The 144,179-nt window shown below is 33.3% G+C and overlaps 2 protein-coding genes, 1 long non-coding RNA gene and 1 other non-coding gene across 6 annotated transcripts in view; 3 read left to right on the top strand and 1 right to left on the bottom strand.

Moving 5' to 3' along the window:
* LOC145669599 (uncharacterized) overlaps positions 1 to 8,133 on the top strand; it is a 23,234-nt gene extending 15,101 nt beyond the window's left edge. Inside the window, exons 2-4 of the long non-coding RNA XR_014128218.1 lie at positions 518 to 562; positions 3,755 to 3,778; positions 8,055 to 8,133. This is a non-coding gene — a long non-coding RNA (uncharacterized LOC145669599). The remainder of the gene's footprint in view (positions 1 to 517; positions 563 to 3,754; positions 3,779 to 8,054) is intronic.
* Positions 4,733 to 4,806, top strand: TRNAR-UCG (transfer RNA arginine (anticodon UCG)). Its single transcript has one exon. It is a non-coding gene; the product is annotated as a tRNA-Arg (tRNA).
* Positions 8,134 to 24,363: 16,230 nt separating the features above from the next.
* Positions 24,364 to 63,325, top strand: up (Troponin T, skeletal muscle). Of its 2 annotated transcripts, none has more exons than XM_081737820.1 (11): positions 24,364 to 24,397; positions 27,238 to 27,363; positions 28,576 to 28,740; positions 30,500 to 30,556; positions 33,947 to 34,165; positions 37,824 to 37,894; positions 43,540 to 43,561; positions 43,943 to 44,023; positions 51,195 to 51,273; positions 56,600 to 56,809; positions 62,116 to 63,325. In XM_081737820.1, exons 3-10 carry the CDS (start codon positions 28,603 to 28,605, stop codon positions 56,806 to 56,808), a joined length of 876 nt encoding a protein of 291 aa, XP_081593946.1. In that variant the 5' UTR covers positions 24,364 to 24,397; positions 27,238 to 27,363; positions 28,576 to 28,602; the 3' UTR covers position 56,809; positions 62,116 to 63,325. The 2 variants fall into 2 exon arrangements, with proteins under 2 accessions (XP_081593946.1, XP_081593947.1); XM_081737821.1 differs by lacking the exon at positions 51,195 to 51,273 and adding an exon at positions 48,927 to 49,005.
* A 21,194-nt stretch (positions 63,326 to 84,519) lies between these two features.
* LOC145669597 (putative protein phosphatase 2C T23F11.1) lies at positions 84,520 to 133,429 on the bottom strand. Of its 2 annotated transcripts, XM_081737818.1 has the most exons (8): positions 133,115 to 133,429; positions 116,329 to 116,468; positions 109,647 to 109,848; positions 108,884 to 108,981; positions 102,374 to 102,481; positions 100,126 to 100,351; positions 97,972 to 98,063; positions 84,520 to 93,867 (listed from the first exon to the last, which is right to left on the bottom strand). In XM_081737818.1, the coding sequence occupies exons 1-8, from the start codon at positions 133,155 to 133,157 to the stop codon at positions 93,634 to 93,636; spliced, it is 1,143 nt and encodes a 380-aa protein (XP_081593944.1). In that variant the 5' UTR covers positions 133,158 to 133,429; the 3' UTR covers positions 84,520 to 93,633. The 2 variants fall into 2 exon arrangements, with proteins under 2 accessions (XP_081593944.1, XP_081593945.1); XM_081737819.1 differs by lacking the exon at positions 116,329 to 116,468 and having other exon boundaries at positions 133,115 to 133,421.
* Positions 133,430 to 144,179: the final 10,750 nt, after the last annotated feature.

The following is a 144,179-nucleotide window of genomic DNA, read 5'->3' as shown; positions in this document are numbered from 1 at the left end:
TATCTTGGCTATAATTTAACATTACCGCCCTTTTGGGAGTAAAAATAATGCAAATCCTGAGAAATAAAGTACAACTTGAAAGCAAAAGTCATCGTTCAGACTTGTTCTTAAATATGTTCTTAAATATAAATATTTGTCATTATATATTTTCTTCCTTTATATTCAACTAATGAATTTTTATTTAAAAAAAAAAAAAGTATTCCCATTTTATCTGTGTTTGTGTATTATTAGTCTTACAGTGAAACATTGCAATTTCATGGCTTCTCATTCTGAGAATTAATTAACTAGAATTTAAGTTTCTTTTTCCACATCAAGCTTTATGAATGACAATTTGATCTGGATTACGAACACCACGTGCTCTCACCGAGAAACGAAACCCAAAACTACTACACTAACACATAGTAGTGAATACTCCATATATAAAAAGATGTCAGGCGTTATGCTACTGAACCATCTAAACACTTTCAATTTTTATATTTTTGTATTTATGTTTTGTTTTCTTTTCTTTCATTTTTAGCTCCTAATTCCCGCTCACCATGTCGGATGAAGAGGACGTCTATTCGTAAGTATTTCGAGAATTTTCTACACTTCGAGATCAACAATAAACACAAAAGAACTTGTCAATAGGTTTTTTAATACCTATGTTAACAAAACATTTGATCCAAACGTATGTAAAACATTTTAATATGTGCCAAAAACAGTGGAAATGAAAAAATAATTTTATATTTTTAATTTTTTTTATACAAATGTACTATAGTATTTTGAGTCTAGTAGTACTTGTTGCTTGAATCCAATGTTTTACTTTATTTCGGGAACGAATTTCTTTGTTTTAATTTTACTTTCATTTTTTTTCGTTCTATGCTAGTTTTTTAAATGACACAAAAATTACTTTAACTACATTTTATGTATATACAGTATATAAATTTCAATAATATTACTTTATTTTAAATATGTCTACATTTCAAATCTTTAACGATTGACTTTCTAATCCAATTAAAATATACTATTATCTTTTCTTTTCTGATGTTTAGCCGATTTAACCAAACTAATATAATTCTTTTTCTTCATTGTTTGTGTATTGATCATTGTTTTCTCATTTTTGTTTGTTATTTAATAATAACTCATAACTTTTCTATTTTTCTCCTAGTTACTAGTAATTCTGACCAGCTAAGCAAGATATCAGAAGAATGTGACATTATTTTGTTTTTCAGGTTTCTGTTTTTTATGTAGTATACAATAACGAAAGTGTATGTGTAGACATTTAAAAAAAAATCAACCATCTTTAAGGAACTGAATTGTTGTTGTTTCCTTACGTTTAAATAAGTATTACTCTTGCTTACATTATGATAAATCAATTACTGAATACCCAACAGAAGGTACTGAGACACCTTCGACAACGTTAATTGGGACACGTTGGACATGCATTTGCATAGTTTTAATAAGCTAATAAAATTTAATTTTAAAGAAATTAATCTTAATTAAAGCAACAGTGGTAATATTTTAAAAAAATAAAAGACACAAATGTCGTGATAATAAACATTTTTTACGATGGTATGTTTCAACAATACACTTAATAAATATTTCGTGAATTGTACGAAACAGAACATGATCAAAACTAATTTTCAAATTTATTTAAAATGTTTTATAATAATTGCTAAAAGAAATTCATACTATGCAGTTTTGCTATCAATCTTTTTGCATTGGTTAATTTGCCTTATTCAGTGTCAATCGTTTTAGTTTTTATTCACGATGTTTCATGAAGATTCGTTAGATGGATTTTTTGAAAACAATTAGCCCTTTTAATTTAACTTAAAAATAACTTTTATAATTATTATATTAAAAAATTATTATAACCATTTCTTTATAATAAATTAGCCTGTTTATTCTATTATCATTTATTTATATAATTAATTGCAGCATAATATTACATTTTTATCCTCTCAATTAATGAAATTTACGTGATGAGAATTAATAACATCAAGATATATATGTACTCTAGAGGGTTATTGTACTATACAGTTGGAAAATATTCCTTTTTTTATTGCGAAAGAGGAAACACTATCGTAGTAAAACGAACACGTCCGAAACTTCTTTTGCTATTTTTAGTTCTAAAACTGGAGTCAAGCCAATATTACTTATACGTAAAGCGTGCTAGCTACAAGTGGAACAGATCTAATTACAGATAATATAAAATTGTGAAATATACTTTCTTTTCTATTTTTCTTTTCTGTTTTTAACTTTTCTTTTTATTTTTGAATTAAATACTATGGACAAAGATATATTAAAAATGATTGATCGCATGTAACTTGGAACTTTGAAACAATATATCAAATACAAATATTAGTTTTAACCTTGTTTTATTCTTTCACGTTTGATTTACCACTAATAATCAGAAATAAATTTCAAACTAAACTATGTCCTAGACCCAATATAAGTATTATATCTCCTCTAATAGACTGTATTACATAAATATTTGGAAATATGACTTCGTCCAAAGTAGAACATAATACAATTACTTTAAATTATGAAGAAGCTAGTTTCAAATTCCGTAATTTGAAATTCAAAAGTACTTAGAAATTTTGATTTAAGGTTATAGATAGATATCAGTTGATTTACTTTATCTCTTCTAATAGCCTCAATAACTTTCTCTTTATTCTTCAGCTAATCACACTGGGATGTTTTGTATGTGAAGGTAAAAAAAAGATAAATAAATAAAGAACTTTTAACAGAACTACTAGTGAATATTGTTGTTAACATCATATACAATTTTTGATTAGAAATAACATAATAGTTATTTTAGTTAAAGAGAAAAAAAAACAATACTGCACGGGACATCTAAGATGAAAAGTGACAGAAATGTGCATATTGGAAAACGGGTGTTATATTAATTTAACTACTCTTACAATTATCAGTAATGTTAGTAATACCAAAAGTTGTTTATGAATAGTCCATCTAAGACTACGTACTTAGGAAAAATCAAATTAAATTTATATTACAACGGATGAGAGAAAAAAATATAGAATTTTTGTTTTGTTTGAAAAAGTCTGGAAAAGATTAATAAGATTGAAAGAACATGAGAAAAGTCACGACATATTGAAAACTGAATTAATTAGTATGATGGGGGAACTTTGAAACATCTAAAATTTTAGAACTATTTTAGAAGGAAAATATTCATAAAGTTAGGTAGCAGTGGCAATACTAGTTTTTCTTTTCCTCTCGTTTTTCTTTTTTTATGAAAAGAAAAATTTCATAATATTATTATTATTATTTACTTTCTTCTGACAGTTATATAATTATCAAAATCGAAATATATCTAAACTGATAAAAATATAACTATACACATTTAGATGTTAAATATCTTCAGTTGGCGAATGGTTCATGATTAGCTAAGACTTATTTTCATATCTGTCACATATTGAATATGAGGTTATCTCAGCATAAATGAATTATATTTCTCTCACAAATTTATCACAAGAAACACAACAAAACCATAAATTATTTTGATTACAAATAAAGGGACTGTAGCTACTTTCTTTTAAAAAGTACTTCCGTTTTACTTTTCTTTTCTAATAATTTAATAGATAACGTTATGCTTAACTCTTTTGAGTAAGTGTTAGAAGATAACCTCATCAAATATTAGTTGTCTTACACTGGTACATATATATTATGGTATTTAGGTCTATAGTTCTGTAATCGTTGACAAATAATATAATGTGTTTTTATTAATTATTTTATTATTCCATTTGCCTTACAGTGAGGAGGAGGAGGAAGAGGAGGTGTAAGTATTATTTTATTATTTATACTTACATGTTTAATTAAATAGACTAAAATAATGTAAAGCTTACCTTTTGTATCATAATATTAGTTACTACAGATGCATTCGGTAGACGCGACTACATAGTTAAGGAATATAAGTTACAGATTTACTTCTCAAGTTTGTATTTGGTAAAAAAAAAAAAAAAAAAAAAAAAATCAGCCAAAGTTTGTTTTAAAAATAATAGTACGGGTCTTGGTGGCTCAGTGATAGAAAGTTCATCTATGGTGTGTGGATTCCTGGTTCAATCCCAGATCAGATAAAGTGGTCTTTGTAGTGGGCAAACACTTTATGCTTGGGTTTTCTCGAAGTTTTCCTGTTTCCTCTCACTTTCTTCATTGCACCATTTCCTTCATTCTCATAATCACCATCCCCATTATTCTACACGGCATAATCGTGGGACGTAAAACTGAAAGATTTCATTTCAAAATAATAACAATTTCTTATGAGAACGTAAGTCGAATTTTCATTCTATACTTTGAAGATTATCCTATAATTAAAATATGGATATAAATTCCGAAAGATGTATTATATTATTGGAAAGAACCTTTCAGGAATTTGTTGCAATAAACCCAGTGAGGATGCTACCAAACTTGAAACTGTGGAGCTATGCTTATGCATGAAAAGTAGAGTTATCCTTCAAAAGATATGCATCAATCTTTAAATGTCGGAACTTACGTTTAGTGACATCTAGCTTGCAAACCTCTAGTTTATTTCATGAGGGAAGAAGTATCCAGGCGGGGTCTACGTTGACGAATAATTGTTAAATCTCGTTCTAAGTGTTCATGGTTATCATTGCTTTTCTTTCTTTCCTCCACTGTGGTCTTTTCTAAATCCATAAAGTTCAATCTATGCTTATTTTCGTCAAATTGTGGTATCTAACTATTCTACTATTTAATGTTTAATGTTTTATTTGTGGCCCCGCGTAGCGTAGTGGCTAACGCTCTCGACTTCGGTGCGAGCGGTCCCGGGTTCGATTCCCGGTGGGGGCACTCGGTCGAAAAAGTGTAACACTCGGGGCCAGCCACCCTGAATGAGATTTTCCTGGGTTTTCCTCATTCACATCAGGCAAATGCCGGGGTGGTACCTAACTTATAGGTCCCAGGCCGATTCCTTCCTTCCCTTTCCCCGGATTGTGTGCTCGCTGAGGGACGTCATCCCTCAAATCGTGACGGGCTAAATGGCCTTAGATGCCGAAAGCCCAGAAATCTAAATCCTAAATCCTTAATGTTTTATTTACTTCTTATTTACCATAAAATTCACGTTTCTCCCGTGTAAATAACATCTCTAATTGCGTTTTAATTGCGTTCATATTAAAGATAGGCTGTCGTATTCCTGTCTTGCTATTGAAGAACCATTCACTTAGAGATATACTGGTTTTAAAAACAAAGTTAAATTAACATTTTTTTTTAAACCAAATTCAAACCTTGGAAAATCTCTAACATGTATCTCCTGACCGGTAATAGTCATATACTAAATATGTTAGTGAAAAGCTAGTTTTCTTATTCAAAAGAGCTATTTACGTTGATATCACTTTATTATATCTTTCTTGTACCACTAAATAAGCAAATTAATTTTAAATGTAACGAAAACGTTGTTGCAATTCATTTTGATCTCCATTTAAAAATTATCAGTAACAAATCACTAGTGACTAACTTTATTAGGGTATCCCAGGAGGAAACGGCAATACTTCAGAAAATAGTAGTATGTGTGAAATTATTGAAGTAGGGAAGTTATTGAGGGAAATTTGGGAATCAGTGTTGCCATCCAATTCCCTTACATAATCTTAACTTTCTCTCAATAACCTCCTTTTCAAAGACACCACTGCCACATGTTGCATATCGTAGGAAAGGTCATTTCATTACCTGTCAAATCTGCTATGTCCCGCCTCTGTAGAATAATTACAGGGTGAACAATACGCAACATAATGTCAAAAATGGTTCACAATCTATAGCTCTCAAACCGTTGAGATTAACACCAATGTGCATATGAACCTTTTTGCGTAGACTCACTCATACTACCATTTCCCAAAATATTGCCCTTTCCTCCTGGGACACCCTGTGTAATACTCTCCAACAATGAATAGGCAAAGTAGGTTTTAATTGCGTTCATATTAAAGATAGGCTGTCGTATTTTGCAAATGATAGAAGTATAATTTCGAAACACATTCGTTTTTTTCTATCGTTCCTTTTCTATTTCCTTTAATTCTTTTCGTTGTCTATTTTTATCGAAATATGTCAAGGCATGCAAAAAGAGGGAAAGTTTATTACTTATAAAGCAAGAACCTATATTAGAATTACTTACAATATTGAAAATACAATTTTATAAAATATAATATTAAAATTTCGGGAAATAGGAGGAATTTTAACTCTTTCACACGACCTCGAAATATGAAATTCATCACGCCCAGTGTCTGATTTGTCAAATATGAGGATTAAAATTCAGTTGTCGAATACATACGTATTATTCATTATTTTTATATAGTATTGGTTTAAATGTTCTGGAACATCTATTTTTTTTTTAAATGACAAATAGCTTAACCAAATATCTAAACGTTGAATGTTTTAATGTGATCACTAAAACAAGTAATTTTCAATAAAAAAGATTCATTGCTTTGAACTAACTTCTATTTAACTCTATTGGTAAGCTATGTCAAATATAATTAAGGAATTTTCATGTATTACTTCTGTTAGTATTTATTATCTAAGGTATTTAGAGTTTAGAAAAATTTTCTGCTAGAAATCAAATAAAAATGAAAATATCATGAATAAATCTAAAGCTTAACAATAACAAATCTTTTTTAATGAGACACTGCAAATGCCTCATTTCAAACGTGGATATTCGCAAATATAGGAATTCTAGTGATTAGATTTAATAAAATAGGCATAGATTTAGATGTTTGATGTGATTCATACAAATATTAGAATTTATTTAAATATAAAAATCTAAGAAAAAATTTGAGGTTTAATAGAAAAAGATAAACACTTTCTAAGATTTAATAAATTGTAAGAAACGAAAATATCTCCAAACACTAGAATTCACACTATTTTACTATAACAATTGTAAAATGAAGAACGTGAAAACCTTTTATGTGATTCGAAAGATTTATACCATTTACAGTGAGGTATACTTGTGTATGTTGTACAACAAACATGGAACAAGGAAATAATAATTACCAGGGTCGGCCCTAGGCAATTTGCCACCCTGTACAATGGCTTCATTTGCCGCCTTCCCTTTCTTCAGAAAGAACAAATCATAAAAGCCACGATTTTAAGTATGCTACTACATCATGAGCAACGAAGAGGAGGGAAAAAGCACTAGCATCAGAAAGGCCTAAACACTACAAATACAATCTCGTTGTGTCTGTCTTTTTTCTTTAAATAACAATTTATTATGTTAGTGAAAGGTAAAACAAACACACCTACAGAGGAAAGATGGTAATCCTTTTTATAGAATTCAATATTGAGCTTCAATCTCAATATATCAATTTGGAATTTCAGTTCAACTAGCTCCATTATCTTTATTTCATGATTTTCCTTCTACATCTGTTCAAAAATTAAAAAAAAAAAAAACTTGTTTCCCCTCTTCAATAATAAGGAATTTGTTTGTGACAAAGACAACTATAGTTTTCCTATCAAAACTGTGATAACTAACTAATGGAACAGATGTTCGCTATTGTTTCAAAATTGACTTCTTGTATTTGCCAACAAGATATACTATTGATTTTAAATAATATAGTTATGATAGATTTTGCCGCCTTCAAAGCTTGCCGCTCCGTGCAAATGCACGTGTTGCTCATATGGTAGAGGCAGCCTTGATAATTTCTTAAAAGTTAAGAATGTTAATGTATAATTCTATAGTTTTCAAAATTGCATTTGCATAAGTATGTTTGTAGAAAGTTGTATAATCTCGATTGCTTTGCAGTATGTCATTGATGAAAATATTACATATGAACGTACATTTAATTTTAACAAGAAATATTAAAGCAGGTTTGATTTTTCGTTTGTTAAACTATAGTAAAAACAAAACAATTATTTTTAGTCATAGAATTGAATTGCTCTGACTGTCGAATTTTTCTTACATAAATAATGTGTAACCAAACATTTCAGTGTACAAAAATCTAGTATATTGATTTCAAGTCTAATAGGTTACATAAATACAGACGTATATCGTATGTAATATAATTGTTAACATAGCCACTATATAATACATACTTACAAGTATTTCAATGCTATTACAGTGCTGACGGAGAAGAAAAGTAAGTAAAATGGCAGAAAGTATGCACTTCTAAGACTTTTCTAGCTCGCAATCTTGATTGAGGAATGAAATAAACGATTGCGAAAAGCATGGAATCGCTCCTCTTCATCTGTTAGTCAGAACACTTCCAGTCAATACTTTGCGAAAAGCATGGAATCGCTCCTCTTTATCTGTTAGTCAGAACACTTCCAGTCAATACTTTGCGAAAAGCATGGAATCGCTCCTCTTTATCTGTTAGTCAGAACACTTCCAGTCAATACTTGCTACATGCAAACACTAACATCTGAGCATGCTTCTTCGATGCTTTGAATGCACACTATACATTTTCTTTCGTAATTAGACTTGAATTACTTCTCTATTTCCTTGGTAGATTACAGTTCGTCTATGTGTTTTTAAATTTCTTTAATGCAAAGAGATTTCATTAAAACAGAGCATTCATGACATGAAACATTATAATATTAATATATAATAGCTTTGTAGACATTTTACAGCCAAAGAGTCATGCATCTTTTCTTCTTTAGAACATAGAAAACATTATTGTGAGAAATCAGTATAATTTCGTAGAAATATAGAAAGCACTTAAAATTAGTTCTTTTATTTAAATCTTTATGAACTTCTTGAAATGGCCTCTGCTCTAAATTGCACTTTCGAGTTTTCTCTTTCTGTATTGTTATTTAGATCTAAGTATTAAAGATTCTTAAAACGACTACTTAGCCAACAAAAGAAAATATGAACGTGTCTTCAAGTCAAATTTAAGATTAATGACATAAAATACTATGAAATTTCATTTGATAAATTCGGTTATATTGTGTCATGTTAGTATGATTATAAGACATTTTTTCCTTAATAAGACGTACAGAAAAAACTTTCTGCCTCAAATGAGCAACGTACGTGAACTAAGTCTAACCTGATCTGAAACTATTAAGGTAGTTTATATATTTAGTCTTTTAAATGTATGTTGAAAATGATTTAAGTAGATCTACTTCAAATTATGGTATTTATCATTAAAATATCTTTCCTATAAAATGCCTTATACAGGGTGATTATAATTAAAGTCCCATTTTCAAAATGCTGTGAAAAAAGAACCAGTGGTCAGAATGACTTCAAATTTGAACTGAATATACTTGAAGAAGGGGGAAACGGTATGGTATAAGAACTAAACAATTCGAAATTTTATCAATAGATGGCGCTGTAACCGGTCTCTATATGTGTTTTGTTTTTTTACCTAAGGATAATTAAGAACAGAATCATTATGTGTTTTTTATGCGGTGTTAGGCCCAAGGACTAAAGAACTGAATCTTATGTGCTTTTTATGCAGTTTTTGGCCTAAGGATAATTAAAAACCGATTTTACCTATCTAATGTGATACGACCTTGCCGTGTTGGGTGGGATTTCCACTAACAATGCGACAAGTGTTGAGTAACTTGGAAGTCACTTTTTTTCGTCACAAAACCGAAACAATCATCTACATTGAACAGTACAGTTGGTTTAATGAACAACGCATGCCAAAGCCGTCGTATTTCGATTCAAAATGTCACTTGTAGCCGAATCCATTTTCGTTAAGCCGCTTAGAGCGCCATCTATTGATACAATTTGGATTTTTATATTTGTTGTTCTTATACCATACCGTTTTCTCCTTCTTCAAGTATGTTAAGTTCAAATTTGAAGTTATTCTGAACAGTGCACTTTTTTCTTACAGCATTTTGAAAATGGCACTTTAATTATAATCACCCTGTACAAATTATATTAGTAAGTACACGAATGTCTCAATTTAGGCAATATTTGGGAAAGATCTTCGACAGTTAAAACACTTATATGTAAGATCATCTTATATTCGAAAAAATGCAGTAATTAGAATAGTGTGAATAAAGAAAAGCATTTAGGAAAACACTTTCTGAATTATTAGGTATAAAATATCACAAAATACAAATAACAACAATTGTGCAATAACTGATAATATACTCGCTTGGTTACTAGTTTAATTATAATTCACGTACAATAATTTCGAAGTACAATTTAATGTAAAGTATGAAATATGAAGTATAATGAAGTATAATTTAGTTAAAATGCTTCATTAAATGTATTAAATTTCGAATTTAAAGTATGAAGTACAGGGTGATTCAAAGAAACGGGAAATTTTGAAAGTTGTGTTGGCAACAGTGGTAGTTTGCTAACACTGAATAACTTACGCCAGCCTGTCAACGACACCCTGCCATTTAGTTATCACCAATGCTTGGAGGGTGCGCAATGTGCTTTCGCGATTAAAGCATTTTACAAGAAAAATGACAGTGTGGTACGTGGAGAATTCCGCCGTCATTTTAATTTAGGACGCGACGGGCACAAGAGAATCGTATGGATCTACACCAGCATCCATTGCACAGCAACAGAGTTACTGTGGTGTTTTGAGGACGAGAATGGCCATGCGATTACGATCACATCGAATCGTTACGTCGACATGTTTGAAACCTTTGTTGTGCAACAACTACAGAGATCTCCACACCTTATTGACACAGCCTGATTTTAACAAGATGGATCAACGTCCCACACAGCACGAATATCGATGATTGCTGTACGCCAGTTGTTTGGGGAAAGTGTAATTTCGAAAAATGGTGACATTCAATGGCCTCCCAGATTCCCTGATTTGTAAGCTTGTGATTTCTTTTGCGTGTTCTAAAATTGCATTATTTTTACTACGAAATGAGATTTTTAAAATAATTAAAAAATTGTTTTCATGAAATTAGTTAATTTTCAAAATTTTTTTGAATCACTCTGTATAATTTAGTTAAGGTATTTCATAAAATTTATTAAATTAATTATTTCTGAAAAACCAATGACAAAGTATTTGTATAGTAATACATTAAATTTATTTTTTCTTGTAATGTTGCTTTAAATCTAAATAAACTTTTTTCTTTTCTTTTGTAGGAAGTAAGTACTGAGAACTTGGTTGCCAACTATGTACCCCAGAGGTTCTATCATCGGTTTGAAATAAGGAGAGTGATATAACATTTTTTTTGAGAAAAATAATAATTTTTGAAACAGAAACGTTTTTAGTATATTAATAAAAGTTAATTAATGGGCATGGTTAACGCATTTTAAAATTTTTTCATGCAAAATATATATATACATTTAATGTTATGTATAAATAAGTATATTTGCTAATTAAAAGTAAAAAAAAAGTGGTTAATAAATATTAATTAGATACTTCTATTTTGGTGAGTGTGTGGAACACAATGTCCATATTTATTTTATATCATTTATAGTTATAATACTTTAAAATTGCAGGACAACTATTGGAAATAATAATGATTAAAATTTCTTTGTCAAACAAAAGGTTTATGCAGCTTCAGACCAACAGTAGATTTGTTAAAGTAATTCACTAGAATATAGAACACTGCTCCATTATTTGAAAACCCTATTATAACAATTATACCCTCATTAGGGTTATAATGTAGGTTCAGGGAAACTTAACGATAATATGTTTTGAGTAGTGGATATGTATATGTTATATATGTATACGTAGTTTTTAAAAAATATTCAACAGAAGATATTTTTCTTTTAAAATATGTAGTTCAAAAATTTTTAGTAGCTGCCTTTTAATATTAGCAACCCATCTTATAATTCAGTCTATTTCCAAGTAGTTAGTTCTTATTTTTCAAGGGCATAAACCATCTGGTATGGCAATCCCTGTAGAGGTTCATATTTCATCATATTTGCTTTCCTTTTCTCTCCCCTCTCCTCTGCTTCGTGCTGCCATCTATAACACAGAAAGGAACCGGAAAAGAAGAAAGAGTAAGTGTGTTGTATTTTTTACAATTTTCTGCCAGCAGTCAAAACAAAAAAAAAAAAAAGCACACAAGGCCAGTCCACGTGGCTGTATTATTTGGAATCCTTAAAACAAAAATTCAGTTTTGTTTTTCAAAAATGCTTTGTTTTATCACAAAGAATTTTTTGCTTGTTTTTTATAAAATAAATCTTTCATTGAACTGTTCCTGTCTGCAAGTCACTTTCATGGTAGTATTACGGGAATCTAGCATATCTCAAAAGAAAATAATATATTATAAGCTTCTTTGTGATGAAACTGTTTATATGTGTTATGTATGTCTTAGAATATGTCGTCTTAGTTTGTATATATATATATCAGTATATACATACATTATTTTTTTCGAAAAAAAAGATAGTTGTGTTTATATTTTCATTTTTTCATGTTCTTAATAACTCCAGCTTCTTTTTTTTATCTAACTATGAAAACAATGCTGGTAATCTTGATAATTTTCCTTGTGTATTAATGTTGCTACTGTAATTAGTGCTTCATTCTTTTTTATTTTATTTTACATTTTATGTTTTCTAAACGAAAATTTCTTATGTACTTCGTAAAATTTTCCTTTGTGCTGTTACTAATCTTCCATGGACTGGTCTTCTAGTCTTAACTTTTTTAAAAATCATTGAAAAATTTAAATCTAAAACAAAATTAATAGTCAAAAAGGAAAACGACTACAAGAAAAAAATTATTGATATTATTAGTACCATTGAGAACTTTTTAAATTATTATTACTTTTTAATTTAAAAAAAAAAACTGACTCGCTGGCAGGGTAAATGTCGGTGTGAAAAATCATTCACAGAAAAAATGTCTATTTTTTGCAATCACAAAGCCCTGGGTTTGTTTCTGTGTTGTCTGTGTAAACCTCTTTTTTATTATTATATTTTTTTTATCTGAACAAAACGCTGTCACTACCAAATTTTCCTTTTAAATCCTTACTCTGTGTCCAGTGATATTTATTCCTAATATGTAAGCAATAAAAATATTATACACACATACAGTTCATATATATGTTTTGTTTATTGTTTCTATGTCATAATTTTAAATGTCTTTAAGAATTAGTATTTTGTCTATATATGTGTGTCATAAATTAATGTGAGTTTTGCCTTAGGTACTGCTGTTAATATATTTTTGTATAAAAGTTTACTTTTTGTTATTTGCGTCTTGAAATATTGTGTGGTCAACCCATACAATTGAGGAAGAACATTTTATGACCCAACCAAACGTTCTTAACTTCTGCATTCTATTACAAAAAGTATATTTCCAAGTTCATATACGTTAACTATATGTGAATCACTACAAATAATAATAACCATACAGGCGCGGATCCAAGGGAGGAGAACTATAGGGGCTATAGCCCCCCCCCCTTGAGGTTCAGGTATACACTGGATAAAATGGGCTTCAATCCTACTTTCTTTACACTGAATAAAGCGACAAACTATGGTTTAGCCCCTCCCTTGATCATATCCTGGATCCACGACTATAATCATATTTAAAAAGTAGATTTTCAAGTTTATATAGTTTAACTATACTTGGAAAACGAATACTTGAATAGAATAAATGTGTATAATTTATATTACAAAAGTATATTTCCAAATTTACGTTGTATACCTATACCTATAAAAGTATGTGTCACAAATATTTTAACATAACGGCAATAGATAATTATCTTAAAACTTCTACCGCTCACACAAGTCAAATATTAACTCGAAAGTCAAGTATTTAAATTATAATGTTGATTCTTTAGGAATTACCAATCATGTTTTCTTACTATATTGAATTAATATAGGACTAATATTAACTTCAATAAACAAATATGGGATGACCACATTTCTTGTAATCGTGATTAAGTTATTAATTTATATTGTATGATTATGCGTTTCTTTCAGATTTTTCTTTCTCTTCTAGTAAAGGAATCAGTTGCTTCGATACATGAAAATCATATGGTGAAAATTTATGCAATTATTCTTCATTTTTGCTTTTGTTTACGTAGGTTATCTTCAAGATACGATTTGAATGAAATGGTAGCTGATCTCTGTATAATGCCGCCATAGTGAGTTGTAATTTCCAACACTCACCTAAAAGCAAAAGAAACGTTGTTACGTTGTATAGCACTAAATACATTTTCTTTGTCATTTAACACAAAGCTAGAGCTATCGCGTAGATGCCTATGTATGACTATAGTAGCATATTAGCCATGCCTATTTACCTAGCTCCGTAACAGTAGTAATTTTGCTCAAACTCTGGGGATACAAGAGTTAGTAAAGTAGTCTAGTATTTAAAAAAAAGAGAAAAAAATTTAAATTCCTAAGATAGCTAGCTTTAATAATATTTACTGATTTCTAACAGTAATAGCTTGCAATTTAAAAGTAAATGTGGATTATTTTACTTTCTTTGTAATAGTTGTTGAAAGGTAGTAAAAAACTATTAGCTTTCATTTTGCAAAACATTATTTGAAATTTATGAAGAAATATTTTAAGATGATATAATCTTTTCAAAAAGTAACAGAAAACATTAATTTCTTTTTTTGATTTTTGAGTTGAAAGAAATATTTTTGAAGTACATTATAATCACTTATTTGTCTTTTAGCATTAATATAACTGAAAACCTGTAGTAGTTACTAACATTTTGTAGCCAAAGTGACAAATCAAATCAGAAAATTATTACTATTCTTCTTAGTTTTTATTATTTTGTCTATTCCAAAAACTAATCTACAAGGATTTGAGACATCCGAAACTTTTTACATCACCTAGTAGAATTCATCCCTACCATCCAAAATTTTTAAGTTTTCAAAAAATTTGTGATATTTCAAAGTTTTTGACATTAACTCAACAAATGTTGAGGAAATTTTATTTTTACGATATTATAAATGGTTGCATTATGCAGATTAATATTATTATATTAGATACATTATTGCCGCTTGCAATTATGATGTTAAATGATATATTAGAATAGCAAGTTTTAACTTACATATTTTCATATGGAAAAATTTAAAATTTTGAAACATTTGAAATATTTTTCAAGTAATACAGCATTTTAATTATTATAAAAATCTAATATTTTACAAAGTACTACATTCGATATTAAATTAAAATTTCATATTAGGAATAGGAAGAGTTTAACTGAAAATTATCTGAAAAGCTTAAAATGTGTTAGTAAAGTTGAACTTTTTCATATAATGTTCTTGTACGTAAGAGAAGCTTGCTGAATTTTTACATTTTTTGTGTAAATATACACATGTAATTCAGCAATTTACTTAAATAAATTTACTTTAAAAAAATTACAATCCTAGGACTGAACCAAGTTAGTACTATGTTTATTATTATCTATCATTAATACAAACTAAACTTTTATTGCCAGTAGATGTAGTAATGCCTTATGTTTGACAATAACAATATTAAGAGTAGTTGAATTGTGCACGTATACAAACCCTACCACGTAGATGCTTTTCACATTACATAAACTAACAACTACTATTTTTCTACAAATCAAATGCTAATTTATTTTCTGTTTTTTATTATAGGAAGCCAGCGAAAAAGTAAGTTTAAATGTTATTAAATTTCGGCATGCAATGCCTGGAAAGACTTATGAACGTTACAGTCCTAAAAGAAGTGATACCCTCATATTGATTATAAACGTCACAAATGTGTGTGAAATAATAGCAAATTCTTCTTTCATCTGTATCCCTCTATGTTGCCCCTGTATGATTTAATATATATATATTATTATTATTTTTTCTACACATGAATGAGTCAAGTTATTCATTATAGCACCTGCCTGGGAGAATGGAAAGTGCAAAATTGTATAATAATAATATCGAGTTTTTAAATTGTAAGATTTATAATTTATTTTAATTTACATATGCATGCGTCAATGTTATCTTTGTTCATTGTTACTGTTTCTTTTTGTGAGATATACATAGTATGTTTTCTTAATGTTTTGTGTTATTAATAATTTTCTTTTTATGTTCTGGAAGTATTTCTACCAATCAGCCACATAAATTTTGTCTTTTATCTTTAATAGTAATGAGTTATGGAGATAAAGAGAATTTAAAACCAAAATTTAAGGCTTTCATACGTACAGAAGTGGAAAATAAAGAATTCTATTATACTTAAACTTTTTGTAAATTAGATAATTGCCGTTAACTCTTTCATTAACTCTTAACTATTTCAAACGTTGTTTAGAGTAACGAATGCTAGTTCTTGGGAATAATTATAGGATGGTCAAGATATGAAAGAACACAAGAATAATCAAAACATTATTGAATATAATTTATATAGAACAAAATGCTAATAAAAAGTACTAGGAACAATGTAGTCGTAGAAAAAGATAAAATAAAGAATAATCATAATATTTCAGCATTACTTTTGTGACTGGACTTTTGAATATTATTGCAAATGCTCGTACGTCAATCTTTTTGCTTTTTTTGTTTCAATGTTAAATAAAAACGTAATTGGCGTATGTTTCGATGGCAGGCAGATAAAATTTTGCGTTAATAAGATATTACTTAATAAATGTACTAATCACTTCACAAGTCACAAGATTTGAAGTTTCAACCTTTTGAAATGTTCATAGTTGTTTGTAGGTAACTAGATAGCTGAGAAAGATTTTTATACTGAGAACCTCGTACAGTTATATATTAAAAAAAAAAAACTAAATTAAGCAAAATATTACTAACAATAGGTTCTATTACTTATAAGTTTGTTTGGTAGTGTACAGTAGCATTTTAAACAGATATAATTAAAGGAAAATTACAAAATCAAAACAATTATTGTAACTTTTGTAACCATCTCTCAAAATTAGAAAAAAAATTACAAAATCAAAATAATCGTAACTTTTGTAACAATCTCACAAAATTAAAGAAAAATTACAAAATCAAGACAATCGTAACTTTTGTAACAATCTCACAAAATTAAAGGAAAATTACAAAATCAAAACAATCGTAACTTTTTAAATTTCATCTCTGTTATGTTTAATTCAAACTTTCACATTACTTTTCATACATCAATTTGCATTTATAACTATTCTACATTTAGAAAATAAGTGAAAATAGGTTTAACTGCGATTGCATATAGTATATGAAAATATTGCACCAAGTTCTTAACATCATTGAGTTTCTTAAAGACACTATAATTGCTAATAGTTGCTATAGGATATATATTTGAATAACTCAAATATGAAAGACCTTAACTTGCATTCGGGTAATTAAATATGCTTTCAAACTCTTTCGATGCTTGCTGACATTTTTGTCAATGACTTCTACGGCTGTTAAATTGGTGACATATGGGTAGGTTCCTGCCTTCTTTTTCAACCCTTGTTTAATTGCTTTGAGGTGATAATGCAATATCATATATATTTTCTAACAGCAAATTTGCAAAATGAACTAAAAATGCTATTATCTGCTTCCACTCTGCATATTGAATGAGAAAGAATTATTATATAGTATTTCCATATAATGTTTTTGGTTAATATTGTAAATTTGCTGTTGAAAAATACACAACCATATTTCATTATCACCTCATTGAAATTAAATAGTGATTCCAGATGGAGATAGGTACCTACTCATTTCCCATTTGTCACTAATTTAGCAGCCGATAGGAATCATTGATGAAGATGTCAAAGAAAATCGACACAGTTAAAAAAAATAATTATCCGGATACAAAATATGATCTTTTATATTTGAGTTGTTTTAGAAAACACAATTAGATTATGTACAATTTTGCATTATATTAGGTAATATACAACTATAAATGAAGGGCCAAGTTTCAAAATTAATAAACATCACTCTAAACGATGCACATGCAAAATAACCTCAAATACGAATAAGAAACTTATAATAGTTTAGTGAACTAAAACATGCATTGAGTTTTTCAGTTCTGTGAACGTCCAGTAATGTCTTCGTTAGTGTTGTCCAAAACAGAAAGATCTTTTATTATATTCATTTGTGATATGACTTATTTTCCCCTTTACAGCAGCTCACATTCCTGGCATGAATAATAATCTTATTTTGTTACATGATTCTTTTCCATTTCAGGATAAACTTTAGCATTTTCAGGAATGAATAGTGTGCAGGAATGGAGAAATGTGTATCAAACATTCTCATATTTTATAAAACTCAGCATGTTATCCACGGAAAATGTGTACACCTTTTGTTATATACATATTAATAACAGTCCTCTGCATTTGCGTATTATATTTATGTGTATTCGAATATTAATTCATCTGTATATGTTGTGTTTACCTTTGTGTCTTACAGTTTCATATTTTTATATATATGTGTGTTCAAAGAATTTTATGATTTGTGAATCACGAGAACAGAAACTGGAAGCAGTGAAAAATAGTGGCTTCTAAAATAAATAAGTTTAGCCATACATATGCTGTTTTATCTGTTTTAAATTGTAACGTTTTATAAGAATGCATTTATTCTTACCAAACGAAATAGTTTTCTAACTGAACATTTTCATGAGATAAATTGAGTGAAAGATGTATTACTTTAAGTAATACGAAACACATAATACAATTTATTTTGTTTTTGTTTTTGATTTTAAAAGTATTTGTTTTTGATATAGTGTTCAACCCATAGTTTTGCTTTCATGTAAACCCAACTAGTATCTAAAGTTAACTATGTTTCCTTAATTACAGAAGATAAATATTGAGTTTATGAAAACCTTATTTACGGACAATAATTTTGTTCAAATAACTAACTCGGAATATCTGAAATAAAATACTAAAAATAATTTAGAATAATCTTGTTTCAAAATTATTATAATAATCTTAGATAATATTTGGAGCTTTATGTTATTAACCATAGTGATACTTTAAAAGAAAGGCTTTTTCATTTTTCAAGGATAAGAATATTTATTTAAAAATGCTTTTTAAAAACTTAAAATGCAATTTTATCGAACTTAGATTTTGTAAACTTCTTTGGATTTTGACTTAAAATATCCTTTACTGGCTACATCCTTCTGCTGATAGTTTCCTTCATTTGTAGAAGATATAAATTTACATACGCTACATGTAATGACAGTTATTATGAAGTAAATAAGTAAATCTCATCCTTTATTTAAGATGTTATGTACCTACTCAAGAGATTTTGACTTTAGTATTCGATTAAAGTAACGTTTCAATTATATCCTCCCTCAGTGTAACAAGATACATATTAACAATACATTCCAAACATTTCCGAAAATACTTATTTAACAAAAATATTATTATGTTATTACCTTTTTCCTTACATGAGGAAATATATCAAGCATTAATACCTTGATATTGAAAATAATTACATGGGACTAGGAAAGTCGTGGACGATGTAAATATTTTCCTCTGGAATTGCTGAGGACTGACGAAGAAAATCACTTAATTTCTTGGCATTATAAGAAGCCAAAACCCCTTATGTTGAAAAAATAATAACGTATGCAACAGACAATTTGCTATGAAGCCATAAATACTCAGTTCGTGTATATGTGATAACATAAATACCAATTCTCTAGTCAATATACCTCCCTACCCTGCTCTGCTGTCTTAGTGGTCTTCCTATCTACGTTTGTTAAATGAGCTCAAATCCAACGCAGATTCTCTCTCTCATAATAATCCTAACGGTTTCTTACATATTTTTCCAAACGCAACAACATATCACAGTTATTCTTTAGTAATAGATGATTCTCATATCTAGAATTCTAGGAAATTTAATAAGATTTTGTAGTAATTTTATCACGTTAAACCATCTTCATCAAGATAACAGTAGAGTTACAATAATATTTACTTACAGTTTTAATGATAAACATAACAAATTCAGAAATTTGAAAAAGTTATCTTGCCGTAAAGAAGATACAATAGTTTTCGTGATGTGAAGAAGTTGTTTACTCTTTCTAAATTTGTTGCAGTTTTTTTTTTAAATATTATTTTTGCTTGATTATTTAATTCAATATTTCAAAACATTATATTGTCTGAAAGTTTTTAAATGTTTCACAGCAACAAACTATATTGTTGGTTAAGGAAAAAAGTATTGTTGCATGGATTTTAAATTGTCGTTTATTATTGATAATGAACTTCTTAATATTAAGCTAGCGTATGATTTTTTTATGCACTTATTTACGCGTATAAAAAGGCGTCTAATTTTGGGAATTAACTATGCTACTGTTAATGGTAGGACTGGAATTTACTAAATAAATCACAGATATTAGATTTATTGTTACAGTTATGTAAACTATAAGGCTTTAGGTTTTCTACCTAGATTTATTTAATTTTTGACATTTTAAAATCAACATGCTACTTTCACTGTCAAAGCTCAACTGATATAAATACTGTAAGAGAATATAAGAGAAAAGAGAATATAATATAAGAGAATTTTTAAAAGTGATTAAAATTAGAATAAGCAATAATGTTTATATTAAAATTGTTAGATATAGACTTTCGTCTCAACGTTACCATCTATAGCATCACTCTCGATCTCTTGCCCATTTTACTTTCACATGGCATTTAGTTTCTACCAATCATATTATAGCTTGTATCATAAGCCTTAATGTTATCAGTTTGTTAAGTCTAATTTTATAAAATGTGCCGTCTGAATTATTTTCATTTCAAGGATGATTATGTATGATTGATAAACTACATTCAAATTTTCATTTAGAGCAGATACTGCTGTTATAATGATAATGATATCATGTGTATTCATCACGAAGTTACCTAAATCAGAACAATTTGTGCAGGAAGTGTTTTACAAATTGCAGCAATCGGAGACAAAAGGAAAAGAAAAGACGATAGATTATATTTATAAAAATACGTGATATGACCAACTTTTCTTTGGAGTGCGGCAGTGATCGTGGAAGTGACAACATCCCCTAGTGTGGTGTTAAGAAGAGGAAGGAGAATAAGTAGAAATTTCACACTTTACACTATACACAATCTTCACACTCATCAACAAATACATACACACACATCCAGAAATATTCTACACACTTTTATATATATATATATATTACTTTTCTTAAATTTTCCACTCTGATTATCTGAGTAACTGGTCCTCTTTATCCCGCTGAAACTTCTCGATTTTGACAATTATACATTTCTATTGTGACAATTCTATTATTTACCTGATTATGACATTTTCTGTTCCCAATCATGACTTTACAGAATTATATTCTTTCAATTATTCAAATATACAATTCAGGCAATACGACTAGAAGGTCGGCGAAAGAATGTAAATGGCGACGTCCGCCATTTGTAAATTTTTTATACAATTCATTACAATTCATTTTTATACAATTCATTTCAATTCTTACATTAGTAATTCAATAATATTGCATTTTTGGCATACTTGACCTATGGCTGATGCACCTAATTAATAAATACCGTTAATGGTGAAGAAGACAAAACGAGATAACTTTTCTTTTAATTTTATTTCTTCAAAAGGTACCCACAGTGATTCCATAATGTGATAAATAATTAGATATATAGTTAAGTTTGTTTAGAGACATGAAATTTGCAATAAAATATTCTAGAATCGGATTGGTTGATAACATTCAAATATATCCAACTTCTAGATCCACCATTTGCAGAAGAAGTAGGGAAAAGGAGGGAGAAAAATGGAAGGTGTGTCCGTATCCTTGAACAGATTAAATGAAATGAATTACTTAGGTATTTTTAAGAATACCATGCCTCAGAGAGAGAACAAAAGTACATACATATCATATTAAATTTTGTTAAACGGGAAAGACAATTACAAAATGAAGATGTAGATGAAAAGGACTCAGTCTAGCTTTAAATTTAAGTACATATAGCTGTCAAAAATTGCTGGTGAAAGAAAAGCCATGCAAAATCATATACTTTTAACAATAGTATACATCTTTAAACTAATATTTCGGTTCCTAACAAGGCTCAGTATCTTCAATTTTACATGATCTGGCCACACTGGTCTAGCGATCTCTGATTCTATTCAGGGTAAGAGAGCATTAAACGCATTACAGTATGGCCAGATTTCGACATTAAATTCTAGGTGCTGATAAAGAAACGCTAAATTACAAAAGGGGGTGCACGGTGGCTTAGTGGTAGAGGGTTTACATCTGGTTCGATCTCTGGTCAAGTTAGTTTGTGATAACATCGTGTCCATGGGTTTTCTCGGGGCATTCCTGTTTCCTACCACATTCTCATTCCACCATTGTTCCATAATCGTCAACTTACCTTAATCATCCGTCTCACTTAGCCTAACTGGCATAATCGTGGGACGTTACACTGAAAAATTTCATTCCATTTATAAATTACAAGAAACAAACACTTTTAAATAATTTCAACATTGATTTATATCGTTGATTTGTTTCGCTTGAATAAAAGCGAACAGAGGTGTACATTTAATTCAGTTAAATTACTTGATGTTGAATCTTTATTATCGCAAGGCATATTTCTGGTTAAAATACAATATACGAAAGCAAGTCAAGAAGTATATGCACTTTTGTTCTAATTGTCTGTCGTCTGTAAGCTGGCTGTACGGCTTTCTGTGCTCACAAGCCAATAGATGGCGCCATTTTCTTCGCTTCTGGCAGATTTCAACGTCATTACTTCGGTTCGCTCTGCGCTGTTGCGAAGCAAACACGGCTGAGCCACTGTCTGAAGATGTACCAGAAGCTGGAATGCATAGAAGCTTTTGCCACAATGTGAGGGCAATGCTTACCATGACAAAGTATTTGGCAGTGCATTGAAAAGTTCAAGTGATTGAACAAGCGTGAAGGACGAGGAAAGAGTAGGATGTCCAGCCATATTCACTACTGTTGGGAGCATTGAAGAACTATGATTACATGGTTTGCCACTTCATCAATAGTCACTCGTCTCTCATTCGGAATGAGAGCACGGACTAGCTCAAACAGTTTACAAAGTCACTCGTCTCTTATTCGGAATGAGAGCACGGACTAGCTCAAACAGTTTACAAAGTCACTCGTCTCTTATTCGGAATGAGAGCACGGACTAGCTCAAACAGTTTACAAAGTCACTCGTCTCTTATTCGGAATGAGAGCACGAACTAGCTCAAACAGTTTACAAAGTCACTCGTCTCTTATTCGGAATGAGAGCACGAACTAGCTCAAACACTTTACAAAGTCACTCGTCTCTTATTCGGAATGAGAGCACGGACTAGTTCAAACAGTTTACAATTTCCTCTGTGATGCAAACGGATAGTGGCCCACCCATGTTTACTTCGTAGTAAAGCAAAGCGAACTGAACTGATAACGCTGAAACCTGTCACAAGCAAAGACGATTATGCCATCTATCGGCTTGCGAGCACAGAAAACCGTAAAGCCAATTTACAGACAATTAGAACAACAATACACATATTTATTGACTTACCCTCGAGAATTTTCAAGATAACTAAGTTCGCCAAATACCATGCAGATCGAAACGTCAAAAATGAGCGAGATAGGTCGTTCACATGAAAAATGTGGTGAGATGTACTGAATTCTAGTTAGGGAAAACTATGGGGAAAAAGATCTTTTGATAGACCACGAAGAAGGTGAGATCTTAGGGTAGTGGATAATAAGAAACTTGACTTGGTAGTTTGGCCCAGGGTAGATCCGATAGCAATTTTTAGTTTCAACGTGGATAACCACTTTGGATTTTTTTTTTTTTAAACTGACGAGTTCACTGTTTTTGATTGTTAAGCTGTAGTATAATTCATTACAAAGACGAAAAATACACAAAGAACGACACAAATAAAAAGTATTGAGCCTAAGTATACTCATTCACAAATTGAAATCACTAATTTTCTTTCACCAAGGCATAGCGTTGGCGTCATCTGGTGTATTGTGCCTAAACCTCTTGATAATGTCAAACGCGTTTGTTGCTGAAATTATAAAATATTCCGGTAAACTTTGTTATAACTTAGTGAAAACTTTGAAAACATAGATCTTTGATTGAGGGCAAATTCAAGAGAAATATTTAAATACCATAATTTTAATTTAGTGCAACCCATTTATATGCTACCGTGCATTGGGAATTCGATGGCAGTTGAATACTAAATTAAATACATAACTAACATACTACTATGCAAGAATTCGAAAAAAAAAAAAAACCGAAACGAAAAGGAAATATGTTTTTTTTGTTTTAAATTATAAAATAAATAATATGCCATGAGATATTGGCTATAACTTAAAATCTTTATTTAAAAAATATATATTAAAAGATAATCAATTATTGTACAGAACTTTTCACCTAATATCATAATTCTGGAAGAAGATAAACAGTAATATGTATGGCTTTAAAAACAAAAACTGATAAAAGAAGAAGTTCTGATGGATGGAAGGGAACAGAAAAGTGTCTCCATTATTGGAAGTTGATACATGTTACTTTTTCTTTTCGTGTGTATGTACATAGAACTTTTTTTTTTTTTTTTGTGTGTGTGTGCGAGTTGATGTTACTTTGAAAAATGACGGTTACTAACCTTTTAAAGAATATTAACTCTCAATGCTGATTGTGTTTTCGTTTTTCTCAGGGAGGAGACCAAGGGAGATCCAGAATTTATCAAGGTAAGAAGAAAATATCTTTGTTATTATTAACTATGTACAATATTTAAAGGACTCGGAGAAAATTGAGTAAGAACGATCTAAATTTATGTTTATAATAAGGTTCCTTTTATTTCAAGTTCATAACTTTGGTGTTAACAAAGACAATATAAAAGTCTTCAAAACAAAGAGGAAAAAATAGAAATAAAAAGCTCTGTCTATATTTAGTGGTTTATATTATTGTCTATCACTCAGTGGTGGTTCTTGAGGGAAGTCACATTTGTAAATAAGTAGCAGTGGCAAAGTGTACACCACGCGAAGAAGTTTGGTTTGTTTTTTGATCAACTAAACTCCTTAACAAAATAAACTTTACCAAACCTAGATTTAAATATACCATTTTATATCAAATTAAACGAGGTGTACTTTAAAATGAAAAAAAAATAGTTGAAAATTGAAGTTTTTTAATATTTATCATTTCATTTAGTTTTATTTTACCGTTATATTCCACAGCCAGTTTAGTATTTTTGCATCCTGCACATTATACTAACCCGCTACTCTTAATAGCACTGCGGGTAGTCTATCAAGTAACGATGACTCCCATAGGAATACATGAGAAACCAGTTATTAATTGTCCATAACTTGGGATCAACTGGAAGGATCGTCTTCATCAACGGACTTGATTTGTAACTTTTGATCCTTTACATCAGCGTTTCCCAACCTTTTTCAACTTGCGGCCCACTTCGGATGTTACTTGGATTCTCGCGGCACACTTATAAATATTATTTGTAAATATAAAACACAGTGGTATTTTTTCTGTGATTACTGATCTTCTCACAGAGAAGAAAGCTCTATCACTGTTTTTTCCTTGTGGTAAATCATTATGCTTATTTTTCATTCTAATTTATAAATAGAAAACAATTGCAATGAAATATTGGACTCAAGTTTTTAAAAATACGCTTTCTTTTTAAAAACTGTATCCAACCTTTTACTAAGAAGAAAGATCACTAAATAACAAACGAACAAACAAATCTCTTTTACTTTTAAAACACAAATGTAGGTAATTTGTCGAAAGGATTGAACGATATTTTAAATTTTCAAGTTGCGAAATAGTGTGCAACAATAAAGAAGCAATAATGGTCATAACAATGACAATAAATACTTTTTTCAACATTAGAAATGTACAAAACAGTAACACGGTATGAAACTTAAAATTGTAGATTCATAGTAGAGGTTCATAGTAATGTGAAATACAAATATACATTTTTCCCTACGCTTTACAATTTGATTGCTATAAAATTAATAATTTTGTTTCGATTCCTCGCGGCACACTAGTGGTCCATTGACGGCACACCGGTTGGGAAACGCTGCTTTACAACCTGGTCAAAATTGATGATAATCCATCAACTAGTTCTTCAAATTTTATGTCTTCCGGACAGACGAATACACGAACAAAGTGTATATATATATATATATAGGGGAACTCCTAGTAAACCAAACTCTTTAAAAAATATCACTACAGATAAGGAAAGAAAACTTACCTAAGGAACTAATTCTTGTATACAAGTTTCTGAAGCTGCTGTATGAATCTTTCTATCCTTAGTTTGTAGTGAACAAAATTAAAATTTTTACCAAGGTAACTTCACTGCTATCACTAATATATTCAATTATCTGACCTCATTTATTTCTTTTATATTTATACTATACATGCACACATACACACGTACACATAAAAAAATATTAAAGAGTCAACGAGAAAAACTAAGTAACTCTGTGGAAAATAAAGAATATGAGTGTAACTCACGAAAGATCGGGAAATTGCAGGACATAATATATGAGATATGGCGTTTCACGGGAAATGGAGTCGCCTAGTAACTCTAACGGAAAATTTTGTTTAGTGTTTGAAGTTCAATAACTTATCAAACTTAACAGTATACATTAAAATAATTGTACACCTTTTGGTAAAAGGGTTGATTCTTTTTTTACCTTTTTATATGTGAAACTGAAAAAAAGGATTAATACGATGCTATAATAACTCTGCTTGTAATTTCATTGGCGGAGTGAACCAAGATCACTTTTTGCAGTGAACTCTTATAATTTTCCAACAACTCTGATCCTATTCATCACCTCAGAGGAATTTTCCCCTCTTTTTTTGTTTCACGAAATTAACTTTAGCATCATCTTCTAGATCTTTCAATCTGTAGAATTATATGTTCAGTTTATAGAAAAAGAACTTTGATATATCTTTCTCTAAACTCATCTCACCTTTGGAAGTCGTTCGGAGTTACTGGAGACACATATAATGTTGAATAAAATATTAATGAATGATTGAAAAAAAAAATCACATCATTGTGTAATTTTTATGAGAATCATGTACTGAGAAACTATTACAAAGCAGAGCCAAAGAAAAATCTACTGGTTTATTAACAGAATGTTGTTAGATATTGAATATTAGTCTCAATATTCACATTTTAACACATTTGGAATTTCTTACGACATTATTTGCCATGTTTTCCATTATCAACATGGTTTTGCAAGTTGATATGCTAGTCACGCATTAAGCAGTTCTATATGGATTATCTGGATTATCATGTCTGCAATGTCAAGTAGTGTAGTATTAGTTTCAATATTCTTCAGTTGCCCAATTAGACTTTTGCAAAGATAAACAACATTAGGAAACATAATAGGCAACATATAAAATCTATTTGTTGTCAGTCTTCCACCAAACTAGTGATAAAGATGTTTAAGATTTCAGTAGGAAACTAAATTTACGCAATGTTTTTACTTTATTAGTACGTATTACTTGTTATTTGACACACGTAACAGCGATGTTTAAAGGTAAATTGTATGTTTGTTTTCTCGTGTAGCGTCAAGAACAGAAAACATCTGCCCTTGATGAACAACTGAAGGAATACATCGCAGAATGGAGGAAACAACGAGCCAAGGAAGAGGACGACCTGAAGAGGCTGAAGGAGAAGCAAGCCAAACGGAAGGTAAAAATCATGTAAAATCTTGTCATTGTTATCACTAACGATTTCAAGACCATTTCTCATAATGTGTGTTACATATACTACAGCAATCAGAGACAATTTATTATGTGAATCTTAGACATCGTACGATATTTCCTACGATCAAATATTGGGATTACAAAATACTAAACAAGTAAAAATTGAAAATAGTTAAATCTATAATTAATTATCAATTATCGAGTTTTCAATTAATATCTAGATCTATTCGGGTAAAGAAATCCCAACGATTTACTAACAAATCCTCTATTCTGATGAAGGAAACATAGTAGTAAATCGTCCAATTCTCTAATACAATTTCAGAAGTTCCAAAATCAATTAACATATTTTCCATTCTGAAAATCAAAACAAAACAAACATCTACTAGAACTATCATAATGAAGAAAATCCCATAGTTGTTCCATAGATTCTTTAATCTGATTTAACAAAGTACAAAATTATCCAAAATTACATTTATTCTAATTAAGTCAAAATATAAGTTAATAACTATTTTATGATGTCTTAAACGAAATAATTAATCAACGAAATGTCTAATTGAATTTTAGTAAGAACTAAATCTACCAATACATACCTAACATTAACAAATCCAAAACAATCTCTTAAGAAATATGTTCTGCTGCAGATCTATTTTGATGAATGAAAATAGATGAATGAAAAACTGTAATTAATCACTAAATCATCTAGTCTCATTTAAACTAATATAAAATCAAGCAGTATACCTTCCACTCTCATTAGCATAAAAAAATTAAATTTGTTTTAGCGAGCAAGAAGACCCAATAACTAATTATAAATTATGCAACGTGATTGATAGAGAATGGTCTTTTTGGGCACTAAAGTCTAAAGAACTTTATTGTTTGTGCGCTAAAGGCAGTGGAAATATTCGGTCGAAACTATCATAAAATAATAAGTAAATAAATACAATATTTTGAGTTTGTTTCAAATTCACATTATGTTCAGAAAAAGATACCAAACCTTCTGAGTTATGAGAGTTACGATGACATTGTTTAAACGAATTCCACACAATATTGTTCCTTGTTTGAAATTCTTGTTTAGTGAAACATTTTTTACACATAACAAAATTAGCTTTATCACGAACAAATTGATTCTTTAATTTTAAAAATATTGTACATATTGTGTTAATAAGATAAGAAATTAACTGAAATTGTTGCGGGTTTCCAGGTCACTCGGGCAGAAGAAGAAAAGAAGATGGCTGAAAGGAAGAAGCAAGAGGAAGAAAAGAGGGTCCGAGAGGTTGAGGAAAAGAAACAACGAGAGCAGGAAGAGAAGAGACGACGATTGGAGGAAGCCGAGAGAAAACGTCAAGCCATGATGCAGGCCATGAAGGTAAGCTTACCTATTAATTTCCCTATACATAAGAACAGTAAAAGTTCTCCATTTAACATATTAATTGCGGCAAAAGGATGTTCATAAAATCAGAAGTCTGTTAAATCGTGAATTGTGTTATGAACAATCTTCAAAATAGAATATTACCTTGAAATACTGTTTAGTAAATGTAAAATATTTAATGTACACTCATGTCCAAAATTATTGTCGCATGTCTACAAATATGTTGTTGTAGGAATATAATTTGATAACTAATTCGCCCGGTATTTCTTATAATGTTAGTATGTGTATAATGAACAAAGACATGTATGTGGCAAATTTCATGTCAAAAGAGCAGTAAATAAGAACAATGAAACGAAAATAAAACCTTCTCGTCCATTTAGCAACATTTTATTTTACTCGTTATAATTTTCGTGTTTATAATTCTCTTCCTATGAAATTTACTACAAATATACATTTCCCGATTATACACATAGTATTAGTATTAAAAGTACCTTGCAAAAGCATTATCAAATAATATTTTTACAAGAAGACAGTTATAGATGTGCGACAATCATTTTGGACATGAGTGTACATAGCATAATAATAACAAGACACTCCTTACAACTACGTATTATAAGGATAAAAAAAGCTCCAAGTTTCAGATATTTTCCCTTTGAATGTTGTTTCTTAATAAATTGAAGATCTAAATTCCCTGAAGGAATTTGAAGCTTAAAATATATAAAACGATAATCATGCCGGTTGCTCTACATGGTTGCAAAACACGTAGAAACGCTTTCAATGTTTCAACTGAAAGTCCAATCGGAAAACGACCATTACGAAGACCTAGGTGCAGATAGGAGTACAATATTAAGATGTATCTCGCAGAAATAGGAATACAAAGTAAAAAAGTGGATCCAGTTGCCTAAGGAAAGAAGTGAATGAAGAGCTTTTGTGAAGGCGGCATTGAACCTCCGGGTTCCATAGGCTATAGAGTTAGTTAGTTAGTTCTAAATTTCCTGAAATGTTCACAATAAGTCAACATTAATTTTTTTCCTAAACAATTTCCTTCTCCCGACTTCATTTACTACGTTAGTCAAATTCTGGCCGTTAAATTTACTACGTTAGTCAAATTCTGGCCGTTAAATCCGAAGTTCGTTGATTCAAGATTCGTTAGATATGGATTTAGTGTATTTCGATTATTTAGAATGATTGAAGATTTACCTTTAAAATTGATATTGAACAATTTAAATTTTAACATTGAACAGTTTAAATTTTTTAAGATCTTATACGCGTAAATCTTACCAAATAACCGTTAGAAGATTCATTCAAAATCAGTGTTCAGTGAACAATCCTTAATATAATAATAAAAGTCGAACACTCACCTAAACCATCCAAGTGAAAATCATACGCAAATAGCGATGAATTTCCTTCATCGCCAGTGCAATCTCTTAAAAACCTACATTGCTTGAAGAAATACATTTTGATAAATCTTCTTCCTTGTAGAAGTAAAGAATTGTTATGAGGTGTTTGTTACGATTATGTTTATTGTTTTCACGTTATGTTGTTATGTTTTCACGGAGATATCTGCAATTAAATAAATTTAACTTTTGGTGTTAAAAGTTTAATTTCTTAATAATAAAGATCTTGTGTTACATAGCTAATGTCTTTTGCCTTCTTGTTTTTAATGTAACATGGCTGGAACACCAGTAGTTTAATTTATTTAATAATGAAAGTATTGTTTTGCATAGCTAATCTCTATTGTATTCTTTCATTTCAGGATCAGAAGAACAAGGGCCCCAATTTCACTGTTTCTACTAAGAAGGCGGATACTGGCGTAAGTTGTACAACATACATAGATTTGTAGTTAATTATAGTTCTTTTATGAAGAGATCAATGTTTTTTTTTTTCAAATCTATAATATAATTGTAATTTTAAGTGTGTATTTTATTTATTTTTTAATTTAGAACATGAATTCTTTCTGTAGCTCCATAACACATATCGCAAAACTCTAGCTTACGAGGAATTAGGTCCAAATCTAGGACAAAACAGAAAATTGTGATGGTGTGCTTTAAATAACAAGAAATCCAGAGCAAACATTTATTTAATAATAAAGGTCTTGTTTTGTCTTCTTGTTGAGACATGCCAACTCATTTTCTTTCTCTAACGTTACGAAAAATAAATTGTCCATTATTGCCATACAACAACACCCATAACCACTCGGGGGCTTGTATTGTAAATTTAAATTAAAGAACAAATGCCTACTGATATATTAAGATGATACAACTTCTTTTTTTTATTTTTCACAAAACTATTAAAGAAACACTAAGATAAAAAATATACTATTAGAACATAAATGAAATGAAATATTCGAGTTTTACGTGTCAGGGTTATGATAAAGGAGACGGCGATGATGAGAAATGAATGAAATGATGGAATGAAGAAAGTGGAAGGAAACTGGAGAACCCCGAGGAAATCCACGCACATGGTGTTTGTCCACCACAAAGTTCACTTGGCGCGAGCTGGGATCAAACCAGGGACTCCATGCACCAGAGGTGAACGCTCTATCACTGAGCCACCGCGGCCCATACTATTAGAACACTCGAAAAACAAATTATAGACAAGAAAATTATAATTACATGGGTGCATGGGGGGATAATCTAAATTAACAAAAAAATGGCTACTTACCAATGAATCCTCCCTTGGAAAGTTTAAACACTTTTTTAACGTTTCGGAACTCACAGCTGGTTCCTTGCTCAGTGACAAGGTGAAAAGGATTAAAACGGAAAGGATATAAAAGGAATAAAACAAGGAATACATACCACTAAATAAAGGTAACGTACAAAATGGATCCAGAAATGAGCAAAGCAGAGTGAAAAAAGGAAAGGAGTTTTCTTTGATTCAGTTCATTCCTGCTGCAGTTATCAAATGTCTCTTTCTTTACTTTGAAATAACTGCGCTATTTCAGTGGCTCCTTTCGTACACAACTCCACACGCTCTTAGTAACTGTCTTTATCGTATATAGCTTTCAAATCCAAAGAACTTTTATCTCTAATGCCAAAAAGCGTTTCAATCAAAGTTAGTAAGACTGAAGCTTTCTACTGTGTCTGCATTTGCTTATTGTAGATATTTACGAGCTTCTGTATAAATTATGGAAAATTCAATGTGTAAGTAAACAGATTTTGTGCAATATTATGAAAGTGTAACATTTAATTCCGATAGGAGTATATATGAAATATTCTCTTAATAGCACCCAAGGATAATTTTCAATGAAATATGAATATAACATGATCCAATAAAGAAATTTCCAAACTTTCGTTTCAATACAAGTCATATTCCTCCGGCGCAGGGAAGGGGGAAGGGATCGGCAGGACCATTTTTATTAGCAGGGAGTGTAGTCGTTTCAGACATTCCTTTAGCTGGATCATTGGGTTTGCAATTAGATGGTAGCGGAATAAGATACGGGATAAGTTCATTTTTTAAAAAATAAAAGTAATATTTTGCTTGTTTCAACAAGAAACAATTCTACACTGGTTTACTGAATTTTATCACTAGACGCTATTCTTGTTAACCGAAGCCTGTTGCACAAAACTTACAAATTATAGAAGATTGTTTACAAATCGTAAAAGATTATAAAATAGAAACATAATAGTAAAAATTGTTTACAAATAATAGTGCAGTTGCATCTAATTTGTCATAATTCAATTGTATTTTTTTTTTGTTTGTTTGTTTTAGAAATGTAGATTTACACAGTATTAAATGACTAGTACTATTAAAAAAAATATCCTGAGTTTTCATCAAAGGACAACACAAATATATTTTGCAGTTATATATGCGATATTAGTCACTGTAATAATTAAATATTATTTACGCGGATTTTGCCTTATTATAACGGTTTGCTTTACCTCAATATTTTGATTTTTTTTTGAACCACAAACGTTGTCCATACCTTTATAAACTTTAATTTCTTTATGGGCATATCGATTATTTTAAACCTTTTGCATCTCTGCAACTCATTGTTTTATATAAGACACTTTGGATTGTAGTAGATTTAAATTTGTTATAACCTATTTGTCGGCATATAAGACGCAGCGACATTTAAGGTGCACCACGTTTCTATACACACATTAAAAAAAAAAAAAAAAAAAACATTATTTCATGAATTTCCATAATGATTAACTGTACTAATTCTGCAATGAAGCATAAAATATGTCATACAACTTATTATTTTTACAAAGCAGAAAAATTGAAAGATTATTCAAAACCACTATTTTGCAGGACAAAATGCAATGCAATATTTATGTATGTATAGATTATGTAAAAGTGCAGAACAAAACTGACTCATCATCGCTCAGGCCATCTACTATAGGTAGAAACGTTAAATTTTATTTTGTTACGAAACCTAGAGTTAAGAAAAGAATTTTGGAAATACGAAGGGGAACAGACAACAAACGGGGTTCTTTTTTTTTTTTTTTTTTTTTTTGGTGAAGTTTTAATAGAATCACTGAAAGTCAGGAAGGTGAAATTCGGCAAATAAATTCATTAAAAATAACCGAATACATGTTTTAGTGTGTTTTAAAATTTTACATCTGAGAGGTATAAGAGAATAGTTTTTATAACAAATAAAATCCCAATATTTATTCAGAAAATGCCAAATGCAAAGATTCTCTTAAGTTGGAGGTTTAAATTTGGTATGAAAATACTTAACTAAATATAATGGGATACGATTTCAGCGTTCTCAAAAATTCTGCTTTTGAAGGGAAAGAGGGCAGTATATATGATATAAAAAAAATCTCACTATTTATTCAGAAAATGACAAATGTGAGAATTGATTAAGTTGGAGACTTTAAATTCAGTCCATACACTCTTCGTTAAACACGAACAAACACATGTTACAGTGTATTCAAAAAGTCCTATTCTAGAGGACGAAAGGACTAAAATTTCTACAATCTTCAAATTTCTAATTTTATATTTATTAAAGCTTATTTTCATTGTACGAAGAACGAACACTATTGCTATTATGTATATTACTTAGTATAAACCAAAAGTTTTGACTGACTAAAATTTCAACTGATAATTTTGACTATCTGCGCATAAGAATACCCCTTCCCACCATATTTTAGGCGTAGTTTGAGGTGAAAAATGTGCGTCCTACAGTCGACAAATATGATAATTATAATTATGGTATTAATATACTCATGTTGATTATTTTGTATGGATTTTCTAGTTCAACACACAAACTGCGGCACTCGAAAAGATCAAAACCAAGGAGCAGCTGGCAGAAGAAAAGAAAATCTCCCTGAGCTTCCGTATCAAGCCTTTGGAGATTGACGGTCTTAGCGTAGACAAGCTAAGAGAAAAGGCCCAGGAGCTTTGGGATCAAATCGTCAAGCTTGAGACAGAAAAGTACGACTTGGAAGAGAGGCAGAAAAGACAAGATTACGATGTAAGTATATCTCTGATACTAATAGAACATTCCAGTCATATTCATTTGAGACCATATAAAGGATTTACCAATAACAACATGAGAAATTTGAACTTGCGTTTTGGCAACACTGAGTAAATTAGTAGATTAAATTGTTACAGCTGTGTGCAGTAGTCTGTGGCAAATTAATATGGGAGATACATCATTCAACAACACACAGAAATCGTTCGAATCTACCATAAAAATACGAAAGAATCGAATTCCAACTATGCGCAGAGCTCCCCCGTGGCTACATTGTTAGCGTTCGGTGCTGAAGACCTGGGTTCGATCCCCAGTGGGAGCTCATGTGATTTGGATCCCACGTTCGGACACAGGTGCACACAGTGTTGCTAGTTCAGCCATTTTATGGCTAAATCTAGGCATCTTCCCATGATGTTTAGCCAATAAAAATGTAGTTTTCCTATTAGCTATAATTTTGTGTGGCGAATTCTGCATTCAATGTTAAAGATTTCTAGCCGCTCGTGTTTAGCGGTAATTGAATACCTTTTCCAATCAAAACTTCTCTAAAATTATAAACATTAACAAAATAATATTTTATTTACTTTTCTGATAATCCTTCTCCTCGTTATGATACTTATATTGCTACACTACAACCTATTTTACGTATCTTATTTATTATTCTCGCTTTACTAACACAGTCTTACTGGGGGATTCTGTAAATTCCACCTTTCTATGGCTAATTTAATCGCGTAGTTAATTTGCAAGTAAGAATTTTGAGAGCATGTTCGGTGTACTTTTATTGTTGCACTAGGACAATTGTAACAACCAATATTCCTAGTACAAGTGACATGTAACCAACATTTCTTAAAGATTAAGGACGAAGAAAGAAGTTGAAGGGGTGTTACCTCTTAAATGATCCAGCCTGGGACCAGGGGGCCTAGTCCCCAGTTTTTTGAGTGACAAAAATAATTGAAGCTATTATTTATATAGCTATATACTATTTATATTTATATACTATTTATAGATAAATACTATAGACTTTTTAAAAGTTTATAGTCTTTATATGTTTTTTTTTTGAAACTTTATATATAGTTTTAGTTGCAGTTTTTCTGTTATGCAATATATAAAAACAATACTTGAAGTCCAGAATGTCAACGCCCATCTAGCTATAGTATCCAGCAGGAGAGAGTAAAGTTGAAGACTTCTGCAGGGCACATGAAAAATTAAAATTACGATATGCTAGGTATGCATTAATTGCAAAGGGTCTTTCCTAATACTATAGTGAAATCGGCCCTAGATCCAAATTGGGTCGCTATTGACCCAAAAGGTTACCCTTGACCGAAAACTACCTCGAAAAAAATTTTTGACCCCCTCCCCTTACCGAATTATCGTATCATATATGCTCAAAATTGAATATTTTTAAATCTTGGTGGGGATGATCGAAAAATTTTGAAAGTTTCACAGATTGTAGATACTATTTAGATGTAAATGTGCAATTTTTTTCAAAACCATCTATGTGTATTTTCTTTCTTTCTTTATTTATTTAATTTTTTTTTTTGCGTGTTGAAAATTTCAAAAAATTGTAGGAAGAATTTTTGGGAGGACACGTCACTGATTTTTTGATTAAAAATTTGTTATACCCTTAGGTACAACATATATTTTTCTCGGGGCCTGAAAGTGATTGCAACATTGTCAAAAATAAATAAAACTAATAGCAAACGTTTTTTTTTTTTTTCGCACAGTTTTCCCACCATTTTATTGCCCAGAAGGTGAGGGCCCCTTCAAACAATCCTTTGCCAAAGTTGACAATTTTCCTTTCTTTTGCGTCCCTTCCGCTTCTGTTGTTCTTCGGCTGCTTCGATTGGGTCCATTTCGAAATAGAAACACCAAATATATCTTCGTAACAGTGCTTCCACTTCAACGACTCTCGCACAACATAGTTACACTCAGCTCGCGGTAAAGAGCGCTACCGGTAGAGAGCGCCACTGTGCGCGGCCAGTGAAGCAAGCACTGATAGATACGTTCAGCCGACGCGAGGCTTTTTGAGCCCGAAAAAATACGTTTGTTTTCATTTTTATTTATTTTTGACAATGTTGCCATCACTTTCAGGCCCTGAAAAAATATATATTGTACCTAAGGGTATAACAAATTTTTAATCAAAGAATCAGCGACGTGTCTCCCCCAAAATTTTTCCTACAATTTTTTTTTGAAATTTTCAACACGCAAAAAAAAAAGAAAGAAAGAAAATACGCATCGATGATTTTGAAAATAATTGCACATTTACATCCAAACAGTATCTACAATCTGTGAAACTTTCAAAATTTTTCGGTCACCCCCCCCCACCACCACCAAAATTAAAAAATATTCAATTTTGAGCATGTATGATACGATAATTCGGTAAGGGGAGGGGGTTAAAAATTTTTTGAGATAGTTTTAGGTCAAGGGTAACCTTTTGGGTCAATAGCAACCCAATTTGGATCAAGGGCCGATTTCACTATCTTACTAGGAAAGACCCTTTGGAGCGAAGCAATCAACCTTTATTGGTTATTCATAGATTTTTTTTAAGTACATTAATTATTTTCGTGAACAAAAACAAAATATATAAATAGTTGAATTTGACAAATCAGGGAAAAGCATAATGACTTTGAAAAATTGTGTTCGCAGAACAAAACGAAAAGGACTTCGCCCTGTTTCTAATGCTGAAAAATTCTATTTTCCATTGTTAACAATGATAATTCACACACCAAATGCTTTTTCAAAGTTAAGTCTATAGGCATCCAGTTTTTCGGTCATTATTTCTCAATGGTATGTGCGATCGGGACATGCAACCCCTTACGACACTCACAGCGCACTCTTGAATCACCATGCCAAATTTGTTTAAGAATGGTTCAGGCATCCGGACAAACGGACGCCTAAATAGAGTAAAGAGGAGCTTTGCTCTAATAATTCTTAACATATATTCAGAGATATTTATTCTTTGTCTTGACCTAATAATCTCAATTTTAAATAGTCATAACTGATTAATCTTTTATTCTGTTTAATATAAGCTAAAAATCATTTATAATAATGGAATTGTAAAAACTATAATACATTTTCTCCAGTTTGATTTGAAATTTTAGAATATATCTATAGTAGAGAAATTTAATACTTTTTAAAAATTTTCATATTGATTTGTTTTCATTTATCAATTACTGTTACCTCTGCTTAATATAACGTTCATTATTGTGATAATATTATTTTCCTACTCAATAATATTTAACTTCGTAGCTTTAATTACACTTGTTATACGTAATTCTCAAACTGACACACAATTATAGTCATACGTCTTGCGAATAAAATCAGAAAAATAAACACACTGCCGAACAAGACTGCACTTATTTAATATAAAAACACACTTACACGTGACGTTTCGATCTTCTAGCCAAGATCCAAGAGTGTACGTCTGATGAGGATCTTGGCTAGAAGATCGAAACGTCACGTGTAAATGTGTTTTTATATTAAATAAGTGCAGTCTTGTTCAGCAGTGTGTTTATTTATCTGTAATTCTCAACTGTTAAACTTTACGAATATTATTATTCTTTTATGTATCCTACTGTAATAGTATGTTTATATTTCTTAAGCCCAACTAATTGATTATTTTTCATTAACAATTAATAGCCTTTCATTCGATTTCTTACAGCTTAAGGAGTTGAAGGAAAGACAAAAGCAACAGCTTAGGCACAAGGCCATGAAGAAGGGTTTAGATCCTGAGTAAGTAATTTGAAATTCAACTGTCAATGATGTAACATTTATATTACTAACTTCAACTATTCTGGCTAGTTAGTTACTTATTTTCCCTAACTTTGTCAAAATAGGATTATTGAACTCCTTAAGACGTAATTTACTCCATGAATGTTCAATGATAACTCACAGAATAAAATAGATTTAAACTTATATATTTTCGAATACTTTTAAACATTTACATTTACCTTTTCACGAAGTTTCTTCTTTGTAAATTGAATCTACATCCATTCATAATGGCGTCCTTACGTATTATATTTTAACTACATAGAAAAATCTGTCTGGTCACAAAACTTAACAACGTAAATCTACATGTCTAGCCATAAAGAAAATGATATCTTCAGTATCGGACCATTGTTCATAACAGTATCGGACCATTGTCCATTTACATACTTATACAGATTATCATTACAATACTGAAACACAAATTCAACTTAAAACTGCCGAAAGGAAAACAAAATAATAAATATAAAAAAATGCCTATGAAATCTAGAATCAATGGAAAACAAATGAACAGTATACACTGACTTAACGGAATGAATTAACACATATTGTTAAATAATTAGATAAACTTGCTACTAACTGAGTTACCTTAAGTTATCTTAATTTTTTTTTCATATGATTTTGACAATAATGCCTGTCTTCTTTAATGGGTCAGAATTATTTGCTGATTTTTTATTTATTTATTTTTTGAAGAGTAAAGATACCAACTGTTTAAGTTAGTGCATCATGAAATATTCTACATCAGGAGTTTTTGAATAACAAGCAGTTTTTGCTTTCAAGAATTTTATGTTACACATTTTACAACAGTTTTAAATTTACATTAGTTAATTTATTACACACGCCTGAGATGTGAGAATAATTTTCAGCAAGTAATTACGATCTACTGAAAAAGAGAGGCGTTACTATCAAAATCGTGTAGAACAATTCTATAACAAAAATACTAACATATGTGTTTCATACTGATGTGTAATTCATATTCCAAAAACATTTCACTTCTATTTCAAGCTAAATTTCGAACACTCTTATTTGAGGTCTCTTAAGCTAAATTCTATAAGAATAAATTTATTATGTTACAATAAAGAGTCTTGTCTGTATTTGAAGATTTGTGATAGATTGAACTAGAATTAATGAATGTCACTGATATGCTAAATATAAATTATGAATAACCTAAATCTTCAGAATTTAGCTTAAAATATCCCAAAGAAGAGCGTTCGAGATTTACGTTCGAAATTAGAAGTTTTTAGAGTTTAAATTATTTATTACTGTTGGTATCCAGTAATTTTGTTGTTGTAGAATTTATGATGTATTCCATACGTTCAAGTAGTAGTTCGTATAGGACAAGTTAAGACGATGCATTTATCGGTAAATTTAACTAATTATTTACCAGCACATTATTAAGCCAGAACGTGGTGCACATATCAGTCACCATTTCTCAACGGATTTCTCCATACGATTGTATGGAGAACCGCACTTAGATAAGTATTCTTATCTTAGTTTTTTAGCCATAAAATTGTAATTTTTACTGATGTGACATCCCTCAAGAGCCGTCACTGGTCAGCATTTTGTTTGTTTGTGCACATTATTCAGTGAGATTATGAAAAAAAAAATGGAAGTACTAGCATAAAAAATAGTTTTAACCTTTTCAAGTTTGTTATGTTTCTTGAGAACATACAGTGCCAAAAGTGAAAGATAGCAACTTAGCGAATACTACTGCATATTAGAATGTTTCACTGTGTTTAGTAATATTATTATCAGAATGAGAAAGAAACATCTTATTCGTTACGTTTTTAAGAAACTATTTATTATAAAAATTACGCAAATATCTTTTGTAGATGTTGCGGTTATTAATTATTCAAAAGCAGATATTTGAAGTAGTAATAAAACTAACCTTATTATGCCCGTCTATTTATCCAGTGCAATATTTCAAAAACGCTTCTATTCTTCTATTTAAAAACTCTTCTATTCCGTCACGTTGTGCAGTAAGAAAAAAAGTAACACTAAGAGATCACATAAATAATAATCAAAATTAAATACACTGAAATTATAACATCACAAAACATAATCACCAGAGATTATGTCTCTTTGTCTTTATTCCTGTCTAGAACTGAATAAAACAGATTCACAAAAATTAGTTGTCCAAAATTTAAAAAAAAAAAAAAAAAAAAAAAAAAACTTTCTTTAATACGTATTAAAGTTGTTATTTGTCGTCGTGGATACAAATCCATGTCAACAGCCAACATTGTTTAAAATGTTTCAAATCTTAACTATATATAAAACTACATGAGCTGTCTTAACTATATATAAAACTACATGAGCTGACATAAATTATTGAGCACTTCCTGTAGAGCTACAATGATTAAATTCTGCATGATTGTAGCTTTCCGGAACTACCGACAGGAAAATTGCTAAAAGTGAATATTTTTAATTTTTAGGGGGTCTAAAGAGGGGGTGAAGAATTTCCCCATGTTATTTAAATGGACCTTTTTTTGCACCTATAATCTCTGTATTAGGTACTTAGAATTGGAATAAAAAGTTGAAATTCGGTATGCTTGTACGTTTTTTAAGAATAAGAATAAGAATAATTTATTGTCGTTAAACAACATGATGTTGTAATAGACAACGTCAAAATTTAAGTTTGCGTACATGTAATATTTACAATTTTAATTAATCAATACAATATTTTATATTTTACCTAGTACTACTTTTCTATTCTAATCCTGAAATTTCTTCCTGAAATTCTGAAATACTATATATACACTTTTCTAAGAGCCACTTTTTACAAAAACATTTAAAATTTTTAATCTCCATTTCTCTCACTCTAAGTGGCAACAGATTATACAATTTCATCCCTATATATTTATAACTATTTTGAGTTTTGCACAGCCGCACATGGGGAATATTTATTTCATTTTTGCGCCTTGTATTGTGTGAGTGAACACTACTTCGAGTAACATAATTTGTACAGTTTAGGCAGTGTTAGCACTTCCTAAGTAAATTGGTAAAAATAAAAAAAATTCAACTTTAGAGTAGTTTTATAGGAAACGGAAAAATCTTTCCCATGTTATTTATATGGAATATCTTTTACACCCCCAAATTATTGAGCACTTCCTGTAGGGCTACAATAATTAAATTTGACATGATTGTAGATTTTCGGGACAAACCGACAGGAAAACTGCCAAAAGTGAATATTTTTAATTTTTAGAGCGTCTAAAAAGGGGATGAAGAATTTCCCCGCGTTATTTAAATGGGCCTTTTTTTGGACCTATAATCTCATGTTTTAGTTACTTATAATTGGAAAATAAAAGTTGAAATTCGGTATGCTTGTACGTTTTCGTTAGTGTTACCAGAGTGAATCATCAGAAATAAAAATTTAGAACCATAGAGTGGTTTTATGAGGAACTCAAAAATCTTTCCAATGTTATTTATATGAGACGTTTTCTACACCTCAAAATGTTTAGGCACTTCCGGCAGAATTAGAATGATAAAATTTGGTATGATTATAGCCTTCCAGGATTAACCAACAGGAAAATTGTCAAAAGTGAATATTTTTAATTTTTTAGGGGTCTAACGGGGTATGAAATGCTGTTTAAATGGGCGTTTTCTTGGGATACAAAATCTTGTCATTTAGATAGTTGAAATAGAAAAAGAAACGATAGAATTGTGGGTTCAAGAGGTGCGAGGCCATAGGCCGAGCAAAGACGGTGTGTGGGGGCGAAGCACCCGAATGGGCAGATTCAGGAAATATGAAAAGCAAGTGCACGAAATTCACTGTTGATGCAAAGGCTGATAGATAAGAAATGCGACGCCGTAGGTCGGGGGTCTGGGGGCGGAGCCCCCAGCTAGCCAAAGGCTAGTTAAATGGTATAAAATTGTATAAATTCGTTTCAATAGTTGCAGCACAAACTACAACCAAAACGGAACGAACATGAATTAAACATTGTCTGCATCAAACTGATATATGTAAACTCTTGAGTTATAAATATTATCTCAAAATTGGCGCTGAATACGTTTCTCTTGAACTAAATAGTATCAAAAATCATAATCAAAATACAAAAGATCTAAAGTAAAAATGTTTTAAAATACAAAAAAATAATCTATCAAAGTGAGTAAAAAAAAGAAACTCTGCTACTTAGCTGTCAGCTATTTACACATTCACATAAAATTATGATAATATAACTGAAAAAATGAGCATTCTCTGAGCAATAAGCAATCAGAATACAAACCTAATCAGTATATTACTCCATATTTTCCCCAGATCCAGTTTCTCCTATGAGATCACCTTTGAATATTTGCTTTTTCGGAAAATCCAAGTGTGATATACTTCATTTGACAATTTTTTACCGTATATCGTCACAGATGAAGAGAACTGAAGAGTTCTTGAAATATTTTGCTCGATAAATACATCGACATAAAAGGTCAATATTATCATTCAGTAATAACAATGTACCATACATTTTTTCTTCTCACATTTGAAGCTATATTTTAAGTATAATGACTTTTGTTAGTATTGATTAATTGGTCGTTGCTTAATGAGCATGTCAGTAGCTAGGCTATCTGTCCCGTAACGAACTTTTTTTAGTATAACGTTCGCTAAAGGAGAGGGGCAGACAATAAAAATAAATGGTAATAAAAGATAGAATAAAAGAAGATAAAGAGAAGAAAGGAAGAATAATAACCTGAGAGACTGTCTATTATAAGCTTACATGGACAGAAAGGGGATTACTTTACCACTAAGAAAATATTCCCTCTAGCAGAATGTTGTAAACATTGACCTAGCTTTATTTCTCACACAACAACGAGGCTATGAAGGTCAAACCTACTATTAATGCAAAAGTTAGAGTACAAGGTGTTTCAAAAAGATTGACCTTATTTTGTAAGTCTATATGTATTGATAAAAAAAAACATACTACAAAAATGGAAGAAATTACAAAATACTCACAAAATCTTCAAGTTTTAGCTATGCTATTCTCTGCTTGCGCGGCGAGTAGACTTTCGCGGACTCCGCTCTAACGTTTGCCAAATTGTTTCCAGCATTTCATCGGAAGTGCGAGGCCGACCTGGACTCTTACTTTTGCACAAAGCATCCTGTCTCATCAAACTGGCGATACCAACGACGAATGTTTGTGAGTGCAGACGGATCAATGCCACAACGCCGCCGAAAAGCACGCTGGACTGAAATCACTGACTCAGTTTTTGCAAAGTGCAGCACACAAAACGCCTTCTGTTGATCGGACGCCATCTTACTTCTGACTGACTGCAAACTGAGAAGACGCATTGACTGACATCTAACGGTGATTTTCTCAAACTGAAACCACGCCCATTCAAACGACACTCATTTTCTTGCCGGCAGGTCCCATGTTCCATAATTATTACTGTCCAAACCAGGTCATTCATTTTGAAACACGGTGTATTACTCAGCTATTTATTTCAAAAATACTAATCCCAGAACTGGCAGAACATGTACAGTTTAAGTTAGTACTCCAACAGGGAAGTCACCAGCAAATAATTTTAATGCAAATCTAGTAATAGAAATGATTTAATGATCCATGCAACAGAATTGTATTTCCTATTGTATTATTTACTAAAAAAACAATTTTTTTCCTTTCTTTCAGGGCTTTGACAGGCAAATATCCTGTAAGTATCTTTTATATGCTTATAAGTATTTTCGTTTTGCTTAATTTTAAATCAGAGCTTAATCAATGGGTCAAAAACTTTGTAATAAAACAAGAATTAAATATTTTTTTATCTAATTATAATATTTACAATATTTCAATTGCAATTCTTATTAAATATAGTAGCATATACATATTTTTTTTAACATCTATGAGTTTATTTTCTAGTACAAGTCAATCAACCATCAAATCTAGTTAACGTAACGCAATCATCTTGTCTTAATTCTTAATCTCATTATTTTTCATACAATAATCATTCTCGGAGGAAAAATAGTATCTTACAAATTAAATAATAAAATATATGGATTAGTTTCTAAACTCGTTTATTTCATTTTCGTTACAGCCTAAGATCCAAGTTGCCTCAAAATATGAACGTCGTGTTGACACCAGGTCCTACGACGACAAGAAGAAACTTTTTGAAGGTGTAAGTAGTCCTTTTATAACGTTTCTAATTAAAACGTTTCTAATACTTTTTAAACTCTACTTTCATTATTTTGTTGTGTTTGATATTAAAATTTTGCACCTCTAGATAATTTTTAGTGATATATTAACACTCTATACATTTCCTCTAGATGATCCTTGATCATATGTTAATATTTTATACATTTTCTATTTTCTTTCAGGAACTATATCAAATCCTAAACTTATATAATACGTTTGTTCTTATATGATAGTTCTGGTATTTACGTATATATAATATTATAATACCTTGTTAGTATCTATTACAATATAAAAGGTTTAAAGAGTAGTACTCACCTTGCTATTGTGTATCTCATTTTAGTAAAATTCAAACAAACATGTTAAACATCGAATTTTCGCTAACAGCTGTTAAACATAGTCAGGACAAGCAATGAAAATAATTAATGAGGATAGAATATATGGGAATTAGTTACATGGAAAATAGCAAATAAATAAATAAAAATAGAACTATTTATACTAATGGACAAAAATTTCCCGAATAGTTTAAATTTTTCTTTCTTATTTCCTATGTAATTAAAAACTAATTAAATTAAACTCTTGGTACAACAATATTTAGAGGGCCAAGCAGGCATATATCCAGGAACTCATTTCGGGAGGGGTTTAAAATTTTTGAAGGGATCCAAATTAAACATAAAGATAGATTATATTAAAATGTGTACTATCATTCTAAAGTTAGACTAAATTTACATAAAAGTAGGGATTTTTGGAGGGGGATCTAGACTTCTAGGATCCACATCTGCGTACGTCCCTGGGCCCAGAGCTTACCAGTTGGTTTGTGGCACTCATGTTTTTGGTGTAATGTGTGTTCAGCATATCGGTTTTCCTCGCCGTTAATGAATCTAGTATTAATATTATTATTACCATGTGTAGTATTAATACTAGTGTTGCTGTTCTTTGACCGAGTTACCTTTCTAGATCAGAGATTGCTTCTTTTTCTTTCAAGTAGCTCTTCAGTTGTTCTCATGACGCTGGGTAGATAAACAACATATGGTGAATACGAACGATCACCCATCTTTCCTCTAACCAGACTTAACATTGCTTCACTTCGTTGATCTTACAAAAAACAAAACAAAAAAAAAAAAAAAAAAAAATCGATATTCCAGTGTTGCTAGGGCATTGGCCTTCCTATTCCAATTAATTCCAACGTATCCTATTCACACTAAAACCCTTTCTTACCTGTCTTAACAATACTGATAACTCTTAATGAAACTTCGATGTTTAACATGTTTGTTCGAATTTAGCTATAACAAGATATAGAAGTACAAGGTGAGTATTTTTTGAGTTCATTGTTAACTGGAATCTATATGAATCAGTTTCTGGCATTTTTGACCATTGCTACATAATAGGAGTAATGATTCATAAGAAGAGAAAACGGAAACAAAATATCAAAATTCAAAACAACAGAAAATTGTCCTTCATCAACAGTGTTAATGAAAACAAAATAGTTTTGAGAACAAAATCTGTACCTGAAAGCCAAAGGTGCTAAACACTCTATTTTTGCTTTCTGATAACGATAGATTTATAATAATCGTAATGTCATTTCGCAAATTTTGTATTTATTGTTATTTCACATTGTATTTATAAGATAATTTACCAAATATTGTTTGGTGAAATAGCTAAATGTGTTGCTGGCTACACTATATAACAGAATATGTGGATTTATTATGCAAAGATTGTGAGATATACAGAGTTAGTATTGGAAATGCTTATAACACAGATTTAGTACCTTGAAGTTTGTAAAAACGTTAGATATTTCGAAAAAAATCAATGGAAGAATAAATACCGTATATTACCAAATTTAAGAAGTAAGTGATTGTCAGTGATTGTTGATGTTCAAGTTAAAACGACTAATGATTCTGTTCATCTGGAACCTCAAAAGTAAAACTATTTTAATGAAGTCAGATTATATAAATGACTTTTCATTTCCTATATAAAAAAAAGTGTCAAATTAACAATTATTATGATATATTATCAATTTTACATGAAAATAGCATTTATCGAGTAAGACAGCGAACTTATAATGAGTAAATGTCAAAAACTTCAAATCATCTTCCAAGTTACTCCTGTAAAATTAAATTTCTGTATGTTTTGCACCTTTGGTTCTCATTACAGATATTATTAGTAAGTGAAAAAATAGAAAAAAATACTGTACTTGGATGATTTTCTTGAAATCAACGTAAAAAATCTGTTTTTAATTTAATCTTTTACTAAAACTATTAGCTTTATCGGGAGTAAAACCTACTAGGAAGAAGATGAGCAAGGGTAGATGAAAAGAATGAAAACATATAAGAATACAATATAAAATACTATAATACTTGCAATTAGTAACAAAGACTTTATAAATCACGTATCAATATTTTTCGTTTTGAAGGGCTCGTTTACATAGTAAGTCTGATATTTATTATTATCATATGTACTGATTGTGAAGAAAAGTTGGTTTCAATTTATTCACGTTGGTTTCAATACTATCCTTCAGGTACATGATCTTTTACTATAATTTAATTGACTTTCAGTATTTCAATCAAGAAATCACTATTGAGTGCTTTGAAAGTAGTTTACAGTCAGCAATTCAATAAAAAGAAGTTAGAATTCTGAAGATAATGCCAATAAATTTCTAAACATCATATTTTTGAAGTAATTGCTTTCTATATATATATTTTCTTTAAGTATTGTTTTTGATTCATTCAATTGTTAATGTCTATTTTTCTTTATCTCAGAGAAAAGGCAGTAAAACAGAACTCAATGTGGTTATTAACCGTTTAACATACTTCAAGAGGCTTTTTATGTTTTACTTTTATTCTTAAATCCTAATACTTTATTCTTTTTTTTTTTAAGTAAAAATGGATATTAAATTAAACTTCTTAAAATTTTGTTACTGTCAATTTTATTTCCTTACTGCAAGTTGAACTTCCTATTCTTTTGGCATCGTTCTTTCTTTTTGCTATAGCATAATAATAATAATAATAATAATAATAATAATAATAATAATAATAATAATAATAATAATAATAATAATAATAATAATAATAATAATAATAATAATAATAATAAAGTATTTCATATAAACACACAGTCAATGTATTATCCAAACCGACTTCCAATTCTCGCGATTTAAAGAAAAAATACTGTGCTTATTAAGTTGAATTGATTATGTTTGAGATATCATTTTCAAATTACATTTTTACCATTTTTTAGTTTTTCACATTGGTTCACTATTGTAACTCTTCAGAAAATTTGTAGTCAGTCAAAAAAAAAAAAAGTTTTATCCTTAATTTTGAGTAATAGATTGTACTACTAGTTCCAAATCTCTCATTCCTTACCAGAGATGAAAAGTGAAATAATAAAACAAAAAATAGACGAGCTATTATGCTTATAATAATTAGAGAAATAATTATAATTATAGTAGTGGTAATTAAACACGATGATATTTTAAAATTATCTTAATAATTCTTGTATGATTTTTAATTGCACAGTGCGGTGAAATCTAAGTTGATCATAATTAGTTAAAAAGTAAATCCTAATCACGCTAGTGATTAGTGATTTCTAGGACTTTTCTAAGGACTGAAGCGCCTATAAACAGATTTGCAGCGCCCTTCTCCCCAATCCTCAGCACAATGATATTTATTATTCTACACATAGGGTGGAAATTGTTTATTTTTAAAAGCGTTCAATAATAATAATAATAATAATAATAATAATAATAATAATAATAATAATAATAATAATAATAATAATAATAATAATAATAATAATAATGATAATAATAATATGAAATTGAGTCTTACTTGCATATATTAAAATTTTAAAAAAAATGGCTCAATCTATGTAGATAAGCTTGTTTCTTAATTCTCTTTTCCCCCGAAGTTCAACTTATAACAATGCTACTGTTAGTACACAACTTACGAAGAAATATGCTTAAACATAATTATGTCTACATGGTTTCTACAAATATAGAAACAAGTGAAGCAGATGACCAGTTAAAAAAAAAGCTTTAAATTAACAATTGTATCAAATGTCATTGATTTTTATTTTTTATGTATTTTACAATCTTAAAAAGTCTTTATATAGAACAAACTGAAGAAGGCATCTTTAAAATGTTAATACATGTCTTGTAACTTATATTCTGTTCTTCGTATTTTATATAAAAGCAAATGTGCTTATTTGAAGTATTTAAATCAAAATTGAAGAATATAGTTAAAAAAATCATTCTTAGTCAATTGTGTTACATTGGATAATAGTAAACTTTATTATAAATTTCATATTTATACAAAATCTTCCATTATTTATAAAAAATATTCTTAATTATTTATTAGATATTTCATGTGATGGGATTGATAAAGTACTTCTATAGTTAAATAAAGGTCTGTGTTGAAATTCAGATAAATTGTTTAAAAAGATGACAGAGATGAATTACCTTTTATTCATCTAATCCTCTCTAATTACTTAAAGCTATTAATAAAATAAATGAGTGAAACTATTGCCTTCGCAAGTTTAATAAACATGAAAGCAAGTAACATACATACTCTTTTCGAAACCAATTAAATTTTGCGTGTATTACGGTAAGTCTCAAAACTAGATTAGGTATTATACTATAATCTAAACACAATATTCAATTTAACATGTTAGATCAAGTATTATGTTTAGATTGCAAAGAAATATTTCGTTATAATAATATTTTTACTTAATCATCATGCGTTATAGAAACTTTCGCAAGATGTGGAAGTCATAAGTGGCTCTAAATACTTTTGAAAAGTCGAACTGTGAAATAATTTTACTAACTTTTCCTGATTTATAACTTTTCATTGCTTTTTTCTTCATCTTCTACATATGTTATGTACTACTCACAGGGTTGGAGCACTATTTCTTCAGAGGTACAAGAGAAACAATGGAAAGAAAAGTATGAACTGTTTACAAAAAGAAACAAGAGTGAGTATTTATTAACTCCCCCATGTTGAAATCGAATGGAAATACCCAAAAGCCTGAAGCAAGCTCTACAGAATGAAACTGAATGTGATTCAAATCCCTACGAAACCCTACCTAGTTTATTACCAATAAAGAAAGTTTCTCACAGTGATCATTTTTTAAATGTCTTCAAATGTAACTGTCCTTGTATATCCTTTCAAAGAATACATAGAGAGAAATATTAAGGATAGTTCTTATATCATACAATTTTCACAATATTAAAATGTAGAACTTACCTTCACTTAGAACAATTCGAAATATTATTGGCTATTTTTAAACTTTTGTATTAATAAATGTTTAGAAAAAAAAATACGAATAATTTCAAGGTATTAAATCCTGCCAATTTCTGACTTTTTCATATTTATAAACTTGATTTTAATTAATAATTTTCAATTTATATAGTTGTTGTTCCGTGCACAATGGAATGAGTAAAGGATTTCTCTTTTAGCAAACTATATCGAGTAAGGTTTACGATGCAAATCAGTTTCTTATCTCAGTTTGTAACATAAACTTACATGAAACAAATTTACAAGTAATAGCAATGATTGATAAGCCTTGTTAAAAATTCATATCATTTAATTAAAATCTGAAAACTTTTCCGAAAGTTATCACGGAATACATATAAACCCACAAACAAGTTTGTTTAGCTCTTGTATGTCGAATGAAAGGAAGTTTGATGGAGGAATTGCAAACATCATTCGCTTTGAGAAAAAAAAATTAATAGAAAAAATTAGGACATTCGTAGTGAAGAAATAAGAATTTCAAGTTACTCTTTATTTCAACCTAATAAACTAAAATTTCCAATATTACCCCCCCCTTTTTTTTTTAGTCAAAAAGCAAATTCGAATGGATTTCACAAAGTGTTAAATGCATCATATAAGTGAGAGAATGAAATAAAATGTATACATTTTGCCATCTTAAAAGAAAAACAATAACAATTCTATGCACAATACCTAAAAATTCTCTTTAATATTGTATTTTTTAAACACCTCATTTTCTTATATTTTGTAACTTTTTTTTCTTCAATTCACAATATAGTTTCCAAAAGACAAACAAATACAAAAAGATAAAGTACAGTATATAATTAAATGATATAATTTAATTTAATTTATATATTCTGTGGCGCCCATAAAAGAATCTATTAAATGCATAAACTGGACACCCTTATTAATCCTTTGCATACCAGTGACATGTGGATGTAATGAAAATATATCCCTAATTAAGGGTCACATTAATCGTGGAGATGCTGAAATTTGTTAGTGGATGCAAGGCAAGACTTAGTTCTACTATTTCTTCTTAGGTGGCAGCACCTTACTAACAAAAGGTGCCTCCCCTCCAAAAAAAAAGTGTTGTCTCAATAGATGGCATGCTTAAAGGAACATTCAATCACAACACGTATGTGTTTGTTTTGACGATAAACAGTTAGCTACTTCAAGATCTATTTCTAGATCGGAAAAGAAAAACGTTTTTTTCTTTTATCTCCGGTCAGTGTTGCCAGCCTGAAGCAGCATAAAATCCCTTTAGAACATCAGAATTTCCTTTTTTCAGTCCAAATGTACCGCAATGTAAATAATTGTTTTTATCAATAATGTGAATGCTCTCCTCACGCGCGCATAATAACTATGCCCTATATAACGGTCTAGACAGTCTTTTGACAATAAGTGAAACCGGTATTACAGAACGTACATAGGAAAATGACACCTGGAACGTAAGGGGTTAACAGAACTGGATTTTTTTCTACTTTTTAGTACAATTTTTTTTAATATCATCATTTCCCATAAGACAATCAGTCTAAACATATTCTAAGTTTAAGTTGTGTTCCCTTATCAGAAGTTTTTTTTTTTTTTTTTTTTTAAATTTGGCGTAATTAACATTCAGAACCTAGCTTGCAATTGATGAAGTATTGCCTTGATATCGCAGAGAAGCTTGCATGAGAAAATTCAATCGAATTTGGATCAATAGCAAATTATGAAATATTATTAGAATTTGACTCAAACAAATAGAAAAAAAAAATTGAATAAAATCGTGTAGAAAACGAAAAAAAGAAAGGATATACATGGAAACTTATTTTTTGTACATAATATTACTAACAAATCCATGACACAAACCTTAAGTGTTCAGCTTTAATATGTTTTGTGTGCCTACTTCTTCAGGGGTTAGAGCAACAAAGCAAAGATAGCATGGATCGACAATGGACTGATAAAAGCGAACAGTTTCAACAACGTCAAAGATGTAAGTTTAAATAAATATTGACAACGCTACCTCTATGCTGTGAAGCAATTGCTATTATTATCTTTTTTCTTTCTCAAAATATTCTATTACTATATCGATTCTTATTTTTTTTTTGGAAAGTATATTTACTTTTCCTTTTTATAAAACAAAAAATTAATATTTCCCATTTTTAACGGGAAACGCTTATTGGCATTGCAATCATAAGGCAAAACTACATAAGTTTTTTTTTTTGTGTGTGTGACATTTTTTTTCCTTGAAAAATAACTTTTCATATGCTTATTTAATTACTTGGCATTCCTTATTCTACTTTGCTGAAAACAAAACAAACAAACAAACAAAAATATGTTTGTAATCAATATAATCACTTTATTGCAAACTTGCATATTTTTTTTCTCTATCTATATTTTAGCTATATATTTAAGCTTTGTTTTGAGCAAAATGCTTCATTAATATTTTCAACTACAAAAAAGTTTTTATAAGAAAATAAAGCGTACACTAAATTAAGAGAAAAATATTTTCAGAGTTGTCCTTCATTAAAAGATTTTTTTTTTTCATTTAACATTCTTCGGTCGCTCTAGGAATCAAATATCTAGTTTCTGAACTTTGTAATTTTTTTTACTACACAATTTTATCAGAGATTTTAAGATTGATTGCACAATATCCGGAGTGAGATGTAGAGAAATATTATTAAATACAACATATAGATTATATTGTTCACAAAGAAATGTAATAAAAATAAAGAATCTAATAAAAAAAATACAATTAAGATTACACTTTAGCATGTAGCAGAGCAAAAGTAATTTGTAGAAGAGTAATTATGCATCAGTCACTTAAACTAGAAGCTTCTGCGCATTGTAGAGAGATTCTTCATGAGCTGGTAAAGTATTTTGAAGCTTTTTTTTTCTTCTTTCTTTTCTTCCATCTTGTTCTTCGATTTTATGTTTACTGATCTTAACTTTGACCCTAACATTGTTTATACTAAATTAACCTCGGATTTGAATTATCACTAGCTCAATCTCTGATGTGCTTTGTACTACTACGTGTACTACTACTTTGCAATCTCTGATGTTCAAACTAACAACAAAGTTACTTATGTGTCTATCGTTAAGATTACGCACTAGAAAAGTGTTGGGACAAATTTCAATGAAAGTTTAAATATTTACATATCTAGCTTTTATCTATGCCATATGTATCCATCTAAAACTATCATGACACTTACTAGAAAAAAAAATATTGATTTTAACGTCCCTCAGCTACGTCCTATAGGCCAAATATGACGGGTGATATGCATATGAGTGAACGATAATGGAAGAATTTGAAGATTGAAAAAGTGGAAGAAAACAGGGAATCTTTATACTGGAGATTAGCTTCTTTAATTATTGTGCTCCCCACATATACTAAAATTTCACTAGAATTTCAACATAAAAATAATTTAACATTTCCAAGTTTGTATCATAATACCATCTGGATAAATTGAATTGATTAAATCCTTCTACGATAATATGGAAAAACAGCCGATGTTTAAGCACTTTTTACGCTGCAATATATATATATATATATATATATTTTTTGGTGATATCTTATGTCTGGAACATTGATTGCAGTGCCACACCCTAGAGGAAACGTTATCAATTAATTCGATCCAGATCAAACCATATAGAACAGGATAGTTATCAACCTTTAATTTCTCTTCCTTTATTTAAATATACTAATACTAAAATACTTGTATGAATAAAGTGTTTCATGTGAAGTTCTAAGCAATAGTAGTTATATGCAATACCTAAATTACAGTATATAAACATATTTAATCACTAAATGCCTACAACCTCTTTGCAGTTCTCGAAGGCTACTACTATATAACTCTGGAACAAAAACTTTACAGATGCTATAGTGATTTTATAGTATAGCAACTTGGATGAACCTTCTCAGATTAGCGTAAAGATTAAAGTCATAAATTCCGCTAGATAAATTGAATTAATACGCATTCTTCTATAATTTACCATCTTGACTTAAAATAGTGAACTGGAATCTTGAACAATTAACATCTCAGTTTATTTCAAGCACAGTGGTCTGGCTGGTAAGAATATCTATGCCTCTGTTAGATTAGATAACACGTTATATTTTAGCTTCTTAGATGATTTATCGTTCATTATAAATAAGAAAAAAAAAGCATAATTTCAGTGCAATTGAAATATCTACGAGAATAGATTTACGAGTTCCACTAAAAAGAGATATCCTTTATACATTTATTTTATACTACTTTGCTTCCACTAAAATATTAATCAAAGCATTTAATCTGAGTAGCATTGTAAGAAAGTGCAGTGGATAAGAGCTTTGCTCTCAATTTTTATTAATTTTTTATTATTTGCAATTCATTACTTTTGACAATTTTATTGTTTGTTACAATCTTAATACACTGTTTTTCAATTTTAATATATTCATGCGCCGCTTATCCTTCCTTATTACATTAACAATGTGATAAACAATTATATTTAAAACAGGCAAATTCGGCCATTTTGGCACGTGCCATTTTAGTACTTATGCTTACTTCAAACAATTTATATTTAAAACAAATTTAGTGAAGCAGTCCACAAGGCTCTAAGGCTGGGACTTCCTTTATAAATCTCCCGTCAGGGAGATAACTGAACTGAAAGTGCAGTAAAACAATTTTCTTCCACTTCTTCGAATAGACAATAAATGTTGAACAATTTTTAATTCAATGCGTCTAGCTTGAAATAAAGAATTCTTTTTGTTCCTATAAATTAAAACTTTCACATGAGTAATACTTTCAAGCATTTTTTTCAAACATTTGCTTTCCTGGGCAATCTGTGGATTTGAATTTACTAATCATTTTACTTCAAAAGTTATTCTACAACATAACTGTTATACATTAAAAATATATTAACTATGGTTGATATGACACTTGTGGAGTATTTATATAATTGTAATTTCAATAGGTGCTTTTTGTGATATTAAATAAATATGATAATTACTTAATATACATATCCAGTATATACACAGACTGTATTGAAAATATCACTATGAGCAAATTGAAAGTGGGAGTCTAAAGAATAAAGAGTAGTTATTTTTACATTTTTTAATGAAGGTAAAACCAAATGTAACGTTTGGAGAGCAACTCTCGTTAGAAATTAGAAAGTACCGGTACTAAAAAAAAGAAGTGGTTAAATTTTTCTTAGATTATGTTTACAACTGACTATGATAAACATATAACTATTACGTTGTGTCATTATAAATGATCATGATTCATTCTCAGCTGCAAACAAACTGTCCAAAAATTTTACCACTTAACTTCAAAGTACTTTCTAAGTTCAAGGAATTATGTTCTCCAAAATTTAACTTTTCGTTTCCTTTCACAGATATTTTAAAGGGTTATATTTTTATTTCTTTTAGTGGTACGAATTTTGTTTTTTAAAATGACGTTTAAGAGTTCTCATGAAATAACCTTAACAATGAGTAAAATTTGAAATCCTTATATATGGATATTATTCTGTGAATGTATAGTTGATTTGGTATTATACCATAATGTTACCTTAGATCCATTTATTTACATTTCACTTCACATCAAAAACAGCGGTAAACAAAATCTGTATGGATTGTGGATTGCCATTATGGAAATGCGTTATAATGCCAGTAAGGTTGGTTTAATCAATCTAGTCAAATATTATGAAACAGTGATTGTTTAAATATTAAAAGAAGTTTTATTGCTTATTCCCAAGACTCTTTTTTATCTTCCATTAACAATATCGTAACTTTTCTAGAAGATGCAAGAAGCACAAGTAATAAGGAGCATTTTAAAGGACTTGATCGCTGTACATCGAATTATGATGCAGTTTTACTATACGGATCCACAGATTGTACAAGACCCTGAAAAATTTAGGAAAGTCTTTAATTCGCCCATTTTATGTCGAGAACAGAACCCAACAAACCCCTGCGGGGCTTCTAACTCATTCCTACTCCTACTGCTACCCCTACTCTTACTCCTACTTCTACTACTACTTATACTATGGATCCGTGTAGTAAAACTGAACGCGAATTATTTCTTAAACAAAACTGACTAGCTTTAGTTCTGCTGCAGGAAAAAAAACACACTAATAAATCTTTCCTGTGTTTAATCGGAATTGTTGTAATTTGTATTAAGAACCGATTTCTATATCAATGCTATTCTTCCGTCTTATTTTCAGTCTACATAAAAAATCTCGTCCTCAAAGACTTCCTAACTAGAACTGTATATATTTACGCACATATTACTCATGCCAGCAACAACTGTTTCGTTCACTTCGGAAATTTTGACCTTATCATCCACATGATATTTACTTACATGTAGGATCAATTAAAAGTACATTCCTTCTTATAATAATTTTGGTATCAGTAATTTCTGAATAAAATGACAAATGAAAATAAAGTATTTTACGCTTTAAATTAAGTCATGTTCTTCAAGACAGGATTCATATTTTCTACAATTCATTCGAAACTCATTGAGAAAAGAAAATTTGTACATAGAAATATAATTCTGAATGTGGCTGTATTAATTGTGAAGTTTTTTACGTGCCAAAGTAATATATTTTAAAAGACACTGTGTAAGATAGAAAAATAAACCATAAAAAAACTGTGGGGATATTTCCTATATTATTTCTTTCTTACCCTATACATGCAAGCAAAAAAAAATCTTAGTTGTAGTTACGTTTGAATTTTGGTTGTTTGTAAATACTGACATGACAACGTGATTTTGACAGCTGCCGTGAAATGGGGGTTGGATATACTTTGCAGCTGCAAGAAAGCGATTTGGCTAGCTAGGTCTTGACTTTAGAAAAACGCTCATTAAGATATGTAGAATGAGAAAGGAGTGAGGAGCCCACACAGTCAGTGGCGGCTCGTGAGGGAAGTCATATCGGTAAAAATGACAATTTTATCGCTAAAAACTAAGGGAGGAAAAATAACATATTCTCCTAATTCCTGTATACATAAGGTAAGTTTTCTATCTTTGAATAAAATTTTAAGTTTTACCAATGCCAATGTGATTTTCCTCAAGAACCGCCACTGCGACAAGTATGTATATTAATGTACAGTAAAGGTATCATTTTTCCTCTTTCCTCTTTACAGAACTAACCTCTATTTCAGATACTTAAGGAATTGTATTGAGTGAATTTTTGTAAAGTAATTTCAATTTATATTTGAGTGATTGCAACAATTACTCGTAGAAATCATCTAGTCTTTGTCATTTAGTGCATATGGTTCAATATGAATAATAATTATTGATTAATGTGAGTTTGTTAAGAATTACTGAGTATATGCTTTGTGTCGTTAGCCAAGCTGCCCAAGTGGTTCGGCGAGCGCCCAGGCAAGAAGAAGGGTGACCCTGAAACCCCTGAGGAGGAGGAGATCAAAGCAGCCGAAGATTTGGATTTGGATGAACCGCTCTTGCCACCAGAGCCTGAGCCTGAGGAGGAGGAAGAAGCCGTTGAAGAAGAGGAGGAGGAAGAAGAAGAAGAAGAGGAGGAGGAGGAAGAAGAATAAAGTAAGTACACCTTCATTTAGAAGCAGAGACAAAATTTCTGTTTAAAGCTAACTGAAGGCATAGCTTCCAATGAAACTTGGCGGAAGTCGATAACTTAAAAAAATGTACTCTCATGATCAAAAATCCCCGAACTCATGGGGTTGACGCGTACAAATTCAGAATTCACGCTTACTCAACCTTACCTACACGAAGTAAGCATGATGTTGAGAGAGTGCAAATTTCAAATCATGATGTGTATGTGTCAGGTCGAATGAGCGCGAAGTCCAAATCATGATGTGAGCGTGAGGTCGACTGAGCAAGAATTCCAACTTATGGCGTAAGTGAGAGGTCGAGTGAGTGTAATGTTGCATTTTTTTTATGTGACAGTGATGCCGAAATCATATTGTGAGCGTGAGGTTGAGTCAGCGTGATATCAAACTGGTGAGTAAGTTTTAGGTTGAAATAATACTGTAAGTGTGAGGTCGAATAAATGTGATGTTGGATTGATGATATAAGCTTGAAGTTTTGCAATGTTAGTCCAAGTGAAACCTTTGCGCATGATAGTACTCTCTACCGTTGTTGCTAATGTTTTCCCACTGCGATATCAGGCAACGGATACATCACTTGAAGAGTTTATATAGATGTGTGAATACAGATAATATCCCACCTTTTATTCAATTCCCATAAATATGAGGATCGTACGGGAACAGATTAAAACTCTAGATTAGGTGGGCCTGGGGCTTTTAATGGCGCATTGTTAGTTGTGAGATAACCTTCCTTATTAGGGACTATGCTAGTTAGCCTTGATCTTTAGTAGCAATGATGCTAATATGTTCGCGTATTAAGGATCAACGATTTCTTTATGTCCACAGGGATCAAAGAATATAATTTTTAAAGTAGCTTCCACTAAGTTTTATAAAATTAGCTCTAAGCATATAATCTGTAGGAGTTGTATAGGGTAACTCAAATAAAGCATTGAATCGAAAATTAGAGGTAGAATCGTGTTCACGAATGTCAATTATTCACATTGGATGGACGCAGGCCTAGTAGTCAGCATTCTTGTCTTCCAATCGTGAGAGTCCGAGTTAATTTTAAACCTTGCAACCAGCTTTTATGACAGATTTTCCGAGGTTTATTTCCAAAATTTATACTTTTAAATATATTCCCTGGCCGATTTCCTTTCTCATTGCAGCCGTTGTTGTTACATTGTTTGTTGCTAATACCATAATTCCATTGGAAGCCTTTCTTACAATCACATGCATCCAAACAGATGACCTAAAACTAAAAACTCCTGACGCAATAGTCCTCAGGGGACAAGGGTCTACCAACTGAGTCGTGGCACATATACCCTTGGATTGATTTGTGGTCAGGACATCGGCTTCTCTCGCCGTTAATGCTGCCTTTTCAGACCTGAGCTCGCTACATTTTCTTTCATGTAGCTCCCCAATTTTTCTCACAACGCTGGATAGACGCCGCATTAGCAACACTATCTGATGAGTAGGAACGGTCACATGTTTTCTCTGACCCAGGTCCGCCACTGCTTGACTGCACTGATCTCATGACAAGCAGTATTCCAGTAAGGTCAGTAGTTGGTTGTAAATAGATTAACCTATAATAGAGAGTTTTTTTAAAAATGAAAGCGTAATTTCAAATTGTTTTGAACATGACTGTATATAAGATATAGGAACATGAGCAATCAGAGAAGAATGATTATATTTACACCACACAGTTTCCAACTTTCAATATTTGGAAACTACAATAACACCTCCCCAGATAGCACAGAAATTTTTTTTAAAATGTTTAAAAATTTGCAAAGGCAAACTAAAAAGTTTGCAAAAAACTTGCCTTTTCAAATGAGAAAATTTGCCGAAAGTTCAATGCAAATAACGAAGTTGACGCTGGCTGAATTTGCAGCAAAGTTGCCTCAGAAAATGAAAACATCTGCCAATACAAACGAAATGTTTGCGACTGCACAGCAAGAAAGTTTGCCAGGACTTTGCTGCAAATATTTTGTGCAAATTTTCTTTGACAAAATTTCCGAAAATGAGCTGATAAATTTGATGAAAATATTAAAAGGTTTGCAGCAACATTGCAGAAAGTGTTTTCACGATCGCAAGATCATGTTTGCTGCAAAATTATAAATTGAAACCTAACTATATAGAAACATCAAAATTTTTATAATGTGGATCCGTCTTTTCGTAGTGGCAAGCATTAAACATCTTTAGCTACTTGCCAAAGATAAGGAACTTACGAACGATAAACGCACAGACAAAGGATATCGCAATTTATCTACTTACTCAACGATAATATCCCTGTACTTACTCTCACACACATTCACAAAATAAAGTCAGGCTGCCTGGGTCAATAAAAACATCTGATAAGAGACCAGTGAGTTTATTCTGGAGTCCTCTGGTGCATTGTTTTTTCTCGATTCTCACTTCCCGCTTGTTTTGTCACAGTTGATGTAGCGCAGTGAATTGTGGGTACGATGCGCGCGCACTCGGTAATATCATCACATATTTGCTTTCAGCAAGTTTTTTACAGAGTAGCAAACTGTTTGCGACAGCATACTTTCAATGCTATATTTTCAAAAAAATGCAAGTTAATTGCAGTGGTGAATTTATTTTTACAAATCAGCGAAAATTTGCAGACCATATTGAAAGCTTTTAATAAATATTAAGAAATTTTGCCTTCGCAAACTTTCAGATTGTTTGCTCCACTAAATGAAGCAAAAATTTGCCGCAAGTATTCGTGCTATCTGGATCTGATAAGGGCTTCACAGGCCTTGATCTGTCCTGTACGATACGACTCTATATATAATACTGTACAGGGTGTTAGGAAACAACACCAAAAAGTCTCACCTTACACGCAAACATAAAGAAGAAAAGACTATTATGGATGTATAAATGCGTTATTTAGAAGTTACAGTCGGAACGCTGTGAAAAGAGTCGTAACCTGAGAAGAAATGTTGGATGAAGGTCAGATAAAAGAGGTACTTTCTGCATATATTCCATATAATCTATCAGTGGGTTGTAACGTGTTTACGTCTCCTAGTTAATAATTTAACAATAAGCTGAGTCCAACACGGCCTTCGAATGGTGTATACTACGAAAAACTATCACGACTATCATTATCATATATGTATACGTGTGTGTGTGTTTTTACGTGAGGATTCATTTGAATTGTATTGGCCAGTGCAAATCACACTGGTAGGAATTTTACTCCGCCTGAAACGTGAAAAACTTTTGACAGTTCTCCATTTTAGAGAATAGAATGTTTGTAATATGAAATTGTATAACAGAGGATAATAACTAGAGGTAAATCTTTGATATGGTTATATACAAGTGGTTCCCAACCTTTTTTGACTGACAACTCACTTTATTGAACGGCCAGGTGTGTCGTGACACACCTACTTGATTTTTTATTAATAATAATATAAATTATGTAAGCCCATAAGTTCCTACTGAGGATTGTTTCTGTTGCTGGAGGCGCTAACTGGCACAGTCTGTCTCAGTAATTGATTCTATTAAATGCTTAGTTGATTTTTAAATTCTAAAATCTCGTGATTGCACGATGGGATTGCATGATACGCCAGTATGTCACGACACACCGGTTGGCAACCACTTTACAATGCGGTACTGCTAAATCCTAGAACAGTGTTATATTTGTTTTTGACAGTAGCCTCAATATCAGTTGTGGTAATGAGCTTTGTTAGTTCGTGTTAATTTTCTATTGTGAATAATATTAATGATATTGAGTACCGGTACAATGCTGTTTTTTTTTTTTTTTTAATTTTATTTTTTTGCCTATTGATTTACATGATTTTTTTTTGTTTTCTTTAAAATGAGCTGAAATTTTAATTATATGATTTTACTAATTTTTTCTTCAGCTCTAGTTAAATGTCCCTTGGGTTCTCAAACATAAATTTGCATTTTATACAAATGTTCAAATTATATGTTACAAAATCTAATTTTCACGAAGTAAGAGAACTTTAAATACAAGGTGCGCCCATCAGTAAACCGAACTTTTTTTTTTTTTTCAAAAAAATAGACAACTTCCTTTAACATATTACCGTAGTAAGATAACATTAGAAAAAGTTATATCCGAGTTTTCCATTAGTGCTTCTTCAACCGGTTTCGTGCAGTTTGTATCTTAGCGAGCCTCCGACAGGTGTAGATAATGTAAAATTGTCGTACGAAACATGAGTATCGAAATAAGAACAACGTTCTAACATTAATTTTTGTTACCAATTGGATAAATCTTTTACCGAAACATTGTAGAGGATATCGAGAATGTATGGTAAATCAGTGTTATCAAGAATCTAGGTGTATCAATGGTACAATCGTTTCAAGCTGTACCACAGACAAAACGGACTAGAACGTCAAGGAGTGAGGAAACTTTGTACACTCGTGAGCTGATAGACAAGTAACTAGGCAGCAACTGCCATCCATGCCTCTAATAATCGAAGAAAACTGTAGGTTAATTTTAACCAAGGACCTGAAAATGATGAAAGTGTATGCTTGTTTTGCGATTCTTGCGTTGAAATAACAGCAAAAATATAATAGAAAAGAGTGGTATTAGGATTTGGTATGTACTGTAGTACAGGACAACTTAATTGTATAGCGTGTAGTAGATGAAACCTGAGTTTACAGAATGACCCAAAAACAAAACGTTAAAGTACTTTTTGTGTATAAATACCTCACTAAACGTTCCGTAACAACACTAAATCACTCACCATATTCTTCGGACTTATCGAATATTGATTGTTTACTTTTAACGAAGTTCAAGATGACCACGAAAGGGCAAAAGTCTGAAAACACTACAGATAAAATCAAATGTTACGCGAATTTTGCGAACGCTTACGGTCAATGACTATCAACAATCCTTTGAAGACCTGTACAAATACTGGACAAAGTATGTTTACCTTCTCTGGTAATTATTTTGAAGGAGATAAATTCATTTGAGGATAAATACTTGTTTTCTTTCAACAAAAAAATCGGTTTCTTTACGGACGTACCTTGTAGATTTGCAAACGAAACGAATAAAATAAAACCATTAGAATTCCAGTTCATTTCAAAGAAAACATAAAAAAAAATCCCCATATAAATCAATGAACTAAAAACAAAGATGGCGCGGGTATTCAACTCTCTTAACATAAAATTATGAATTGTTGATGTTTGATAATTTTTGTATTGCTCTCGAAAATTAAACAAAAGAAATACGGTATGATTTACTTTTAAATAAACATATGCTTCGCACTAACTTTGTAATCACAACAAAAAATATTTTGAAGTAAAACGTTACCATTTTTTTCTTTTCTTTTCTAGGATCCAAATAATCAAAACGTGAATAAAAAATACCACCTATCGTCTGATGATTATACAACATGTCTAGCAGCATCACAAAGAAGTTTTCACCAGAGTATTGTTTCATCTGCATCAACAATGAAATATGCATATAAAATCATTATATTCACATTATCATTAGAAAAATTATATATATAAAAAAATGGCCAATACTTACTATATTAAGAAATCTATGCTGTTTTATTTATTTATTTATTTATTTTTCAATCACATAGATGTATAACAGGCCTTTTCACATGCTAAAAAAAATCATAGCTGACTGTTACTTATTCATTTCTGGTGTGAAATGTAATAAAACAATTTTATTAACTCACAATATTTTGTTGACCACGCTATGGCTTTCTTCAGCATGAATTATTTATAATTACGATTATAATTATTTATGAAAGGAATATTACTATTATTATTATTATTATATATAAATATCTGTTCTGTATTCTTACTGGAACTCCAACTTTTTATTCTGCTTACAAGAACTTTAGAGCAGGTTTAAGATATTTGTAATGCGACCTTCTCCTCCCTGTCAAATTTTGAAAGCATTTCTCTCTCTCTCTCTCTCTCTCTCTCTCTCTGTCTATCTGTCTGTTTCTTTCATTAACAGGTAGTAATAATAGTGTTGCTATAGCTGGAGGGCAGTTTCCCCAGCCAGCTGCCTTTCACCTATACGACATTAGATATCATAGTATTTAAAAAAAAATTGCTTCTAAAATTTGACACAACTATTTCAGTTCCTCCTTATCTCTGTACTGTGTGTTAAAAAAAATTACTTTTTTTGGAGAGTGTAGCACGTGCTGTTCGCACATTTTATTTCATGTTTGTAACTTATTTTACAAGGAAGATTAAAAAGAAGAAAAAGGGAAAAATTTTTATTAACGTTAAATAATACAATGTTACTCGACTGAGCTTCGACATCAGTGAGGTCACGGGAGTAAAGGGACACTCTTTGCTGCCAAAATAACTGTCCAGCTTAACTTATTTCTTTATAAAGAGATTGCAAGCACCTCACTCAGAAACTGACATCTTTTGAAGCGAGCCATCCAGATTTCTTTTGTTTTATTTGATTACTCTGTGGTGTGGCCAAGATCTACTTCTTCCCCTTTTTAAAAATAATGTCGCACGGGAACTCTTGGCTGAACAAATAAAGTTAGCTTTTTAAATGGTGTTATAACAATTGTGTATCATTTTTCACATATTCCCAGTTATCCTAGATGAATATGACATTTCAAATATACACGAATATTACTTCTTTTTAATATATCAATGCGTTTAGAAGTAATAACAGTCATTACAAGGAATAATTGAATTAAATAATTAATTGGAATTCTGAGAAGAACTTGTTTAGCATAAAGATACGAAACAAAATAGTTATATATTCCACAAATTTTTACGAAGATATTTATAATAAAATATATCAATGTTTTATCCATGTTTTCTATTTATTTTAACTGGCGTTTTAAAGATGACTTACTATATTTATCGTCGGAGTTACAATAAAAATGAGATGAAATCTTTTAGTTTTACGTTCCACGGTTGTGCCGGTTAGGCCAAAGGGGACGATGATGATTAGAAACGAATGAGATGGTTGAGTGAAGAAAGTGGGAGAAAACGGGAGATCTGCAAGAAAACCCACGCATACGTGTTTGTCCACCACAAAGTTCACTTGGCGGGAGCTGGGATCGAACCAGGGACCCCATGCACCAGAGGTGAGTGCTCTACCATACATTATAATATTTTGTTTTATCAGTATGTAACAATTAGAACATTATTGTAATGTTAAGTTTAATCCAAATGTAAAATTTTAACTGACGTCTTACGTTAATTTCATGTTTATTTTAAGAAAATACTCGAAACTTCACTCTATTTGAAAACCTTCTCTCTATTCATGGTGTTACCACTTAACTTTATTTCTATTGCCTTTCTTATTAACTAGGAGACCCATTCATAGATATAAAAGGTTAATAGGAGATGCAACAGAAATAGTTAAGTCCTTATTTCTACTGCTCTTTTTATTAACTAGCAAAACCACTCGTAGATATAAAAGGTCAATATGTATGCAATAGAAACAGCTAAATGATAACATTATGAGTAAATTGAAGTGTTTCAAATTGAGTAAAATTTGGAACATCCTATTAAAATAAATGCAAAATTACTTTAAGAAAACATATAATATTCTAAGTTTGAACTAGACGTTATTAACAAAGTTCTAATTTTTACATACTGAGAAAAAAATAACACAACAACTGAATTTATTAATTAATTTATTTGCCTGTTTTCTATACAATTGACATTATTCCTGAGTACGCATACAGTTACCAAACTTACAAAGTAATGATATTCATGCTTTGAACAAGAATCTTATAAATACAGAAATACTTTAATAAAAAAACACTTTTTATACAGACATATATTCTTAGCATAATTAATACAGAAGGAAATTTGTATCTTATTCCTATAAAACTCATTGAGAAAGTAATAACATTTATTTACTAAGAAGTTAACAAGTTGCGACTTACTTACAGAATATGTTTTATTTTGTATTAGAAACTCAGGTGACATATATATTTTAAGATTATATATTTGTGTTACAGTTTCGACTATATAACATAGCCTTCCTCAGACACATTATGAGAGAAATATCCAATTTTGACAGCTTATATACAATCTGAATGCAAGACACAGAGGACGTGTATTGCATTCAGATTGTATATAAGCTGTCAAAATTGGATATTTCTCTCATAATGTGTCTGAGGAAGGCTATGTTATATAGCCGAAACTGTAACACAAATATATAATCTTAAAAATATATATATATACTGCTTTGGTCAGTTGGAGTTTTATTAGTAATCTTGAATTTTTCAAAGCTGCAATGAATAATTTACAAAGTCAGGTAAGTTACTGAAAATTCTCGTACATTTTAAATATAATCTTTTTTTCAGAAAACGAGAAATTTTGCAGAAGTATTATTCTAATGTTTATAAATAAATGTTTATTACTTAAAATAAATAAGATAAATTTGAATAAATAAACAAGGGAATGATAAATCCTTTTGTCGTCGACAAATAGAATTCTAAAAGTTTTTGGCGTATAACAATAACTTTATCAAGACTGTAGGTCATCTTTGAAATGTTAGTTCAAAATAAATAAAACACAGACGGAATATCAACATTTTAATTTATTTAATAACAAATTATCTGTTTGTTCATAGTTTAGCTTTCTTTTATGCGCTGAGGCTATGTGAAACACAAGGTTATATTTGCAATATGAAATTTAAATGTCACATATTTCCAACGGGAATTAAAATCCAGAACTACACAAGCAAAATCACACATGCAAATTATTCACTTACTTGGTAGTAGAGGAACAGATATGCACTTAAAAAAATTAAAATAGGTGTGTTAGTAGTTAATTGAAATGAAACTATTAGTTTAATGTCCCACTTTTATGGCTTTTAGACCGCCAGGTGGGCTTTGTGGTGGACAAACACTGTATGAGAGAGTTTTTTTTTTGGAATTTTCCCGTTTCCTCCCACTTTTGTTGGTTCACTATTGTCATCCATTTTAACACCACTGTCTCCCTTATCCCTGGTGGATAATCGTGGGACGTTAAACTTCCTTAACCCTCCAGTGCGTGGTTTTGCCATTTGGCTACGTTTCATACATCTTGCTATAACCTCAATAGTACAACTCCAAACGGCTATATCATGCATTTACTATGCTCTACTGTGATTCTAATTATAATTTTTCCCATTAGATATCATGTACTTGAATTTTGGTAATATAAACACTAAATGATAATATAAAAAGAAACAATAATTTCAAAAATTCACGCACTGTAGGGTTAAAAATAAACTTTAAGGCTCAAACTATGACAGACAAATTTAAGTGATTCAATTCAACTCAATTATGAAAGAAGTAATGAATGAAGAGTGGGAAAAAGCAATAGCGGCTCTTGAGGGTAGTCGCATCGTTAACAATTTCAATTTTATTGCTACAAACTAAGGGAAAAAACTTTACCTAATGTTCTAATGCTTCTATATAAGAATTAGCAAATAAAGTAGCCTTTCTTTCCTTAGGTTGTTGATAACATGTGACTCCCGTAGAAAGTCGCCTCTGAGTAAGTGGTTATTAAAAGAATTAATGGAATAAAGAGAGTGGAAAGGAACAGTAGAATCTTAAAAAAAAAATAAAAAAATAAAAAAAAAATATCTATGTTGCTTACAGCCAGAGATGCAATGCTAGAATTTTAGGTAATATATGCTAGACCGTTTTCAAAAATATACCCTATATCCATCCCCATATACGCTTGTTCTTTTATAAATTTAAGGTGAGTATACCTGGAGTATAAAATATTATGTTGGTATACGCCATATACTCCTATGTATGCTCCATTACATCCCTGCCTATAACAAGTCCACACAGTCTGAATGATGTGTCACAGTATGGTCAGACATTGTAAAATAAATAAATAAATAAATAAATAAAATAAAAAAAAATAAAAAAAACCGAGGAAATGAACGAAGTCATATTACTTACGCAATATAAATTTTAATTGTCGTTTATGGAATCTGCATACTATAAAATTGTATGTTTCAACTTGTATGTTCTACGATTCTTGATAAGAAATGATAATAACAGCGATTACGATCCGCAAACAAACAGTTAACCTCTTACCGCATGCCGTGCCATATATGGCACATACCCCTTTTTCACTTTAGCTTTTTTGTGATTTATCAAAGGCACCAAATGACTGTTTTGTCTGCTGTGTGAGATATTGACGTGTATGAATAAGAGATTTTGGTGTAATCTGGCATGTTCTTTGTGAGTTGTAAATCTGTCATATATGGCACTTACTTATTTCTCGTCGGAATTAAGTGAAAAATCTAAAATTCAAGTTTTAATTCATTTTTCAAGTTTCCATATGAGGATTTCCAACACTGATTATTATTTTTTTTCGCTAAGTATGCTCCAAAGGATTTTACCATAGAAAAACTTAAATCTTTCATTTTAATGTCTTACGATCATGCTCTTCAGACTGAGAGAGACGGATGACTAAGGCAAATGAATGATGATGGAAGAATCGGTAGAATGAGAATGAGGGAGTACCTCGATGAAACCCACGGACATGATGTTGTTCCACCATAAACTCACTTGGCTGGAGTTCGAATCAGGGATCCCCCGCACCAGAGGTAAACTGCTCTACCACTGAACCACTATGCCCACAACTCATAGAAAATACATGAGAAATGCTTATAAGAAGCTGTGCAGCCACACTTCTGATGGGAAAGAACCTGTGATAAGAAACTGAGAAGTCAACATCGGAGCTTCTTTTCAAGTTCCTATTCCAATATTTATCCAATTTGATGAAGGAGAACTGGAAAATTCTAGGCAAATAATTATCTTTTCCAGCTCCAGGATTTAATCAAAAAACATTAACGGTTAACTTTTTATCTACAATAACTTTTCTTAAAGGATGTTACAAAAATGATCTAATGTAAACGTGTACTTGCTAATACTCTCTGAATACAATGCTAATAATAAAAGAAACGTCAAAATGTCTCAGATAATTAACAAAGATTAAAAAATTATTAAAAGACATTGTTCTCAGAATTTGTAAAAGACTATTATTTCCAGGACATTTTCTTAAATGAAAAACATATGTCAAAGAGAAATAATATCCAAAATAAAATAGAGAACACACGGAAAAATAATTTCGGTTTTAAGTCAGAATGGCAGTAAAAGGAGAAATAAATTTGTAAGGCACATTTGGCCATAATCATATACTATATTGTACATATACCAATGCATGTTATGTGCTACAGTCATCACTTTATCCTTCAATATAGTCGCAAGGTGACTGAGACATTTGTCTAGTCATGAGAAGAGCTTGTCGCTGCAACTTTCGTAAAATATAGTCTTGAGTGTTGAGCCAGCGTTTAACTGCTGCATTGACACCTTCGCCATTTTGGAATCTGTGCCCTCCAAGATTTCTTTCAAGGGCGGGAAAAGAGGTTACTCATTGGGCTCGAGATCAGGGTTGTATGGTGGATGTTCCACTCCCATCGAAACTCTCGCAACAGTTCTTGAATGCCAGAAGCAGTGTGTGCGGTCGAGTATTATCGAAATATTTTTCTAATGCTACATAGTGTCCAACGTCAGTCATACGACGGCGTCTCCAAAAATAAGGTTACAAGGCAGTGACGATGTCAAATATTGGTGCAACGCTGATTCAACAGTTAAGACATCACAGTTTACGAAGGTGGCATCGACAAGCTTGTCTCATGGTAAGATAAATACTTCAATCGTCTTGGCAACTATGTTGGCAAATTCAGTGTTGACTATAGCACACAATGTGCACTGGTTTATGTACAACATAAAATTTGATTACTGTCAAACATGCTTTGTAAACTTACTTTTGCGATGCCCCTCCTATCTTCAGCCTGGCTGATTATAATACGACTCTGCATTTCAAGATGATGGCACTCACTGGGACGCTTACGGCTACTTTTCTGCCATTTACCCTTTTTTTTTCTTTTCTATTGTTTCTTTCTTAACTTCCTATCTGATGAAGCATTTAGCGAAAGATTATTATTGAATACTTTTTATAGAACGTCCAAATTGTGCTATGCGCAAATTCGGAAAAATTTTATAAAACATCTATCCAACATCTGCCAATAGATATCAGATAAAAATTGTGAGACAGCAACAAATGTTTTTTCATATGGATTCAGCATGCCAAGAATAGCTTCTATTTCTGTACCTTTATCCTTTTGTTGAAATCGAAAATTGTCAATTCTACTACTACAATATTGATCAACATAGAGGGTAGTCAGACGGAACTACTGCCATATACAGAAGCGTGGAGCCAGATTAAAGTTGGACGTAGGATCCATAACCTTATTTTATCAGAAGAAAATTGTGAAGAAATGAGTACTGAATTTTGTTTTATGAAAATGTATGTAAAATATCCTGGAGCTACTTTAGTCCTCAACATATTTTAGCCAAATAGGTATATTTTATATTCGTCTCTAAAGGGATCTCTTAGATAGGATTCCCATAGAAACTAAACTCCTGGCATAATAGCCCTTAGGGACCAAGGCCTCACACCTTTGGTGTGGTGTGGTCAGCATATCAGCTCCCCTCACTGTTAATACTGGCTTCCTAGATAAGAGTTCGCTACTTCTTTCTTTTAAAGAGCTCCTCAATCGTCCTCACAAAGCTGAGTGAATGCCGTAATTTTAACACCATCTGGTGAGTGGGAACGGCCAGTCAGTGATGCTATTCAGTCGGTTCGCTAGAACCGGTTGTTAAAATATTTCGAGATCCCAGAACCGTTTATTATACCCAGACATAACAATGAAGTTTTTAGAAATTCTTACAGCTACAGGGTTAAACATATGATCTCTCAGAACACGGTATAAGCGTTTATTTCTTAATCTCAAATGCTCAGATATCACATATCAGGAATGAGAACTGGGTTCAAATTTACATTCATGGTTATATTGAATCTAGAGGTGAAGATTATTTACCATACATTGGAAACGCATATATACCATTATCAAGAATTGACGATCCATTGCTGGATTACGGTCTTTCCAATACTTTTTGACAACCATCTATCTTGGATAATTCGTTTCCAAGATATTCGCAGTGCTATCTAATTTCATCACACCACTTTGTATTAGGATACTACGTAGGTCCCTATTTGTCACTTGTGGTACCCAGTAAAAGTTTTGATTTTGTCTACCTTGTATGGTTTGTTTCTTCAAAGAGTTATATCTATCTATCTACTCTCTCTCTCTTTGTCTCTGTCTGTCTGTCTCTCTCATTATATATATATATATATATATATATATATATATATATATATATATATATATATATATATAGAGAGAGAGAGAGAGAGAGAGAGAGAGAAAGAGAAAACCGGTTGTTAAAAAATTAGAATAGCACCATTGACTTTTAAGGCTATGTTTGCTGTTTGTTTAGTCCCATGTTAGAAGCCTTTACCATCTAGGGAACTTGCAGGAAATTTATAACAAATAACGAACCGACTCATGTCGCAAAATGAAAGTAAAAGAAAGAAAGAAGATAAAAACACAATATCCTTTATAGTCAACACACTTGAATGTAAGTAACTGTAAATCCACAAACAAAATCTGTTTTTGGTGTTTCGCAACTTAAAACAAAATGAAAATGAAATCTTTAAGTTTTACGTCTCACAATTATGCCAGCTAGGCTAAAAGAGGCAGTGATGATAAGAAATGAATGAAAATAAAGGAATGAAGAAAGTGGGAGGAAACGGGAGAACCCCGAGAAAACTTACGCACACGATGTTTGTTCACCACAAAGTCCACTTGGCACGAGCTGGGATCGAACAAGAGACCCTACGCACCACCACCGCAGCAGTAGCGTAGCTAGAGTTTTTTTCAGGGGGGGCCAATGAAGGGCCCAAGAAGATTTTGAGGGGGCCATCTCCAATATATATATATATATATATATATATATATATATATATATATGTGTGTGTGTGTGTGTGTGTATTCAAGGTGAATGTTTCCATCTTTGTTGTTCATGATTTTACTCTTTGGAAAACAGTGAAAATATAAGAATTTAGTACCTCAACTAGGATTCATTAATGCAATTGATTTCTAATATAAGTAAATAGTTATTTAATCATGGCGTTTAAAATATGTGTAGCTGGTTGACTTAAGTGGAAGCAAACACACTTTTACAGGTAAAGAAAATAACTTATAGGTTCATGCCTCTACTTGAAGAGGAACTTTCTATTCATGTGGGCAGCAGCAAACATATCCACAACTTGTTAAAGATCTAACGATTTAGCGATTTTCTTCTCAATATAAAGTAACAATAAGTTTTTCAACCTATTATGAGTCATTGACTTGCGTATACAAGTCTTTAATCTTTTCAAAGAAGAGAATGACCTTTCACATGTAGCACTAGAAACTGATATAATCACAGAGGATGATACGTAGCTTGTAGGTTTCTAGGAATGCGTTTTTATAGACACAAAGATCAACGAAATTCGTTAAGGAATCAGCTTTGGTTTTCTTTTCGTCTTCATACAACTTAATTGTTAGAGCAACCCACATTATGCTTTATTTCTTCTTAAATTATGCTTTTTTTTTTCAAATTATGCTTTATTGTTAATTTCAATGATTATTTTACATTAATCGTGTATAATGTATAACATTTATTATACATTAAATATTCTAAATATCTTGATCTATTTATTGATAATTTTTTTGCAACTAGTTTCTCTCATATTTAATGAACTTTCTACTTAATTCATTGTAAAGAGATGTGCTTTGCTCGAATAAATTTTTTCTATCATTTGTGTGCGCCTTACAGGTACATATATACAGAAAGGGAAAGTAAAAGATGCCACCAAAAAGTACAGAAAGTTCAAAAAGTAAACATAACAATATAGTATGGAGTTCTTGCGTACTATTCATTGTTGGCGGAAAATTTCTTCTTTTACTTTTTTCTTTTCTCCACATCAAAGGATTACACCGAAAAGTTTACAGAAATGAAAATAAGCTTTTCATTGTTGCATTGTTATGTTCTCAATGATTTTGCATTGTAAATATTGGTTTTAAAAAATATTAACACAGTATGTTAAACTTTCAGTTAAAGAGAATTTTCCAAGAATTGTGCTATATATTTTAAATTATGCTTTATACTTTATTTTCTAAAATTATGCTTTTAAAACTAGTTTCTTCTGGACCCTTAGACAATCACAATCATGTTCAAGGTACCAACCATATGTGTAAATTGCTGTTATGCTTTATATGCTTTTTATGCTTTTGGGTTGCTCTATTAATTGTGTTTGGGAGGATTTTGAGTTCTCACTTTAATGTTTGCAGATCACTCCATAATGCTGGGTTATAGGCTCGACAATGTTGTAATTTAAAAAAGTTTTTACTTATTGGATGTAGAATGGTGATTGATCTGATGATTTTGCAACATGATACAAAGCGGTTTTCCATATCAGTGATTGTCTATCAATAGTAGGGAGAAAAATGGTCTCTTGATAGATATATTATCTTTAGAAAATTCGTTTTCTGCATCCAATGAAGGAAAAGATTCCTCCAAAATGAATTTGTGCTATTTCGATGGCGGATGTCTAGTTCATTTCCACGAGGAACCCCTATATTCTATTTGTTTCCGGCTCTGGAATTCGAGACCATTTTCTTTGCACATCTCCAAACATTCTTGATAAATTTGTTCGAATATTGTTCGTTGAGAGTCATATTTACCAGACCTCATCTTGGACAGCGTTTGAACTAGTGTATCTACAAGGATCAAACCTTCAAGGCGAACCTTCAAGATAAGGCGACACTCAAAGTTATAGCATGGCACCAGTAATCTTAATTTTAGCAGCCCGAAAACATTCCTTCGTGTACAGATCACATTAATTTTCCGGATGGAATGATGGAGGTAAATAAATATCAGAAGTTCCAGATTTGTTTTAATACCGCATGATAATATAATGTGTTGAAAACAGATTTTATGAAAAAAAAGGAATAAATGGACATCATCATTTGTAAAAAAAAGTGATAGTGCTTAAGTGAATTATAAGAAAAAGCCTTGAAAAGTAATCAAGAGGAACCATTAATATGTTTTTCCTTTGTTATAATAACTTGTCCTAAGGGACAACGGTGATAGAAACTAATGAGACTTTATAATTGAAAAAAAAAAAAAAAAAAACATAAAGCACTTTATTTGAAATTAAAGATTGATAACGTAATGGGGATTCAGGCCGGCAGAGGGGAAGAGTGAAAACGGAGGCAACAGAGACTTTTTTTTTTTTTTTTTTTTTTTTTTTGCCATGTGCAAAGAGATTAACCTTGGTCTTCGGGTGAGAGGTTACCATATACTCATGTGAGTTTCAATTGCTACCACTTGTAAAAGTTAGCTAAGAAAGACAGTCTGAGCATACTTTTAGTTTCCTAGCGTAATTTGTTTTTGTGACAAGTAACTCGTATATGCAAATAGCATCGTTAATATCATCTTGTATGTTAGAATTGCCTTTGTGTAAATAAAATTGTAATTAAGCATTTCGAGGTAAAACAGGTTCTTTTACTTAACTTCTACAAAGAAAAGATTAGAACTTACCTCTTATGCACAGATACGACAGCGTGGGATACTGTCGGTCAGTAAATAATATAATCTGAAGTCATCTACCATACGTAACTAAATATAATTGATTAATCATTTTTATTAATCAATAAATAGTTGTTTGATAGATAAACTCATAATAATAATAATAATAATAATAATAATAATAATAATAATAATAATAATAATAATAATAATAATAATAATAATAATAATAATACCAAATTATTTAATGGATGCTATGCATTTGTTTTATGTAGTCATAATCAATGGAAATCAATTACTTAGTGTACGAAGACTTTTTTCGTCCAACACAAGTGTAATGTTTTACTGCAATGCATGTTATTTGTAAGTATGCATATCATATTATAGTATGACTTTCAACATTGAAGCGAATGAGAATGCCGACTGATTTTCTATTTTTCTGGTTGTTTGTCAAAAACAAAGGAGATAACTAGATAATGGACAGAGGTTAAAATGAATGTCCAGGAGGCGAGGTCAATGCAAGCATCCCATAGATTTCCGTGAATTAGATCTTCCCGTACTACAAACTAAAACGAGTGAAGCTATTTTATTCGGAACGCAACGGTATTCTGCAGTTCGTAACTTTGTTGTCGAGAGATGTTTTGGAAGTAGTTTCACTTGTAGCCACGAGCAACTCACCCTTTTGTCGACCTATAATAGCATCATCTGTGTGGGGAGGCCTGGCCCCCCTCGGCTCCGCCACTGCACTGCAGCCTCTTTACTTAAAACAGTCTTGGATGTTTTCATATTTCGTTAAGCTGACCAAGTGAACCAACACCGTATGTGCGGGCTTTGTCGGGGTTCTCCCGTTTCCTCCTACTTCATTCATTCCACTATTGCATTCATTTCTCATCACCGTCTCCTTTAGCCTTTCCGGATAACCGTGGAACGTAAAACTTCAAGATTTCATTTCATTTCATTTAGATCATGTATGCGAATATATAACTTATATATATTTACCCGCCTGCAAGTTTTATATTCCAGAAATAATGTTTATTATGAATATGAAACTGATCTTATGACCGAATGACGAAAAAACGGATAAACATTATTTGTTTGGTATGTTTGTTATCACCTACCTCGAACTGGTTTTTATCGTGTAGCTTTCATTAAAATGTGTATCCTACGGGAGGAGGGGAGAACAAAATTTACTAGAAAAATTCAGTATCGTATCTTACGATTCTTTCAAGTTAGGAAGATGAAATGATATATAAACTTATTAAAAATTCAAGCGTTTTCGAGAATTCTAGTTTCAAGGGGGCGAAGGGGGAGCATTTTCTATTTCTTTCTTCACATTGAAAGCGATGATGCCATAGGCGGAGCTATGGGAGGGCATTGCCCCCTAACTTTTTGACAAAGAATAAAAATGCCACCTATAAGATCCTTCAATTTTCATTTGTATTTACCGTGCCTCCCCAAGCAAAGGTCTGCCCCCACGCGACAATTCCTAACTCCGCCCATGGGTATTGTCTGTGATCGAATCATGGAGTTGAAAAATACGAAATGAATTTTAGAACAGAAAATACCAATTCAGCTGGGTTTCTCATCATTTTACTTTGAATAAAGGGCGCATTCTAAGAGAAATGGAGGGCGATTGCATCGCCTTATGCAGTTCACAAGAGCATGTGAACCACCGAACAGTGTATATTGTTTATTATTTCTTAAGATACTTAATAATATTTAGAGCATTATATTATCACTCCATTGCTTTCCTTTCTTTTCTTTCCTGTAACATTACAGTTGTCTTAAGTTTTGTTTAAATTTTAAATAGACCGTCCGCTTACTTTCTTCCTTGCTTATATGCATTCCATCATAACACCACATTCACAACAGGGCTGCGAACATGATTGGCTATTCTAAATGTAGTGTAGTGAAGAAGGGAAGCGTTGCGGAGGAATTGAAACATCCCGAAGACGATGATTTGAACATGGAGTGTTGAGAGTTGTTGTTGACTAATTTCTAGTAATCTGACGCTTTAAACAGAATCAAAGAATAGAACTTTTGCAATTGAAAATACAAGAATATAGTAAATTCATTCGCTCTATCAATAATCTGCATTTAAGTTGTCTCAATTTCTTATAATAAAAATAAACTAATGGATCGAACAAAATTACGTCTTTCCAAGGTAGTACAGAGTTATTTGTAGTAACATACGTTCACCTGTAACACTTCTGAAAAAACAGCGTCATTAAAAAAAAATACTTCAGTTCGGAGATTGTCTTAAAAATCTGCATATTTTTTGTGTGAATTTAGTGCCACTTTTTCCGTACCACCCATCATCGAAAAAAAAAAAAAGGACCACCCTACTGCACAATTACATACCGTTGTCATTTTTGCACCTCGGTGGTTTTAAGGGGTATCCACCAAGTTGTGATTTTGAAAAGCCGAAGAATGTAGAGCACGGTTTTGTGATCCACCCACTTCAGCGGCTAACTTAGCGTAGTCCATTGGTGATTCATTTGCAGCAAGAAACAACGGAACTAAATTGTATGGTTGACTTCCCAAACACACCCACACCTCATCGCGTTACTACTCAATACTGCAACGCATCATCATCTTCACATGCTTCATGCAGACTTTTTAGAAACAGTTCTGTGAGCTCCGACCTCGTGACACTTCGAATGTGATCCAGACACGTTTTTACTTTTCTAAACATCTCTAGGGGATTTGAAATTTCCGCCTTTCCTTCACGACACAGAAGTATTTGATCGAATTAAACACAATCAATCTCACTCACCACACTTACTCGTCTATCGAAAACCTGTGTTTATTTAACTTCCGCCTCTAGCCTAGATAAAATATAAATATACGAGGTGTGTTCAAAATTTATCGAACCTTATTTTTTCCCGCGTAAACCAATGAAGCGCGGGAAGCTTTCTTCAGTGTAGATGTAGAGGAGCATTCATGCGCAGTCATGAATTTTTTTCCCGCTCGCAGCAGAAAGCATCATTCGCTGACAGTGGGCCAACGAATGAAGACATGTAGTGAGTGGTCGTCGGATTTAGTTTGTTTGTAAAATGACAGAAAAACTTTAGCAGCGATATTGCATCAAATTTTGCCAAAAACTTGGCGATACCCAAGCGGAAACTATTCAATCGGATCGGTACATTCAATTTTGAACGAGAATTGGCATGAGGAGTGTTCGAGAAATTTGATTTGAACATTCCTGTGTGTCGTCAGTCTCCCTACTCACCCGACATGGCTCCGTGTAACTTTTGATTATTTCACAAGTTGAAAATGCCACTAAAAGGGATCCGATTTGAGTCAAGAGAAGATGATATGCAGAATGCGACGGCACGGTTGCTCATCATTTCAAAAACTGTGCTCCAAAAGTAATTCCAACTATGAGCGCTAGGAGAAGTGTCTGCATTACAAAGCAGACTAGTTTGAAGGGGATTCGTGTTTCGGATTTCCACATCAATAAATGTATTTTTGCCAACCAAAGGTTCATACTTTTTGAACATCTTGTATAAGTGTTTGATTTGTTACATGCAAAATACATAAAACCAAATGTAGAAATGAAAAAAAAAGTATTGTAGTATAATTATTTATTACTTACAAAATCTTTTAAATGGATGATACATTACGGCAAGGAGTTACAGTTTATTTTTTTAAATAGCCAAATTAATTTTAATTTTACAAATAATAATAATAATAATAATTAAACAAAGCTATGAATTTTACATGTTTGCAACAAGCAGGCAAGCTAAACATTTGACTAGGGATAAAAATATATTTTTCTAACCAAACAAATTTCTGAACATCACAAACGGTTCTTGAGTGGAAGTTCCAACACTCTGGGTCTTCACCAAAGAAAGCAAACTTAATCATATTTACATAGCTTAAAAAAATCTGAAAAGTACAATACTAAGGAACATTCTTACTCTGTTTTCCTAATATTTACACAAATATATGTATATGTCAATAGTTTATTGCAGAATTACATTACCTTTTTGTTTTTAACTGTACAAGGGATTTAAGAAATATTCTTTAACTTTTATTGAAATTTTTATGTATTTAAAACCACATTTTTCTTCCTTGGCTACGTTTTTCTCATTCACCCTAGTTCAGTTTGCTCACATGCAAAATTTTATACAAAACCACATACAATCTGTTGCAGTGATTGTCATGTGTAACAGGTTTAACTCACCCGTATGTTACGCATGAATTTCATTTTCTTCCAAAAAAAAAAACACCTTACACTCAACAATTCATCTACAGTTATTCAAAAAGGTTGTGTGAATGTAAATCTAATTTACTCAAATTTAAGGCATAGTTATGTCCGAATGAAATTCGGACATACTTATGTTTAAATCGCGTTTTACGCTTACTCATAGATAGAACCAAATAACTTGATTTAATTATGTGAATTTTCGTATCAATGTTTTAAAATATCCTTTCTACGATAATGAGTAGACTATGGCAAGAGATGTGGGCCAGATGTATGAATTTTACATACACAAGACAGAAATACTCTGTGTTTGATGTAAGCACTGTTTGGTGATACGGTAGAAGAAGACAACACATTAGCCCAATTCTGTTCAAATGCATTTCAAGATGATATGTGATTCGATTCTAGTAGATGACATCACATTTTGATACGCAGTGATAGATGACATCACATTTTGATACGCGTTTTCTTTTTCTTACAGAAAAAAATGCATGGCACTCGCAGAGACCAATGTAATATTTAATGCCTGCTCCTCCTTCAACATCGCTTTCGTATATTCCAACTCCTCTATCTACGCATTCTCCTCCTTGATTGATTGATTGACGTTTTCATTCTTCTTGCTAGCAAATGTTCTTTTTGTACATTCTGTACATACTGAACAACCCTGTAATATGTATAGTTTCTGATCTCATGTCAATGAAAGCTTTTCCCACAAATTTGATATACTTAGTCTTTTCCAGCAGCTGAAAAACAAAGATTATATGATAATACTCAAAGAAATCTTGATTTTTGTTTTTTAATGTCCGTCTTGGCATTACAGGAGTAAACATATGATTGATGGTAGTTTCTAACAAAGTTTGAATACAATGGAAGAATTTTATTGCATGTTAGTTGTTTTCAATCACCGTTAACACTATAACTTTAGTCAAGAGTTTTTAGCTCTATTGTTCTGCTCGAAGAAAGGTTTCTACTTATATACTTGGTGTATAGCCGTAGTGACCCAAAAAATTCCAAGACAACGATAAGTGTGTCCGCTATTAAAGTAACCAACGTTTCCTTCGCTAAATGACTACGCACCTTCCTCGGGACATTTCAACAAAATCCCTCAAATTCAAGACAGGTATTCTTAACGGACTACTAAAAGAAAGAAAGAAAAAAAAAAAAATAATACTGAATGCAATTCGTTTACTCCTTTGCTCACGTAATTTCTCAGTAAATGTCTTTTAGCCAGCAAGGAAGTGAGTCAGCTGGAAGGAGCTGTTTCATTTAGTTTTATAACTAGTGGTTATCTTTGTTATGTTTGTTTGCATTTGCTATTTTCATATTTTAGTCAGTCTTAGGCCTATACTTCATAGCTAACAAGTAATTTACAAAAATAAACAAGTGGAGGCTTTGGGATACAAAACAAGTAATTCCTCCTCCAAATTTTAATGCATATGAAACATTAAATCCCCAAAATCCCTTAGCCAAACATTACTAATATTGGAGCGTCAAACAATAGCATACAAAGCTGAAGTACACAACTTTCTCGGCGGTTCCAGATTCGGATCCTCCCAAGTTGGAATTTTCACTATTTTCCTGAGTTCGACCAGGCTAATGTCGAGATTCTTCTTCCAAGTGAATGTTTTTAGTACAGAATGGACTTGCGGCTGGAACCCCGCAAATAAATATAATAACTAACTTACTTCAAAGAAAATACAAAATTTACATTCAATGGCCATGAATAACACGAAGAAAAGTTTCGGAAACCAAGTTTGAAATTCGACCGAGAAGTGTAAAAATCTCTCAGATAATTTCTGAAATACCACTGGACAATTATTACGTTACACAGTTAAGAAATGATTACCAAAATGTCCCAATTTTTCAAATACCTTAAGTGATAGCCATAAAGCGTTAATAAAACCTCATACAAGACCATTTACAAACCGTTGTCAGAGGAATGGTTGTGTGATGGCGGTGGACAACGGAAAGTGTCTGGCTTGGATACAAAGGCAGTTAGGTAGGAATTTTTTGGCCGCAACAGCATTAAATGAGCTACGAAGAGCAACGTTAGAATTCCCAGATTCTTTGTCTATTATTAAAAAATGTATGAGGAATTTCGAGGCGAAAGTAACATAGTATAAAGAAGTATAGGGTACTAGCCCACTTGCTTCATGAAGATGGTTGTTAACATTGACTGTCAACTTTCGAGTCAATTGTGAAATCACAAGTTACATGACGTATTTCTCACTAACGACAAATATGCCTTAAAAAAACTGACGTAAGACTTCCTTGTTATTTTTCCTCTTGGTACTTGAAAAATAATGTATATTTTGAGTTTGAAGAACGAACTGAAACATACTTAAATAGAGTGTTTTATTTTATTTCAGTAAAGACTATTGCCTAATGAAGTCCGATTCGGTGTACTCGGTGAAATAACGCACTTAAAATCCTCCACAAAACAAATCTAGAAGAGAGATTCTAAATAATTTATATTTGTATTTGCTACTTAATAAAATCTCCTTTACCTTCGGATTTACTTTTGAAGATTATACATATAGTCGCTAGCTATTGTGCATATCCGTTAAAATTGTAATTTTGGGTAGACCCGTTCCTTCGCTTATGTACACACACACACATTTGATTGATTAATGACAGTAGAAAATTACTTTTATAGTAATGGTTGATGTTATTTGTTAAATAATAATCTACCATTAATATACATAGTGGAAATATATTTACTCTTTATTGTATCTTTTAGCGTTTATATATTTTAATTTTTTATTTTGGGTAGGCCCGTGCCTACCCACTAAAGCCGACACTGCCCGCTAAAGCCGAACATCTTTAACGCTGAGACAAAAGTTACCTTCACTATTGGAATGCACGCACGACGTCACATTTAATATGCGTTTCCTATAGGGTAATTAAAAAAAATCGTTATGAGTAAAAAACGATGATACTATTGTGACAGTCCGTTCACTTTTTTTTTTTTTATCAATTTTTTTTCTGCGCAAAAATAAGCACGCAAGACATAAAGGATTGTGCTAACAAGGTAAGTTCGCGAAGAATCCCTTCGGGATTTGTGTAAAATTCATTGAAATGCAAAGTTCTCTGCGGCCCAATGTTATCGTACTAATTTTAGCGGCCTATACCGGGAATTACCATACTTATGGGCTTTCATATAACCGGAATGCAATCATACACTACTTCAACGCTCGAACACAAAATTGCTTTTAGTTTCTTTAGATGTAACTGGACATGAATGTGGGCATAAGCAAAACAAATTGGATCAAGTACTGCTTCTCTGACACATGTTACCCACCCCGACCACAATATTGGATTAAACTTTCGGTTTTTCAAATGGGAATAGGTGCAAGTGATGTGAATAGTGGTAGTGAAGTTTTCTGTCTGCTTTCAAAATAGATCACCTGGTGGAAGGGGGGCGGGAATTCTGTTACTTAGGAAGTAAAATAACAGGCAATAATAGGTACAAACAAGATGTAAAGTCCAGAATAGTTCAGGCAAAGAGGGCATTCAAAGAAAAACAAAAAAAACTTGTAACCGTAAACACCGACAAAGAACTGAAGAAAAGCTGATGAAAGCGTCCGTAGGGAATTTAGGTTTGTATGGATGTTAAAAATTAGATGGGTGAATAGGGCATCAGATGAAAGGGTATTGGAAATGGCAAGAGAGAAGAGTATATGTTAAAAATTAGATCGGTGGATAAGGTTCAGATGACAGGGTATTGGAAATGGCAAGAGAGAGGAGTATATGTTAGAAATTTGGATAAGGTTCAGATTAAAGGGTATAGGAAATGGCACCAGAAGTATACTGAAGTCTATTTCAAAAATAAGCGATAGGATGACTGGAACACATTATGAGACATGCAACTACGGAGGGAATGAAAGAAGAAAATGTACCCAGAAGGACATTATTGAAGCATAGGACAAAATATAATACATGATGTAGGAAAGAAAATGTGCACGGAAAGGAGAAGTCTAGCTCAGGATAGGGCAAATCAATCAAAAGGTTGTCGACCTCAGAAGAAGCCTATCTTCAGATACAAGTCAGATTGATTTCTTTCCATTTGTGAGCGTGTGTGGTTTCGTGTATACATAAAAATATGTATATATACACGATATAACAATCCCAAGTTTTCTTTTTTATCTACAAATCCCCATTCGACACCATTAGGCTTGGAGATGGAATGATAGGGTTTTAAGGACCACCTGTTTTGTTTCTGTTGCTAATAGAATTTTCGTCCCTTAAGAAACTAGTACATATGGAAAAAACAAAATAAATAAATTTGAAATTTCTAGTTTTACGTCTCACGATTATGCCCTTTAGGCTAAAGAAGACAAGATGATTAATGAAAGTGAACGATTGACATAATTGGCGGAATAAAAATGGGACCGAAACGGGAGAATGTCGAAAACACGACATACGTGACAGGTGATAAAACCACGGACTCCTTGCACCAGAGGTGAGCATTCTACCACTGAGCCACTATTACCCCACCCTCCAAACAAAGCATGCATTACGGCATTCGCCACTGCCAGTCACATCGCTTAATCTCTCTCACTTTTCGTTCCCCCCCCCCTCTCCCTCAATCACATTTTCATTACGCCAAAGACAACTACGCTCAAATAGTTTAAGTCGCTCCGTGACAAAAGACCATGTTCTGAGGAGTGGTTATTCATTTTAGCTGGCGACTATATATAATTTCAAATACTCGAGCAAATTAAACTGTGAGAAAGATATTTTCAAAATGACTCTAAATGTGAACCGTCTTACCTTGTATCACGAACTTTTGTATTTCAATCAGACGGTATCAGTGTTCACTGATTCTTTTAATGATGACATCTAAAAGTTCTTAAAGTGGGTAGATGCGTTCGGTTCTTCCCTCCCTCCGGAATCTTTTTAAGAGAAGAGGATATAGATAATCTCATTTCTGAAAACCATAACAAAATTTGCATCTTGGAAAACGTGTGTTGCACAGCTTATAGGATTATTAATAAATTACATTCTTTATCATTCCTGTGAGTAAAAGTGGAATGTAATTCCAGATAACTGTTGCTAAGTTTCCACATTTGAAACGAAATCGGCTTCTTGGAAAATGTATGATGCAGAAATGTAATCTGTAAAATATAAATTCCATATCAACTGTGTACTCTTCACAAATTTCTGTATGTTAATTCTACAAGCATAAAAGAAGTTACAGTTATCTAAAAATTCATTCCAATTTTCATGCACAGGACGGACAAAGATTTGAATTCAGTAGTTGGCACTTAAATTGCACATTATAATTTTTGGAGTTGATTTTGAGTTTAACGTCCCTTTCAGCAGCGAGGCTATATATGACGTAGATTTACTGATTAACGTGGAATCCGAACCACATGAATCCCGCCGGAAACCCGGGTCTCCCACGCCAAAGGCGAGTACGCTAACCGCTTAGCCACGAAGGAGCTTTATAATTTTTGGAATTCACGGATTTTGTTTCAGCAGTTACCTGAAATGTCATTCCAGTTTTACTCACAGGAAGGATAAAGAATTAGAATCAGTGATAATTCTATTAAACAGTGAAGCATGTTTTTCAAGAAGCAAATTTCGTTATAGTTCTGAAAAACGAGGTTACCTTTTCTCTCAGAAGAGATAATACTTTCGATAAAATGGATAATTTCAAATATCTAGGATCAATATTAACAGACAAAAACCATATTCACGAAAAAAGTAAATGTCGACTAAAAGCAGGGAATTCGTGTTATTATTTAGTTCAAAATCTTTTATCATCGCGAATTCTGTAGAGGAATGTGAAGCTTAAAATATATAAAACGATAATAATGCCTGTTGTTCTGTATGGTTGTGAAACACGGTCACTACTCTAAGGGAAGAACGTAGACTGAAAGTATTTGAAAAAAATGAAATGAAGTCTTTTAAGTTTTACGTCCCACGATTATGCCGGCTAGGCTAAAGGAGACGGTGATGATGAGAAATGAATGAAATGGTGGAATGAAGAAAATGGGAGAACTCCGAGAAACCCACGCACACGGTATTTGTCCACCACAAAGTTTACTTGGCGCGAGCTGGGATCGAACCAAGGATCCCATGCACCAGACGTGAACGCTCTACCACTGAGCCACCGCGGCTCACTGAAAGTATTTGAGAATAGAATCCTGAGACGATTATTCGGACCCAAGAGAAACGAGAATGGGGAATGGCGGAAACTTCATAACGAGGAACTACATAATTTATACAGTTTACCAAACATTGTTAGGGTTATGTGGGTCATCTAAGGGGCTCAGGTGGGTAGACCATGTAGCAAGAATAGAAGAAAATAGGAACGCTTTCAAAGTTCCAACTGAAAAAAAAATGAAATGAAATCTTTGAGTTTTACGTCCCACGGTATGCCGGTTAGGCTAAAGGAGACGGTGATAATGAGTAATGAATGGAATGAAGAAAGTGGGAGGAAACGGGAGAACTCCGAGAAAACACACGCACACGGTGTTTGTCCACCACAAAGTTCACTTGGCGGGGGCTGGGATCGAACCCGGGACCCCAAGCACCAGAGGTGAACGCTCTACCACTGAACCACCGCGGCCCCAAGTTCCAACTGGAATTCCAATCGGAAAACGACTATTAGGAAGACCTAGGCGCAGATGGGAGGACAATATTGAGATGGATCTCGCAGAAATGGGAATACAAAGTAGAAACTGGATCCAGTTAACTAAGGATAGAAGTCGATGGAGAGCTTTTGTAAATGCGGCATTGAATATCCGGGTTCCATAGGCCATAGAGTTAGTTAGTTCCAGAGGAAGGAAGGAATCGAATATAATGCCCAGTTTAACAATTTTTAAATATCAATAGGTGTCAGCGAACAAAAAATTCGTGATAAAGGTAAGACTACTCATATCTGAGTTATGTATTCCACAGCATCTATTACCAATGACTTGAAATGGTTCATATGAGTAAGTTAGTAACATTATCGATCAATTGTTAAAATACCTAATGCAGTAAAAGCAATAATCTTAAGACTGAATTATTTAAATTAGCACATACGATGCAACTACACTTTTTAATATAACAAAAGTATTTATTCTACATATAGACACGTAAATTTTTTCACACACGAATAACAACAGGAACAAAAATGAATCTGGTGTTGTATATGAGTACACTATCTCTACACAGAAGGTAAATACAACTTTTACATATATACATAACAGTAAAGAAAATAAAATAATAAAAGCCAAAAGCTAACTAATAAAAAATGTATTAAAATAAAATTTCAAAATAAAAACAAACAAGCAAAAAAGAAAAAGAGGAACAACATATATATAATGTTCATTTTATTCTCTTTTCATAATGTCCTTGACATTCTTATTCGTTGTAAAATTATTTACAAGGTTTCTCACCATTATCTTTCACACACAAATCCTTGTCGTTTATTGTTTGATATATTCCTTACCACTGATGGAATTCTGAAAGTCATATATATATACACTTTCTCATATATATACACAAAGTAAGATATGTGTATGATTTTGCAGGAAACACCTTTTGCTTACGCTTATCAATATAGTTTACTTCGAAGTTACTTGTCCTTATACAAAGGGTGTCCCAGAAGTAATGGCGGAAAATGAAACCACAGATTCCTGGCACCAAAACAAGAAAAAAAATATACATAGATATATATGACATACAGTCCGGAAGTGGACAGGGGCGGAACTTCACACGTCACCGGAATGATGATAGGAACTAGGAAGGGGGTTCGTAAATACATAAAAATCATATCGAATTGACATGTTAAACGCATGTTACATAACTGCGCCAGAGATTCTTCAAGTCATTTAGGGATTCAACGAATGTCTGTACGGCAGGGATAATGAAACAGTAAATCATACAGAAAAAAGTTGTTATTCATGGCGGCACGATTGCACGCACACGTACAACGGTAGTCAAAGCTAAGACCGCTTAGCATGGTTGCATAATCTCAGAGGGTAATGGAAAGTGGTATACCAGATAGAAACTTGCCGAGAGAGAGAGGGGGGGAATAGAAATAAGAACAAGTATAACTAGTCATGTAATGTAATGAAATGACAAGCAGAATACAAGACGACGTACTGTACTTGTAACGTAGTATCTTACACAAAGTAGCATTACAAACTACTATGTCATACGTGCTAACAATAAACGTACCTACAGAAGATGTTCAAAGTGCTGTCCTCCCACATCTATACAACGTGCTAATCGTGACTTTCGAATGCATTCCATCACTCCTGGTGTGTTGTGTAACTGTTCACACGCACCTTCAATGCGGTTTTGTAAGTCGGCAAGTTCTTTTGCCTAAACGTGAAGTTCCTTTTCTCCCACATTCGAAGCTGTCTAAGCTCCACCCCTGTCCACTTCCGGACTATATGTCATATTAACTTTTTTTCTTGTTTTGGTGCCAGGAATCTGTGATTTCATTTTTCGCCATTATTTTTTTGGGACACCCTGTATAAAATATCTTTCGGGAGAAACACTTATAAAGACAAACAACAATTAACTTCATTATTAACGCCTACGACCAATGGAATCGTACAAAAGCCGACAATACGAATAAAACAGTAAAATGTTTTCGTTTGTTTGTTTCCAAAAGATTATCAAGATGACTGAATCCATTCACAATATAATTTTGTTTGTATTTTGAAACAATTTTCAGAAACTGTGGCAGACGGAGACTATCATTCATAGATTATATTATTGCTTACGCGGAGTCGAAGATGTCCTCAACGGTAGTGCACGTTAAGTTTTTGCTTTGCGGCAGCTAATTTCTACAAGTAATAGCAGATTGATGGTTTAGTTGTCACAGTTAATTCATTCCTGCAAAACCACGTACATTATATCATTCGCTTTCCAACGCACTGGGATTTCTTTGATTTAACCATAAGCACATTTTGCTATTATTTAACAAAATCCAAATTAAGAAAATCTCACCACCTAATTCAAAGATGCAGACAGCCCACTGTGATCTGCGTACTGACTCTCCAATGTATTGCCTTTTACAAATTACAGCCAAATAAACACCATATACAGGCGAAATTAGACCTTGGTATGGATCAAGTAACTGAACTCGCAAAGTAGTATTTTGTAAGGATAGAACAGCCAACTTTTTATGACGTTGTACAGTTCGCAGAAAAAAAAAAAAAAAACCTGCAACATGAGGATGTAAGTTTATTATGAAACGACGAAGTTTTTTGCTCCAAAATAAGTGTGCAGGGGAGGAAGCCGAGGTTTCTCCTGGCGGATTCGTGCCACTTAGACGTTATGTTGATTCCCTGTGCTGTTAGGCGTAGTTTCCTAATAAACTTACAACCTCATGTTGCAGGTTTTTTGCTGCGGACTGTACATATATATTTTATATTCCAAGCCTTAAGACCCTTATACAAGTACTTGTACAAAATATTTATATGTGGTACTGCTAATTAGGATATAAAAGAGCACAAGTTTCTTTCAATATAGCTTATATGAGACGTACATTTACAATTTAGCGTGAAGTCCGAAGCAGCTGAGTTCCCACCGAGAATCGAACTCGCGTCTTTTGTACTAAAAGACGAACGTAACCATTTCGCTACGAGAGAACCATGAAAAGCTGATGAACAATAAAAATGGGAAGACAAAGATTTGTCACAATTATACTTCCAGACTTGATTTGCTGTTGGGAGTTAGCGACTTAAGGCTCTCTAATCTGGATTCGAACGCGGAACCTCGTGCATCAAAGGTGCGCAGGCTAGCCACTCCACAAACGAGTACGAATTATACTTCCAGAATTCTATTTTAGTATTGACATTATTCCCACAACTGCTGAGCTAGATCTTCAATGTCTTCTTACATCTTAATCCTTCTGAAGATGAGAATCGTTAGTTTACTAGAAGTTTCAAAAACGAAATTATTCATTTATCACGATTATGTCCTGTAAGTTAAAAGAGGCGGACGATGGACAGAAGCAGGCAAGAAAATTTACAGAACCACGTTTTCCCTCCGTACCCCACAAAAAATTTGAAGTATGTTTACGCATATCCCTACCAGGTGAGAAAAAAAAAGTTGAGAAGGGGATAATAAAAACATTTTCTTTGTTATTTCGAATAAGGTATTCGAAATGTCATAAGTGCTATTAGTTTGTAGTTAGTTGTACATATCTGCCATAAGCTGTACATTGATTTTTACAGAAAAGTGCATTTATCTTTCAAATAAAACTGGAAAATAATTTCTCGAACAGTTAATTTTCATATCTGAAATTCACAACTTCGCAGTTCTTTTTTGAATAGTGTTGGGCATCCATACCTTAATATACAATAAATACGTTCTGGTAATTTTATTTGGTATTAGTGAATGAATATTTATGTTCCATCATTCTGTAGAAGAATTTTAACCGCCGATAGAGAACTTCGTAAATTACTCTTAGAGATATTACTTAAAACGTTGTGGATGGATTTAGCACGGGGTGCAAATATGGATATGCCATTTGTAATCCTGAATCTAATCCCGGTGTATTTATAAAACCTGAACATTTTTATGCTTAGATGAGTGAGGATAAAGTGTATTTTTCTAAAGAACTATGAGGTATTGGTAGAAACCAACAACTGAACTGGAAATAGATCGAAGTTAATTTTGGAGACACTGTTTAAGGGAGCAGAAGGTCACTGGTTCGAGTGTGTTTCAAAGCAACAAAGTTAAAACGTATGAAAAACAAGGTTAAAACGTAAGAACAATTGAAACAAAATGTAACTTGACACATTGACGCACTTGACACATTGACATTACGGACACCCTGTTGCCCCAACTCACGGAACAGGATATGTATGCAAGAGAACAGGTCGATGGTGAAGATGCAGTTCGTTATGTACATACGAAGCTAAACTTGATTTTCCGAAATAATTTAGAAATACCAGTACAGAAACAGACACGATTGTTTACTGATATATTATTACTAGAATACATCAGAGTAGTTATTATAATAGACTTTCGACCTCATTTCTCACCCCCTACCTGAGATGTGCTATTAATTTAATTTTTTGAATTCATTAGCAAGATTCTAAAGCTCTCAAATGAGAATGCAATCACTCCATAATCTCAACTTCAGATATCCGCGTCAAGGCAGGCAAATATAAAGAAATTTTTGTGGCTATTTTTAATTTACATAAATTGTCTTACACGCACAACACTCACACTCAACTGGCTACACTGTTTTTTTTAGCCGGGACTTGAAATTGAGAGAGAGATTGCTTCCTCGTTACGAGGTTGGTTTATGCCTGGTTACGAAACGAGATGACTCTGTTTGCAATGGGTTTGATAAGAGACAGTAACTCTAATAACTTTATCTTACGGTACCTCTAGACCAGACTTGCTGTGTCAAGAATAAATATCGACAGGGACAGGTTGTACAAGTTCACTGCCCTCGAAATCTTCAAACTATTTGAATGCCAAAGAAAATTTAACAAGGAAATGACGCACATATGTCAGCCCGCTTGCGCAAGGAATCAAACAAAAGCCAATCGATGTAACACATGAAAAAATACCCATTTCCGTGATAACATTGCTTCAAGATTACCAAGATACAGTGCAGAAAATCAAAGCATAATTTTCTAAAGGATCAATGGTAATTCACAGGAGATAATGCAGCTGTAATCTACTAACTATCAAACTCGTCTGTGCGAAGTGATTACACATCTTCATGTCTCAACTGTGATGACGTTTTGTGTTCTGTCCGGAGCCAGTCAAGCATACGTTTGTATTATTTTCATCCGACGAATGCAGAGATGATACATACATACAAACATACATTAAAAAAATGAAAAAGTCTGGGCGGAAAAGTGTAAATTTCAATTTTTAAAGAGAAAATTTTTACGATATTCTCCCAATTTTAAGCAAATTTAATGCATTGTAACTTAATGAAACATTAGTTAAGAACCTACACTACTATTGAGCTCTCCCACAGCCAAAGTTTGCGCATCTGTTTTTGTTTCTTGCGATTCGCTGTTACATCCTTAGAAGCTACAAATATACGGACACCAATCTTAACTCAGACTTCACGTTGATCTGTAGATCCCGTCCTTGATTACATTAATAAGGATAGAAAGGCCTATAAACAATAATACCTCTCCTTAACAATGTTCCCACAAATCTATTTTTTTCCTCAAAAATATTATTTTGCTCTTAATGAATCTGCCTAATTGAAAATCTACTGATGAAATTATTCTTGCACAGACTAATTATAAAACACGCTAACTTTTTCGAGATATATTTGTCGTAATACATTAAAATTATAGTATGAACGTACTATTTCTCTATTTCCAATGATCGGTGAATTGAAATTGAAGCAGAAAAACAAATCGAAAAATCCAGAAATTTTTCTTAGTAGCTTAGACGTCAAATTGTCCAATTAAAAGCAATGCAATACTTAAAGATGTTACATATTGCGGACAGAAGGCGAAGCGTGTCGCAACAAGACAGCAGTGTTTATAAATACTGCGTGGTGTTTGCAAACAGCATGCACAGAAGAAACGAGATATCGAAAAAGTGTCTTTACTGGAATTTCGTGTTAAGTCTACAAACTACAATAAAGCCCCGATTATCCGCGAGTACCGCGAAAAAGTTTTTATAACCGTTCTGCAGTGCTGCAGTCGCGCTCAATTATTTTTCATAAGTAGTCGCTGTGGACTGACACTCCGCATGCAAGTAAGTACTGTATGTTCTATAACATAAAAACAAATTGCATTGTAAATATCAATATTTCCAACAACAGTGCACGTTACGAAGTGCAGCTCTACTCTGATAAGCAGAAGACGGTTTTTGTAAAGTATGAAAAGTGGGAATTAGGAAGAGTGATTTATCGTGGTAGTAAGTTACATTCGTTGTTCACTGCGGGCGACCATTGGAGGGTTAATTAAGAACCTCAAAAAACCAGTTTCAATCCAAGTCAACAACTGAGAAAATACAATAGGTCCTACAGTGCAAAAGTCGAAAATTACTGACAGGTTTATTGTACATCGTAATAATATAGGGCCTCTCGGAATTTGTGGATGAGTGGCTGGTTTTGCTCTTTTGTTACGGCCATGGCTTTCACATTCTCTGATTACTGATCTCGAAGACCCGAGCAATACAAACAATAAAACATAGTTTTTATGCCGAAATACTGTTTTTTTGGGTGTGTGTGTGTGTGTGTTTGCACCTCATTTTTAGTATTTTTTTCGGGTTATCCGCGTTGCCCTTGCCACCCAATTCCGCGCATAATCGGGGCTTTACTGTATACGATAAAATGTGTATATCTGAAAGTCATTGAATTCAGCGCTCTACGAGCCGAGATAGTAAGGTAGAAAAGTCTGTGAAGTGGACTCAACTTAATAAAAATAAAAATCGATGTAAATACATCGTGTTGTACGATGAAGTAACGCTCAACGAATCAATTACTCAAAGCTGTAGGTCCATCTCTCATACAGCCTCGCTGCTAAAAGGGAAACTAAACTCACGATCCAATCCAACCAAACTGCAGCAAACTAAGGTCGAGGTGTATAGCGATCTAAACTAGTTACGGTCAAATGCAAAAGAGGGAATTTCCGGGTTCAGTCTCATCTCCTTTTCCTACATCTTAACACGAAAAACAATGTGAAATGAATTAGTCTTCTCAAGTATTTTATCCAATCCTCTCGATTTCGGAGACAGGGACAGGATCTAAAACTCTAGGGGGGAGTCTATATTAATCACCCACATGCTAAACCTGTATCTTCAATTTTCTGGGGGAGGAGGAACTCTCGTACTTTGGGAACAATTTCCCTTAACATGTCTGAATAAAACAATTGTCTTCTGTATACTACAATAAAATACGAAGTTAAATCTTTGAACATTTGTACTCTTGAACCCTCACTCTCCCCAAAATAACTTAAAGTCACCAGTAGACTGGTCACTTAAATATTTGTATATTAAAAATTACTAAGGACTATGCCCAGCAAGATAATACATATTCAACTAAATGTGTAGTTAGAGCATCAGATCCCATAAGTTATTTTACCTTTCTAGACCAACGTTCGCTTTTTAACTCAGGTAGTAGCTCCCCAGTTACCTTACGATGACTAGGTCACAAGACAATCCTGTACTCTACAAGGAAGAGAACCCAGAACACGTGCGCTAATCTGGACTAGAAAATCGTAAAATATAGGGATGATCCTTTAACAAGCCACTCAAGTACTATTTGGTTTGATTTTATAATCAACAGTAATAATCTTATTGTACGAAAACCATTGTAAGCTGAAATTTCAATTAATTTATTTCATTACATACAAAGACATGAAAATCTGTATTATATCCAAATGGTTAAATAGGAAGTTCAGTACCGCTGTTAAGTAATATCGGTCTGCTTCTATATTTAACAACTTAAGACGGAATGTTGAAAACATATGTCACTGCACTTTCTTGAAGAAGAAGAAGAAGAAGAAGAAGAAGTGAATTTTAAATTACGGGAACATTTTACGAATTTCAAATTTAACTTACATTGTTATGCCTGAGAAACCGTAGATTAGAACATAAGAATTGGTTTGTAATGGAAATTACATGGAAAGTCTGATTCTATATGGTTAGCTTGGTACATGCATAATCATCAAAGGAATATATCCATTCCCAAAAGGTAGTATGTGGAAGATATACGCAAGTTAATTTACTTGAAAGTTGGCTATCTGCAAAAATATGACGCTTTTCTTAGTGGAATCAAATTACGGTGAGTCATATCTACACAAGCAATATTGTATTAACAGTACAGTATTTGGCCTGTTGAAGCATTATTTGAAGTTTGGATGTGAACGATTAATACGTTAACGAACTGATTAAAAAAAAAGTTACGGAAGTAAATATCCAGGGAACCACTGAACACTTCTTATTTGCTGTAAGTTAACAACCTGGGTAGTTTCTAGAAAAAAAGACAATACTAATCACATGATTTGATTGCACCGATTGTTTCTCTGAAAGCAAGCTTTATAATAACCGAAAAATATCCGGAAACTGTAACAAACTAAACTGTCTCAAAACGCAAAATGGTAACGTTAAATAAATTACTGCGACTAGGTCAACTATGCCGTGTACAGAAAACATGAATTTATCTAGGATATGTACTACGTATCATTCAATATTCACACTATGGACTCATAGATTCACAATATACAATCACTACCGATTTCCAAAACTATATCTATTGTAGCTACTGCTCAAAAAACAGCCACATGAAAACAAAAATTCTCCTTAACCAATCGAAAAAATCCACATATATTGCTCACGTACGTCACATACGGTACTGCCTTCTAAACATCATTTTTAACATAGTGTAGCTAGAATATTTACATTCAAGAAATAAACTACAGTTCATCACCGATTTTTGTATTACATCAAATCCGGCTGCTGTTTTATATAAATAAATGCGCCTGAACATTCACTACTACAGCGAACAAAGCAAACCCTTTTAATATTAGTTTCTTTCAACATGGAGAAGCTATATTGTTCCACGAGATTTCACATACTCAAGCACTACATTTCTATTCATTAATCTAAATGTTTCATATACTGCAATAAAAGGAAAGCGGGGCGTATACATACAGAATATGTAAAAATAACCACATCCATAAGCCTCTATGACTGGTTGTTTTCTCTTTAAGGCATAATATCACAGGGGACATGTTTTTATGTTTGTTTTCTTTTTACTAAGTGTGCAATGAGGACCAAATTTCAGGTTCACATTCCGTAATATCCAACTAATGTACCGTTATTACAGAATTTCATAATTTATTTCAAAACAAAGAAAGAATAGCACACAGTGCAAAAACCAGCAACAACAAAAGTAACAATATGTTACAAAACTTAATTTTTTAAATGAAATGTGTCTTTCTTATTTCGACATCAATAACAAAAAATTATTAAACTGAATTTCAGTATTAGCACCTAAGATTTGGAGACAATAACCATACCCTGATATCTATGACAAGCACTGTCATAAGAGTTATAACGATATTATGGTTAACACCACAATGCTTAGGCTCCTTGTATTTGGAGTGCGAAATGCATTAGCTTTTGTCTCTGAATATGCTACAAAATTATTAATATTTTTTTTGGCAAATATTCTGTAGAATTTTGTACTGCTTTTAACTACTATTTGAATTCTGGATACTCATCGTCGTTCCTTGGTACAGACATGGCACACCGTGAAGCGAGGTCACCGTAAGGTTTTCCATGCAAAAAACAGATCAAAACCACTGTCATATTGTCACACCCAAGCCCTCCCATTTGGCAGTCTGGAGCAAGACATCGGGTCATTAGGTCCTCACAAATGTCTTCCGGTTCCATCCCACTGGCTATGCGCAACCGCACGAAGTCAACTACTTCCTGCAATAATAAAAACATGTTATCAAAAAGTGGACTTTTTTAAATATAAAGAAAAGGACACTTTCTTCGTTCCTTTCAGAAAACTTTGGGGGTCAGGGAGCGGACACAGAAAAGAATCTAAATTTGATTGGGCTGCACTGTGACACAATTCTTTAAAAGATTAAACCTTGAATAGGAGTAACATGTCATCACAATTTATCTCACCTTTGGAGTGCCGGCAGATAGCCAACTTCAGGGGGGCAAGCTCCTCCTGGAAGAAATAGTAACTAATTTACACAATAAAACTACTATTATGAAAATTTTTGAGGAAGCATGCAATGTTTTGTACATGGAACTGCCTGTAAAAGCCTGTCAGATTTTGACAGGCATTATACAAGCTGCCTGTTTCGGCGAAAACACATGTAAAGAAAATATTACAGGCACACTGTCTTCAGGTGATATGCACGTCGAAAAAGTATTCCATCTGTTGGAAATTTTCCACGGAAACACGCGTTGTACAGAGCCTGTACATTAAAATGACAACATGCAATGTACACGTAGTCACTCACATGCAAGTAAATGGAGGGAATATGTGCATGTAAAAAGTACCTTGAATGGATTGTTGGTAACATTCGCAATACAGTAAGAATGAAAAGTACAAGGAAGGTGCCTGTTTATCAACATGTAATATACATGTGTGACATTCGCATTACATGTAAATACCATGTATTAGCATATATCATGCAAAACGCATGATGTAGAATGTGTTATTTTACATTTATCATTTTCGTGTACATGCGAAATGTGTAACTCCCCTACGTGCAATGTACAAGCAATGTACAGGTGAACGGGAACAAGCAATGATCATGATTGCCAATAACTGAATTAAACAGATACGTGTGGTGAACAAGGTGGATTAGAGCTAAACATTCACGTTATAAGTATACGAGGCATGCAATATTCAGGCACAAGTCTCCAATTCAACATTCGCTATGCAAGGTCCTGACACATGTATAATATATGGTATTACAACTAAATACATTGTCTGTATTATCTCCGTTAGATGCGAAGTGTGAACCGACCTATATGCAATGTACAGGCAATGTGCAGGTAAACGGAAAATGCAATGATTATGATTGCCAATACATGGGTTAAACAGGTGCATGCAATGAATAAGGTTGACTGGAGTGAATCATTCATGTTACAGGTGTAGGAAACATGTAATATTCAGGCACCAAGTCTCCAGTTTGTCATGCACATATGCAAGGTCCTGACACATGTATAGTACTTAATGCGATGTACTTTTCATGTTTATTCCGCTAACACGCTCACTAATTCGCTAACACCTGTATTTCATATGTATTTAACATGTCAATTACATTTTTATCAAATGAAAAACAGCTGTCATCAGATCCTCATGAGGTAACGTATATGTCAACTACATGGAATATGCCGGCTACGTACATGTCCTTCCACTCTCTACACGTTGTTTACACGCATTTTTCATGTTGCAAGGTTGCAATCCTATCAACATGAAAACTACCTGTTTCCGTGAAATGAACATGAAATGATCGTGAAAAAAATCGATACCTGTCTCATGCGTTTAAAAGTGTTCCATTTTCAGGCGCATGTACAGGCGCCTGTAAACCACCTACATTTTCTGTCTGGGTAAGCAAAATTTCTTGATGTTCTATGAAGACAAATAAAGTGCATGAACATCTGTAATATTTCAAAAACTATTCCGTTTTTCTTCTACCGCCAGTAAAAATTGTTACTTCCTTCACATGTTCCTATTTCTTACACAGTTGATTATTTAGACTTACTAAACGTTATTTTCTGTGAAATCTATTCAAACATTTATAACTTGAAGATAATTGACGTAACTGGTTTTGAAAAATATATTCTGTCTTTAGGGAACATGAAGGTGAGTGTGAAAAATTAAAATAAATGCTCCTTATTGAATGAGATGGATACAATGCATTTTTAGTAATTAAAATACTAATTATGACTTCACTTACGCATCCGTATTATTCAATTATTCGTATAAGTTTTAACAGCTGCATATCACCATCCTTTGTATGTCTATTAAGGAATTTTGACGGTGATTTGTGGACTTACATTAACGGTCAAATTCCTGTCCATCGAAAAAAAAAAAAAAAACCCTACGTGAAAGGTTGATGTACTTTACATTAGAGTTACTTCTGAAAAACGGACACTGAAAATCAGAGGATATACAACAGGGAGTAATTTGTAATATGTTATTAGGAAATTCTAGCTTAAAATCCTTTACGTTGTGGGCACAGATTATAAAATAAGTTAATGCTTAACTCTCGAGTTTTGTAACCAAAAACGTCATAGAAATCCAAGCACTGTTTGACTATTGAAATACACAAACCCTTCAGATGGTTTTTCGAAGTAAATTCAGAGTTGCAAAATGTTTTCTCTATGGACAAGAGTTGTACAATTAATGTGAGTCCACGAATCAACGTAAAAATTCCTTAACAGACATGTGCAGATGACAACGGCAAGCAGTTATTGAAATATGCACGAATAAGCTAATAATAAGATGCTTAAATGAGTTCAAGGTTAGTATTTTAATTAATACAGAGATCTTTACGTTCTTTTAGCAACTATAAGGATAATAATTGAAAAAAAGTGAATGTCTAATCATAATTTCACGAACAGCGCTCATTCGGATTACAACACCAAAACCTTTGAAAATAACATTTTATCTTTGAAATCTAGGTTGACGATTTTCAGTACTCTAAAACTACATTCACGTACATACAGGAGATACAATGAGGCTGCGTTTGTTTCCAATCCTTAGTGCGTGTAACGAATTCATGATAAAAATTATTACAAAATATTAAAAAAGGAAAATTGTTGAGAAAGAAACAAACATGAATGGAGAAATTAAATATGTGGTAAATGAAAATTTTCTACCGTAACATCTCACTGTTATAACCTTTAGGCTAGGGCAGAGGGATAATAAATGACTGTAAAAAACAGTGGAATACTAAGAGGAAAAGATGGGAGAACCTAGGAAAAACCCACAGACACGATACTGTCCACCATAAACTCACATAACAGGATCGAACTGGATCCCCACGTGTATCAGAGGTGAACACACTTAGCATTAAGCCACCGTGCCCTGTGATAAATAATAATAATAATAATAATAATAATAATAATAATAACTAAGATGCGAATTCGATTTTATATATAGAGTGACAAATATGCACTACCTGACGGAGCACCAAATCCGAGTCTCCGGTTTACCGTGCCTTTGTATAAACCACACAGTAACCAGTTCGATGCCTGAACAGTAATACATTCTATCAGTCTACTCAGATCACACGGACTATACCAAGACTCCTGTTGTGATCGGACAATCAGTACACATATTACAAAACACCTGTAGTGGTTGAGCTTCCTCCTGTTTATACATAATTAGAATATGTGCCTTCGGTGAGGTAGAGCCGGGTTCTATTTCTAATGGAAGCTGATGTAGTTCGAATCCCACGTTAAGCTGTAGGTTCATGTTTCATATAGTCTCCCAATCGAAAGGAACACTGAAGTCCGACCCAACCAACCCCATTTTCATTGCACATTTGGATTCTCCAGAAAAAGTGACAGTGATTTGACCCAAAATTGAAAACAGTGCCTTCACGGATGGTACTTGAATCGACAGACAAAAACAGGGGGGCGGCAAAACATTATGAAAATGTGGCTTCTCGGTATCGTAGTCTGTGGCCAAACGGTTGGCGTACTGGACTGCGGAATTAGAGGTCGTGAGTTCGATTCCCGCTTGGAGTAACACTTTTTATGTGAATTTTTATTCCCAAATGATGAATTCATAAAGCAAATGATAATTCGGTTGCACTACACACGTTTTCACGCTCGCTACATCACAATGATGGATTAGTACTCTCTCTCGATTGGTGAGGATCCAATGAACAGCTTTGCCTTATCCTTGTTTCGTCATCTCACGTGTCGTCTGATGGCTTAGAATGGAAGCTGGAAGAAAAATCCCTCGTGTATTTGAAATTTTCATGCATGGAATAACGGGAAATCTGCTGTTAGTATGTACGCAACATTAAAATCATAATTTGACCTATTTCTTACCTCATTGGTCAAGACATCCCAAATCCCATCACAAGCCATAAGAACGAATTCCCAATCCTCTGTTACGTCTCGCACCTCAACATCTGGAAAAGCTGAAGGAATAAATAGTTTATATTGTTATGCATACTTGAAGATAACAACAACGAAATTTATATTAAAATATCTTTAAATCGCACAGAAAATAGTAAAGCGATCATAACTTTTGCCTATCTTGCAGGCTATACCATATCGTCGATCCAATGCCAAAACCGCGACTGTGCTAACTTTGAATTATAAGCATTTTAACATTCAACTTACCCCGAAAAATCAGTATATAGACTTGGGTACTAGGAATTAACGATAACTTTTAATATATTCATATTTCACAAATGGGACTTTGGTATTGGAATCTGTGTGCCCCAAATAACATGAAAGTGCACTTAGATGAAAAGAGCAAAATTTGCACATTCATGGTTTTGGCATTGGACCAAAGATATTTTAAAATACAAACTTTGACTCAGAAAGCGCCCAGAATTATGATAAACGATTGTTTTAGATTGCCTAAGTCGTTGATAATGCTGGAAGCTTTCCAGTGAGAAAGATGAGGTCCGTTTGTGGCCTAATACAGCCAAGCACACATGTTGCATTTATTAAAAAAGGGTATTCTAAAATTATGACTGAGTAATTGGAGCATAGACCACAAACGCGTTCATCAGCCCTAGTTCTTCGAAACTCATCATTTAAACAGATATCCTTGTTACCTTTCAAGGAGTTGAAGAATGGGCAAGATACAAGGAATTATTTGTATCGCTAAAAATGTTGCTTTATCTCTTAAGATATCACGATGCTGGAGAGTAAGTCTTCATTTTTAGCTCGGAAACATTCGAATAATAAAATACTACACCAAAATTGTTCAGTTTTAGTTTCCTATCAAGAGTCCTGCTGCCTAAGATTACAAAATAGGGCACTTCACACTGCATTTGGATGAACAACACTAAAAATCTTATTCCTACTAAACTTTTGAGATATAACAATAAACTAATGTTTTTCAGTTTTCTAGCTGCACTGAAATACCGTTTCTAGCGCGATCAGCAAAGTCAAGCAGTTTAAGATCTGAACAGAGGAAATACGGGCAGCAGTTCGTATTTACCAGACGGTATTGACATTGCAGCATCTACCTAGTGTCGTGAGGACAAGGGAAGCTTCTTGAAAGAAAGCAGTAGCGAACTCCAGTTTAGAAAGCCGTCAATGTATTGACTACACACTACCCAAATACATGAAATTGTCACAAGCCAGTTGTTAGTAGGCCTAGCTCTCTAGAGCAGTTGTGCTAAGAGTTTAGATTGGTTAGGTTAGCTTTCGTTACATTTGTTCTATGTAATTCTAGCAATGAAATAGCATTGGGTTCTCATTTGAAAAATGACTAGGTTCTCGTGTTGTGTTATTACACACTATGTACAGTCCACAGCCCAAGGAACATGAGCAACATGAGCATGTAAGTTTGTTGTTAAACTACGCCTAACAGCCCAAGGAATCAACATAAGGTCTAAGTGGCACGAATCACGCCAGGAGAAACCTCGACGTCCTTCCCTGCACACTTATTTTGGAGCAAAAGACTTCGACGTTTCAGAACAAACTTACATGATTATGTTGCAGGTTTTTTGCTGCGGGCTGTACAATTTGACGTACGTCTTTGTTCAAGGTGAATTTTTAATTTAATTTTCTTTATTTTTCACCTAAAATTTTACAACATACGATAACAATATTAACTACACAATACAAATTCACCATGCCACGATTTTTTTCTATCAGTTTAGTAATCTATCATTTGTTTTTTTTTTTTATTTTATTTCTTTATTTATTTTTGTTAGTTTCATTACTTTTATTTCGGTTCATTTAAATGCTATCTTTACCTACCAACCGGAGGGTCGGCTTAGACCTCCGCTGGAGGCGGGATTTTTTTCTCTTTCACCCTCGTAGATTTACCCACCCACTTAAAAATAGGTACCAGAGCAACCTAGGGAAGTAAATTGTACTGAAAATCCTGAAAGGAAGCACTTAATTTTAAAAATTTCTTTTATGGGTCTTTCACTCTTTGTACGTTTTATTTTCTTGTCATCCCTGTTCCCAAACCTTCTTTACATATATAAAGAAAAATCTAACATTATCACTTACCTGTAACTATTTGTTCTTCAGCTTTTTTATTATTATTCTTTTTAAAAACAAAGTCCCCGAGAGCTCTTGATAAAGCCAAGTTCCCATTGACTCGATTAAATTCCACCCAGCCTCCTGCTGCATGGATACGTTTACTCTCCCCTTCATTACTGGGTTTATGATCGTATGACAGAAGTTCTACTCGTCCACCTACGCTAGCAATGGCTCTGGAATCTCCTACATTTCCCTAGAACAATAACATGATATATAAAAGTTACAGTCCAGCATACTTTTTCGTTTCTATTTCTTAAATTATGTCATGTGCATTTCCTGCTGAAATATTTATCTAATGTGGAACAAACTGGCCTGAAGTGTTTTTGACGAAATCATCCTAGAAATAATAATAACTCACCCCAAAAGTAAAGTATATCTTACGGATTTTTTCGAAAGAATTTACTTATTTCATCTTGTAGAGTTATGAATGATACACATAAAAGCATAAGTCTCTCAAATAATAAATTACCCTTTGCAAAAGAAATCACTTATCCCACACTGTAAGTATGTTAGCGAAATACACCGTGTTTCAAAAAGAATGATCTGATTTTGAACAGTAATAATTAAGGAACATGGGTCGTGCGGCAAGGAAATGAGTGTTGTTTGAATGCGCGTGGCCTAGAGGTTCAGAAAATCACCGTTAGATATCAGTCAATGCGTCTTCTTAGCTTGCAGCCAGTCAGCGCTCAACAGAAGGCGTTTTGTGTGCTGCAGTTTGCAAATATGTGAAGGATAGTGTGTTCATTTCCCCTTTGTCTCGTGACATAAAAGTGAAGAACAGATTAACAGCCACCATAACTGCTGTAAACGCAGATACATTGTGTAAAGTTTATGACGAATTTAGCTATCGTCTCACAGCATACTTAAATTTGAAGATTTTGTGAGTATTTTGCAATTTATCCTATTTTTGTAGTATGTTTTTATCAATACATATGGTCTTCTAAAATCAGGTTAATTCTTTTTGAAATACCCTGTATTTATTTATAAACTATGAACGAAATCGCTTAATCAGTTTTTGAATAAATAGTTTTTTCAAAAACTCACACACAAGAAAACTATTCTTTTGGGGTTTTTCCCAGAGAAATGACATGCCATATTATAGACACGTTATTGTCTAATTTATTTACGTCCTTTCTTACAACGTTACATAGGATAGGCCAAGGTCTACAATTTAAAGTGGAATCTGAACCGCTGTAATGCAGGAATCCAAGACCTAGTGCACCAACATATATTTTTTTGTCAAGCCTTTCTAGAACAGAAAAAGTTACTCGTGTACTTTTTGGGTTATTATGACTCGGTTGTTTTAGAATTTACGCTCTTTACTTTTGATAAATTGCTGCTATAGACTATATACATGTCTGCACATAGATCAGTCTGTGACCTTACAAGCTGACACAGACCATGAGTGCATAAGACAAAGTTTGAACTTGTTCTCAAGCCTATACACATATCAGTACATAATTCGAAGCATGTTGATTCTTGAATTTTTGTAGATGTAATTGTACAGAGAGTGCTACAGTTACATTTCAATCATAGTGTGATGAAGTTGAGATTTATTGTTGTGGACACCAGTTCAGTCATCAAGGTTATTGTGACTGGTGATTATCATGCCAGCTCGATATCTTGCTGAGGAAAGTGATTTGTATAACAATTCTGATCAAAGGGTAAGTAAGAGCAGCTGGTATACTAGCATCTTTAAGATATTTCTGAGAGATGGAGAAATACATTTAAAATTATACATTTTGATGTTAAAACAAATGTTGATGAACAACTCATCTACTTTAAGAGAACACAGTCCGTTCGAACACAACATCCTTAGCGAACTTGACACGTACGGTATAAAACTTGACAAAAATTTCAACTTTGTGCGTTAGTGCTAATTATATTTTGAGTACTCACGTCTACACAAGTGAACCGCCAGACGGAGAGCGTGAGAAAAATCAAGGTTTTCGCGTTGTCATTGAACTTATGTATGAGCTAACTGGTGAATACATTACATGTGACATTTCTTGTACATTGCATATGCTGGTCCAAGATCTCAATAACTTTCTATTATGATCAAGCCTTCCACTGATGCCTTCGTAACAGGCCCAGTGTCAATTTTTTTTTTCACGCAAAATTCTATTATTTAGATTATTTACAAGCATGTATACTCCATGAAGTCTATGATTTATCGTAAGTTCTGGATATTCTATTATAGAAAATAAGTACTTACACAAAATAATTTATTCCCTTTCACAATAACGGCGACTGCAGTGGTTCCAGCAAGTTCATCTCGTAATGATTCTTCCTCTTGCATTGCATGGTCTGCATCTAAAAACCCCTGAAGTAAAAGAAATAATGATAAGCAAAATCTAATGACGATAAGATCAGCAGCGAATCAATAAAGTGAAAGGAAGAAGAATGTCCCGAGAAAGCTTACGCATATAATATTTGTCTAACACAAGGCTCACACCACGCAATCAGAACTCGTGGGTAGACAGGGGGTAGACAAAAAACATATATATACACACAGAGGGTAGGCAAAAAAATCTAAAAACACTTCATACAGGACGTAAGTTTGGCCCTCCACTGTACAACACGTGTTGCAGCTGCCGATCTTTTTTTTTTTTTGTTTGTTTGTTTGTTTGTTAGTTTTCAATGTATCATGTGGACCTTCCTCTTCCGTCAGCAGTAACCAGTTCACCTGTGAGTGTCGTGGTGTGAAAGTGGTGCGGTTCCAAAGGGGCATGATCGTTGGTGCCCGTCTGGTTGGAGCTTCAGTGGCAACAGTGGCGAACATTGTGAGGGTATAGAAAGGCACTGTGTCCAATGTCACGAGGACATACACAATTCATGGGCAAACGACGTCTGCGAAGCACAACAGTGGTCGAAAGACAATCCCGTCAGTTAGGGACCGGAGGGCATTAAGACGGATTGTAGCAGCTAAAAATAAAACCACTGCAATGAAAATACTTCTGAACTCAATTCCGGCCTACAGAACCCGGATTCATCGAAAACAGTGCGACGGGAACTTCATAAAATGAAAATTCATGGCAGGGCCGCTATCGCCAAACCCCTGGTCACAGCAGTAAATGCGAAGAGGCGTATCCAGTGGTGCAAAGACCACAAGACGTGGACTCATGAGCAGTGGAAACACGTAATGTGGTCCGATGAATCGACCTTCACCTTGTTTCCAACAACCGGTCGTGTTTACGTATGGAGAACACCGTCGCAGGCCTATGATACAAACTGTCTGCTCCCAACTGTAAAGCACGGGGGTGATTCTGTTGCAGTATGGGAGTGATATCGTGGTTTTCTGCAGGTCCCATCATAGCCCTGCATGGAATGATAAATGCTAAGGCGTATGAGGCCTTTTTGGGAGACCAGGTTCTACCAATGGCCCAAATATTGTTCCCTGATGGTGATGGCATCTACCAAGATGATTTGGCATCCTGTTACGCTGCAAAAACGGTGAAATCATGGTTTGAGAAGCATGACCAGGAGCTGCAAAAACGGTGAAATCATGGTTTGAGGAACATGACCAGGAGCTATCACACCTCCCCTGGGTCCCACAATCACCAGATCTGAACATCATTGAGCCATTATGGTCTGAGTTAGAAAGGCGTGTTCGGTCTCATTACCCTCCACCAGCATCCCTTAAGGAACTGGAGCATGTTTTGGAGGAACAATGGTACAAAATTCAACACACCACAGGAGCTGTATACGCCCATTCCACGTCGGATCCAAGCTGTTTTGGACGCAAAAGGAGGCCCCACACCATACTATGTATGATTTTCACACTTTTGCAAACGTTTTAATTTTTTTCCAACCCCTGTCTGTATATATATATCGCATCTATGAAGTACTATAAAAATACGTTAATACAGTTGTACCGATGGAAACTTCATGGGCATACTCCCGTTGTTGTTTACGATTTCTTCAAATCGTTCAATAAGTTTTTCGATGCCTCGGCGATAGAAATCTCTTGGCCTTGATCAAACAATTCGTATAACCAAAACATCAATTTCATGTCATTATTAAAGCCACGGTGACTCAGTCGTAGTGTGTTCACTCCTGGTGCGTGGAGTCTTTGGTTCGAATCCAGCTCGCGTCAAGTGGAGTTATGGTGAACAAACACCGTATGAGTGGGGTTTTCTCGAGGTTCTCTGCTCCCTTTTACTTTCTTTATTCCACCATTTCATTCATTCTCATCATCACCGTATCCTTTAGCCTATACGGGATAACTATGGACGTAAGAACTGAAAAATTTCATTTCATTTTCCACATTATTGAACCATACGTCATTCAAAGCGTTCGAAAGAGACGGAAGTTTGACGGCACGAATTCTGTTGAATATGGAGGATGAGGCAGTACCTTCCATTCGAGTTTTTTGGGCTTTGCTCACACTGGTGATGTGAGGACGGGCGTTGTTGTATTGCAGAAGTACGTCATTTTGCCTACTCAGTCTCTTTTGCTGAATTACAATACTTGGTTGAGTCGGTGCAATTGTTGAACGTAGAGCTCCGCACTGAGTATTTGGTTGCGCTCAAGCAATTCGTAAAGAAATTAAGCCTTCTCATCCCACCATACGCACAGCATGATCTTTCGAGAAGAAACCTCCTGTTTCGATCTCGGAGTAGCTTGTTTGTTGGGGTCGAGCTTTTCTTTTCGCTGCTTCATACTGCCGTAGAGGTACCATTTTTCATTGCCGGTGACAAGGTGCTAAAGAAAACGATGTTTGTGACCAAATGTTAAGCAAAGTCGAGTGAACAAAATAGTAGCGATTGTGAAGCGTTAATTTTTGTTGTTCCTGCTCAAAGTATGTGGCATCCAAACGTTGAATTTCTGATTCTTACCACCTGAATGACTGTGGTTCACCATATTTTTATGATTACAATGCATTTAACTCCGCCGACTCTCTGAGCGTTTGACGCTGATTTTCGTGAAAAAGATTTCTTAGTCGAACTCGAATTGAGGGAGCGGTGTGCGATACACCCTTGAGGTCAAAACTTCCACTTTTGAATTGCAGAAACCAACGGCGGGTGCTCCTTCTCCATGCAGAGCATAAACCTCACGAGTAGCTTCGGCGGACTTAACACGCCGCAAAAATGCAAAAAGCAACACGTGTCGAAAACGCCCAGTTTTGTCCACTTGACATTTCATTTTAATGTTCTGACGGAAAAAAAAAAAATCACAATACACTATTCTACAGTGCAAACAATTCTTTTGTTAAATAACATAAAACATTCTGCCACTGTCTTATATTTCTGTGCGCATTTTTAAAATTTGTCATGAATTATTCTTCAATCTAATAGTTTTTGATAATCAATATAATAAAATACAACTTTAATATGTGCCATAAAACTTCCAACGGTACAGTTCCATTAACACATCTGTCGTTTACATTAAACAACTGTTATATTTTTTTTCCTTAACCGATATCTGTGTCTCGAAAAGAATTTATGATCCATGTAGGATCGACGCTCTTAATCCACACTAGCTGTATCCACTCCCTTCTAATGTAGATTGTTAAATAGTAAATTTAAGTTCAAGAAATAGGAAGAAAGCTTTACTGTATTTTGTATTCCATTATACAAAAAACGCTAAAATTTGCACCACGCAAATATCGGTAGGACACTGTTTGATATACTCTGCAATATCACCAGATTAAGTGTTGCTAACCCACATAACACCGTGTTTTGTCAAATGACACTTCTTTTCGTTTTGCTCAAGGAGTACAGCCTTTGTTAGTATAGTTCTTAATCTCCAGCCGAATCTCAGATTATCATAAATTTCAAATCTACAAATTAAACGAAATATGCAATACGACTTATGGTTCAGTGTTGTAAACTAACGACGCTAAAATATTACAAAAGTCCAAATTTTGAAGGCATCTACAACAGTAATATCACAGATGACACGGACGGGGCAATGCACACTCGAAGTTCCTTAGTGTCGAGTACTACGATCATATGAGGTATTTCGAATAAATAGTACCGAAGTTACAAAGAATTGAGAACCTGGCTCTTTTTCGAAACTTCCGATCACATAGATAGTTTTCAATAGACGTAAAGCTAACAATGTCGTACAACGATTTGGTGTCTCAAACCATTCCGGAGATATGGAAAAAACGAGTAATGATTGCTATACCACTTAAAATTGGTATTTCTGATAAATAAATAAATGATTGTTACTTTCGTTTGTTTCTTTGACACTGCATCAACAGTTTTTGGTAGTTATAATTACAAACATTTTTCCCCAATTACGTGACATAAAGTTTTGCAAACTTTAACAATGTTTATCATATCTTCGGAATGGATTGAGATATTAAATTGTTGTACACAGTTAAAAATCCGATTGTTTTCGAATTGATCTTAGGTTTGAACCCCTGGAGAACGACCTATAATCGTGCGTAAAAAGAAAATCAAATGTCACAGAGCACCGACTTTAAGAGTGAGAGGGTATATAGATGTTTTGGGAAATCGACTGGGTAGCGTAATGGTTAACGCATCAACGCGGCACGCTGAAGATCCCAGGTTCGAGTTCCAGTTCAGTCATCCACTTTTTCACTCTTTGTATATCTTTGTATTTATTTATTTATTTAACAATCACCAGATACAGCTCAGAGGCCATTTTATACTGGATATCTAATAACAACAATAACAACAATGGAAAGGATTTGGGAAAGTATCGGCCAGGGCCTATTTAGTAGGTACCATCCCGGCATTTGCCTGGTAGGACTGAGGAAAACCCTCGAAAACCCGTCACGATGGTCGGCAGAAAGAATCGAACCCACGACCTCCCGAATGCGAAGCCAATGCTCTACCACTTGAGCTACTTCGTTCGGTAAATTCGCACCTACAGAGGATTTGATGTGTAAAAAATTCAGCTGTTTCCGCTTTTCATTAATATATATAATGACAATACAACCGTCGAAGATGCTCTGAATATGGACACTGGATTATCCAAACACAACAGCTAGGTTATGGTACACAGTCATGTGACCTAAGTAAAGAGCCCCGACTTCAAGAGTGAGAGGGAGTATGGCTCTCCTGGGAAGAGGACTCGCTTGCGTACTGGTTAACGGATCGGCACGCCACCCGAAGATACCGGTCCAATAATCCACTTTTTCACTCTATGTATCTTTAAATATTATCGCTGTAAAAGATAACAATTTTATCTCAGGGTCTTCCTTTTATACTTCAGAGGTTAGAGATACACCAGTCTCCATCCTGTTTGACATTTCGAAACAGAATATAGTGTCATATGTTAATTCTTGGTGTCGATCATGGTATATCTGCGACAAAAGAAAGTATAATTTTAATAAGAAAGTATAATTTTATATACAAATTGTTATTAATTCCTCCACTGACTGTGCTAACTCAGACCGAGAATTCGGAGCAAGACGCATGGCGGACACTACTGATCCTGATTATACACGCCAATGTAACAACAAAAGAAGTTCAGTGTGAGAAAAATCTACGTATTCTTCTAAAATAGTCAAACAGATACAAAACAGCACAAGTTCGAAAAACTGGTATTTATACTACAGGGGCTGAGTCGCATTTCATGTATGCAATCCTCAAAAGGATTTCTTGCTCTGTGGGTAGAGTGATTGCTTAATACTTCAAAGCAGGCTTCGCCACTGGTAATGGCTTAATTGGGAAGAGAAAAGTCAAGTATCACATAAATCCAACCTGGAACCTTTAAGGTTAGTGTAAAGGGACAAGTTTTGCCGATAGTGTCGTATCTCTCCCATGTATTTTTTACCTTTCATGAAAATTTACAATTTCTTTTACAAATTTCAACGTAGAGACTTCAAATTTTTAGAGAAGGAACCTCATAACCTATTAAAGGGAACAATCCGTGCCAATTTTTTATTTAGAATTTTCTTCATTGTTGAAACAGTTCCATTGTTAAAGGTTTGGATATCCATTTCAACAATGAAGAAAATTCTAAATAAAAAATCGGCACGGATTGTTCCCTTTAATAGGTTATGAAGTTCCTTCTCTAAAAATTTGAAGTCTCTACGTTGAAATTTGTAAAAGAAATTGTAAAGGTAAAAAATACATGGAAGAGATACGAATATTGTACTGACATCTATCGACAAAACTTGTCCCTTTAAACCAACCTTAAACTATTAACACGATGCCCAATACTGCCTCTTTCATTATATATATAAAGCATAAATAAACAAATGCACGTCTACTAATGTCGATCATGTTACGTTATCAGGTCATACTTCATCATCAATCAAGATATGTGACAAACGAGATAAAACGTTAATAGTACACCTATTTCTGATATATCTAACGAGAAAGTGACAGTGATAAGATAAAGAAACTGTAATTCTAAAGAAATTGGTCAATCATATCTTTTATAGATACTTTCCCCAACACTTAAAGAAAGTGCATATCTTTCTTCTCTCTCTCTGTAACTTAGAAACAAGAAGACCTCTTTGAGTCACTTTTTGATAACTCATAAATAATTGCGTTCCCTTTGCTTCAAACTGATCCATTTATTTTACAAACTATAACTGGAATCCAACTAATGTCCACGTATCTCCTGACTAAACTTAAATGTGGATTCTTCGTTCTTACAAAGAGTCATGGATAGAGAGGCTTGCAGCAGTAAGATAATTTGTGATTACGGAGCTCTGTAACCTATCTTCTTTCGTAGTTCGCTCTATCACTTCTTAACTGATACGCAGCACCGTTAACAGAAGACAAAAAGTTTAGCTCACCTGCCGAATAGCTTCTTCAATGTTTCCCTCTTTATACTCGTGTCTCTGGATAATGAATTTGTGAAGATGTTTACCAGCATGTTGAGCAACTTTGGCACCTGCGAAGGAAATGTTTATTTTATTCTATTTATTTATGAAAAGGTGATGTCCAACAAAAATCAATACGATCTCATTGTTTTACGAGTACAAACGATCTAAGTACTGAAAAATAATCTTCGAGACAACACCGATCAATTTTCTAAAGAGACAAACTTTACCTAGAATTCATGTCAGTATTTAAACGGAAGGTCTTCCAAATAAAATGTGACAATACCTTAGTTTTCCGTACGTATCCAATAATCTTATATATATATAAAGGAAAAAACACATTTTATCTAATTTAAGCCGACTTTTCTTTACCTCTATCAGCAGAAGCCGTCACACTAAGTTTTTGCCATCGTGTAAATTTGGTGTTACCAAGTCAGTGGATTTTCTTCTAATTGTAAGAGAATTTAATTATTGTTCTTATAAGGTAATGCAAATTTTACATTGATCATATTTGAATTTAGCAGACATTTCAAGTATTTACAGCAAGAAAAATACATTTATATATAAAACTGACGAATCTGAATCATCTGGTTGTAATGACTGAATTAAATGGCAGAAATTTAATTCCTTGTGTTTTGTATGTTTCATTAATAAATTTTCATGTAAAAATACGGCAGTTACTGAAAAAGGGCTTATTTCTAATCAACAAATCTGAGAGCTATGAATTACTACTTACCACCATGTCCGTCATAGACACCAAAAAATGCTGTTCCCGGATCTTCCGGTAGTGAAAGTATGTGGGTGTGGGAGTCCTCCATATTGATGCGCCATCCCTGCATACAACTTGAGCCAACTTTCAACCATTTATTCTGGCAGCTAGAGGATTCCTTTGCTGTCACTGGTTCAGACAACGTTTGGCCCATTTTAACAGCGCTATTCTGTAAGGATAACGAGAAAAAACAAATCAATCTTATATTTACTGCAAATTAATACAAAATTTTATTCTCTTTGCAATACAGCAGCTAATCGGATTCATACTCTGGGCTCAAGAATCGAATCTCATTCCTATAGCAGATGTAACACTGGTATTTCATTTGCTCTGTAACTTGCCAGAGGTGTTCTAGAAACATGTGAGTGTTACTGCTACGATATTTACATCTACATTAATAACACAAGAAATAGTTAACTGTGTGTGACTGGACTGTCAACAATATATACATTTTAATAGTTACCAGCATAATTGGAGCGTATTTCCAATGCACAAACATTGATAAATACTTTTACATCTAGTAATGGGTTTCCAAGAGCAATATTTTAGTCTTTTTGTCCAACTTGGAAGTGGGAACGAAATGGTACATGTTCTTATATTGAAAGTTGTTTTATTCGATTTATGAGATTTTATAGATGAAAAATTTCTCCATTATGTCACAGGTTTAGCAGTGCAGCGAAATAATACACATCGAAAAAGAAACGAAAGAAACCTTGAAACAATTATTGCTTTTTTAAAAAAGCAATATTACATGTATACCACTTGAAAGAGTTTGGTTTATATGGCATGATATTTCTTCATTATTGAAACCGGAAGTAGTAGTAGATTAATCAACGTTAAAACTAGAAGTAATTGATTACTTCCAATCCAGGTTTGAATAAAGCATTAAAGAAAAAAATGGTACCTATTTTTAAAACGCTAAATCCACTGCAAGAAATCACTTCTCGTTACCTATTATCGTTTATGTTCTATGAAAATAAATATTAAGACAGGAAGTTGTAGTAGATTTCTACCACTTCCGGTTTTAGTAGAGGGTTAATAATGAATATGTAATGTATTTTTGGGACGCTTAATCGATTACAGAAAACCACATCTCTCGATTACCGTTTTTGCTCTATAGTGATCAACGCTAAAACCGGAAATGGTTAATTTCTACCACCTCTGGTTTGAATATCGGCTTCAAAAACTAATTCCACTCCTAACTTTTGACCTTCTACATTTTCACTAAACTTGTTGATCATTTATCATTTTTTTTTCTTTTTCCCGAAAGGACAAAGTAAACATAAAAATTTTGGTAAACCAAACTCCTTGCAGATTAACCCTAGACAGTATATGTGGGGTCTAAATACCTATGTATACTGTGTACGGTTAATACAGGGATGTTACAGTAGGATGTTTAACCCGAGAAAGCCCATGCTAATTTTACCCTTAAAAAGCCCTAGAGGTGCCTCTAAAACTCCCTGCTGCATATACAAGCTACCTGAACCCACCGCGACCATTTGTATTTTCCATCATTAATAGGAAAGGCTAGTCACTACTTTGCTATGAAATCATTTGTCAATGGTAATAAAAAATAAACAGTATCAAATAATAAGGAAAGTACATACATCAATAGGAGCCTCAGAGGCACCCCTTGGGCCTTTACATTAGTATAAAAAATAACCCTATTTTTTCTGAGGTTAAGTAAAAGCAAGAGCTTAGGAAACGCAATCAGAGGGTGTATTTCAAAGAGATAGAAGAATTCTAGAGCACAGGACACGGGACGAAATATCTATTAAGAATAATGGCATTAAAAGTTGACCAGGGTGCCTCCGAGGCACCCCTTGGACTGTCTCGGGTTAACGTCTTCCTTAAAAAACTTAAACAATATACAAAAGATATGGAAAGATAGCATTTTAGCCAAGTATTCTGGCGATGGTATATAAGACTATAAGACTCTAATGAGGTTCTTGTTTAAAGTGTGCTAACGAATCCAGAAACCCGACATACAAATTATCGACTGAACCTAAGACAGCGTGTCCACTCTCAAAGCGTTTTGAAATTCCCGGTTTCCCCGGCTCTACTAGATAAATTCCCGGTTATAACGGGCACTAAAAGACGAATATTTTGCGAAAGAGGCGGAAGGATTATTATTTAGTTCCCACCCGAACAACATAAAATTATACTATCGAAAGAAATTATATTTTCTTACCTGTTTTCATTACTTCCCGATAAGTGCATTGATATTTTCTTCCAGAAGAGCAGCTTCTTTTTTTGCTTCAGCAATTGCCTTTGTCTTTTTAGCTTCCAATCCCAGTCTTCCTCGCATCACACGTTTTCTCTCTCTTTCCATCTTTTCCTTTTCACTCAAATCCTTCGCCTTTTTCTTCAAATGTTCAGTATACCGAGCATGTGCATTTCTGGCTGCATGTATCATATCTTTGTTGATTTTAATTAACTCCAATCCACCTAATGCACTCACACCATCATACACTTGTCTTATGGCAATAAGGCTCTCCTGTTTGATTCTCAAAAATGCATTCAGAATTTACAGTAAAACCTCTCTACTGATGCATTTCCGTGTGACAGTATCAAAATACATTGTATAAAATCATTGAGTTCTTGTACACTGTCCTCACTGAATACGCTAAGAAGTTCAACATAAAATGCATCCAGACGCTTCTCCTTTCTTTTAAACGTTTTGCACTGATGAATAGATTCAGGTGACGAAAATGCCTTCCAATATTGTCCTATAATTTTATCTGCTTTGCTTCCGTAAACCACTGTTTAGCTATCATCTTCTCCAAAGATTATGTCAAACGCTTCTCCGCTAGTGTCAGGTTGTGATCAATAAGCACAGGGTCGAGACACGAAATAGCTCGATTAAGTTTGTATTTCAATGGTGACCTATCCATTATTTTACTAATCATCGCTGTGATAGCTTCTCTGCACGTTCGTCGCAGTGTTAGCTTGTCTAGATCCGTTATTTCCTTGATTCCACACATGGCATCCCTAGTTGCAAAGCCTATGTCCACATCTTTAGCAGGAAGAAGATTGTTTGGATCTGATATATCTATTTTTTGAACAGATGCACCTGCTTTATTAAGAACATCACCCTTCACTATTTTTTTCCATTAATCTTTGTACGAAAGAAGTGTGCTCTTCACGCAAAAAGGGTCCCATGGTTTGGTCTGTTTGAAATTCGGTCAGAAATGGTTCCACCAATAGTTGAGAAAAATGCTAATTTTGGTGCTAGCATTTTGTCGTGCAAATTTTTTCTCTACAAATGAGAACGTTGTCGAGTTAGGTGTTTTCTTGTCCTCCTTGACACGCGCAACACACGCAACGTCACTGTTTTCTACCCATCCAACAGCACAAAACTTCTTTGGGAAAATATCAGATTCAGTAATAAGTGTAGTCCGACCTTCGTGCTGGCGAGTCTTTGAATAAATAAGTCAAAGCACGTAAAAACCCCACTAAGTCCCAATCTGTCTTCTGCATGTCGATTTTAAACGCCCCATTAACTACATGAAGACCGCAACTACCAATGCTTAACAACACTGGACTTTCCGGCGTATGTTGCAGTTTAAGTTGCAAATCTGACAATAGTTTAAAATTGACACTTGGCCCATTCTGAATAAGTTTCACCTGAATGAGTTTCTTTAAAACGTTTGAAGATACCTTTTCACTGATACCTTTTAACACATCTGACGCTGTTGAGTATCCGAGAAAAACAGATGTAAACATCTTGTTGTAACAAGAGATTTATTTGAATCCCAAAATCGTATATGTAAATCCATTTGTTGCCTCTGAGAAACTTTACTCAATGATTCGTCGAAACAGATCACAACGTAGGTACAGTCTTTTAATAACCTCTGAAGTTCTCGCTCGAAATAGGGTGCTAATCCAAACACTACTGTGTACCCCACTTTAGTTCGATGCTATTGCATTTTTTCTGCAACATCACCGTCAGAAAACATCAATTTAAATGTTGATGCACAACGCTCAGCTTCTCGGAGAGAGATATGGTTCATCACAATTTGTAAACACCAAAGCACCTCAGCTTTAGTAACTGAATCTGCTAATAGGTAACGTTTAATAGTCGGTTTAGAAGTAGAATGAATACTGCCTGACTGGCAAGAAAAAGATGTGTCATTCTCAGTCGAAGAAGAAGCAGAAGCTGACGCTTGACAATGATCAGTGGATGAACTTTGCTTACTATTAGTGTCGGACGAGTTTTTATGACAGTGATCGGTGGATGTACTTTGATGACTATTAGTTTTGGACGACTTCTTAAACGCAACATGAGTTAATCCATTCACAACGCAATGAAAGTCCTCCAGCTGATTTTTCCACTGTATTAGGCAATAAAAAATAATAAGAAAGCATAATAATATCTCAGCATATGTTGGCCTGACAGGGGTCAGAATTTCTTACCCAAAAAAGTTACTTTTTTTAAAAAAAATGCCTAATTTTGGTTAGATAAGGTCAGTTTTGGTTAGGTTGGGTTAGGTCAAATCTGGTTAGGTTGGATTTGTTTCGTTATTTATGTTTGTACTTACTATCACAGTTTGTATAGATTGGTCCGCAAGAATTTGTGCAAGAAACTTCAATATTTCGCTTACATTAAAGTGGATTATTACCGGGACCGGAGTGGCGATTGCTCATCAGACGCAATCCCACACTCGCTGTTTCATACATGTTTATGAACAACTTATTTATTTTCTGTGGTGTGGAATCACTGTAACAAAAGCCTTTCTACTGTTATTCCATACTGTTAAGAGAATAATGACCATCAAGACGTAATATGCTCCCTTGTACTTATTGTGCTGATGTTACCACACGTGATTTTAAAAAAATGGACTAATGACTTTCTTACTGACTATTTTGTCTTTTTTAGTCACTTGGTGATGCAGAAGTAACTTCTGCCTAATCCAGAACATTAATGCCCCCCTTTATTTTGGCATTCCGCACCTGAAAACTGCTTTCGTTTTACATATTTGCTCACATCCGTACATTTGAAGTATTTTTAAAACCAGCTTTAAAGATACTCAATAAACTTGTACGTCATTAATAAATGTTTTATGAGGACCAGTCCTACAACCTCCTGATGCCGCTCAAATGTCAGATAAGAACGGGATGAGAAGTGATCACAATATTAATATATTATGTAAAATGAAAACTACTGCCGCAACATCTTGATGAAAGTTTTAAATTACTCAATAAAGTTGTATACCAATAAATATTCCCTTAGGGCAAGCCCTACAATTTCCTGAAGTCTCTTAATCATCAGATAAGATAATGGAATGATACCACTTACCACAGTACTAATGTGTTATTTTACGTAAAATAATAACTACTGCAGCAACATCTTGCTAACTTATCTGGAGGTTAAAGATATCAGGAGATTGTAGAACCAGACCTATTACTAAACAAGCAATCATAACTGCCAACTAGACGATCTCATTCCCGCCATTTACAATTCGCATTCATCTTTATTGCTATTCATTTTAAACAAAAATAATAATAAAGAATATATCAAAGAAACAATTCGTACTACTTAAAGTTGAATTATAATTATCCATATTTTTTTTTCTTAAAAGACCAAGGCCAAAACAAAAGACCGCACACATGATTGCTAACTACAACACAGCGCTCTTTCTGGTTTCAAACAACCCCCTTTGACGCATCACTACTCTATTCTTTTTTTTAAAATACAAAACATGGTCGATACGCGAACCACAATGTAGGATTCAAGCGAGCGCCTGTTTCACCGTTACCACGTTCACTTGCGATTCATCATTGATGCTGAATTCGGACGCCTCAAACGGTGGATACCGACAGGATGACGCTGGAACCGACCCAACGAATCATGAATTCAGAAGCGCCCAGTGACTTATCAGTAGAAAACAATTGAGCTACGCCTTGTGTTTTTAACTTTCGGCTTTCTTCGGCTATTATTGTCGTGTTTCCCGGTTCTTTGGAGAAATTCACGGCTTATTCCCGGTTCATGAAATTCCCGGCTATTTCCCGGTGGGTGGACACCCTGTAAGACTTCCAATGTTGCCACAATTCGAACCTCAACCCAACTTAACAATAGGTACAAACACCCTAAGTAATATTGTGGCAGCACAATATATATATATTCATTATCGATTATACATCTGAACGCCCTATCACTGAGCCAACACGCCCCTCGCCAGAAGCGAGAAACCGTACCTGGGTTTACTTGGTAATTAGCATTAAAACCAGCAGAACATTATCTTGCTTAAATAAAAAACTGCAGTTTGTATTACCGAATTATACGGTTGCCAGCAGCAGTATACGCTTTGAGACCATTATTTCAGTACAGTAGGTATAATAAAGAATTTGAAACAGAGTAAGACTTGAAATATCTCGATAGTTATTTCGTTCGACGTTATGCCTCAACTCTACACTAATAATAAACATCATCATAATACCTATCGCCTCATGCTGCTACAAATTTACCTGCCTGGCTCTCCCAGCTGGTCTAGTGGCTAGCGCGTACGCCTTTGTTACACATGGTCTTGGGTTCGATTCCCGGCGAGAAAGCTTTCAAATTTGAACGAATTATTGTTATCGGCTCCCACCTCAAACAGTAAGCCCCAAAAAAGGGACGCTAAAATTCAATAAACAACAACCAACTCACCTGCCTACCCAAGGCCAATGATATAAGCATCCAATCTTCTGTTGGATCGTGGTATCTATTTGAATACCATAGAGCACGATGCTTCAGGTACAGCAAAGGACACAGGATAGGTAAAACAGGATTCAAGACATAACGGGTATCTAAAATGCAGAGATACAAACAAAAGTGTATTACGTTCTAGTTGGCTTACGACACAAATGCTCAATGTGCTCAATCCAATTAACTATGTAACTATGTCTAAAATCAATCGCGTTGTTAATTCTTTTCGCTAGAAAAATTAGAACCAAATATACTTGTCTGCAGGATTCTGTACATCTGAAGTCACAAGTTTCCCCATATTATAGTTAAATTATGTTACTAAGGAGAAACAAATTCCAGTTATCTCGTCGGGGAAGGACTTGCGGGCACTAGACACAACCCAGGAATTTAACAAATTGTAAACAGGCTCTCGACTAATCAGACATTGATATAGTGTGCTGGCAAGTCCAGAGCGAAATTTAAGGAAATGGGTGCGAGTATGACATGTCCTGCAAAAGGCCTCCCAATGAATATTAAAGACGAGAACAGTATCAACGCGATGACTCTCTTCGATGATATTCACAAGTCGCTTTGACGAATGTCAAGTGAAACTGGAGTCTCTCTAAGGCCAGTATTCACCCCATTTTTCAATTTCAGCGCTGGCATCCATACGAATAGAACAACATGAGCGTTTTAGGAAGACAGTCCTAATAAGGGAAGTTCTCCAAATGGGCAGAACGTGATATACAGATTAAGAATCAAAATTTTACAGTACAGAGGTCAAATTTACGGAACAATGACACCACATTTCGCGTGGAAATAGTTTTCTCCTGCCTTCTATACCCTTTTTATGTTAGCGCATGCCGATACTCCACCTGGTACACGTAAAGTTGAAAGTGCTACTATAAATACTAGTTAAAAGTTACAGTTATGCCACTAAACATTTCCTATTGCCTCCTGGACTACTATTTAGGATTTAGATTCTTGGGCTTTCGGCATCTATGGCCATTTAGCCCATCACGTTTTGAGGGACAACGTCCCTCGGTGAGCACACAATCCGGGGAAAGAAAAGGAACAAAGGATTGGGGAAGGAAAAAAGCGGCCTGGGACCTATGAATTAGGTACCACCACAGCCAGGTGTGAATGGGGAAACCCAGAAAAACCTCATTCAGGATGGCTGGCCAAAAATAAAAGCCTTTTACACTCTTTCGACCGAGAGCCCCCACCGGAAATCGAACTCGAGCCTACTGGCACCGAAAGCGTCCTGAACTCCTAGTATCTTTGTCCTTACCTGCCAACTTCTGTACAAACTTATAATATGGTTGCAAACACATATGCCAGTAAAAATATCAATTCTGAAACAAAAACGCACATCAAGCTGTGCTAGGTATTTACTTCAAGCTAGCGTTATATCAATTCTGGTTCTAGACAGGGTGATGAAGAGAGACTGTGCAGTAGTGCATTCATATAAAGCAAGCACATAAACGAAGGTGGGTATCTTATGAAGCACAAAATACGAAAAACACGTATTAACCTGACCTAGAGGGCCTCAAGTTAATTTCCATATTAGGTGCATGGTAATGAACCACACTCTTTTACATGTGTTTCTATGATTTCTGCACATATTAATAAGTTCCTTAAACACTACAGAATTTGGGCTGTTGTAAAGTGCTCACCTCTGGTGTGTGGGTTCCCTGGTTCGAACCCAGCTCTCATAAGTGGGCTTTGTGGTGGATAAACATCACGCGCGTAGAACGTTAAACAAAAAAATATTTTACCTGTAAATTTCAAGAAAATGACACCAATTCTTAATCTGTACTGAACATGAGACTGAAAGTACGATAATTGGAATAGCTTATAAGAAGGCCGTGTATGGATCTCTATTTGTGGAAACACTTGAAAAGTGGTACACTTAAAACAAATTTCATAGCATTCTTTGCCTTAAAGCACTGGTTCCCAACCGATAATTTAGAATTTAAAAATCACTTAGCATTTAATAATTAATTAAAATCAATTTTGAGACAAAGTGTACCAATCAATGTCTCCAGCAGCAGCAATAATGCTCAGCACTACATACTCACTACTTTATAGAAACTTATAGACTTACAAGTCTATAAAAAATCAAACAAGTGTGTCGCGATACCGTAGCCGGTTTATATATATATATATATATATATATATATATATATATATATATATATATATATATATATATATATATATATATATATATATATATATATATATAATGTACTGTGAAGAAGTGGCACGAAACTGCTGGACGTAAATCATACTGTTCTACACGAAGAAAGATTTTGTGTTCAACTGAGTATGCAACACACCACCAGCAGACAATTTGAACGATTTTTGTTGCCTTTGTCGTTTATAGCACGAAAGAAAATATCGAAAAGCAACCTAAAATACCAGTCGCAGTTCCTCACTAGAATTAAGCGTTCGAATAGGAATATCGATGCCAGGTTATAAAATTATTTTACTTTAAATAACGCTCTAATATGTTCTAGAGCAGCGTTTCCCAACCTTTTTCAACTTGCGGCACACTACGGGTGTAACTTCAATTCTCGCGGCACACTCTTAGATATTATTATTATTTGCAAATATAAAATACCATGGTATTTTTTTTCTGTGATTACTGACCATCTTCTTACAGAGACGAAAGCTCGATCACTGGTTTTCCCCTATGCTAATTCATTATGCTTATTTTTTCTTCCAATTTTATAATAGAAAACAATTGCAATGAAATATAGGACTCAGGTTTTTAAAAATACGCTTTCTTTTTCGAAAACTGTATCCAACCTTTCACTAAGAACGAAGATCACTAAATAACGAACGAACAAACAAATGTCTTGTACTTTTAACTTTCACTTGACGCGTACCGTACAAGTGCTTTCCATTTCTCGGTGCTAGTATGACTCTCAATTGAAGGTAACATAGCAGCTAACCGTGGAAATGTGTACGTAGTAACAGATGTAGAATAATATATTACAATCACAGTAATTTTTTCCATGGTAGAAATTCACAGTAATGTGAAATACAAAAATATATATTTTTTCCTGTCTTGCAATTTGGTTGCTATAGAATTAATAAGTTTGTTTCGATTTTCTCGCGGCACACCGGTTGGGAAACGATGTTCTAGAGTGTTATTTTTCTGGGGCCTGTGCACATAACTGCGTACAGATTGTAATATTTCAGCAAACTGAAATGCCACGAATATGGTTGGTAATCGACCTTGTTGCTAAGAAACTGCCTTTAAAAAGTTTCTTAAGAGAAGAGTTGTATTGATGGGTGCAGATTGACTTTACGAGGGTTGAGTAAAAATACAACGTTTGGACATGTACCATAACTACAATTCATAAACCTGAAACAACTTAAAAACACAAACTAACTTGTGCCAGGTGGTCACTACAAAGCACGAATACTGGCTTGTGATAGGTGGTCACTTGAAAACACGCGCGGCAGCGCAGTGTTGCGTCCTAGAGAGGAGGCGCGCCAGCGACGGTAAGTATATGCAAAACGAGAGTAGTGGAAAAATCCTTCATATAACATAGAAACACATGCCTTGCATGTGGCACAACTTTGCAACAATTATATGACCACCTAAAACACTGCATCCGCATGGCATTTCACTTAATTATGTCTTTCTTGAACTCACATCATTGCCAACCCATTAAGATACTTTTAAACGCAATATACAACCGCTAATGTACACTCATGTCCAAAATGACTGTCGCATATCTATAAGTGTCTTCTTGTAAGAATATTATTTGATAATGATTTTGCAGGGTACTTTTAATACTGATACTATGTGTATAATCGGGAAATATATATTTGTGGTAATTTCAGAGGAAAAGAATTATAAATACTAAAATTATAATGAGTAAAACAAAATGTTGCTAAATTTACAAGAAAGTTTTATTTTCATTTTATTGTTCTTATTTACTGCTTTTTTGACATGAAATTTGCCACATACATGTCTTTGCCGATTATACACATACTAACATTATAAGAAATACCGGGCGAATTCGTTATCAAGTTATATTCCTACAACAACATATTTATAAACATGCGACAATAATTTTGGACATGAGTACATTTCTCTTACTAATATCATTAAATACGTATGCCGTATACGTTGTTTACATAGTCAATATCATGGTAATACATCTAACTTCGGAGAGCTGTTTCTGCTTTACTATATGAATAACAGGTTTGTCGTCTACATAGGAGCTAAATAAATTCTTTAAATAGCACAGGTCTACTTCATTTGTGAATTAACCCATTTTCGCTATAGATTTTAAGAAAAGTGGCACTCCATATTTCCCATTTACACCAAAATAAGATACCCTAATCTTATCTAACCTAACCTCATGTCCTACAGCCGAAGGTAATAGAAAATTACGCGAAACACTATTTCTCGAACGCAGATGTACGAAACTATATTCCGTTGCAAGCAAAACTGGCGTATAACTTTCGGCGCTGCTCTTACGTTGGCAAAGCTGATTACAGCGACGATTCAAGAGCAATGAAGTTGAAGTCGGTCGAAATTAATATTGAAACGTTACATTTCTAACCTAAAATAATAACTGAGACTTCTAGAAAATACTTTTCTGAGACTACTGGCGAATGAACCATGGTTGTAGTTTCATTTGTTCATATTATATAATTGTTATATTCTCCTATGGTTTATTATCGTGGTTACTGCTTCATTACGGAAGATTACTTTACCAATGATAATTCGCATAAATTGATTAAGTTCAATGGACCAGACATAGACGTAATGTGCTGGCAAGTCCAGAGCGAAATTTAACGAAATTGGCGCGACTGTGACAAGTCTCGCAAAGATCTCCCAATGAATGTTAAAGACGAGAATAATATCCGATGACTCTCTCTGTTGAATTCAAGGCATTCTGCAATTTCAGCGCTGGCATTCACACGAATAGCAACAACATGAGGGTTTTCGTAAGACAGTCCTAATAAGGGAAGTTCTCCAAATAGGGAGAACATATGCACAGACAATATGTAAGAATCAAACTTAGAGTAGAGGGGTCATATTTACATTTGCGTCTTGCACATATCTGGCATGAGATCAGATCTAGCTTCAGGTCATTAAGTATCCAGGCGATGGAATTTACAACTTTATACTGATTCAAATTGTACAGTATGTGAGAGTGCGTCCTCTGGGTACTGTATAATATGCAGAACTGTTCAAGAACACTAAAATATTTCACTTGGAGATCACTAATCACATACTGTTCACTTGGAGTTCTCCAATTTCACTTCGAGAGATCGGGATAATTAATTTTACATAACAGGGTTGCCACAAAATTTTTAAAATCATTTTCCATGACTTTCTATGACTTTCTAGCTGTTTTGTACTTATTTTCCATGACCGCTAGATGAAAAATTAAAATAATACATATTTTTTACGGCCTCCACCATCCCCATAGCCGCCCAATGCACACCTTATTTATTTTCTTTCTTTTGCACACTTATTTACTTACATGCATATAACATTTGGATATAATATGTTTTGTGTGAGAGAAAGGAAACGATCACTATGCAGTCTAAATGATTCGTTACGTATGTGTTTTAACATGCGTTGTAAGAATAACAATGATTCACTTTTCTGGATACAATAAGTTTTGTGTGAGAGCACGAAAAATTCTTGTCTTGAATGCTCACTATGAAGCCTAAATGATTTGTTACGTGTTAACAAGTGATTTGTTATGAATAACAGTGATTCACTTTTTCCCTTCGTTCTCATTTTACCTGCCATTTTTTGGGTGTTTATATTGCAATTTTGCCAGCCATTTTCGGGCTTTTATTTTTCCATTAATTCCGGGCTTTACTAATGACCTTTCTCTCTTCTTGTAGTTTCTGTAGTTCCTTTGTAATCCTAAGATTGTTATTTTTCTCTTTCTTCCCCTCCGTCTTCTGCTTTCGTGCCTCTTCCAAAAATCTTTCATACCTCCGTTTTGCTGCTTGAACTAATCCCAACATTTTACTTGTAATGGTTAAATGTTCTCTCTCACCGTGGAACTGAATGGCCTCATAAACAGTTCTCTGTGCTATGACGCTAAACTCAATTTGATTCTCAACCATGAAGTGTTTGTTAATTGAAAATCCAGACTCCACAGATACATTACCATGCGAAACAATCAACACTAACTTTACAATTTGCCACAGTTCAGCTTACTTTTTATCCTGAAGAATACGTACATACAAATCATCTAATCGCTGTGGTTCATTAGCATGTTCTTCAAAGAACCGTTTGCCTCACAACAGTTGAAAATATTGATGCTTTGCCTTCTCTGCAACACTTCCACTTATTCTGTTTAAACTGAAGAGTCTCTTAAGGAGAACATTTGCTCTAGATTTCCCTACCTCAGGTTCGTTCATTATAACTACTAGATCAAAACAAGACATTCCTCTCACTTCAGGATAATGAAGGGGGCATCTGTCTTTAAACTTGTCCACTATTTTCATGAGAAATGTCCTACACTCATTCCGAAACTGTAAAACACTGACATCTTTTTCACCTTTGACTTCTTTTAAAAACTTTTCACACTCGAATCCAATGTCTACTTTGGAGGCAAGAAGCAAGGCATATGACTCTTTATCCATGTGTACAGCATACAGCTGCGAGCCATGAGGACCCTCAACAGATGCAAAAGCTCTCCATACAAACATGGAGACAGTGGATCCGAAGTCTGGAATCGTCTCAAAAAGCCTTGGCAATCACATGAGATGGTCTTAAAGAAACTCAATTTACATTTCAGAAAGGGGTCCCGCACGTGCTGAGTAACCCTTTTGTATGGCTCAGAATTTCATGGTTTTGTTTCATGAATGTACTTTTTTACATCCTCAAATATTTCCAATGCCCTTTCAGTGCATTTTACATTTTCCAGCCATCTTGTTGCGCAATACTTCATAGAATTCTTGTTGCGCATAATTGAACTACCTGTAACTGCTGTATATTCCCCACGTCTTGCTGGTGACTTATTAAAAATATAGTACAAATTTCTCAGAAATAAGTTCATCTCCCAACCAATTCCTCGCATTCCAATACCAATATCGTAGCGATCTCTTCGTCAGAGTTTTATCTCTTCGTCGTGAACACCCCCTAACCCTTATATGCATTACAACATTAACCCTCAGCAAAACAGTAAGTCGTATTACTTTTTCTGTTATCACTGGGTTGTTCGTATGTTGTAATTTCAAGAAGGCTTATTATTATTATTGTCACACAAACAAAAACTATGTACTACTAGCATTACAAAGATACACACTTAGTCTGTGAAAACGTACTAAAACAGCAAAATAATTTAAAACATTCATCTTCATACAATTTTAAATGATTTTCCATGACTTTCATCCCTTTTGACCTTGTTTCCATGACTTTCCCTGACCACTTTCAAATTCAATGACTTTCCCTGACTCTCCAGGTCTGTGGCAACCCTGCATAATAACAACACTCTAGCCGCACTGGAATACCACTTTTCGTAAGATCAGCGAAGTCAAGCAGTGCCTTATCAGGGCATAAGAAAGACGGGTGACCATTCGTACTCACTAGATGGTGTTGACATTGCGGTGACCACTCAGCGTCGTGAGGATAATTGGGGAAAGCTAAGTGAAAGTAGCGAACTCCAGTCTAGAAATCTAGCATTAACAGCAAGGTGAGTAGAAGTGCCGAACACACAACCACCCCAAAGGCATGTGTTAAAGCCGTGAAGCAGGCCTTGGTTCCCTACGGTCTCTTCCGCCAAGAGTTAAGTTTTTAACTTTTAAAGAGTTCTTTTTCTTGCAGCAAAAGGGAAAAGCCTTTCTGCCAGCCAACTTAGTGATATAAAGAGACTAAAATAAATCTGACACTGAAATTGATTTTGTTTTCCTTTCGATTCCATGGCCTTAATTGTTCCTCGGCCGAGACTGTGGGCAGAGTTGATTACTCACCGTTTTAAATGTACAATTAATTTCATGAACCAGTTTCTTGAGAAAATTACATATACGAGGTTTGATAAATAAGTTCTGGATGCAATAAAAGACAAATTCTGACAAAGCATATATTATCTGAAAAATAACAGCGTTAGAGTTACGGCAAAGTATCTTTGCCAAAACTAACGGTATTATTTATTAGATAATATATGCTTTGATCAGAATTTGTCTCCTATCGTATACAAGAAGTTCCAAAACTAGAATGAGTGGTATACAAGTACTGGACGATATATTGTGCATTCATTCATTATTTTATAAAACCTCCCCCTCCAATGTAATACCATTAGCGTTCGCTCCTGCATTTGTCACTAGCGTGTGTATAGTGCTTTGCAATTTTGGAGTGTATTAAATTATAAAGTGTTTATTGTGAGGACAACGAGTGGGTGGGTTGTAACGTTTCGTAATTTGGAATGTGTTCATATAACAAAAAAAGTCGCCAAACAAACCTAGCACACGTGATATGGAAGCTTCAGATTTAAGGAGACAAACTCACAAAATGATAATTCAAGTGTACACTTTTATTTTTAATGTACATAGGTCGAATATGAAGCGTGAGGAAGATCAATATGATGCTCTGGTCGCAACGAAGAAATATCACCATACAATTGTAAACCCAACTTTATTTATATTTCACGAAATTAAAATATACTTTTGATTCGGGCGGCGGTGGCTCAGCGGTAGAGCGCTCACCACTGGTATGTGATGTCCCTGCAAGCGCCCAGCTCTCAGCTTCGATTTAAGTTCTCGCAAAGAGGATTTTATGATGAACAAATACCGTGTGCGTGGGTTTTCTCGGGAATCGCCCGTTTCTTCATTCTACCAAGTCGTTCATTAATGTCATCAGCATCTCCCTTAACCTCGGTAAATAAACGTGGATTATTAACTTTAAAAAGTATGAAACTCCAGCTTTAACGGGATGTAGGCTCACGCAGTTACATAGCAAACGCAAGTTAATAATGATGGAAGAATTAGTGTAATTAAGACAATGGGAGGGAACAAGTTCCCATCACACACAACAACATCAGTGAATGCTCTATCACTGAGCCACCGTGAATTCCGTATTTTTATCTCATGAATTGGTACACAATACGTAATTACTTCCTTGTACGATATTTTCCTCATCTTGGGATATATATATGCAAAATTGTAGGAGATTGACCCTCGGTTAGAGAGGTTCTAAGATCGATTGTCGCATGGCTCTCAATATGGTTGTAAGTGACGTAAACATATTTACGGCAGCTAATCTAAAGCATATTTACATCCATTTGTTTCTCTTGTGAACTTCTGAATCAAATGAAATATATTATTCATACCACATTTGTATCAGAAAATACTATTATTAATAAGGCATACCGGTATACTATGATGATATTGCCATATTTTTATGTTGTTATAACATACTGGATACTGTCAGTAAAACGAGTGCATTCGCTACATGCAACATTTCCCCACTGAAAGCTTGCTTTCTAACCGGAGCACAGTGGTTCAGTACGAGCAAAAAGCTGGCCAAAATCCAATTTTTGAAAAATGCGTTAGAAGGACACTGGTTTAGTGTATGGGTTACCAAATACCCATGGTTTCCTATATATAAACAATGAACACGAGTAACATGTAATGTGTGAGTTAGAAGTGATGGAAGTTAACCATTGTGAACATGTCTGTGAAATAATTGTCAAATAGAGTATTTGTCATTCAAGTTCATGACTTGGTATCTGAGAATATGTGGTCACAAGAAAGATGTGTTGTATATGGTACCAACATATCTCTCAAGCACTGCAACTGTCCAAAGTGGCTATGCAGTATCTTCCATATCTACGTTTCCTCGAACAAAATATGTTAATGTGACAAAATCTAATTTCCTTTAGCAAAAGGTCCACAAAATTGCAGAGATTTAGTATAGTGCCCAGCATTCCCCAGCAGAGTTATTGAAATGGCCTGAAAGAATAACCCATAATGAATTGTTTTTCAGGAAGTTTAGGTGCGAATATGTGCGAATTCGTGAAATACGTGTTCCTTTGTGATTGTGTGTAGTGCCAGGACAATGAAATTAATTATTCCTACTTTTTACGTACAGGACGTCTATAGTTCATAATGAAGCTGAGACACATGAGAAAATGAGAGGAAAAAAAAGGACATTGTCAGAGGGAACAAGCACGGCATGTCCAGACATGGGTTTTGACGCTATTGGACCTGGTGATCACCCAGCCAACGTTAGTGAAGACATTCGACGAACTGTTTCCAGGTTTTGCAGCCAAGTGTACCAAAACTGTATAAGAGTGGCAATAATCATGACATCTTTTGAAGACACATACAGAATTGCTTGATGGAGAACTGACGTTTAAATTCCAGAGACACATGGAACCTCGCTCAAATCTTGGTGGTCGTCCATTGAAGGATTCCAGAGAATCTATTGACAGAACCAAACGAGGAAAACGGAAGACTTACGCACATCTGCAAGCACATCGAAACTGGCCTTTGCTGCCAAAATGAGATTTCGGGCATCAGGACAAGACACAGCAAAAGAACTTCGTGAGATGACAGAAATAATTCCGACTAGAGTTTGTGAGACAAACGTTTATGAGCGCAAACAACCAGAGCCCTTTACCCAAACCTACACCAAAGAAGTGACGCTTGCATTTTTTGAGGTAGTGATGGAAGTACAGGTTACAGCGTATACAAGCAGAGCTTTTAGCAGGACATGGCATTATGTTTGAAGAAGACTTGCTGTTTGCGTCTTTCGTGCCAATTCTGCTAGTTGTAGGCGAGGAAATTGTAGTGTGGCAGAATCCTTAAACGTCATCAACGAGATACTACTGCCCTATAAGATTCGGTTTTGCAAGGAAAACCGTGACAACACATAAAGTCCGGTGCATCGAACAGCAGATCCAAGATCTCCACCCATCAACTGCGAACGTCGATGGAACCCAATTTACTGTGCATCACGAGGTCATTCTCGCTATAGTCGATGGAAAAGTGTGTAATGCACTCATGAACAACAAATCTCCTCCAAAGTGTCATATCTGCAAAAACATCTCCCAAAGAAATGAACGATTTAGAGAGAGTTTCTATGAAAGACGTAAACACATCCACATTTCGCTTCGGATTGTCAGTGTTACATGCGTACATATGATGTTCTGAGTGCCTCCTCCATATTGCATATAGACTTAATTTCAAGACATGGCAAGTTCGAAAGAAGCACTAGGAACTATTGGAATCACGAAAACATGAGATTCGGAAGCAAGTTTAGAGAAAAAATGGGCCTTAATGTTGATAGACCCAAAGCAGGAGGTAGTGGAACAAGCAAGGTTAGGAACACTGCTAGATGTTTTGCGGACTCGCACCAATCTTTACAAATAACGGAGTTTTCTGAACAACTGATTACACGTTTTTCGGTGATACTATCTGTAATCAACTCTGGGCTTGATGTTGATCCCAACGCTTTTCACAGTTATGCACTGGAGACAGACAAACTCTTCGTTCATCTTTAAAATTTGTTTCTATATAGTCTGCTAGTGTCCATAAAATTCTTGTTCATGGATCGGCTGTGATACAGAATGCCATTTTAAGCTTTCTGAAGAGACACGGCTTAAAGACTTACGCATATTTAAGGAAGATCACTCGCGCAAATTCTCTCGCACTATTACAAATCAGGATATGCTGCATATGCTTCTTATTACTTTTCATTCTTTCCTTTCGAGTATTAGGCACGTGGCTAAGGGGAAGAAAAGACGATGCTTGTCACACGAAGGACGACTGCTGTTGAAGACATCGCAGCGTGGATAGGGAGAAGCCAACGCGGCGTCCAGCAGCCGAAATAAGAAGGCATTCCATCTGCATTCAGCGATATTGACAGTGACAGTGATGATTGACAAAATCAATTCTCTTTTTTCATTTGTGTGTGTGAGTGTAATGAAAATATTTAGCGTGAATGTGGCGCAGATTTGTTTGTGTTGAGTGTACTGACGTAATGCATACCAGTACACAGTACTTTATCAGTGTTTACGAACATTTTCTAATAACTCTCTCCTTCAGATAAGGTTAGTGCAACCGAACGATAAACGTGTTCGTCAATTCTTAGTACTATAAATATACAATTCTCGCATATTTGGGACTTTAGAAGCATTTTGTACATTGTTATAACCAATTATAGATTTTAGCCAGGTTTTTGCTGTCCTGAACCACTGTGCGGAAGTTTGACAACACTGCACTGCGGACTTATTGGTTGATGGTATCCGCCAGTTAGGCTGACGTGAACTAGAACACCACAGTTTAAGGGATTACCACATATAACCTCCCTATTATATGAATCTCTTCGATGTTTTAGTCGTGTCTTCAACTAGCTTGTCTGCAGATCTAAACGTGATGGCGGCAAGGTTTTAGAACACAGATTCACCACCCAGAGTCCATGTCCGATGAACTACGATAAAGTAAACTATTTCAAACTATTAATTAACCAAAATACCACTTGCATATAAGGATTTTAATTTCTCCTTCAATCTTGCACATATAAGGACTTAAGAATTCCAGTGTTACTTATTTCACAAAATATAGCTGAGCGAAGGGGGTTAGAAATCCCACGGGACTCATTGTTTTCTACCTTTATCACAATTTAGACAAAAAGAAGGTAATCGGTTCTGGAGCCATAAAACGAGTTGGGAGAGATACTAAATGCTTTCCGAGAATTTCTTCCAATAATCTACATTATAAAATAACAGGGAGGCAGAGCCACTCCATACACCCAAACGAATATTACGTTTTTTAGAACATATGTTATTAGAAGAAATATTTCAATGCGACTGGAATTTTGGTTAATTAATAATTCCGAATAATTTATTTTTTCGTAATTCACAAAATTTGCCCTAAAAAAAAGTAACCAGGAATACTAACATCAGACAATGCAAAACAATATACCCACTGTGAACAAATGAATTTCAAAAAACACCACATTGTATGCCTCAAAAACATTTTGTAAACACACAAAATCCGAACACACATACAAATACAATAGAATTAAGAAACAGAACACTAAGGAAATGTACACAAAACTAGGGATGTGCCGATATATCGGTATCGGTGATATCGCCAACTTTTGAGAGTATCGATATCCAGCAAATGTACACCGACATTTACCGATATATTTTCCGAACTATTTTCCATTAGTTTAATATTAACAGTGACACTTATATTTCATCGGTTTCTTTTAGACTTAAAGTTGATCTAAAGTATTATCAATCGTACAATCGATTTCTTTATGCATGTATACGCCTTTGATTTGCACTACTCGTACTCAAATGATATGTTTGCTATATCCATGCCAAAATACTGGTGAAGAAAAGCCAAAGGTCGTCAGTCAGGATCATGGGCACCCGAAGAAAATTTTCTAGGGGACGAGGCATTCCATGGTTGCTATATTACGTAATATTTAATATACGTGGTTTGCTATATAACGCAGGGCTCATAGTGGTCTGGTCTCTTGTAAATAGTTGAAAAGTGACCAAAAGCCTAGAAAAAGTGACCTAATGCACACGAAAAGTGACCACAATCTCATCATGCCCCTTTTTTCCTTTGTCAATTTCTCCATTACCTCTCTCTGTTGTTTTGTTTCGTTTTTTTCTTCTTTACTTCTTCCTTTCTTAGATTTTCTAAGTACGCTTTTTAGTTACGGTAAGCAGACTTAACAGATGTAAGAAACTTCTGAGTAAGTGGAACCAGTTCTGGCCTATTTCCGAATTTCTTAATCCCAGACATTATATTTTACTTAGCATTGAGAGTTCTCAAAGCCATGAAATATTCAAATTCATCACCTATTCTTAAGAGCATACAAGAAGCATAACACAAGACGAACATCATGAACCACACAAACACATACACACAACGTTGGGCAGAGCGTTAACTATTACGAGAGAAAACCAAAAGACCATTACGATACAAAAAAGAATAGACACAGAAGGGTTCTCAACCCCATCTTGAGAGCTTAAGCATCCACCAACCATCCACTGTACTTTAGAAAGAATAAAAGCTGGCTGTTTCACACGTGGCAGCAAGTACTGAAGCTTTCAGAAGAGTAATGAGTAACAAGTTTCTGACTTTTTCCATTTATTTTTTTAAATTTCTCTTAGAAAACTGCCAATGCAAAACATAAATCATACGAAAAAGTCACTTTACCTCCCAAGTGACAAATTTGAAAAAAAGTAACTTTTAGTGACCAACTTGAAAAAAGTAACTTTTACATTAAAAAAGTGACTCGCTATGAGCCCTGTACTACGTATACATTTTCGTGAGCCAGTGGGTCCAACCCTGCCCTTCCGCTTCGGGTGCCCATGGTCAGGATAGCACACCTGTAATATGAATCCCAATCGAGACAGAGGTTTCGATTCAAAAGAAAATGTTATGGAAGACACACACAAGTCGCTCACTTTGTCATTATTTTCCCCTACTTACTGATTTAAAAAAAAAAAAAAATCTAAAGTTCCTAAATAGTTTCATTGTTTACAACATCGCTTAAATAACTTTTTTTTAAGGTATACACAGCAAAACCTGGTTCAGCACGCATAACTTTGTAAACAATAAAAATTCATAATGGTAGTATCCGTTTCAATTACATGCATGTAATAGAAACTAGTAAATACATTGTAACTATCAAAGTACATTATCACTCTAAATTCCAATCACTGTCTCTTAGAATTAAGTTTACACTGTATAAATATTTGCTGCTTTTTAGTTCATTTTAAGTGAGCTGGATTAACTTTAGAGGAAATATATTTTTTGTGTGGAACCTAATATGAAATTCAGCTTTTTGTCTTTGTTTATCAAATTTTGGCCTTATATCTATCTATTACAATGCTGACATTTCATTATTCTGGAAATTTCTGATAATATATAAGAAATATATCCAAAAGTATCGGCATCGGTGAAAAAGTGGTATCGGTAGTCCTACATCCCTACACGGAATATACGAGGTGTAAAGCTATATATTGCAATATATAAATACTTCAACCGATTCACACAATACAGTTACATACCACGTCTACCGCCAATGAACAATTCAACATCGACTGCGAAAACGAAACTGAATGGAATTTCGAATAAAATAAAACAAACTAAAAATAAAATGTATGCACGTAAAATCGAAGAAATAACAAAAAAAAACTTCATTTAACTAAAATTATAATTAATTAAAATATCATTATTACCTTACGTATAAAACAATAGACCTATATATGACTGGCGTAGTAAACAAACATGGTAGTGGACTGTTGAAAGATTGAAGTTCAGTGTTCTTAGTTTTGGTAATAATATAGCTAATTAAACGATAAAAAAAAAAAAAAAAAAAAAAAAAAAAAATCCAAAAACTGGAAGATATGAACACAGAAAAGAATAAATAATGAAAAGGAACCGAAACAAGGTAGCACGTAAAACGGCATTACTCGAGCAGACGGTTCTACCAAATTCTGACACATTCCCCACATTTTCAGGTTAAGTTAGAGCTTCGTATTTCTTTCAGCAGAGCATGCACTAAATAAGCTCCATTACTATTTGCAGATTATCTTCAGGAGGGTTCAGTATAAATACAATGTGGAGATATGGCATAAAAACTACAATGCATAAAACACGAAACAACATGTGCTAATTGGCCACTAAAAAGCACAAATAAGTCAATGCAGGAGCGGAGCAGGGGAGCCCGAGAGGCAGCGAGGGCGTGCGTCCGTAGGGGCAGGCGCGTCAGTGACGGGGATATACGTATAAACGAGGATAGTGGAAAAGCCCATTACACATACAATACTTTCACTATCATTCAAAAATCATTTCAATACGCTGCGCACTGGCAGTAATTACTTATATTCACACTCTCATTCCTTCACGCAAACTGTTTTACATCGTATTTTACCTATAAATTTCCTATTTGGTAGAACCCGTTTGCTCGAGTGAACCATGTAAAATATATTTCGTTAGTTTTATGAAGGGGGACGTGTTCTAGAACCTTCTCCTTGATGCTACTCTTTTATTTAATCATTATTACCAACCTTGTCACGAAACTTTTTGACACGAATAAAACTGTGAAAAGATTTATAAAATATAGAGGTTACATCTTATAGCTAGTTCCTTAATATATGCTAATACCTTAACTTGATCACTGTTTGGGACCTTCATTAAAACCCTACACATGTATATAACAAAAACTGAAACTTATTTAATGACCTGCTTCTCATGATATATTTGTACTTGCAAATATTTATGCGACTTTGTATGAAACTTTTTAAACTTGGCAGTCTAACTCATTCTGAAAGATTACATGAAATCAAAAGCTAAATACTGTATGAAATTACTGCAAGTGTTAAGTGAAAAAAAAATATATGTATTTATGATTTTATTAAACATTTATGGCTTATACTCTGTATACATTCTATATAATCTATTAGCTTATCTACAGAACACTGACATTGAAATGCACAATTCTGCCTATATCATAAATTATTATGAACGAGACGGATAGAGATACATTTATTTCATTCATTTTGATTGTGTTAATATAAAATTATCTTTCATTTAAGACAACATTTAAAAATGTAACACGTATTCTTAGCTCTGGAAAAAAAAAAAAAAAAGCAGTCATTCTTATTTGCTGTACTCGTTTGTTTACCCACATACAGATATAGAAACATTACAATGCACAGTCGGCGACTTAGAAATTAACCCTAAGTGGGAAGTAGAACAGACATGCCATGCCTGGACTTCCTTCTTATTCATTTCTTACCTATCATACCACGTAGTACCAAAATTTTCGATGAGTGTATCATGCAGCATACTATCAAGACAGGTTAGCACAATTTACTACAAATTATTTTCCTGTGTAAACACCACTGTAATCTTCACACAATTGCCCTCTGAACTACTCGCCATTTCAAGCCATCTAGCAGACAAATTAAGAAGCATTGAAACAAAAGAAGTTCGCGAAGTGCATGGCTACCATGGAGTTTTCCTGAGCTTTCAATTCTATTTACCTATTTTTAATTATTATTTTCACTATTCAATTTCAGTCAACATGCTTTTAAAATTAAAGTTACTTGGAGTTTATTTATATAAATAACGATTGTGGTTAACGTTCATCAAGTAAAGACGTGTATGACTCGAAACGATTAGCAGATCGTGTGGGTAATTGTTTCGTCAATACAACATAAAATTTGCGATACTCCACATAGCAGTTATAAAAACATCTTAATTTTTTGCGCCGCGTTGCTGTACCCAGAATTTTCCAAAACTTGCCCCCATTTGTCCCATTCCGTAACTGTTTTCTTGAACGCAGGTCAAAATCTGATTTTCATTAGCGTTAATAGCCATAATTGATTTTACAAGTTTTGCATTTGCGTTACAGTCCGCAACTTTTGCTAAGGGTGATAGAAATTGTTGTTGGAACAGGTTCAAGTTTTCAGAGGGGTTAATACTACAAGCAGTGATGTGCCGTAAACTATAATTTTACGTCTACGCGATTGTCTACTGTAATCTATACGTAATCTACATTACACCTTTTCCCGTGTAGACTATGTAGACAACCACTATCAAATGTAAGAAACAATTTCGTTGCTCGTTTGTTCATATTTCCTCATTCAGTCGTTTTGCTTCGGGGCAGCGAAAGATTAGGGAAACGACTAACATATAAAAAGTAGAGGGAATTATCTAATCTGTATGTTTACTGTGCTCTGCACATACCACTTCCTTAGATTTTCCACTTCGATCACTGCTTTTATAATGAAATTTACAAAACTAATTCTCACCTGTGGGCTTTCAGTCTTGAATCTGCTGTAATTGCCAATTTTTTCTTGCATGTTTTACAAAATGCATAATATTTTTCATTTTCCTTCATCAAGACGAAAATAAGTATTCGAAAGTTACTATTCGCTGGTCTAGGCATTTTATTTTGTACTCAATTTCGCAAGGTAACGACAAAATAAAGCTCCTTTCTTGTCCACGATGCCATATTAAATTTGGTGTTGTTGACATATTCTACACAGTCTATGGTGTTTACATTGTCTACGCATAGTTGACACGTAAACGTAAACTATCGTTTTTTACGCGTAGACGCACATCTCTGACTACAAGCCACTATATCTATGTAAGACGATAAGTCTACTTTTCATAACAAAATACTTCCACCTATATTTTTAGGGGAAAAGGTAGAATTAGATTGTATTTATAAGAGAAAGAGTACAGATAAAGTGTAAAATCAACTTCTCATGCTACATCAATCATTTCCTTAAACAAGTATAGTTTTATTGAGAAAATGTAGAAATGTATGTTGAGTTTGAAAGTTTTGTTGGGAGTCCGGATCCAGTGGATCCCCGTGGGTGTGTCCCTGGTGATACGGAAATGGTTCAAAGATCCAAGCATGGAAAACATGTTTTCTCTGTATCTCTTGTTAATACTATATACAGGGGGGCATTTCAGATTTCGCTTGAGGGGGGCAAGAGCACCACTGACATAAGACTTTCCCGTTTTATACTAGTATATTAGTATACAATCGATTAAAGTATATACATTCCTCAAACTCTTGGGGGAGCCAATTGAACCCTCCTGCCTCCACTAAATAACTGCCCTGATTATATAGCAGGAGCAGCCAACTTTTTATGTTTGATGACTACTTTTTATTCCAGAAATCAGTGGCTATCTACTTATCTGTTTACTTCTCTGTTAGAGGAAACAATAAAACAGTCAGTGATAAATACAGAGTACTCCGCAGCAGAAATCATTTTGTATTCTCGAATTTGCGAAGTGCAACTCCGTGATTACAGTGCAAAGACGTTTCAGGTTGAGGTACCAAAATGATCCTCTGAATGGTTGGAACATTTGCAGATGGTATCGACAGTTTGTAGATACAGGATGTGTATATAAAGGAAAGAGTCCTGGCCGCCCTCGTGTTCCTGAAGAAAATGTTGCACGAATTCAAACTGCTTTCCAACGTAGTCCTTCAAAATCAACTCGTCGTGCCAGACAGGAGTTACAAGTGCCGACAACAATAATTTGGCGTGTTTTGAGACGTCGGTTGGTTATGAAGCCGTACAATTTACAGCTGTTACAAGCTCTGCGCCCTGATGACAAACGCAAACGTGTGGCATTTTGTAATGAGATTCTGGATGCTATTGACAATGATAACACTATTGCATAACGCATCGTATTCAGTGATGAAGCGACTTTCCGTGTTAGTGGTCAGGTAAACAAACAAAATGTTCGAATTTGGTGCCTACAGAATCCACATGCAGTCATTGAACATGTACGAGATTCGTCCAAAGTCAATATGTTTTGTGCGATATCCCGATCATCTATTTACGGTCCATTCTTCTTTAATGGAAACATGGTTAACAGCCAACAGTCTCTCGCTATGTCACAAATCTGGTTGTTTCCGAGGCTGCACGAAGACAACTTCATTTTTCAACAAGACGAGCTACCCCTTCACTGGAGTCGTCAAGTGCGTGAATATCTCAATGAAACTCTACCGAACTGTTGGATTGGTCGTCAAGGAGCTGGCGGCTTAGCATGTCTCAGCTGGCCTCCGCTATCACCGGATTTGAAACCCTCTGACTTCTTCCTGTGGGGTTTCGTTAAAGACAATGTTTATGTACCATCACTCCCACAGAACCTGGGAGAGTTGAAGAACCGGGTCCGTACAGCCATAACATCAGTGACACAGGACATGCTTGCCCGAGTATGGGAGGAATTTGAGTATCAATGTGATATTGTTCAGTAGTAATGTCAAGATTTGTCAACGACAATAGCTTTTATTGCCCCCTTAATTGCTTTTATGACTGTATACATTTGATGTCAATATGGCCGTGTGGGCCTTAGGGATGTTTTAGGGGAGATGGTTTTATTACCCTGTTTGTTAGGTGGTTAGACGGGTTCCTGGAAAAGGTTGAGTGTTAGGAGGGATGGAGTAGTTTCTAGAAAAGAGGTTGAAGGACATGTATCATGTGATTTTGATAGGGTTGTTTCTAACAGCTATGCTATGATCAAATTAATTATTCTTTTATTCTTTTATTTGTATTTTCTTAATAAATTATTCGGAACAATTGTAATGGTTCGCTTGCTAAACAAGCTCCTTATTTATTGGATCGTTTGCTAAAGCATACTCTGCTTATTTATTGGGTCGTTTGCTGTGCAAACTCTTGTTAAATTTGATTGTGATTATATTAATTAATTCGCTTCATTAGAAGGTCATTCTTATTTGCATTCTTTTAATAAAGTAATCGGAACAATTTGTATTGGATTGCTTGCTAAGCAAGCTCCTTATTTATTGGATCGCTTCATTAGAAGCTCATTATAAAAATATTATGTTCGAACAATATGTGAGCATACTAGAAACGCTTGTTGTTAAATTTGATTGTGATTATATTATGTTTTTTCCCAAATCGTATGCTAAAGCATACTCCATAGAACAATTTCTGATTGTGATTATATTAATTAATTTGACCATTTGCATAGCAAATTCAGAACAATCTTTGATTGTGATCATATTAATTCTTTGTTCTTTCGTATTATTTATAATAATACTCGTTGTTATAAATTGGAGGGAATAAACTTTATTCATGCGGGACACATTGTGGATTCTCCGTCTGAAAAACGTCGTGTATAAAAACATGTATAGTGCGGCACGATAAACATTGCTGGTACATATACAGAGCGTGGTTCTTGTACGTCTTTTGCTGGTGAACTTAAGACATGAACTGAACTTTTCGCGCGCTTTTTGGAAACTCGTTGTGCAACAGGGAAAGATGGCGTTGTTGGGTAACAGGTGCGTGTTAAAACATGAAGACAAATACAAAGGAAAACCGACGACGCGTTTAGTATACACCACAGAGTGCCGACAGAGTAATAAAAACAAGTTTGGCGCCAGGGTAGTTGAACACAAGACATTGTCGGCGAAGAATACAAAGAGGATTGAGGTTGTGGCAGGTAAACATGTTGAATCATGCCCCTATGATAATTGGTAATAAAAACAAGTTTGGCGTCAGGGTAGTTGAACACAAGATATTGTTGACGGCGAATATAAAGAAGATTGAGGTCGTGGCAGGTAAACATGTTGAATTATACCTGTATGCTAATTGGTAATAGAAAGAAGTTTGGTACCGCGTTAGGTGAACACAAAACAATGTCGATGGTGAATACAAAGGAGATTAAGGTTGCGGTAGATAAACATTACAGAATACCGACAGAGTAATAAAAAACAATTTTATTGGTATGTGAAATGACAATAAAAAACATTGTCGGCGAAGAATACAAAGAGGATTGAGGTCGTGACAGGTAAACATGTTGAATTATACCTGTATGGTAATTAGTAATAGAAAAGAAGTTTGGTGCGGCGTTAGGTGAACACAACACATTGTCGATGGTGAATACAAAGAAGATTAAGGTTGCGGTAGATAAACATCATAGAATACCGACAGAGTAATAAAAAACAACTTTAATGGTATAGGAAATGAAAATAAAACATTGTTGACGAAGAATACAAAAGAAGTTTGGCACCACGAATGGTGGTACATGACGCGACAGTGAACGGAAATACAAAAGAACTGTTGATCCTGTTGAAACATGAAGCGGCATTGAATACAATAGAAGATTGTCACATTGATATGATACCGAATGAAAACACAAAAGAAGTTTTGCAGTATGAACTGTGTTGACACTTTTCTTTGTACGTAGATATCATCTAATTGATTAGTACAGGATATGAATAACATTATTGAGGGAATACCGTTGTAAAATGTGAATGAACGTGGTACAATGTGAATAATATTGACGATGTTGTTTCAAAAAGAATGTTTGATCAATAAATGATACATGAGAACATAAATGCAATGTAAGTATATGTTTTCTCCGTCCCTTATACCTATTGAAAGTTGTATAGAGAATTGGGAAAGTACATTTGAAAATATTTTAAATGATGTAAGGGGTGTGTTTTAAAGTACCACGTGATGTGACGTCGACATAAGTTTTCCTTATATACTGGGTATGATGAGAAGACTAGCATAGTATCATCATGGATTCGTCTGCCAGTACAGTACAACGAGAAATTCAACTTTGCAACGAAGTAGATTGGGATTCTTCATTTGATTATGTTGAATCTCCCAGCAAAAAGTTTAAATTGCATAGAGAATCTCCGGACTTGTTTATTGATGAAGAAACTTGCTATTTTTCGCCGGCTTCTCCAGATGTTATTATAGAGGAAGAAACTTGCTCACCGGCTTCTCCAGATGTTATTATAGAGGAAGAAATCATTGATTTAAGAGAAGAGCCAATATTAATTCCAACTTCGCCCGTTGGATCAAGAACAACTTCACCAGTACCAGTAACAGGAACACCGGAGCAAAAGTTTCAAGTTCCAGCAATAAAGTGGACACTTGCAGAAGAAGAACAAGAAGAAAGATCAGCATCTCCTGATTTATTTAATGAGGAAGAGGAGGAAGAAATTTGTAAGCTATTCAGTGAGATAGAAGAGTGCAAACCCAGCACACCATCACCAAATGTTTCACCGTTGGACTATCCATCTTCACCCCAAAAGGTCCCATTGAATTTGCGTGTGCAGTACCAGTGCGAGTGTAGTAGTGACTTTGTAAGTGAAACATGTGTTAAAGATAGTATTTTAAAGTGGGAACCGAATACAGTTTTACTATGCCCTGGTTGTACCCTAAATTTTTTCAATCAGTTCGGGCACAGGTGCCTTCTTGTGAATATATTAACTCTCGAAGCAGAAGCATGGAAAATTATGGCCAGCAAAAATGTGAGAGACAATGTGTATTCAAATTATGTGAAATCGCATTCTGCTAACAAAAGAAGTGAACATTTATTTCATGAAAACTATGACAACTTATTAAAGAATCCAAATTATATTGAAGGACTAGTGAACATTTTATTAGAAAAAGATAGAAACGCTGCAAAGTGATTTTTTTGTACATATATATATATAATCTGTATATATTATTTTCTATGTGTGTGTGTGTGTGTGTGTGTGTGCTTGTACATATATATTATTTTCTATACTTGTTTGCTTGTATATATCTTAATCTCCAAATAAATATATACGAATTTCATTTCTTGATTTTTATTTAATAAAAGAAACTTTCCTAAATAAAAGGTATCATTGACATTTTACAAGGTGAAACTCATTTACGGTTTCTATCGTTATAATTGGTATTTGATGAGTGTTTTATATTTTTCTTGATTTTACTAATACTTTGAAGTATTTAAAAGTTTGATGAGTATTTTACAATTTTGCGATTTTGAAACATAGATCCTCAAAGTTTGTGTAACAAACAAAACACATTGAATAAGAAGAGTTTATGTAACGAAAGATCCACATAAATAAATAAGAACGAATTTGTGCAACAAATATTTGATGAATTACACTCTATGAGTATTGTGTTAAGAAAAGTAAGCAGACTTTCTGCAAGAATTTTTATTATATTCACAATCATAGATTGTTCAGAGTTCCACAGAAAATTTTTAATATATTTACAATAAAAAAAATTAACACTGACTTTGCAATGAGAAAGGATTTTCTAAGTTCACACTTAAGTGTCCTTAGTATTTTACATAGTAATTATTTAACACTACATAACTATGTTGATGTAAGAGTATTACGGTAAGTAAAACGAAATAAGAAGATTGTTCATTGCATTCTTAATACGTTCACACAAAGTGTTCGAGTAAATAATTACGAGATATTAAATAATACAAGAGAATAAAAAAAATAGTAATATTATAGTATGATTTATATACTTACCTTACAAATACAATAAGTTTCACATACATGTGATATAAAATGCAGAAACTGATTTTACAAACGCGAATCATAACATGCAGAAACTGTTTTTACAACATGAATCACAACATGCAGAAAGTGTTTTTACAAACGCGAATCATAACATGCAGAAAATGTTTTTACAAACGCGAATCATAACATGCAGAAAATGTTTTTTTTACAAACGCGAATCATAACATGCAGAAACTGTTTTACAAACGCGAATAATAACATGCAACAACTTTTCACATACATGTAATATAACATGCAAAAACTGATTTTACATACAAGCATCATAACATGTAGAAACTGTTTTACATACAACCATCATAACATGCAGAAACTGTTTTTACAAACGCGAATCATAACATGCAGAAAGTGTTTTACAAACGCGAATCACAACATGCAGAAAGTGTTTTACATACAAGCATCATAACATGCAGAAACTGTTTTACATACAAGCATCATAACATGCAGAAACTGTTTTTACAAATGCGAATCATAACATGCAGAAAATGTTTTACATACAAACATCATAACATGCAGAAAATGTTTTTACAACGTGAACCACAACATGCAGAAAGTGTTTTTACAAACGCGAATCATAACATGTAGAAACTGTTTTACATACAACCATCATAACATGCAGAAAGTGTTTTACAAACGTGAATCACAACATGCAGAAAGTGTTTTACATACAAGCATCATAACATGCAGAAACTGTTTTACATACAAGCATCATAACATGCAGAAACTGTTTTTACAAATGCGAATCATAACATGCAGAAAATGTTTTACATACAAACATCATAACATGCAGAAAATGTTTTAACAACGTGAATCACAACATGCAGAAAGTGTTTTTACAAACGCGAATCATAACATGTAGAAAATGTTTTACATACAAGCATCCTAACATGCAGAAACTTTTTACAAACGCGAATCATAACATGCAGAAAATGTTTTACATACATGTGCTATAAATGTCGAAAAGTGTTTTCAAAACAAAATACAGAAACGTAAACTAAAAATACAACTTGTGAAAAATGAAAATTTAACTTTCAAAATTAGAAATGCAAGCTGTCAAAACTAAAAATACAACTTACGAAAATGAAATTGTAACTTTCAAAATTAAAAAATGCAAGTTGTCAAAACTAAAATGCAACTTGTCAAAATGAAAATGCAAGTTGTCAAAATTAAAATGTAACTTGTCAAAAATGAAAATTTAACTTTCAAAATTAGAAATGCAAGTTGTCAAAATGAAATTGTAACTTTCAAAATAAAAAATGCAAATTGTCAAAACTAAAATGCAACTTGTCAAAATGAAAATGCAAGTTGTCAAAATTAAAATGTAACTTGTCAAAAATGAAAATTTAACTTTCAAAATTAGAAATGCAAGTTGTCAAAACTAAAAATACAACTTACGAAAATGAAATTGTAACTTTCAAAATTAAAAAAATGCAAGTTGTCAAAACTAAAATGTAACTTGTCAAAAATGAAAATGCAAGTTGTCAAAACTAAAATGCAACTTGTGAAAAATGAAAATGCAACTTGTCAAAATGAAAATGTAATTTTCAAAATTAGAAATGCAAGTTGTCAAAATGAAAATACAAATTAAAAAAACAAAATGCAGAACCGTAAACTAAAAAAATGTGAGGTTTTTTCACATGCATGCAATATAAAAGTGTACAAACAAATTTTAGGCACGTGGATCATAACATACGGATCTTTGTTATATGAATATGTTAAAGTTTCATATGCACATGATAAAGTTTTTAGTTGCCTGAAATAATTTTCACAGAATATTTTAAGTACGATAATGTAAAACGCATTTACACAAAAGAAAGTTTTAAAATCATACATCTAAGGAAATAATATAAATGAAAACAAGTAATATACAGTGATAAAATTTTATTTACAAATTACAATAAGATATATATATATATATATATATATATATATATATATATATATAGTTTACATACAGATACATTTGTGATTTTAACATTCCTTGATATATTGTTTAATACAATCTATATTTATATTAGTATATGTACAATTACATATTGGCCAGTTTTTTGCTGAAAGTTTTTTATCACTTCTTTTTGTTAATTTATACACATTGTTATTATTATTATTTTGTAATTGATTAGCAGAAGAGTTTTTATTTTCCATTATTACTATTTTTTGTGCATATTATAATGTAAATCTTTTTGTAAGAATAACTCTGTAATTAACTGAATGTTATCTTTGTTTAACAAAATGTTATATAATGTATATGTAAATGTCCAATCATCAATTTCAATATCGCAATGCACTGGTGCAAAATCTTTATATAAGTCATCAAAAGTTTGTGTGCTTACCATTCTACGCCATGCATTATAACATATCATAGTCTAAAGTAATACACTCATGTTCATTTAAATTTGCGCGATTTTGGAAACACCCGTAACACAAAAGTTCTCGCTGTGGTTTCCAACGGTCAATACATAATAACACACATTGTTCATCTATAGAAAAAGAAGAACACCGATATTCGCAATAATTGTATGTATTTAGGAAACGACATTGGTATTCACAGTATGGGTTGTTGATACACATTTTTATCGTGTTCAAGATATGTTTCTCTTAAATCAGAAATATGATAATCATTAAATGTAATCTCCTGATATGTATAGTTAAATTTGTTTATAAGATGGGGAATAATGTTTACGTCTATGTATTTCACATGAATTTTTAGATATTGTTTTAATATTTCTTCACGTGTTGATTTCTTAATTAGGAAATTCCACACAGTAGTATTTAATTCTTCATCACTTTCACTTACACATTTATGCTCAGTTTCTTTCTCACTACGAATTGCACAACTTTCACAAAGTAATGGTTCAGAAAGTTTATATTTTTCTAATAACTGTTTTACACAAACTTCATTTACTTCATTAGGAGTACATCCACACTTCACATCATTGAATATCAGAATGCCATTAGAAATTGTATTTTGATCCGCCACCACTACTTCCTCTTCAAAGGGTATTTCATTTGGGTATCTGAAATTTCGTCTATACACAGTATCGTTTATGGTAATTTCTTGTGTTGGATAAATAATCCTATATTTTTTAGCGTCTTCTTCAGGAATGTCAGGATCATTTGGATGTACAACAATAATTTTCTTTTGTTTTTCAAGTTCAAAACGTTTTTCACGTGGTGAAATGTACTTTACATGTTTACTTTGCGATAAGGAAAGATTGGTTTCAATTTCACCTTTCCTTTTCTTATTATGAAAAGAAGAATATGTTCTTAATTGTTTAACATTATGCAAGTCTTTATTTATTTCTCGCTTTGCAACTGCTGAAACATCGACCTTTTGACTGTACATCTTAACAACGTATCACCCACTTTATTTGTGTTAGTACAAGTACACGCATGCGCAGGATTTATAGTGCAAAGGTAGGGGATGCGCGAAACAAATGCGCAGAAATAAGTATGAATATTTTAAAAGTTTTTTCCCCATTACAATATTTGTTTACGTATTGAATTAGATTCCGTGTATTTTAAATATCAAAAAAAATATTTAATTTGATACGTCAGACTAACTCCACTTTTTTATTTTGATTGAATATAATAATAACTTAAGAATAACATTAATTATATACATGATCTTATGAAAATATAGTGTGAGAAAGCATGATTTTATTCATACAGATTTAATGGATGACAATTCAGTATTTGGATGTTACAGTACTATATCCACTTGTAATGTTTCATGATACAGCACTTATACACAAAGTAAAGAAATATGCATGTAACAGTAGACATATACGTGTAACGGTTGACTTATGTTTGGCTTATGTTGCACATGTAAGGAAGAAGGTATCATTGAATACACACATTGTGACGTCCAACATGTCTTAACAGACACATATTGTACCCCAGAACTTCATAAAGCGTTAAAGAGTGGATATAAAATTCTGCAAATTATTGAAGTATGGGAATTTGAACTGTTCGATTCTGAGCTCAGTCATTTAAATAT

The sequence above is a fragment of the Thermobia domestica genome, chromosome 14, assembly GCF_964235325.1.
Source record: "Thermobia domestica chromosome 14, izTheDome1.hap1.1, whole genome shotgun sequence".
NCBI classification, from domain to species: domain Eukaryota; kingdom Metazoa; phylum Arthropoda; class Insecta; order Zygentoma; family Lepismatidae; genus Thermobia; species Thermobia domestica.
This window is presented reverse-complemented; position numbering and strand designations above follow the sequence as displayed.

Bases quoted from the DNA above. Each gene is read 5' to 3' on its own strand.
- up (XM_081737820.1), top strand. From the start codon at position 28,603: ATGGCTGAAAGGAAGAAGCAAGAGGAAGAAAAGAGGGTCCGAGAGGTT. The intron at 34,166-37,823 runs GTAAGTATATCT...GATTTCTTACAG, and splicing joins AGAAAAGACAAGATTACGAT to CTTAAGGAGTTGAAGGAAAG. The intron at 51,274-56,599 runs GTAAGTTTAAAT...TTGTGTCGTTAG, and splicing joins GTTTCAACAACGTCAAAGAT to CCAAGCTGCCCAAGTGGTTC.
- LOC145669597 (XM_081737818.1), bottom strand. From the start codon at position 133,157: ATGATACACTCATCGAAAATTTTGGTACTACGTGGTATGATAG. The intron at 100,352-102,373 runs GTAAGTACTTAT...TTATTGTTCTAG, and splicing joins AAGGGAATAAATTATTTTGT to GGAAATGTAGGAGATTCCAG. The intron at 98,064-100,125 runs GTAAGTGATAAT...TTATTCCTTCAG, and splicing joins TGAAGAACAAATAGTTACAG to CTTTTCCAGATGTTGAGGTG.